At 39.5% G+C, this 108,329-nt stretch overlaps 1 protein-coding gene across 1 annotated transcript; it reads left to right on the top strand.

Moving 5' to 3' along the window:
- Positions 1 to 30,997: 30,997 nt before the first annotated feature.
- LOC144227346 (alpha-2-macroglobulin-like) lies at positions 30,998 to 79,706 on the top strand. The gene is given in 39 exon segments (XM_077758961.1): positions 30,998 to 31,086; positions 34,522 to 34,705; positions 35,783 to 35,942; positions 36,111 to 36,163; positions 39,722 to 39,742; positions 39,989 to 40,157; positions 40,601 to 40,685; positions 42,261 to 42,381; positions 43,148 to 43,262; positions 43,418 to 43,527; positions 45,331 to 45,492; positions 50,005 to 50,232; positions 50,478 to 50,541; positions 51,719 to 51,792; positions 51,794 to 51,862; positions 52,458 to 52,607; positions 56,039 to 56,206; positions 56,840 to 56,948; positions 58,986 to 59,106; positions 59,773 to 59,808; positions 59,810 to 59,984; positions 60,721 to 60,841; positions 61,210 to 61,331; positions 61,681 to 61,732; positions 65,830 to 65,913; positions 66,191 to 66,367; positions 66,882 to 66,969; positions 68,674 to 68,830; positions 69,203 to 69,277; positions 69,914 to 70,094; positions 72,314 to 72,537; positions 73,938 to 74,156; positions 74,323 to 74,450; positions 75,537 to 75,587; positions 75,589 to 75,619; positions 76,931 to 76,999; positions 78,451 to 78,553; positions 79,247 to 79,288; positions 79,626 to 79,706. Coding segments are annotated over 39 exon segments (4,404 nt in total). The 3' UTR covers positions 79,643 to 79,706.
- The last annotated feature ends 28,623 nt before the right edge of the window (positions 79,707 to 108,329 follow it).

A 108,329-nucleotide genomic window follows, 5' to 3' on the forward strand; every position in this document is an offset into this window, starting at 1 on the left:
CATAAATATTTTTTTGAGAGGAAGCAAGAAGTGTTTGTCCTTAAGCTAAGACATCAGAAATGGGCTTCACAAGAGACAAAACTGATTGGAGTGAAAGAATGTGCTGGAGACAGGCAGTCTTGTGCAGTGGTTGAAATCTAGACACTGAGGCCAGACTACCTACAGTCAAATGCTGACCCCATCTCTGCAACACCAGCTGAGTGTTACTTAACTCTCTGCTTCAGATTCCTCACAAAGGAATAAAGGAATGGGAGTAACAGACCCTCCCTCAAAGTATTGTTATGAGGATAAACTATTCCTGTGGAAGAGGGGAAGGAGAAATAGCTGAATCAAGCAATAGCTCTTAAAGCTTGGCTCAGGGACACCTGGGTGACTCAGTTGGTTGGGCGTCGGATACTTTAACTTGGCCTCAGGTCATGATCTCAAGGTTCACAGGTTCGTCCGGAGTCGGCTCTGTGCTGACAGCTCAGAGCCTGGAGCCTGCTTTGGATTCTGTCTCCCTCCCTCTCTGTGCCTCCCCCGCTCATACTCTGTCTCTCTCTGTCTCAAAAGTAAATAAAACATTTAAAAAAAGTTTTGCCTCAAATGTGGTGTATATAACTTTCATTTGCATTCTATTGGCTAAAGTAAGTCACATGACCAAGCCTAACTTTAATGGAGCACTCACTCAGTATGTTCTCACTTTCCTCCGTGGGAAAATTACAGGCCATGGGCATCTCTTCTGCCACCAAACTGTGCCACTTTAGGGGATGGTGATGAAGCCAAAGTAAAAATATTCCTCTTACCTTCTTCAGTGCATCTATTCTCAGATTTTTTTCCCAGCGGTGTGCTAGAACTTCCCCCAATGGACTCCCCAACTCCCACAGGGTTATCTCATCCATAACCGCTAAAATCAACATTCTGTGGAGGGTAATGGTGGAGAACTCTTACCTGATGATATCCCCTTTCATTTTCAGCCCTACTGTGGGTTTCTTCTTGTCTTCAACTTCTTTAAATGGGATTGAGAAAAGAAAAAGATGGAAATGGATGTACATTTGATTCAGAAGCCCAACTGTCTTTCATTTGCTGTCCTCTTGATCAAAGAATTCTCAACGCATAAGAGTTGGAGGAATTTTGTCTATTTACTGTTTATTTTTATCTTATGTGGGTCTTCTCCCCCTTCCTTCTCCTCCTCCCCTTCTTCTCCTCTTCTCCTTTTTCATAAGAAAATTAAATATTGATGTAATTTTATATTGGCATAATATTTTAAACATCTCAGAGACTTTTCTATATTTTCTCATTTTATCTAAACCATTTTGCAACTCATAATGAAATAATGTATCAAAGTCTTAAACACCAACAATTGCTAACATCACAAAGAGAGAAATAATTAGATATTCCGTGCATCCTGATCGATGAATATAACATTTCCTATGAAGTAACATTGCCAAAAAGTTAAATCTAATTCTCTGTTTCTGAGAAAAAGCTAGAAGCAGTGTGAAAAACCATTCTCCTTGGTCTTCTTCAGAATCAAGGCACAGTGTTTCAAAACGGAAAACTTAGGAGAAACCTTTAAAGATGATCCAAAAGATTCAAATGTGAGAATTTTGTAAGAAACAGAGGTTTCTCAATCACAGGGATTAGATGGGAAAACAAGAGCAAGGACAGGAGGGCTGGTCAGCCAGGAGGCTAAGAAACCCTCTCCCTAATCCAGAACACCTTTTGATTTCATCCTAGGTTTCCCAAAGAGAGAAGAATAAGCTGCGTACTAGTCCCTTCCTTCAAATGATGCAGGTAGTGAATTCTGATCCCTTTCTTCTGAGGTCAAGTATTGCTGATCCATTTTTACATAAGGAAACGGAGAAGTAAAAAACAGAGATTAACATATTTTTCCAACATTTCACTGTTCCCAGAAAAAGAGTTAAGTCTCTTAATGCTAGGGCTCTTTATTGAATCCTAGGATTAAAATTCCATATTTCTAGGACCGTATTTTATGCTTGCACAAGCAGGGAGAATATACATGTGGGGCAGTAATGGCATTATCAAATAGGGACCAAAGAAGAAATTGGGAAGATAATAATTTTATCCATGCAAATCATGACATGGGAGCAAAGCGCCAGAACTCTCTGCATGTTTTTATCCAATAATGTGAGGTTATGGAGATGTATATGTAAAATGGAAATTACCAAAATAAAAACTAACCTGTTCTCCCCCTCCTTTATCTTTTCCTTTCTTTTCCCCAAATATATGTGTGTATATATGTATATGTGACATATGATATGTATGATATATTTCCCCCTAAAAAATATATATATATATATACACATACACACACACATACCTGAACTGAAACTATGCATGCTCATTTTTCTTTTCCCAAAGTAAGTGAAATCTTTTGTTTCCCAGCTTCCTTCCCTGAATAACATGGAAGGACAACATTGAAACATGAACTGGTGTTTTGTTTTCACTCCTAAAAAGGATTTGGAAAGAATGTGATCTGTGCTGATTGTGATCCCTTGTTTTCCCCTTCCCTTGTTCAAAAGTGTAGCCAGGCCCTTGTGTTCTTTTGCCTTAAAAGAATTTTCAAGGTCCAAGCAGAGGTTACTTAAAGATAACTTTGTGAAAGCCCTGCCTATCTGAGCAAGCTACTTATTCTAGGTGCTCATGAAGAGGAGAAGAAAGAAGTATTTTAGAGGCAGGGAAGAGTAGGATCCCAGCTGGCAGGGAGAATCCCAAATCAGGAGGTGGGTGGAAGTTTGTGTGACCAGAGAGTGGACATTTGGGGTCCCCTCCCTCATTGCATGCAGGGGAAGACAAGACCTATGAATTAAAGGACTATGTGATGCCGCTCTGAGCCACAGAGCCCTAGTCTCAGCAAATATTATTGGGCCCCAAAACAGCATAGAAACAACCAATAGCAGCCAGACTTCAAAGGGGCTGGAGGGTTGGACAATGACATGGTCGTGTCCGGAGTAATCATTTCAAGCAAACACTAAAGCAATCTTCCCAAACATTTTCCTTTACAAATCCCAGTGTGAGAAAAGCGTTAATAAGAACTGAGATTAATTCTCACCCAGAAATTTGGGAGAATGGAAACAGAATTAGATTTCATTTAAAAAAATGTTATATGTTTTGAATGTCACAGTTTGTGGTTCCTAATTCATATCTGCTACAGCGATAAGTGTTCTTAAAAGTTGTCAAAACCTCTATTTCCTTACCCCTGAAAGCTGAAATTTCTTATTCTTATTTGCCATGATTGTGAAACCACTGTGACTAATTCAAGGCCTAGCAGAGTCAATTTCCTTCTTCCTTCCTTCCTTCCTTCCCTCCTCTATTTCCAAGTAGTTAATTTTCTGGAGTTATGATTGACATACAGAAAAGCCATATATTTTTAATGTATACACCATCACCATATACAATGCTATAAATCTGTTACCAGTTTCTTCCCCCCTTCTTTTTTGATAAGAACATTTAATATAAGATCTTCTCTTTTAAGACATTTTTAAGCATACAATATTGTTAACTATATGCACTATGCTATACAGATTTCTAAACTTATTCATCTTTCATAAGTGAAACTGACTGTCTACCCTTTAACTAACATCTCCCTGATCTTCTTTACCCTCAGCTCTTGGTAACCACCATTCTACCCTCTGCCTCTTGAGTTTCACTGTTTTTGATTTCTGATATAAGTAAGACCATAGAGTTTGTTCTTCTGTGTCTGGTTTATTTCCTTTAGCATGACGTCTTCCAAGCTCATCCACATAGTAGCAAATGGCAGAATTGCTTTCTTTTTAAAAACCTGATATATCCCACTACATGTGTATACCACATTTTCTTTATTCTGTTATCTATAGACAATCAGGTTGTTTCCATGTCTTTGTTATTGTAAATGATGCTGCAATAAACATGGAAATGCAGATAACTCTTTGAGATCCCGATTCCACTTATTTTGGGTATATACCCAGAAGTGGGATTGCTGGATCATGTGGTATTTCTATAAATACCTGTTTTCCATAATGGCTTTACGAATTTACATTTCCACTGACGGTACTCTTCTCCACATCCTTCTAAACACTTATCTTTTGACTTTCTGATAACTGCTATCCTGACAGTTGTGAGGAATTATCTCATTGTGGATTTGACTTGCATTTCCCTGATGATTACTGATGTTGAACATCTTTTCATGTACCCGTAGGCCATTTGTATATCTTCTTTGCAGAAATGGTCTTTTTGCCCATTTTTAATTTTTTTTTTTTTTGGTGATGTTTTCAGGATTTGGGTGGGGGAGGGGTTGGTTTTGGGGGGTGTTGCTCTTGAGTCATGTGAGTTCCTTATATATTTTGGATATTAACCCTTTATCAGATACACAATTTGTGAACTATTTGCTCCCATTCCATAGGCTGCCTTTTCACTTTGCTCATGATCTCCTTTGCTGTGCAGAAGCACTTTTGTTTGATGTAGTCCCATTTGTCTAGTTTTGCTTTTGTCTGTGCTTTTAGTGTCATATCCAAGAAGTCATTGCCAAGACACTTGTTCTCTACGTTTTCTTCTAGGAGTTTGACAGTAGTATGCTTAAGTCTTAATCTATTTTGAATTGATTTTTGTGAATGTGTAAGGTAAGGGCACAATTTCTTTTGTATGTAGATATCCAGTTTTCCCCACAACATTTACTGAAGAGATTTTCCTTGCCCCATGTGATCTTCCTCCCCTTGTCAAAGATTAATTTACTATAAACGTGTGGGTTTATTTCTGCGCTCTCTATTTTGTTCCATTGGCTGATGTGTCTGTTTCTATGCAAGTACCATACTGTTTTGATTTCTGTAGCTCTGTGATATAGTTTGAAATCAGTAAGTATGATGCCTCTCCTTTTGTTCTCCTTGCTCAAGATTGCTTTGGCTATTCAGGATCTCTGATGGCTCCCTATGAATTTTAGGATTATAAGTGACCAATTCTAATATCCTGTGGATCGGCTTTTCATAGAATTCTTATGTTAGAAATGTAGGAAAGATGTTGAGTGAAAAGACTTCTTTTCATTTCCTATATCACATTAGTAGTCTTTGTGTCTATCAGAGAATATAGAATAGTTGTTGAAGCAGAAAAAAATAAAGAAAAGGAAAAAGAATAGATACGTGGGTAGTAAACCCCTATCTTTGGAACTTTCTGTCTATACTCACTCCATGGACATTTCACTTAGAGTTAATGCTTTAAATACCATTACCATCAGTATGCTGATAATCTCTACGTTTTTATTTAGCGCAGGCCACCCTATCTAACTATGGAGTTATAGATACAACTGTCCACTCAACAGGTACATGTGGATGTCTGTTTGACACTATGAACTTAAAATATTCGAAACAGAAATCCTGATCTCTCCCTGAAAAAAATTGAAAACCACTCCTCCCAGAGGCTCTCCAATATCGAAATATGGTAAATTCATGGCAAGATGGCGGAGAAGTAGGGAGCTCCGTACTTGCACTCGCGCCCATGCCTCACACGGGAAAGATCTGAAGCCATACAAAACCCAAGAGCTTGGGAGAAAAAGGATGCAGAATCCACTGAGAAAGCCTTCTAACATGAGTGCGAATTGGGGAAGATAAAATCAGGCCGGGATCGGAGACTCCAGGGACTGGGGCGATCCCCCTCTGCGGGGAGTGAGAGGGGAAAGAGAGAGAGTCCGAAACAGAAAAACCTCCGCTCGGGGGAAAAAACCTCTGCTTGGGGCATAGAAAGACCTTGTGCACAAAATACCTGCGCACCAGGTCCCCATGCTCCAACTCGCTCTGGAGGGGCTGCACTCGCGGACTGCTTCTTTGTGCTGGCTCCTGGCTGGCTGGACTTCTAGAGAAGCTGCGCGCCTGCTGCCATTGCCCTCCCGGCAGGCTTGGACCCCTGGAGGAGATGCGTGCAGGCACCGGGCATCTGCGCTCCTGGCTGGCTGGAACTCTAGAGGGAAGGCAAAGAGCTAAAAACTGGGAGATTTGCCCAAGAGTTCGTGTTTTGGGTGAAGAGACACAGAGGGACCTGGTTTTCCTCACTCCAGTGGGCTCAGCGGGCCCGGCAGACAAGGCCCCCGCCCCGCCAAGGCTCCCCAGCCCAATCCGGAGGAGAAGGGAGCAGTGGCTTCTGGCTCCACCCCCAGAGCTAGGCAGGAGGCTTGGAATTGCCCTGAGGGGCTTGCCTGCGGCAATTTCAGTGGGGCGCTTGGACTGGGATTTGGAGGCTGGGATGGGCCTGGGTTAGAGCGCAACAAACTTTGGCTGCGCCCCTGGCCCTGGGAGTTGACACGCCCAAAAAAGCGAGGTGGAGCGTTTGGTTCAAGAAGGGACTGGAGCGCCGCCACTCTCCTCCCCACAACCTCTAAGGCAGAACTCCCGCCTGACGCATTGGATCACACCATGCCCATCCCTGCTTGAGAGCTGCCCTCCTCCCTTTTTTTTCCCCTCTTTTTTTTCTTTTTTTCCCCAGAACACTGACCTGATTAACTCTGGTCGCTGGCTTGCTTAAACAATCACATTTAGTCCATTCTGTAGATGTAAATTCTACACCTCCCGACCTTTTCATCTCTTTCTCTCAGGGGTAATTAGACTATATAGTTTCTCTGGATAACACCAGCGTCCTTCTCTCACCTCTCCAACCATATTCCAACCTTTAACTCTTTGAAAAAAGCTTCTTATCCCTTCTGCCTGTTCATTCTATTTCCAATTTTGCCTCATCCCCGCCCTGTCTTCTCTCTCTGTCTCTATGCTCTTCAAGCAGCACTGCATACACCCAGCTATTTCATTGTAGCTGGGAAATCCGGTTATATGCTATAAACCGTTCTTGGTCCATTGGTATTCTACTTTTTTCCTTTTCTTTTCTTCCTTTTGACCTTTTTATGTATTTTTTTATTTTCTATTATTTGCCCTCCCTCCGTCTTTTCTCTTAACTTTTTCGCTTTCCCTCTCGGTTTGCATGTTAGTTGAATTTGTCTGTACGTTTGTATGCTCCTGCTCCCTGTGGGTTTGTCAGTCTGTTTTCTTCTCCAGGGCTACCTCAAGAAAGAAGCCAAAGTACNAAAACATGAAAGAAGAGTTCGAGAGCTCAGTGACAAGGCCAAATATAAACAATATCCGTATCATAGGAATCCCAGAAGAGGAGGAGAGGGGGAAAGGTGCTGAAGGAGTCTTGGAAAAAATTATAGCAGAGAACTTCCCCAACCTGGGGAAAGATGTAAACGTTGAAATAAAAGAAGCTCAGAGGACTCCCCTCAGATGTAATTTGAATCGACCTTCTGCAAGGCATATCATAGTAAAAATGGCAAAATATANGTGTTGCAAGGAAGAAAGATACCAGAGACACCACCACAAACATGAGCCCCGCAAAGGACACAAAGACTCTAAACTCACATATTTCAATAATAACACTGAATGTAAATGGGCTGAATGCTCCAATCAAAAGGCATAGGGTAGCAGAATGGATAAAAAACCAAAATCCATCTATATGCTGTCTAAGTGTCCATCAACGGACNAAGGGAGAGAGGCAAACCATGAGAGACTCTTGAATGTTGACAACTGAGGACTGAGGGAGGGGATGATCACGGAGGGGGGCACTTGTGGGGATGAGCACTGTGTGTCATATGGAAACCAACTTGACAATAAACTATTTGTAAAAAAAAAAAAAAGGTAAATTCATTCTTCAAGTAATCAGACGAAATCCCTGGAACTGCTATATTACATCAGCTCTACCTCCAAAACATATCTAGAATCTGGTTACCTCTTATTACTTCCACTGTTACCTCCCTAGCCCACACTGGCATGATCACTTGTATGGGTTATTGCAGTCATTTCCTGACTGGTAGCCTCCGTTTTAGCACCTCTGTCCCCACCATGTATTCTCTAAAGTAACAATTTTTTTTAATGTTTATTTTTGAGAGACAGGGTGTGAGCAGGGGAGGGGCAGAGAGAGAGGGAGACACAGAATCCGCAGCAGGCTCCAGGCTCTGAACAGTCAGCACAGAGCCTGACGGCAGGCTCAAACCCAGTAACCGTGAGATCATGACCTGAGCCAAAGTCGGCTTCACCGACTGAGCCACCCAGGTGTCCCTAAAGTAAGAATCTTTTAAGTAATCCACAAAATACTTAAAATAGCTCACATCTCACTCAGAATAAAAGACACAGCCTTGTAATGGCCTATGGGCCCTTCATGATCTACATCCCATTCTCTACCTACTACCGTCTGACTTATATCCTACTCACCTCCCCTCAATCACCCTGTTCCAACCTTCCCAGCCTCCTTACTCTTCTTCAAACACCCCACCACACACAATTCTGCTTCATGGCCTCTGCATGTTTTACACCTTCACTTCCTTGAGGTCTTTGTTTAAATGTCTCATCATCCAAAACAGAAATCACCAGGCCCAGACAGGTTGACTGGTGAATTCTACCAAACCTTTAAGGAAGGACTTATACCAATTCTCTATAATTTCTTCCAGAAGACGGAAGCAGGGAAAGTATTTCCTAATTTATTTTGTGATCCCAGTATTAATTCGATACCAAAACAAGACAAGCACATTAAAGGAAAACTACAGCATATAGTTTGAACTACAATATGGAGTTTGAACTATGAACAATATATCTCGTAAGCACAGGTGCAAAAATTCTCAACAAAGTATTAGTAAATCAAATCCAACAATGTACACAATGACCAATGACCTGGGATTAATCCCAGGTATACAAGGCCAGTTCAATATTTGAAAATCAATAATCATCACATGAAGAGACTAAGAAAATATGTGTAAAAGACATATCTGATAAAGAACTGTTATCCAAATAGTTTTTAAAACTCTTAAAACTCAATAATAAGAAAACAAACAACTTAATTAAAAAATGGTCAAAAACCTGAATACATATCTCACCAAAGAAGATGTATAGGTAGCAAATAAACATGAAAACATGCCCCACATCATATATCATTAGGAAAGTGAAAACTAAAACAATAAGCTACCACTACATACCTATTAGAATGACAAAATATGGGGCACCTTGTGGGTCGGTCAGTTAAGCATCTGACTTCAGTTCAGGTCATGAACTCGCAGTTTGTGAGTTCAAGCCCCACGTTGGTCTCTGTGCTGGCAGCTCAGAGCCTGGAGACTGCTTCGAATTCTGTGTCTCCCTCTTTCTCTGTTCCTCCCCTCTTTGCACTCTGTCTCTCTCTCTCTTTCAAAAATAAAGAGTAAAAAATGTTAAGTAAACATAAAAATGAAGATTTAAGTAAAAAAATATTAAAACATTAAAAATAAATTTTAACTGAAAAACACCAAATGCTGGTGAGAATGTGTAACAGGAACACAATTGGTGGAATTATCCTTAACCAAGAGGAGGGCACACATCTTCTCTGACTCAGAAAGAATGGAAGGTACAATTTGCATAGGTTCTGATCTGCTTGGGGTGGTAGAAGGGAACGTTCTGGTGTTCTCAGCTGATACACTCAATTTGTATCAACATTATGTGCAGCAACATTCACTGCTGGTGGGCATGCAAAATGATACAGCCACTTTGGAAGACAGAGTGGCAGAATCTTACAAAAGTAAATTTACTCTTGCCATACAAGCCAGCAATTGCAGTCTTTGGCATTTACCCAAACATGTTGTGCTGGAGGCCAGCTCCAGCAGGTCCAGGGGTCCCTGAAGGATGGACGGTGTCGGTGAGAAAGAGTGAGAGAGCCCCGAGATCCTTTCTCATCACCAGGCAGGCATCTCTGTCCTGTCGGTTTTGGTGTCTTTATTTATAGGTCAAATGTTAACATGGCATCGAAAATGGAATTTTTACAATGGATAGTTCTGTGTGATAAGATGTTTTTGGAAAATGTACAGAAACAGGCTTTACAGAAGTCTTCTTGCAGAACTGCCCCAATTACAGTGAGGTTGAGTAACTAAGAAAATAACAGAGTGTTCACATTTTAATAACACGAAGATCAAGTCATAGGTTTGTAGATACTCTTATCCATCCTCATCACAGCTGCCAGGGTAAGGGAAGGGGTTTGTGGAATGTAGGCCTTAGGGAAGGGGCTGCTATACATCACCAGTTAGCAAAAGGTATATGTGGTAACTTATCTTCTGCCCTTATCTGTTCCTTCTTTCTAAGTTAGGCTCTTTGTCTCCGGGCAAGACTTAATTTTCCAGTTATATGCTTTATGGCACCGGAGAGCCAACTGTACCTTTAAAGAGTTTAGCTCATTTCCAATACATAGAATAGCTTCTTCGAATGCATTTACCTTTGTGTCTAGTTTTATGATTTCTTGAATAGCTAGGGCATGAGAGGCATTTTTGGCTAGCTGATTTACATGTTGAGCTGTATGAACATCTTGGACTAACGCAATGGTAGAAACAAGATTGTACATGTAAAGGTCAATCTTTTATGAGTAAGGGTCATTAGCCTGTTCGTAGCTCAAGGGAAAGTATGGAGGAAAACAGGACCTGCTGGAGACATGATGTCTGTTCCCATAATCAAAACAAGAAGTTCCCACAATAAGTTCCTTCACAAGGTGCAATCACCATACCAGGGCCGGAATAAGGGGACAAGTCATTCCAGATATTGATCAACAAGGTACCTTAGGGGTCAGTGCTCAAGCAGAAATAATTGAGTGGGGGTGGATATCAATCGTCATCTGATTGGCAAGAAACTGTGCAAACTTTCTTTAACCTCACCAGGAGTTTTCTCGACTAGTGGGCTCAGAAAGGCTCCCAACAATGTTGGAAAAGTATGTCCACACAAAACGTGCACACAGATGTTACTAGAAGCTGTATTCACGATTGCCGAACTTGGAAGCCTCCAAGATGTCCTTCAGTAGGGGAATAGGTAAATAAACTGTGATACATCCAGATAACAGAATATTATCTGCCACTAAAAAGTAGAGAACTATCAATCATCCATGAAAAGACACGGAGTGAAAGGAACAAATATGAGAAGCTACATCCTGAAGGATTCCAACTATATAACTTTCTAGAAGAGGCAAAGCTATAGAGTAAAAAAGATCAGCGACTGCCAGTGGTTACAGGGGAGGGTTGGATGAGCCCAGCAGAGCACAGAGATTTTTATGGCAGTGAAACTATTCTGTATGATATTGTAATGGTGGATACATGTCTTGATACATGTGTCAAAAAACATAGAATGCACAACCCGAAGAGTGAACCCTTATGTAAACTATGGACTTGGGTGATGATAATGTGATAGTGTCAGTTCATTATTTGCAACAACAGTACCGCTCTGGGGCAGAGTGTTCTTTTTGGGGGAGGCTGAGTGTATGGGGTAGGGGTACAGGAACTTTCTGTGCTTTCCATCTGGCTATGAATCTGAAACTATTCTTAGAAAGTCAATTTTATTTTCTAAAAGAAAAATATATAGCTTTCAACTTCATGTGGATCTTGAAGGCCTCTGGGTCTCTCTCCTTGGACCTCAGCAATTAGTCCAAACTCCCATTCCAATTTTCAAATCCTTTTGGCCACTATTTCTTCCTTACTCTCAGTATATGACCTTGCGTCATATTTTGCTGAAAAACAATTGAGTGTATCAGCTGAGATCACCAGAACGTTCCCTTCTACCATTTCAAGCAGATCGGAACCCACACGAATCGTACCTTCCATTCTTTCTGAGTCAGAGAAGATGTGTGCCCTCCTCTTGCTGGAGGATAATCCCACCAATTGTGTTTGGGACACCAGGCTTTATTTAATTTATTAAATGAATTTATTTAATTTCTCTCTCTCGGATCTTTTACCTCAACTAATAAGTATGTTAAAATTCACCCCCATTTTATGGAAAAAATTAAAAAAAAAACTTTCCTGGGTCTCAATTCACCATACCTACCATCCTGTTTCTCTCTTTTCTTTTGCAACTATTTTTTTCTATTTTAATTAGATACTAATTAAGCGATCCCTGAAGAAATTAACCTGAAGTGCTAGCCCTCACAGAATAAAAAGCAGTTTACCAAGATAATTCTACATATCTATCTAGACCTGTGTCTGTATGGAAGTGTATTTTATTTTGTAAATGGCACATATCTGCCAAAGTAAATTTGAAAAATGCAGTAAGTTACATCGTAGTAGAGAGGGGTGTGGTACAACCCTAACATGGGTGAATATGTTCACCAAGGAGGGTGGCTTGGCTCAAGGTGTCAGAATCAGAATAAGAGGAGAAGGGTATTTTTATGGATGGGGTAGTCTATCTGTGGGATATCAGAAGCCAGTCAGGGTGTGTATGTATGTATGTATGTATGTATGTATGTACATATGTGTATATGTTTAAACATAATACATTCCCTAGCTCTGTTGCTGAGAGAGACTGGAAGTACTAACACCCCTAAAATAATGAGCATACTTACAAACTCAGTTTTTGATGTTTAATATTATCTTCTAAAAACCACCAAAAACCCCATTCCTTCAAGAAATGCTGATTCCAGGTTTGGAGAAAATAAATTATAAGATGAGCCTGAAATATCCTAGACCTGAAAATAAAGAATTGCTCAAAGAATGATGCGGACATGTCAAAAGGACTCAGAAGCCAGCTTAAATAGAGGTTTTCTGGCCAAACGGGGGACAATTTGAGCATCCAAATAATGACAGTAATAATCTATAACCCATTAAATACAATAGGAAACCATGATTCCATATTGGCATCAACAAATAAATGAGTACATTGAAATTTTGATGAGTCTGATAGTACATAAAATATTTATTAATTATAAAGGAAAAAACTGTATAGACCGGAAGTCTGGCACATACCCCCTTAATCAAGTGATTAAATTTAACGTTGCCAAAAAGGGGAGAAATTGAAACATATGCCATGTGATAGGTTACAGTAAGAGCACCGTATCTCTCTTGTATATTCCTTCTAAGGATGAATGTCTTCTAGACATCTCTACTTGGATGTCTTCTAAACACACCAACTCCTGCCCCCTCCTTCCCACTCTTCCTCTCTCCCCTTGGGAACTGTCTTGGTAATGACAGTATGACTTAATGAACCACATCGAGTCTCTCTACCTCCATTCTAGATCCTAACCTGAAGCACTGTTATCTCTCACCTTTCTGATCTCTTCACTTATCTTCTTGCTCTCTTAAATCCATTCGTTCTCTACATAGCAATCATTTTTTTTAATGTCTCTAAGATTATACCACTCTTTTGCTTAAATCTTTTAAATGACTATTCATTACAATTGGAATAACATCCAATGCCCTTGAATGATCCAGACCTTTCTCTTCAAGCTCATGTCACTATCCTCCCTGAACACCAGGCTCCATTCACACTGGCTTTCTTCTATATTCATTTATTTTTAATTTTATTTATTGGGGGTGGGGAGGAGGGATTAGGGCGGAGAGAGAAGGAGAGAGAGAATCCAATCCCTAGCAGACTCCATACTGTCAGTGAAGAGCCCAATGCAGGACTTGATCCCATGAACCATGAGATCATGACCCAAGCAGAAATCGAGAGTCAGACACTTAACTGGCGGAGCCACCCAGGTGCCTCTCTTTCATGTTCTTAAATGCTCCAAGGACCTTTGTCTTTCAGAGGTACTAATCCATCTGCCTGGAAACCTCCTTTTCTCTAATCTTTTCCTGGCTAGTTCTTACTCAGGGATTAGCTCAAATCTCACTTCCTTTTCTGGATACCTGCCAATCTGTCTCCCACATTGCTACCAGAATGTAGCACAAAATTGATCGTGTCACTTCTCCATTTTAGAATCTTTGGGTCTGGAACGCATGGGTGGCTCAGTCGGTTAAGTGTCTGACATCGGCTCAGGTCGTGATCTCATGGTTCGTGGGTTTGAGCCCCGCATCGGGCTCTGTGCTGACAGCTAGCTCAGAGCCTGGAGCCTGCTTCAGATTCTGTGTCTCCCTCTCTCTCTGACCCTCCCCTGTTCACGCTGTCTCTCTCTCTCAGAAATAAATAAAACATTTAAAAAAAATTAGAATCTTTGGGTCTGAAGGCCTCTACCTTAGTGCCAGATCCTTACATTCTGGCTCCCGCCTCTTCGGCTTCCAATTCCTCCTCTGTTGCTCCTCACATGTGGCCTTGACGGTGCACAGGGCATAAGGGAGACCACACCTTTCACATCCCCATGTTGTCTCCTCTTCCCACCCTATCATCTGAGGAACTTCTACTCTTCTCTCTACATTCAGATCCGTGGGTTTCATCCCAGGAGCTTTTTCTCTGTCAGATTTAGATGTCTCCCTACCCCTTCCCCAACTCTCTAGATTTAAGTCCTTCAAGACACTTGCTGCACCGTGGTCTCATCATTTATTTATTCATCCTTCACTCACTAGATTCAGTTCTGTCAGGGCATTTTAGCTTCAGAAATCACAGAGCTCATCATGTAGAGTAAGTATGCAATAAATAATGGCAACATGAGTGACTTTTTACACAAAGTGCCAAGTGAATCTTCACAATTTGCTTTGGTGTTGTTGTGGGTCTATAAACTGCGTAGCTCAAGATATTTCTCAGACAACTGGAATGAAAATGTTCAGGGTTCGACCAAGTTTTCAAAAGTCACAGCTTATTTTCCTTAAAATTTTTTAACTTATGGACTTTTTTTAATGGGTAGCAGTCATGAGGATCCAGTATCGGAACATAAGAAAAGATATATAGTAGAAAGTTGTTTCCTCACCTTTGCTCCCGATTTGCCTACTTCTCATTTATTCACCCCTAGAGGCACCCCCTTTTCTTTGTGTTTTATGTAACTTTCCTAACTGCCAATACCCAAACAAATAGGATTGTTAATTCTTATTTCCATCTTGTTACCATAAAAGGTAACATAAACTCGCTTTCTATGTTCACATAGAATATCTTAAACATGTTTCCAGATCCCTGGAGATTTTTTTTCACAGCCTCACAGCATTACGGTGTATGCATGTTCCATATTTTTATTAACCAACTCCCTTCTGATGTAAACTTGGGATGCTTCCAGTCTTTTACTACTACAAACAATACTGCAATGAATAATCTTGAACATACATCATTTTGCAAGACTACTAGTAAAACAACAGACTGAATTCTTAAAAATATAATTGCTGAGTCAAATGATTTGTGCAATTATAGAGTTTCTGGGATTTCGTTTTGATAGATAGATGTTCTCTATATTGACCGATACTGCTGAATATTAACTTTATGTCCAGATCACCTACTGATTCTCCTATTGTTTAATGTAGTTTCTTAGTCGGTTTTATTCTATTTTCCAGTTATAAATGATCTCATATTCAAATAATCATTTCACCTTTTCCTTTTTTTAAGTTTATTTCTTTATTTTGAGAGACAGAAAGAAGAAGGGAGGGAGAGACAAAGCAAGCAGGGTAGGGGCAGAGAGAGAGAGAATCCAAAGCAAACTCCGCACCGTCAGTGCAGAGCCCGATGCAGGACTCGAACTCACAAACCGTGAGATCATGACCTGAGCCAAAATCAAGTAGGATGTTTAACCGACTGAGCCACCCAAGCTCCCCTCATCTTTTCCTTTAATTCTTAATACTTCTAGTTTACTTTATTTGTATTTGCTGAAATCTGTAGAACAAACTTCGAGTGATAAAGATAGCATTTTTGTCTTCTTTCTGACTTACTGTAACTACTTTAATGTTTTCTTGTTAAACATAGTCCCGACTTTCAGGAAAAGACAATATATGTGTATAATTTTGCAAGTCTAATATTATATAATTATGAAATTAACCATTTATTCCTCTTCCATTGAGCTTTTATAGAGTAGATATTTTTCAAATCCTTTCCTACATCTATGGAAATGAAATCAACTTGATCATGGTGTAAAATCAGTACTTCTTTAATGTGCTGTTGGTTTAAGTTTACTAACTTTTCATTTAAGACATTTTGTCAGTATTTCTGAGTGAGATAAGTCTCTCTGTTCTCTCTGCCAAGTCTGGGTATCAATGTCATACTCAGTTAATTTTTAAAAAGTTTGAATTTCTTGTTTTTATGTACTCAGAAACAATTCAAGAATATTTGAGCATGCTAAGCGACATAATTAAAGTAAGATGCTCTGTGGGGCGCCTGGGTGGCTTAGTTGGTTAAGCAGCCGACTTCAGCTCAGGTCATGATCTCGCAGTTTGTGACTTTGAACCCCGCGTTGGGCTTTGTGGTGACAGCTCAGAGCCTGGAGCCTGCTTCAGATTCGTGTCACTTTCTCTCTCTGCCCCTCCCCTGCTCACGCTCTGTCTCTCTGTCTCTCAAAAATAAATAAACATTAAAAAAATTAAACAAAATAAAAATAAAGTAAGATGCTCTGCACAATGCCTGCACATAACACCTATAAATATCAGCTATGAACCAATTTTCAGTGATTCTAAGTCACACATTTTTTCACATCTCCAAAATCAGGATGTGTTTTAATTTAATTAGATGAGTTTCTTTTCTTTAAATAGCAGCTTAGATAATGGTGTCCTTTATATCAATGATGTCTTACAGGTGATAAAATGCAGTAATATAACTTCTCTCCACTGTGCTCATTGATATTAAATTCATAATTAAGTCATGTTCAGTATACTTCAAATCCATATTCCCACCCCATCCCCCACTCTTCCCACTGTCACAATCTTCCTTTAGGCCCTCATTTTCTCTGACTTGAGCACTGAAATAGCCTCCTGGTTGGTCTCCTCGTCTCCTAAATTGCTCTACTCCAAGGCATGTGCCTGCCTCCTACCAGAGTGATCCTTTTCTTGCCATGGCAAATTTATTGCACTGTCTGCAAAATTGCATATAGAATGAAATCCAAATTCTTTCTTATGGCACAAAAGGTTCTAACTCTCTCTGCATATTACCCAACACCCCCATGTTATTTCAAAACCCATGTTTTTTCATCACACTGACCTATCTACCTAAAAAATATTTCACATCTGTCTCTGTGTCAGCTAGGAATCCCTCTGGCAATAAATAACAGAAAAGCAACTAGTAATCGCTTAAATAAATAGGGAAGAAGTCCATAGGTTGACATTCCAAGGTTGATACAATTGCCCAATAATGCTGGCAGACACCAAGGCCTTTTCTATCTTTTGGACTTGCTTAGCATGCAGACCTCCTCCTCCTCCGATTGCTTCATCATATCAAGATGGTCACCAGATCTTCAAGCATCACATCCATTTTAGGTACAGGAAGGATGAGGAAAGATCTTCACTGTGTGACCACTAAAACTCTCTCGTTTTATTATGAAAGCAGAAGTTTTCCATAAGCTCCCAGCAGCTTTCCACTTATATTTTGTTGGTCAGATTAGATCAAATTAGACCCGCAGCTTGAAGATGGCCAGGGAGAAGAATATTGCATGAGAAGTTAAGGCAATGAGCAGTGTCTGCAATAGTGTGCTTGGCAAATATCTACTCAATTTTTGAGACTGAGCTCAAGAATTATATGTTAAGAATTTAGGATATGTAGAGATAGATATAGATAGATGAACAGATAGATGATATAGGTATAGATAATATAGATAGACAGAGAGAGATTCATCATGAAATGAATATTAAACACCTAGTACATACCAGGTACTGTTCTGTTCTAGGCATTGGGGGGATATAATAATGAACAAAATCCTTCCCCTTGCAAAACTTCTATCTTCACATTACCCTTTGACACAATATGTCTGCTTCTAGTAATTTACATTACAGACTACTCTTCAAAAATAGAGATGCTCAGGGGCGCCTGGGTGGCTTAGTCGGTTAAGCATCCGACATTCGCTTAGGTCATGATCTCGCGGTTTGTGGGTTTGAGCCCCGCGTCGGGCTCTGTGCTGACTGCCAGCTCAGAGCCTGGAGCCTGTTTCAGAGTCTGTGACTCCCTCTCTCTCTGACCCTCCCCTGCTCACGCTGTCTCTCTCTCTCCTAGAAATAAATTTTAAAAAACATTAAAAAATAAAAAAAAATAAAAAACAGATGTTCATTAGTGCTATAACTAGAATAACAAAAAAAAACATTGAATATCTATATGGCATTGATGAATTACAATACATACAAATAAGGCAATTCAAATGAATATATCTCTCAATATAGATATTTATGTTGACATGGTAGTTACCTACAATATATATTTTAATGGAAAAAATTATAGAGCAATATGGATAATATAGTAAGACCACACTTCTGTTTTTCTTTTTTCTTTTTCTTTTCTTTTCTTCTTTTTTACAAATAGTTTATTGTCAAGTTGGTTTCCATATAACACCCAGTGCTCATCCCCACAAATGCCCCCCTCCATGCCCATCTCTCCCCTCCCCCCCACCCATCAGTCCTCAGTTTGNGTCATTTGAAACTATCTTCACTTAACAGATGCACCAAATAATAGGGGATGAATCACTGGAATCTACTCCTGAAATCATTATCACATTATACACTAACTTGGATGTAAATTAAAAAATAAATTAAAAAAAGATTTACCATATAAAATAATATTATCCATTTCAAAATATGAAACCAGTGAAATATTAAATGCTTGTGATTAATAATAACCTTTAATATCTCCACATACTTTTATGCCTAATAGTTGAGTTCTGTGCTTACTCAGAATTGTTGTAGTCATTGCCAAATCTGTAATGCAATTGCATTATTATAATCATAAATTTTAGTAACAGAAAACATGATCTGATAAATATAAATATGAAAAAAGAAAAAAGAACAGTGTTTCCATTTTTATAATAATACCTACATTATAAAAGAAGAATGGTACCAAATAAATAATCTAACTGTACACCTCCAGAAATGAGAAAATGAAGAACAAACTAACCCTAAAATTTGCAGAAGTATGAATATCATAAAGACCAGAGCAGAAATAAATGAAATAGGAAAAAGAAAAGCAGTTTTAAAAATCAAAGAAATTAATAATTTTTAGAAAAGATAAACAAAATGGACACACCCTTAGCTGAACTATTTAAGAAAAAAAAGAAGACCCACATAAATAAAATCAGAAATGAAAGAGAAGGTATTACAACTATTCTCACAGAAAAAAAAATCATAAGAAACTATTATAAACAATTTAAACCAACAAATTGGAAAACAGAGAAAAAAGAAATTCTTAGAAACTTACAACCTATTCAACACCCAAAAAAATGAATAATCCAAATTTAAAAATAGGCAGAAGACATGAATAAACATGTTCCCAAAGAAGACAACCTAAATGTCATCAACAAATGAAATGATAAAGAAATTTGATACACACAATGGATTGTTGAGCTCTAAAAAAGCAAGAAATCCTGCTATTTCTGAGGAGATGGATAAACCTTGAAAGTATTGTGCTAAGTGAAGTGTCAGACAGAGAAAGACAAATACTGTATAATCTCACTTATACGTAAAATCTAAAAACATCCAAACTCCTAGAAACCGAGGCTGGGGGTGGGGGAATTGGGGAAACGCTAGTCAAAGGGTCTGAACCTTCTGTTACAAGATGGACAAGTTGTAGAGATTTAATGTATAGCATGTGGAGATACTTAACAATATTGTACGACCTATTTGAAAATTACCAGGAGAATAAATCTTAAATACTCTCACCACACACACACACACACACACACACACACACACACACACAGGCAATTGTGTGAAATGATGGAGGTGTTAACAACCACTACTGTGCTAATCATTTCACTGTATATATACATATATATATAACACATATGTTTGTTTGATATATATATATATCAAATCATCATATTATATGCCTTAAACTCACACAATGTTATATGTTAACTATATCTTGGTAAAGCTGGGGGGAAAAAAGAAAATTGCAGAATAATTTCCTCAAAATTAAAGTATGTTAGCAGTCTGTACCATACTTTTTAACGATATGGAAAAGTTACATCATGATGTCCAACTGATCAATAGAGTTTTGGGGCTCTTGGTCCCAATTTTAATGGGGGGAGTCCTCACATACAACAAGCAAGTGTCCAGTCACCAGGTGGGTGTCCTACAATTCAACCAGATTCTGCCACAATCTGCCTGGAGATAGCATCCGTTTCCCCAGGTCAAGGGTTTGGTCCTACAAGACTGCTCCCCCCGCTACCTCTCCAGACAACAGCAGCAAGCCAGGCTGTTACCTAGGCTCTGACTACAAATTGGATGTTCCAATGGTCCTGTCAGTGTGTTAGATTAGTTTTGCTAGAGCAGCTTACAAAAGTCAGAGAACCATTTTACTCACTAGAGTACCAGTTTATTATAAAAGGATACAACTCAGGAACAGCTAAATGGAAAAGATGCACAGGGGCAGGGTATGAGGAAAGAGGCATGGAGTTTCCATGCCTTCTCTGTGTGGCACCTCAACATGTTCAGAAGTCCCTAAACTCAATCCTCTTGGGGCTTTATGGAGGCTTCATTACACAGTCGTGATTGATTAAACCATTGGCCATTGGTGACTGATTCAATCTTGAGCCCCTCTTCCCTCTCTATCACATGGGTAGTTCTCCTGGCAACCAGCCCCCCTCTTTAGGGAGGGTGTAATGCTGAGTGGAATAAGTCCGTCAGAGAAGGACAGATACCATACGTTTTCACTCATAAGTGGATCTTGAGAAACTTAACAGAAGTCCATGGGGGAAGTTAAGGGGAAAATAGTTACAAACAGAAAGGGAGGGGGGCAAACCACAAGAGACTCTTAAAATACAGAGAACAAACTGAGGGTGGATGGGAAGGTGAAGGAGAGGGGAAAGTGGGTGATGGGCATTGAGGAGGGCACTTGTTGGGATGAGAACCAGGTGTTGTATGTAAGCCAATTTGACCATAAATTATATTAAAAATAAATAAATAAAAATAAAAGTCATCTCATAAACATAATAAATACCTTTGTTACTCTCAACACTTAGAAAATTCCAAGGGTTTGGAGAGTTGTGAGTCAAGAACCATGGACAAATAACCATTAGAGATGGGAAATATATATTTCATTAAGATATCATTTCATTAGAAAAAATATATATCGCTAAGATGACCAAATATATACTTTTCATATAAATGACAATATTGTAGTTACCAAAAACTGAAAACCACAATTCTATACACACACATTTATTAAAGGAATACCATTTTTTCATACCCTTTGCTTTTCAAAGAGCATGATTTAATTATGCCGAAATATACATTATTTCAAATTAGGTAAAAGGAGACTACATATTTATAACTTGCCATCAAAGTTTGTCATGAATTATAAGAACAATGATGTTGAAAACTTCACAGCTTTTAGTAATATCTTACCAATTATATTACATTATTTATTTCTTACATATTGCTATCGTACTGCTAGAAATTGTGGGTCATTTAAATAACCCACAATTCAACTAATGGCTAAATAATAACCTTCGGGTATGACAAAAATAAATAAATTAGAACAGCTAAAGCTCTCAGAACATTACTTGGCTTAGGTGCCTGGGGGGTTCAGTCAGTTAAGTGTCTGACTCTTTTTTTTTTTAATGTCTTTTTTTTTTTTAATTTATTTCTAGGAGAGAGAGAGAGACAGTGTGAGCAGGAGAGGGTCAGAGAGAGAGGTAGTCACAGACTGAAATAGGCTCCAGGCTCTGAGCTGTCAGCATAGAGCCCGACGCGGGGCTTGAACCCACGAACCACGAGATCATGACCTAAGCAAAAGTCGGACGCTTAACCGACTAAGCCACCCAGGCGCCCCATGTGTCTGACTCTTGATTTTGGCTCAGATTATGATCTCACAACTCACCAATTTGAGCCCCGTATCGGGCTCTGTGCTGACAGTGGGGAGTCTGCTTGGGATTCTCGGTCTCCCTCTGTTTCTCCTCTGCTCACACTTTCTCTGTCTCAAAACTAAATAAATTAACATTTAAAAAAGAACACTAGTATCGTCATTAACATCTAAGTAATTAAATAAACCTTGATAATCAATTTCATGTTTTTCCTTCTCTTAAAATGTGATCCCAATGTTCTCTCCTAGACTAACTATAAGTCTCTAAAATGAAGGTCCTGACACTAAAATGCTCCACCATGAACATGACAGCCATGGCAGACAAAGTGGATTCATATGGCAAAGTGATGAAATAATCCTGTGTGTGTCAGTGCATGCACACATGCACACGCACTCACACACACAGACACACACACACACATTTTTTTCATTCACCAAAGGAAAATTCACCCTGCAACGTATCTCCTACCTTGCTTCGTTATTCAAAAACAAACCACATACAGCTAAAGATCAAAAAAGAAAATACAAAGCCTTAAAGTAGGACAACAATATAGCAGAATACTTTTACAATTTGGGGTACAAAAGGACTTCCTAATTAGAAAATATTACCTCTACGCAAAGTTAATGTACAAGCAACAGTCTTCATACGAGTGACAATGATGTAGTACATCGCTAGTAATCATAGACTTAAAATAATGTACCCCTCCCTATCTGACTGGGAAAATTTGAAAAGATGTGAAAAAGTAGTCTTAGGCATTTTTGGTAGAAGGTAATTGTCAGGGCCATTTTAGAAAGTTGGTGTGACAGTACCCTACATGCTCCTCCCCTGCTTGCTCTCTCTCTCTTTCTCAAAAATAAATAAACATTAAAATTTTTTAAAATAAAAGATAAAACACTAAACTTTCTGATAATTTTGAGAAATGATAGCAAGCATATTGTTTGGGTTTGTTATGCTTTTTATCTTTGTACTTCAAATATTTTTGTCATCAAAAATTAGAAAAGGTTGGGACGCCAGGGTGGCTCAGTTGGCGACTTTGGCTCAGATCATGATCTCACAATCCGTGAGTTCAAGCCCCACTTTGGGCTCTGCACTGACAGCTCAGAGCCTGGAGCCTGCTTCAGATTCTGTTTCCTCTCTCTCTCTCTCTCTCTCTCGCTCTCGCTCTCGCGGTCGCTCTCTGCCTCTCCTCTGTTCATGCTCTGTCTCTCTTTCAAAAATAAAATAAAAACATAAAAAATATTTTTTAAAAAATTAAGAAAGGTTAATGAGCTAGCATAAATGAGAAACACTGATCTTTGAGAATATCTCTGTAGATACATAGTATCATAACTTCAAATTTTCTTCAAGATACTCCTGTAAAGATAAAGCAAATGCACTCTCTGATAGAGTGAATTCAGTATGCCATTAATTAAGTTTTCTGACTTTGAAGGTAGTTAACAGGTAACCAGCAGAAATGTCCTGCATTTTACTGTCAGAAACCACGTGTATCAGAAACCAGAAACCACAAACCACGTTACACTAAATGTTCTCTTAACTTAGGCAAAACAAAAGAAGTGTAACAATTGTTGCCATTGGAGAAGATGCATTCGAGTCCCTGGCAAGCACTATACCAATACAATGGAGACATTTCTTTTCTATTTATTTCTGTTAAGGTCCATATACTGTACCTCCCAATCCTATTTTTTCTCAATTCCCAAGTAATCCTCCCTTGTTCTTTTTTAAAAAATATTTATTTATTTTGAGAGAGAGAGAATGAACAGGGGAGGTGCAGAGAGACAGACAGACAGAAAATCCCAAGGGTGCCTGGGTGGCTCAGTCAGTTGAGCGTCTGACTTCAGCTTAGGTCATGATCTTGTGGTTCATGAGTTTGAGCCCCACCCCACCCCACGTCCCCCGCCCCCGGCCTCAGGCTCTGTGCTGAGAGCTCAAAGCCTAAAGCCTGTTTAGGATTCTTTCTCTCCCTCTCTCTCTGTTCCTCCCCCACTTGCATTCTGTCTGTCTCTCTCTCTCTCTCTCAAAAATAAATAAACAATAAAAAAATTAAAAAAAATTGCAAACCCCAAGCGGGCTCCCCACTGTCAGTACATAGCTTGAAATGGGGCTCAAATTCATGAACCCTGATATCAAGACCTGAGCTGAAATCAAGAGTAGGACACTTAACCACCTGAGGCACCCAAGCACCCCAATCCTCCCTTGTTCTTAATTCAATGAGTTTTCCAGCATTTTGCTCCCTTCCTTTCTTTTCTGTGAACTCCCTTTCTTCTTTCCTTTACTTTCTTTCCTATCTTATCCCTTTACCTCAGCTTTTTAACAGTAAATATTTGCTAAATATTTCAAAAGTGTATAGAACTTGTTCTCTTTTCTGCCAAGGACTGGTTACTGAGGATGCCATTTATTTATTTGGATGCCATTCTATACCAAAGCCCAAAGCCCTTCTTCAGTCGTTAAGATTCAAAAGATTGAACATTCTTTTTCACTGGTTCACTAAGGTTTACAGGTTAAAAAACTCCATTCCACATAGCATCATGTGTAAAACTCCCCCGTAGCTGATAGCACGGATACTACCATCCCCATATTCATTGGTGAGGAAGCTGAGACTTGGGGAGACAACCGAGTTATCCAGGATCGCACAACTGGGTCAGAACTAGGACTCGGTGATCTGACACCAGATCCAGTCACTCTCCCCTCCAGCTCATTCTTCCTTTTCCTAAGAAAAGAAAGCTCCATCTTGGGTGAGGGAGCATTTTAGATAAAACTTGCCTCTTTATCCATGAGTGTAGTAATGTGGCGCCAATTCTCCTGAGGATAATTCCTCCATCTACTCACACCCATCTCATGCATCCTCAGCCCTTTCTCTGGAATTAGCACTTCTCACTACACAATATTCAACGTCTCCCCATTCATTTGACTCTCCCACTCAGCATTTATAGAAGTAATGTTTCATTTAAAGTTTTACAAATCTCTTTGCTCTTAAAGAAACTCCCTCTCACCCAACATGTCTGCCAAGGACTTCCCTCTCGTGCCCTGCCCTTCAGACAAACTCCGTGAAACTGACCCCTTGTTTTCTCTCACCCCGCAAGCTGCCATCAGGCTTTTGACCAACCCAGACTCTGAAACTGTTGGGTCCCGATATTCTTGTCCCTGAGAAAAAATGATCATGTAATCTATTTTTGGATTTCACTGTAGCATTTGACATGAATAGCCAAGGATTTAATAATAATCTTTACAGATCATATTTATAATTTATAAGGCACCAGATCAACATTCTTAATGTTATTGATCCCTCTTGCTTTATGTAATTATCTCACAAGTAAGTGTTTAATAATTTCTAGTTTCTTTTTTTTAAAGTTTATTTATTTTGAGAGAGAGCATAAACAGGTGAAGAACAGAGAGAAGGAGAGAGAGAATCCCAAGCACTGTCAGTACAGAGCCCAATGCGGGCCCAATCTCAAGAATTGTGAGATCATGACCTGAGCCAAAATCAAGAGTAGGACGCTTAACCAATTGAGTCACCCAAGTCTCCCAGTTATTTCTAGTTTCTTAAGAATAACTTAAATTCTGGGATGTCTGGGTGGCTCAGTCAGTTAAGCATCCAACTTTGGCTCAGGTCATGATCTTGTGGTCCATAGGTTCAAGCCCTGCACCAGGCTCTGGGCTGACAGCTCAAAGTCTAGAGCATGCTTTGAATCCTATGTCTCCATCTGGCTCTCTGCCCCTCCCCTGTTCATGTTCTGTCTCTGTCTTTCAAAAATGAATAAATGTAGTGGCACCTGGATGGCATAGTCAGTTCAGCGTCTGGCTTCGGCTCAGGTCATGATCTTGCAGGTTGGCAAGTTCAAGCCCCTTGTCAGGCTCTGTGCTGACAGCTCAGAGCCTGGAGCCTGCTTCAGATTCTGTCACTCTCTCTCTCTCTGACCCTCCCCTGCTCACGCTGTCTCTCTCTCAGAAATAAATAAAAACATTAAAAAAATAAACATTAAAAATTTTTAATGAAAAATTGTTAAAAATTTTTAAATAATAATAACTTTTGTTCTATTTTGAATCAACACATTATAAAGTCATGCAAACTTTTGAAATTATTTTTTTTCTAATTCTGTATGCTATTAACAGATGGCTTGGCATCAAGCCCCAATAACTCTAACTAGTAAAAACCTTCTCTTGGTTATTCTTTTCTTAGAAATGTTCTCAGTGAGATGCCTGGGTGGCTCAGTTGGTTAAGCATCTGACTCTTGGTCTCAGTTCAGGTTGTAACGAGTCCAACGAGTACAATCTTAGGGTTGTAACGAGTCCAAGACCCAAGTTGGGCTCCATGCTGGACGTGAAGCCAACTCGTTAAAATATTGTCCTCAGAGATCCCATACTCTCCTGTGTTTTTCTCTATCTGTCTAGCTCTTCTTGTTCCATTGGGTGTCCCTGCCCATCACCTAGACACTAGTGTCCCATGGGGCTCTGTCTTGGGCTCTTTTCTTCAGCATATCCTACCTGGGTATTATCATCCATTTCCATGGCATCGGCCTGGAAGCAGCAATATGCTGCTAAATCTCTAATCTGTATAAATAGGCCAGATCTCAGTAAACAGGTAGTGTTATGATTAACTTTAGCTTTAATATACAATAACAAATTTTGTACATTTTGCCTGGGCAGTCAGTCCACAATGGAACACTAATCACATTCTCACAATGTATGAGGGCACTCAACAGTTAAGAATAGAGATGACTGATCGAGACAGATATAGTGATTTAAAAAACTGATCTAGTTAGGGTACAACTTGTGCTGCTCTAGCAGAGAGATCTCAAAAAGCAATGACTTAAATAAGAGAAAGTATTCTTCAAGAACATGAAAGTCAAGGCTAGAGTAGCCTTTGAATGATTTAGGAACTCGGACAGTATCTTGCTTCTTGCTCTTTCTTCTTTGACACATGGTTCTCATCTTACAGTTGACAGTAGAAGCTGTGAGCATAGTCATTATGCCCACATTCCAGGAACAAAAGGGGAGGACAGAACCCAACCCTTCCTTTTGAAGTCACAAAAAGCTGCACACACCATGTTCACTAACACTCCAGTCACCAGAGCTTAGTCACATGCCACACTCAGCTTCAAGGGAGAAGGCAAGAAAATGAAAGTTGTTAGCGAGGCAGTTTGTGCTCAGCTAAAACTCATTTCTGTTATTGAAAGTAGAATTGGAGGGGCGCCTGGGTGGCTTAGTCAGTTAAGCATCCAACTTCGGTTCAGGTCATGATCTCACGGTTCGAGGGTTCAAGCCCCGCATTGGGCTCTGTGCTGACAGCTAGCTCAGAGCCTGGAGACTGCCTCAGATTCTGTGTCTCCCTCTCTCTCTGACCCTCCCCTACTCACTCTCTCTTTCTCTCTCTCTCTCAGAAATAAATAAAATATTAAAGAAAGAAGAAAGAAAGAAAGTAGAATTGGAGAAGGGATAATAGAATACACCTAGCAGTTTCTGCTGCATGTAAAACTGATGTTTCTGAAATTAATAGTTTCACTTATTCTTTTCACTACACTCTAGTTCTTATTTTACTATATTCTATTTCACTGCTTTAAAACCTTGGTCATAACTCACTGATCATATTATGACCATTGTAGATGATGACCCATGATTTGAAAAACATTGCTTTAAGCTCCTTTTTGAAAAGCATTGCTCTAAGCCTACCATGTCAGATATGGTAGCCAGTAACCACATGGGCTATTGAGCGCTCAAAGTGTGATTAGTGTAAAGTGATATGTGTGGTAAGTGTAGAATCCCACACCAGATTTCAAAGACATGGTACAAAGAAAGAATGTGAAGCAACTTAGCGATTTTTGTATTGATTAAATGTTGAAATGGTAATATTTTGGATATACGGAGTTAGGTAAAATATGTATTACCAAAATTAATTCAATCTGCTTATTTTTGTATCTTAATGTGGCTACTATAAAATGCAAAATTACATAGGAGGCTCGCAGTATATTTCTATAAAGCCATATTGCTCTAAACTCTAGATGCAAATGTTCAACGCCCTCCAAAAATTAATATTTGAATATTCCACAAGTACTCTTTAAAACTAGACTCTTTCCCTTCCCAGCCCTCAGCCCTCCTGTCTTCCATCTGTTCCCAGTCTGTGCATCCTCAGTTAAAGGCATTCAATCAGTTAAAGGCAACATAACCCACTCAGTGACCAACCAGGAAAACTGAAAGGCACATTCTCCTTTATCCGTCACATTCAGGTATTTAGTGTGTGATAATTTTACCTCCTAAATGTGATATAAATCTGTCTTTTTCTAACCTCATTATGAATGCCCTAGTTCAAAATGCCATCCTTTTTCACCTAGATAATTGTATCAGTTCCCAAATGGCCTCTCTGTCTCCTGGATTGTCTCCTTCCAGTCAATGCTTCAAAGTGACCTTTCTGAGAACCAAATCTGGAGACGTCATTTAAAACCTGATTACTCTCCTAAACAGTGCCAACATGCTTCTTTTTGATTTGAAGCTAGCTTGCTTCCCTTTTCTGAATGTCTGGGCATCTTCTCTATACAAGTGCTTTCTATTTCACTAAATGTGTCATGATTATTCTTAGCCTCCTGAACCTTTGTATATATCATTCCTTATGTGCTTAGAATCCATTTTTCCCTATCTCCTCTTTCCCCCTGGCTAAACACTACTGATACTTCAGAGCTTAATTAAAATTTTGCTTTCTCATAGAATCCCTTTCCAAAGCCCAAGACTGGATTATGTGTCCCTCTTCTGTGCTCCCAGAGCAGCCTGAACTTCAATAAGAATGTTTGGCCACCAGAAGGATGAGATCGTGCCATTTGAAGCAGCATGAATGGACCTTGAGGGTATTGTGCTAAGTGAAATAAGTCAGACTAAGAAAGACAAAAACGCCATATGGCTTCACTCATAAGTAGAATCCTTAAAAAAATGAATAAAAAACAAAAAGAAGAATTAGACCTACAAATACAGAGAATAAATGATATTCCCCCCACTCACCCACTGGTTGGCAAATGGGTGAAGATGAGGAGATACAGGCTTCCGGTTATGGAATGAATACATCACAGGAATAAAAGGCACAACAAGAATAGAGTCAGTCTTCTTGTATAACAATGTATAGGAACAGGTGGTTGCTGCACTTGTGGTGGACAGAAGGCATTGTGTAATGTATACACCTGTCACTGTGTTGTACACCTAAAACAAATGCAACAGTGCGTATCAACTATATTCAAATAGATCTGTAAATAACATTGCATTAAAGCACGTGTACAAAAGATATTTCTAACAGTGCTAGATGCTGGAAAGAATCAGAGGGGTACAGTTTCAGTGGACACATTGCTCACCAGCGTGCGCAGTGTGGTACACACTCCTAAAAGAAACATGCACAAAAATTGTTGGTAACAGTGGTGTGGGAGTGAATTAAGTCAGATCATCGATTTCAGTTAAACATTGTACTTCACACTTTGTGCTGCATGTTATACACTATATATATGAACATGCTCAAAAGGTGATTCTGGCAATGCTGGCTCCATGAATGACTCAGTGTGCTGCTATTTCCAAATAAGAAGACAGAAGACATTTTAAAAAATCACAGTTGAAATGAAATCTGGCCATGTGTAGCAACATGGATGGACCTTGAGGGTGTTATGCTGAGCGAAATAAGTCAGGCAGAGAAGGACAAATATCATATGTTTGCACGTATAGGAGGATTAGGAGGAACTTGACAGAAGAACAAGGGGGAGAAGAAGGGCGGAAATGGTGGGGGAAAGGGAGAGAGGCAAACCATGAGAGACTCTTGAATGCTGACAAAAACTGAGGACTGATGGATGTGGGGGGGAGGGAGGGATGGGCATGGAGGAGGACACTTGTGGGGATGAGCACTGAGTGTTATGTGGAAACTAATTTGACAATAAACTATTTGTAAAAAAAAAATGAGAAAAAAAAAGAAAAGATAATACTGCTTATGTATGAGTATGAGAGAATTACTTTACTTGTCTGTAGTAACACTGATTAAATTGAAATGTCAGAGCTAATGTTACAGTTAATAAATGTTATACATATTCAAAAAAAAATCACAGTTGAAGAAGACAATAACCAATATAAAACTATGCTAGAGGAAGCGAAGAGTAGATTAGGAGATGCAAAAATGAAACAAAATGAACAACAACAACAAAAAAACCCAGCCGTGAACTGGAAGACAGGATAATAGAAAGCACCCAAGCTGAGGAGCAAAAAAGAAAAAGAATTTTTGAAAGGAGGATAAGTAAAGGAATCTTTGGGACAGAATCAGTCAAATAAACATTCATGCTATAGGGGTCCAAAAAAAATAATGTTTGGCTATTGAATTTTATTGCTTGTTTATTTGTCTGCTTTCACACCCACAGAACATTAGGACCTTTTACTGCATACCTGTTTCTACATATTTGACCATTCCATCTCCATAATTTGCATGATACCAAGCCCTACTAGTCTCAACAAGTGCTTCTGAAACAACCAGATAGTTGAATGGATGGATGGATAGTTTGGATAGATGGATAGTTGTATAGATGATGGATGGATGGATGGATGGATGAAATAGTTTATATGATTAAAGATCGTTGAGGAGTAGTATATTTAAAAGGCAGAAACAAAACGTGTTTGTAAAGTAGATGATAAAGACAATGTGATTTTTTTCACTGTAGGTCAAGCCTTTCTTTTTGAGATCCTGCTATTTCTCTTCTCAGCTTTTCACTGTCTTAATACAGGAAAATATTTTCTATTATCACTCCTCCATGATCTGGTTCTTCATTTGCAATCTAGTAATATCCATAAGGTCAAAAACCTATGATTTCAATCCAATATCATTTCCATAGAGAATGACTGAATGCTGAAACTTCTTCAACAGGTGAGCACAGGCATATCTCCTGGAGGACTTGCAGGCTGACTGACCTGAAGTGAAATAGCTATTTTGAGCCTGTCCAGTGTTGCTGAAATTGTAGCTTCCCTTGCCAACTATTCAGGCAAGAGATGTGAGGAAAGCCACAAAAGGAGCTGTGGGGAAGTGGAACGAGGAAGTAAGAGAGAGAAGGGGTTAAAAAGCCTATTAGCTACTTTATAGTAAAACCCAGAAAAAGTGAGCACTAAGGGGAATGTGGATTTTATCCCTCCAGGAATTCTATTTAGACCACAGGGAATTAACCTTGACTGTAATTAGGCCCCTGAGAGCAATGGCCCTTTCACAGAACATTCAGAGACCTCTACTTTGTTTAGACACCACGTGTGGATGGAACTTCCTGTTTGCACAGAGAGCAGCATAAAGCCTAGTTGCTCTGAGGAATGTCTGGGACCAGACCAGTTGCAGGGGAGCAGGGTACAATACAGTCAGGTCTCCTCGGGGCCCTTTCCCTGCAACATGGGGAAGAACAAACCCCTTCATCCAAATCTTATTCTTCTCCTCCTTCTGATCTTCCTGCTTGCAGATGCCTCCATCTCTGGAAAACCGTGAGTTTCACACAGAACATAAAGAATCCTTTCCTTAAAAGAGAATCCTCTCTGATTCTCCTTTATATGATTCATTGTCTTTCCCACGAAACTGTGACCTTCTTATCTCTAAAGTCTCGTCCAAAGATGCGATTTCATAAATCTGGTTTATTCACTCTTTACTTACTCTGAACTAATCTTCAACTCTCCATATCTCTGAATTTCTAAATTTTCTAGGCATAGATATACAAAGACTTTCTAAGGGGCTTTGGGAATTGATACTTTCAAAGGAATCAATTTCCAGATCCTCGCATTCAGACTGATTTGCTTGGGACCACGCTATTTATCCTTCATTGCTTCCCCTTTCTTAATTGTCCATCTTCCACTTTATAAAAGGAAGACAAAAAAAGAAGAAACAGAAGAAAAAAAGGCAAACCTCTCCTTCAATTATATGTTACCTTGGAGCACTGTCCTGGGGTAAAATAATCTGCAGGGTGCCAAGTAAAAGAATGATTTGAAATATTGATGTTGATGTTGTGAAAGCAAAGGATTCTAATGATGAAGGAGAAAATTCCTTTGCAGATTATGTGATGATGAATTCTTTGTTTCGACAAAGTTGAGGTAGATCCAAAGAAAATACCAGCTGATCGGTGATTGGAAGCAATTCTTGAGAATAGGTACTGGGTGAATTTTGGCATGTGGTGCAGAAGGAGATGCAAGAACTGGTAACAACGATATAATTGTTTTATCTGTACTTTATTTACTTTTATGTAAACAATGTTTCATGGCACTCACAGTTACACAAATGAAAAATAGCAACACAATTAATGTTAAGCCTTTTTCAGTTCTTGCTATTAAGGAATAGCCATCTGTGGATACACAGAAATGGCTCATTGTTCTTATCAAATATGTGTTTTAAAAATATTTTGATTTGATATCTAATATGTGTGAGTTACAATTCGTAATACATTCATATTCTTTTGATCGGTTGTATCCTAGTAAGACTTTTAAAAATAATTCAGTCCAGAAGAAAATGGTTAACATTTACAATTTTTTGGTCACATAAAGAGTTAAAGTTAAATTAAGCACACTTATACAGTATTATATATATACATACTAGCATATGTGTATCTATCTATCATCTATCTATCTATCTATCTATCTATCTATCTATCTATCTATCTATCCATACATATATAGTTAATAAAGAAGCAAGAATTATCCATGCACATAGTTTGAAGCATAAAAATCTTAGGATAAACTTCTATGTAGTCAGTGGCCTTGGTAATTCAAGTTTAAGGAGGAAAACAGAAAGACGTTAAATGTCTGATCATTACAGAAAAGACATTGTGACATATTTTTTAAATAGGTCATATTGGGTATCTTGTCTCTGATATTTAAGAACCCACCAAAAACTTATAGGAGACTAATATAAGCTTTAACTTTAAAAATGTCATCGAAAATAGTATCTTTTGCTATTATTTAAACTTATGATAAAGATATAGATGTTTACTTGAAAATATATAAGGAATGTGTAGTGTCTAAAACTTGTTTTAGGAATCCTGTGAGCAAAAATGTTTGAAAACTACATAGCCAATTAAACTATATTTGAGGGTGTTAGCAAAGTCTCCTTTCTGCTCATGAGTTATCTTGACCCAAAATTCAATCACTAGATAGCCATTTGTGGGTGGAACCATTCATTGTATAGCCAAGAATTGAAAGGCAAATATTTAAAATGCAAATAGCCAGAGCTAGGTAACAGGAAGATAATGTTAGTTGCTGAGCCTTTAACTTTAGATAATGTTAGAGCTGAGCCTTTAAACTAATGACTCTCTTTCTTTGAGCCTCAGATTCCATATCTATAAAGTGGAAGCAAGTATTTTCCACCCTATTTTCACAGGGTTGTTGAATATATACATCCAGTGAAAGTACTGCTGACTGATTGGTCCTTGTAATATCTCCCTGAGACTTTGCTTGCTTTTTACAACAATCCTAGTGCAAAACAGATTCACAACAAGATAAGTATAAACAGCATATTTTTTCTTTGAATTCAGATGCATGCATACTGTGTTCCTGAGAGTGAGGCATCCCAGCAAATTTTAGACTATTTAAGGCTCACACAAGTAAAATGTTCCCTGCAATGGCATTGATGATGGAAGGGGGAATAATTCTCACACACGCCATTCAACAGCAGAAATCAATTTCATGTTCATCAATCTGTCGTCTCATGGTATAGAACTAATGATAGTAACAATAATTGTGATGGAAAATAATGCTGGTAATAACAGTGCCTCCCCTCCTACACTNCCATACATATATAGTTAATAAAGAAGCAAGAATTATCCATGCACATAGTTTGAAGCATAAAAATCTTAGGATAAACTTCTATGTAGTCAGTGGCCTTGGTAATTCAAGTTTAAGGAGGAAAACAGAAAGACGTTAAATGTCTGATCATTACAGAAAAGACATTGTGACATATTTTTTAAATAGGTCATATTGGGTATCTTGTCTCTGATATTTAAGAACCCACCAAAAACTTATAGGAGACTAATATAAGCTTTAACTTTAAAAATGTCATCGAAAATAGTATCTTTTGCTATTATTTAAACTTATGATAAAGATATAGATGTTTACTTGAAAATATATAAGGAATGTGTAGTGTCTAAAACTTGTTTTAGGAATCCTGTGAGCAAAAATGTTTGAAAACTACATAGCCAATTAAACTATATTTGAGGGTGTTAGCAAAGTCTCCTTTCTGCTCATGAGTTATCTTGACCCAAAATTCAATCACTAGATAGCCATTTGTGGGTGGAACCATTCATTGTATAGCCAAGAATTGAAAGGCAAATATTTAAAATGCAAATAGCCAGAGCTAGGTAACAGGAAGATAATGTTAGTTGCTGAGCCTTTAACTTTAGATAATGTTAGAGCTGAGCCTTTAAACTAATGACTCTCTTTCTTTGAGCCTCAGATTCCATATCTATAAAGTGGAAGCAAGTATTTTCCACCCTATTTTCACAGGGTTGTTGAATATATACATCCAGTGAAAGTACTGCTGACTGATTGGTCCTTGTAATATCTCCCTGAGACTTTGCTTGCTTTTTACAACAATCCTAGTGCAAAACAGATTCACAACAAGATAAGTATAAACAGCATATTTTTTCTTTGAATTCAGATGCATGCATACTGTGTTCCTGAGAGTGAGGCATCCCAGCAAATTTTAGACTATTTAAGGCTCACACAAGTAAAATGTTCCCTGCAATGGCATTGATGATGGAAGGGGGAATAATTCTCACACACGCCATTCAACAGCAGAAATCAATTTCATGTTCATCAATCTGTCGTCTCATGGTATAGAACTAATGATAGTAACAATAATTGTGATGGAAAATAATGCTGGTAATAACAGTGCCTCCCCTCCTACACTCTCCTCTAACTGGACTCCCCCATTCCCAGGCAGTACCTGGCACTGGTCCCCTCCCTGCTCCACACGGAGACCCCCAAGAAGGGCTGCTTCCTTCTGAGCTACCTCAATGAGACCGTGACTGTAAGTGCTTCCTTGCAGTCCCTTAGGGAATTCCAGTGGCTCTTCCCTGACCTCGTGGTGGAGAAGGACTTATTCCACTGCGTCTCCTTCACTGTGAGTATGCCTATTTGACTTACTATACTTGATTCTACTGGTTAGGGTCATAGGCATCTAGAATTCAGTCAAGATAAAGCTTTGAGAGCCTGGAAAAGACTTCAGAAAGAAATCTAAATGTAGCAACTATGCACAGGAATTAAGAAACAATTTGTAGGGGCTCCTGGGTAGCTCAGTCAGTTAAGCAACCTGAGCCGACTTCAGCTCAGGTCATATCTCACAGTTTGTGAGTTTGAACTATGCGTTGGGCTCTGCACTGACAGCTCAGAGCCTGGAGCCTGCTTATGATTCTGTGTCTCCCTCTCTCTCTGCCTCTCCCCTGCTCATGCTCTGTCTCTCTGTCTCTCAAAAATAAATAAATGTTAAAAATTTTTTTTAAAAAAGAAGCAAAATGTGAATTTCCAACCATGGGAGTCAAATACTTATAAGCCTATTAAAAATCAACTTAATGATCCAAAAAAATTTCTATTAGCCAGGAGAGGGAAAAAACAATATGCACTAGACAAAGGTAAATTATGACTTCTTCTTAAAATTAAAATGGAAAAAATATTACAAAGGCAAACTAGACAAATGGAGGATGTAAGCCTCCAAGTGGTGGTCTGTCAGGAACATATCACCCCTTATTAAAGAATGAAAATTCTAGAAATTACTATAACCAAATATCCAATTTCTTCAGAGTTGCCCATATGTGAAATGCTTATAGCCTATGGCCAATAAAATATGGTAGTTTTCTTTCCCATAGCCTTAAATATACTTCTACCACGCCCTTCTAGTACATAACATCAACTTGGTAAAGTTCAGTATACAATTGAATCAGGACTATATTGGCTTGTCTATAAGGAGGTGTGAGTCTCACTTAGGACCTCTTTTACTAATATATTTTCCTCCATCTTCTGTTCTGTCTCTGCATTTATAAAAATGACAGAAGTAATTCCTGTCCATGGCAACTTCCTCTGATGACAATCAGGGGGGCACAGTGAATCTAAGGGGCCAGATCTCCAGGGAGAAGAGGAACAGGTGGTGGAGGAGGAAACATGGGAGACTGAATGGAGTCTTAGGGTCTGTCTTATATTTCAGGTCCCAAGATCTCCATCCAATGAGGAGGTCATGCTCCTCAATGTCCACGTGAAAGAACCAACCCAAGAATTCAAGAGGCAGACCACAGTGGTGGTTAAAAACAAAGAGAGTGTGGTCTTCATCCAGACAGACAAACCCATCTACAAACCAGGGCAGACAGGTATGAAGAGGCCCTACAGTTAGAACAACTCCAAAAAGAAAAAATCTTCTTCCCTTGCATATTCCCCAGTCAAAAGCCCTGTAATTCTGGTTCTTTAATAGTTTGTCTTACTGGCCCAAAAGCCTGATTTCAGGTTTCTGGGACTCATGGAAAATATTTCTGTTTCAGTGAAATTTCGTGTTGTCTCATTGGATGAAAATTTTCACCCCCTGAATGAGTTGGTGAGTCTCCAAATATCTATATAAAATCATTGTTATCTGTATAAACAATCTGGAAGTCTGGTTTTGGTGTTAGAGGAGGACCAGGGAGAGGAAGAATCTGGTATCACTAGTAATGATTTTTGGCATTACGATAGTGAGAGATCCTCATTTAAACCAAAACCCCAGGTCAAAAGAGTAGCTAATTCTTTCCATCTTGATACTGGTACTTAATCAGATGTCATACAATTAAACTTATTCTTTATAAAGTTCTCGGGCAAATTAGAGAGAGATGTTAAATAATAGACCCACCTACACCATCAAATAACTTAAATTCAAATACCTTCTCAAAGAATTAGAATTTTTCTGAACATACCTACTAAAACCTCCTTATAAAGGTAGAGTGGAATCAGTCTTTGTTCCTTGAAACTAACATTCGATATTTATAAGAAACAACTCTTTCAGGTTTCATGCAGATATCAAACAAAAGAGTCTTAGCTTTTCTCTCCCAAACTCACCACTCCACCACATCTTCTTGTCTCAGAGGTGATTCCTTTCTTCTAATCCCTTGCACAAAAGATTCTCACACAATCCTTGCTTCCTTTCCTGGACACTCACATCCACTACATCAGAAAATCATGTTAGCTTGAAATATATCCAGACTATTTCTATTTCTTACCACTTGGATTGCCACAATCTCATCCTGGCCAATATCACTTCTTTTTTAAAAAATTTAATTTATTTTGAGAGAGAGAGAATGAGCAGGGGAGAGGCAGAGAGTAGAAGGGACAGGGGATCCAAAGCAGGCTCTGTACTGACAGCAGAGAGCCCAATGCAGGGCTCAAACTCATGAACCATGAGGTCATGACCTGAGCCAAAGTTGGAAGCTCAACCAACTGAGCCACCCAGGTGCCCCATGCCCAATATCACTTTTAAAAAAGACTATCTCAGTAACCTTGAAGCTGGTCTAGTTTCTACTCTCACAACTCCACCTAAAACAAATACCTCGTCTATCACCGTAACAGCCTTACTCTGCTTCATTTTTTCTTCTTGGTATTTCACTACCTGATATATAAATCAGGTGTGTGAATGTGTGTGTGTATATATATGCTTATCATATATATTCTTTATATTTCAGATACATGATTGATATATCATTGATATATATCTTAAATACATAAGTATTAAATATCAAACCAGTATCAATATAAAAATATAAATATATAAATATTAAGTGTATATATATATAATATGTATCTTGGGGCACCTGGGTGGCTCAGTTGGTTAAGTGTCCGACTCAATTTCAGCTCATGTTATGATCTCACAAATTCGTGAGATTAAGCTGCATGTCGGGCTCTGCACTGACAGCATGGAACCTGCTTGGAATTCTCCTCTCCCTCTCTCTCTCTCTGTCCCTCCCCTGATTAGGATTTTCTCTCTCTCTCTCAATAAATTAATTGATTGATTGATTGATTAAATAAAGCTGTTAATCAGAAGATAAATAGATTATACTGAATAACCCAGGTGAACCCAACATAATCACAAGTGTTCTTTAAACATGTAAGATAGAGGCAAATGGAAGAATGTGGTCAGAAGGAAATGTGCAGTGATGTCATGTAAAGGCTCAACCTGGCATTCCTAGCTTACAAGGTAAAAGAGACCCCAGGCCAGGAGCCCCTAGAAACTAGGAAAGGTTAAGAAAAGGGATTATTTCCTAGAGTTTCAAATTAGGAACAGCTCTGCTGACAGCTTGATTCTTTCCCGTGAAATTTGTTTTATGCTTCTGATCTTTAGAATCTTAAATTTGTGTTCAAGCTACCAAATTAGTGGTATTTCTTGAGCAGCAATAGGAAACAAATACAGCGTATAAGTATTACATCTTATAATTTAAAATTTAACAATAAAGAAAATGACTAAAAGAGACTTATGTAATATTCCAAAGTCATACTGTACATTTTAGAGTGAGATTATAAACCCTGATTGTCTAAATTCCAAACTATCCTGTTCCTGTAACTACTGTGCTAAAATTTTTATGCTTGTTACACTATAAGAAAATTCAAGACAAAACACAGTTCAACTTTTCCTGCAGTTTTTAAAATCATTCATTATAGTGAAATAATCCATTCATATATCAAATAAACAGTTTTAATTCCAAGAAATCAAAAATAATTGCTAATTAAATTCTGAATTCTAACTTGTAGGTCCATTTCTGGCAAATGAAATTAATGATAAAATAGATCAAAGATCATAGCATGTTTATGGATATGTTATTGTATTAGATATACTTATTATACTTCAGCACAAATAAGAATTTTTACATTTTAATTCCTGACATAACTTACAAACCATAATATTCATATACAAGTTCAATAACTTTAGAGTTGAGCTGATTATATTTAAAGTGTCATATATTAGACATACTTATATAAATACAAATATAAACAGATTTTTAAATTTCTAGTATAACAGAGNATCAATATAAAAATATAAATATATAAATATTAAGTGTATATATATATAATATGTATCTTGGGGCACCTGGGTGGCTCAGTTGGTTAAGTGTCCGACTTTGGCTTAGGTCATGATCTCACAGTTAGTGGGTTGGAGCCCTGTTCTGTGTTGACAGCTCAGAGCCTGGAGCCTGCTTTGGATTCTGTGTCTCCTTCTCTCTCTGCCCCTCCCCTGCTCCTGCTCTCTCTGTCTCTCAAAAGTAAATAAACTTAAAAAAAAAAGTTTTTAAAATAGCATCTCTCCAGTGTGTGTGTGTGTGTGTGTGTGTGTGTGTGTGTTTCATGCATATGTATCCATCCCTATTAGAATGCAAACTCCCTGAGAGTAGATATATTGTTCTTTTGTGCATTGCTCTACTCCCAGCCCCTAGAATGATGCACAGTAAGCACATGGTAAGCACTTAATAAATATTGTTTTTTAATGATTAAATATTGGGACACCTGAAAGGCTCAGTCAGTTGAGCACTTGACTTCAGATCAGGTCATGAGGCTCAGGTTATGATCTCCCAGTTAGTGAGTTCAAGCCCTGCATCAGGCTGACTGCTGTCAGTGCACGGCCTGCTTTGGATCCTCTGTCCCTCTTTCTCTGTCTCACTCAGCTTGCACTCTCTCAAAAATAAACATAAAAAAACCCCAAATGACTAAATATTGATAGTGGAGGGGCTATTCCTCTTCTTTATTCTTAGAACTAAGAAATCTTTGACCATCTCAATATTTGGATCTGAGTACAGTTACTTATAATTTTGTTAGCATTTATTTCTTAATCTGTCAAATTTCATAACAAAGGAGTATTCCTCACTGGATGCTGTAAGCATTTAAGTAACGTCAGTAAATCCTATTCTAATGAACGGCTGTGCACGTATTTATGTTTTGCTGATAGCTTGATAAGTTCTCAAGATTATTTATTAATTGCTTAAAATAGATTAATTAAGAGTTTTATAAAACTTACCCTGGAATTTTTCTGCTTTACCATAGATAGAGTTATTCTGCATAAAAATGTCTTGCTTATAAATCAGAATCAAGAATATTTGAAAATAATTCTACATTCCTTTATTTCTCTTTTGTCTTTCAGATTCTGCTAATATTCATTCAGGTAAGCAACAGGAAACATTCCATAATTGGAATTAAATGTTCATATTTAAGAGGCTCTTATAATATACCACAAACTTGTCGTTAAGGGATAAGCCTCTGAGTTCACATAGCACCAGATGATTCTAACTCATCTTCCCTCCCCTCCCTTCACCACCACCCCATTGGTTGTCTTTGTGGATAACAGGATTTCTTTTATTGTCTCTAATGTTCTAGGCTCGTTTGTAAATTACAATTGCTGTATCCTTAGGACCCGAAAGGAAATCGCATCATGCAATGGCAGAAAGTCCAGTTAGAGAATGGTCTAAAGCAATTGGCCTTTCCCCTCTCATCTGAGCCCATTCAGGGCTCCTACAAGGTGGTAGTACAGAAGGAATCCGGTGGAAAAATAGATCACTCCTTCACCGTGGAGGAATTTGGTATGCATAATGGAAAGTCACGGCGCATTTTCTTCATATTGAAAGTTCTAGAGCCTGGAGTTTGAGCTTCTTTAGCGGCCTTTCATCTCCTCTATGTGAGGTTAGGTTTTGAGTAGAATTAGTTATATCTAACCCCAATGAGACTATTGATGATCTGTGAATAGGACTTTGTATGGCTTGGTTATTTTTTGTAATAATTTCTAATCTCAAAAAATGTAAAGTCTGTTTAGGAGAAGTCTTCCATAATTCATTAAGGTTGCAGTGATCTGTCACACTCCTCCAATCAGAATATCCATTGGATAGTAAGGTGGTTGTATTGAAGAGGATTGCTAACTTTTGAGAACCCTAAATACTGTTAGGGAATTGTTACAGAGAAACTGAAAAATACTAATTCCCCCGAAGCTGAGAAACAATCACCGACTTCCTTTATTTCCAATGAACAGTGCTTCCCAAGTTTGAAGTACAAGTAACAATGCCAAACATAATCACTATCTTGGAAGAAGAGGTGAATGTGTCTGTATGCGGCCTGTGAGTTTATTTATTTATTTTTTGAGAGAATTATTTAAAGGAGACTCACCATGGGGCACCTGGGTGGTTCAGTCAGTTAAGAATCTGACTCTTGATTTCAACTCAGGGCATGATCTTGCAGTTCCTGAGTTAGACCCCCATGTCCAGGTCCGTGCTGACAGCAGGGAGGATTCTCTCTCTGCCTCTCTCTTCTGCCCCTCCCTCACTCATGTGTTCTCGCTCTCTCTCTCTCTCTCTTTCTCTCTCTCTCTCTCTCAAATAAACTTAAGGAAAAAAGACTCACCATTTGGGATATTTTGAATCATTTCTGTAGGAGCAGTGGGAACACAAATACTTTAAGCACATAGAATCATCCCATCTCTAGAACCTTCCTTTCCTGTTGCTTCTCTATCTTTCCTTCTTATCTTCTTTCAGGTCCTTACCAGCATTATCATAACTATCACGGGGCAAGCAACTGTTCCTAGAGAACCTATCTATTAGGACTGATTCTGAAACTGACAAAGCTACGCACACACACACACGCCCGCAAATGGGGTAGTGTTGAAGGGTAGTAACTTTCCCTTTCCCAGGTTGTAGAGGAAATTCTCTCATCAACAGATCATTTACCTGACCTTGCATACATAGTGGAAAGAAAAGCTTTGATTCAGAATTTGTAGAGATAGGCGTATTCCCAAGACCGCAGCTGAGTCTCCGGCCTACCCAAGGCACGTCGCAGTTCCCCTCAGCACCGCCATTTTTACTTATGGGACTGGACACGATATCTCAGTTTGGTCCTTTCTAACCTTGAAAATTCATGTTTCTAAAATCTTGCGCCCCATTCTCAGTCGTCCATCGGTAGCACTAGCAGAAGGAGCACAGAGGGTAAGGAAACAAGCCCTGGCTAAAGGCCACACACGTAACACACCCACAATTCAGCAGGGTCCCCGCCCCAGCACTGTCTCAGAGTAATCGCCACCAAGTTCCTGATCCCGTATAACTGGTGAGCCAACACTCTTGCAAGTACAGAATCGGAGGACATTTTAGATACGGAAGGAAACGAATGACCTTGGAAACACATCAACCATCAGTGACATACCTATATGGCACAACCTTATTTTTGTAAAAAGGAAACAAGTGAAGCTCTGTGTAAATAGAGACGGTGACACATCAGAAGAGGATGATAGAAGGATACCCAGTTTGTATTCCTAGGTAGAATTGAGGGTATTTTCTCTCTTTTTTGTTTTGTTGGTATTGTCTCTCTCTCTCTCTCTTCCTCTCTCTCTCTCTCTTTCTCCTTCTCTCTCTCTGCCCCAAGAACAGCTGTAGCTTTGGTAATAGGAAATGCATCTTTTTAAAAACGAAAGTAAAAATTAAGGGGAAAAGAGACACGATCAAAGAAGACTGTCGTAAATTTCAGCATGTCGCACTAGAGATTTTTTTAAAAGGAAGGGTCATTACTTAACGTGCTTGCTCTCGACATTGTGAAGGGGGAAGTACAGAGAGTAAGTACACCATAGCTAAAGGGGGATATAAATAGGTAGAAAATGGAGATGTTCAATGTCTGCTTTGATTCATTTGGCTCTGTGCCTATGACAGATATACATATGGGAAGCCTGTCCAAGGACACATGACTATGAGCATGTGCAGAAAATACAGTAACCCTTCTAACTGCTACAGCGGAGAGTCACAGGCCGTCTGCGAGAAATTCAGTCAACAGGTAGGTGGAAAACTCTTCCTTCTAAGGAACTAACAATAGAGACATTGTTGATAAACAGTGAGTTACAACATGGTGCTAACCCTGGAAGAGAGCAATCTATAAGAGAATTCAATGTTAGCCACAGTAATTTGCACATTGTTGATCTAGCACAATAAGAATGATTTCTTTCTTATAATTGGCCACTGTGGGTGTTCTTGGTTCCCTAAGCACCCAGAATAATGGAAGTTGAGAACAATCTCCAAACCTGGCATCCAAAGCTGCCTTGGGCATCTACTTTGATGAAGCCAGAAGGAAAAACATTATACCTGTTAATCATTTTGGCTGGAAAGGGTATAATAGGTTTTGCCTTCTTTCTATGATCAAGAATTTGTCATGTGGCCCCATCGATGTGCCAGGGAGGTAGGAAACACAGTCTTCACATGGGCAGCCACTTCCCAGCAACAGTTGTGTCCTATGGAAGGGGAGCCCAACTCTGGTGAAAAGCTAGGTCCCTGTACAGTTAAGATGAGCCACAAATTTTTAAGGCATGCCTATCTCACTAACTTTAGGGAATATCAGATACTAAGAAATATATGTCTCTTATCAACCAGATGCTAATGTGAAATGTAATCATAATTGATCCCTAAAGAATGTTTATTGTGTTCTTATCATGAGAAAATTCCTAGGTTATATGGTCCTCCCCCCCCAAAAAAAAAATCACACCCAATCAACTGACCACTGACCCATCCAGTATTATGTTTTTATATTTTGCTTTATCCCCTCCTAGCTAAACAGTCAAGGCTGCTTTTCTCAGCTGGTAAAAACCAAGGTCTTTCAGATGAAGAGACAAGGGTATGAAATGAGACTTCAAGTGGAGGCCAAGATCCAAGAAGAAGGAACAGGTCTGAGTATCATGTGGGTATAGGAGAAAAAGCAATGAACACTGATTTATTTCCTTTGCCAAATTATGAATTGAAAGGGAAGTAGTAACATAGGAAGTTCAGGGGGACCATCCTTCCAGAAAGGAATTTATTTTCTTTCTCTTTTTTTCCTCCAGGGGTTGAATTAACTGGAAAAGGATCCAGTGAAATAACAAGAACCATAACCAAACTCTCATTTGTGCAAGTGGACCCATACTTTAGACAAGGGATCCCCTACTTTGGGCAGGTGGAGTATTTTCTAATTCACAAATCAAATTATGTACTATCATTTAAACATAACGGAGTCTGCTAAACCAGACCTGCTTAATACTGTCTATTGATTAATATAACCAAAGGCATAAAACCACATAAAGAATCAATCTTTCCCTCTATAAATTTGTATATTAAATCTATAAAATCATTCTAATGCACCATCAAAATTAGAAGGTTTATTTTCCCACTTTTTGAACAGCATTGTGTGATGTCACTCAATCTTTTCATGGTTTACAGGTAGTGTCATATTTTTATATTTTCTCACAAGAATCTCAGAATTCCTGGTGGTCACTTACATTATCCTTCTAACACTAACTTTATATGGTATTGAGTGGGTAGGTGGCTTTAATCTTTATTTTGAAGTATAAAAGATTCTATTGTACCTAGTGTTTCTTTCATGGGTATTGTAGTTATGTTACTTTCTCTATACTAGCAAGAATTTATTAAAAACCAGTACACATAAGGGTCAAATACTGCTATTTAAGATTTCCAGATTCTAAAAAATATAAATTTTCTTATGTATCTATGAAAAATCTTGTATTGTTACTTTTCTATTATAAGCAGATATATGCAAATAGATCTTTCTGACTCCAGAAGTCTGAGATGGCAGTTGTATATAGGCAACAATGTGTAATTACTGTATATCATGTTCTTAATGGCAATGTTATAAAGTTTCAGGTGTGGAGACTGTAAAAGACAGAGGACTAGACCCCATTAAGAAGTGGTGGAGTATGTTTTAGGATGTTTTGATTATGTTATGACAGCAAACAATTTAAGAAACTTTAGTCACTTCCTAAAATGAATAGTCTACTTATTTTTAATTTCTCAGAGGTATACTGTACTTTTTTTTTTTGGATTTCATTCTTACTAAATAACTACCCCATTAGTCATATGACTCTCTGATCAAGAGAATCAGAATTTTGTACCTACCCTTGACTTTGTACACATGGCCAACATTTCATCGGCAAACTCAGATCTTAGTTGCATACACTGACCCAAGTCTTTGAACTGCGCACTTCAACCAAAAGTAGCTTCTACTGAAAAAGAACCATCCTCTTTGCAATCTTAACAGGACTACTCATCAGCTGAGTTAAATATTAGCAGTAATTTGTCTTTAGGCCCTTTTTTAATAATACGATTCTCCTCAATTTTGCATTTTTCCCATAGGATGTGCCTCATACTATCTGCCTACCTTCCAAAGGTTTGACAATCTAGACTGAGAAGCAGATATATAAAAACCAACTAGAAAAGTACATGGGATAATGTATTGGCAGTTGCTAACCTGTGCACTTATACTTCAGAACACCAATCCATAAAAACTTAACAGTCACAAAGTACGTGTTTGGGGTTCAATTAAATTTGGCTAAAAGTTTACAAATTTTCATTACGATCTGACTCTTGTGTTCCGTGACTCCCCAAGGGTTCTAAATAATACACAGCCTTTCTAAAATATCCAGAGAATACATTTTGTAGGTCATCCCTATCTTCATCTCCACGATTCTCTATCCCTTTATGCTGCTTTATCGTTTGTCTTAGGACTGATCACTACTAAGAATGTATATATCAGTTATGCACTTATTTAACATCTGTCTCTTTTACTAGACGGTAAGCTCTATCTATGATGGCAGGAACTTTGTTTTGGTCACTGCAATAGCTTTAATGCCTGGAACCATGTCCAACATATAGGACGTACTCAGTAAATATTTGTGATAAAATGAGTGTTTGGCGACTACTGGGGAGTTAACCGTATAACTGATCCACAGATTTTAATCTTCAGGTGCAACTAGTGGATGGGAAAGGTGTCCCCATGCCAAACGAACTCATCTTCATCACAGCAGATGAAGCTAACTATAACTCCAATGCTATCACTGATGAGCATGGACTGGTACAGTTTTCAATTGATCCCACCGGTGTGACGGGCACCTCACTCACTGTCAGGGTAAGTTGGAAGAGAAGTCACCAGCGGCATTAAAGAGCCTTGGAAATAAGGTTGCAGTCTAGAAGGGATAAAACTTCTGAGTAGTGTTTAGTCCTATGGAAATGAAATACCAAAAAAAAAAAAAAAAGAAATTACAAGTCAATTTTTAAGGTCAACTTTGAAAACAGTTATTTAAAAGGAGGCAGTATCGTGTTGTGGTTAAAAGCATAGGTTCTGTTTGTGCACTGTTGCTAATGTAAAATGGTGTGGCCACTACAGAAAACAGCATGACATTTCCTCCAAAAATTAAAACTAGAACCACCGTAGGATCCAGTAATCTCATTCTGGGTGTATTTTCAAAAGAACTGAAAGCGGAGTCTCAAGAGATATTTGCACACACATGCTTATAACAGCACTACTCACATTGGCCAAGAAGGGAAAGCAACTTAAATATCCACCAACAGGTGAACGGATAAACAAAAGGTGGTATATACATACAGTGGAACAGCATCAGCTTTAAAAAGAAAGGAAATCTGTCACATGCTACAATGAGCCCTGATGACATTATGCTAAGTGAAATGGCCCATTACCAAAAACAACAATGACATGCACACACAAACTGTACAATTCCATTCACATGAGGTACCTGAAATAGTCAAGTCATAGGAACAGAAAGTACACTGGTGGAAGGTACACTGCAGAGGAGAAATGAGGAATTGTTGTTTATTGGCTTCAGTTTTACAAGATGAAAATGTTGTGGAGATCTGCTGCACACTGCTTACCTCCAGCAATCTATTCACTTAAAAATAACTACGATGCTAATTTTTGGTACGTGTCTTTTCCCCAATTAAAAAGAAAATGTCTAAAGGAAAGAAAAGAAAAAAGAAGATAAGAAAAGTGTAAATTCCAGAATCAGATCAATTATATTAAAATCCTGGCTTAACTCTCTATTAAGAGAAAATAACTAAAAATGTCTATATTTTATTTCCTTATCTGTAAAGTGGGTACAATATTAGTACCTCTTCCTGGGGTTGTTGTGAGAATTAAATAAGATGATATATTTTTAAAAATTTATTTTCTTTTCAACTTTTTATTTAAATTCTAGTTAGCTCACATACAGTGCAGTATTGGTTTCAGGAATAGAATTCAGTGATTCATCACTTCCGTAAATACCCTGTGCTCCCCACAACTAGTGCCCCTCTTTATGCCATCACCCATCTAGTCCATCCCCCATTCACCTCTCTCCCTCAATCCCCAGTTTGTTCTCTATCAATAAGAATCTGTTATGGTTTCTTTCCCTCTCTCTCTATTTTTTTTCCTTCCCATATACTTAATCTGTTTTATTTCCTAAATTCCACATATGAGCGAAATCATATGGTATTTGTCTTTCTCTGTCTGATTTATTTCACTTAGCATAAGCACATCTTCTTTATCCATTCATCAGTGGATGGACATTTGGGCTCTTTCCATAATTTGGCAAATGTTGATAGTGTTGCTATAAACATTGGGGTGCATGTGCCCCTTCGAATGAGATAATACATTTTGAAGCTAACAAGAATTTAAATAAAAACTTGAAACACACAAAAAAAGATGTGTGTGGAGAGAAACAAGAGGAAAAACCTAGTAACCTAAATTGAGTCATCCTGAAATAAAGACGGGGACTGCCAAAAAAATGAGAGTTGATAGTATGAGACTGAGGGCTTTGAGAAAATGCTTGTTATATATAAATTACAGAAACAGAAAACACTGTGTTAAGTCAAAGTCTCTAGAAGAAGAAATAGTGAAACTACCATAAAATGCCATTGCACAGATTATGATTTACTTCTATTCACAAGGAACCCAAAGCCCAGTAGTATAGAGAAATAGGAGGTAATGAAAACACTATTGTAACTTTTAATGGAAAGCAGGTTGGGGTACACTTAGCACATGGGAACTTTGTAGAATTCACAGGATGACATGACTGTTCTCAGGCGTAAAGAAGTGGGTTTTTGCCTTAATACGTTAAAGAAAATGAGGTAGGTCTAGAGGTCAGAATCAAAAGGTGATTTGCATTCAAGGAAGAATGTAGATCTTGTTTCATCGAGCAATAAAATTAATGAAACAAGTATGAAATTTAAAAAGTAAGCTTAGAGACTTTAAGAAAAAAAAACAGGAGAAACAAAATTTGATAAAGTTTTTTTTCTTTTACAAAAGAAAATGCAATCAACCCAAATTGCTTTTCAAATACTAGGTCCCTAGATAAGCAAAGGAAGACATTATTATGTATGTAATATATTCATTTTTATAGTAAGAATAGAATCCTTAACCTATTTTTAGGGATCTGTCATTTTAAAAGTAATGTCCTTCTGGGGGCACCTGGGTGGTTCAGTTGGTTAAACACCTGACTTTGGCTCAGGTCATGATCTCACCATTTTTTAGTTCAAGCCCCGCATCGGGCTTTTGCTGACAGTGAGCCTGGAGCCTGCTTCTGATTCTGTGTCTCCCTCTCTCTCTGCCCCTCCCCCACTCATGCTCTGTCTCTCTCACTCTCAAAAATTAATAAACATTAAAAAAAATTTTAAATAATATCCTTTAGTTATCAGGGTGTTGGGACTAAATGTGATACTTAATTTCTTTTTTTTTTTTTAACAGTTAATGTGTTATTTTGAAATAAAAATAGAAAAAATATACCTAGGAGCGCCTGGGTGGCTAAGTCCATTAGGCGTCTGACTTTGGCTCAGGTCATGATCTCACGGTTTGTGGGTTTGAGCCCCGCATCAGGTTCTGTGCTGACAGCTAGCTCAGAGCCCAGATCCTGTTTCAGATTCTGTGTCTCCCTCTCTCTCTCTAACCCTCCCCTGCTCTCTCTCTCTCAGAAATAAATAAAAAATAATTAAAAATTTAAAAAATTAAAAAAAGAAAAATATACTTATAAAAAAGGTAATATACATTAAGGCACTTAGTAAGCCCCCTTTAACTTGAATATAATTATTATTACTGTAAAAGCCCATCTTAACATCACTAGCATTAAGGGTTTTGGGGTGGTTTTATTTTTAGAGGAAGAGAGAGACAGAGACAGAGCAAGGAGGGCAGAGGCAGAGAGAGAGAGAGAGAGAATCCCAAGCAGTTCTCCCCCATGAGTGCAGAGCCCAATGCAGGGCTCAAACACACAAACCCTAAGATTGTGACCTGAGCAGAAACCAAGAGCCCGTCGCTTAACCGACTGAGCCCACCACCCATTAACATGACTAGTAGCATTTAGTTTCAAGTGTATACACTCTATAAATTATTGTTCTTGCTTTATTTTTCTCCAGATTTTTGTTACACCCATATAATTTGCTTTGTATAGCATAGAGCTCTCTATTCATCAACGGACATGTAAATATATAATTAGAGATGTGTGGATACTCAAATAGTTATTACATAATAATGACAAATAAATGGGATAAATATTTTATTGATTCCACTTCAAATGGATGGCATAAAAGCCCATGTTTCCCAATTAACTAAAAATTGAGCATTCACTCACTTATTTGATTGAAAGTTTTCCATGTGCTAGGCAATGTTCTCATCCTGAAAATAAAAATATTATTTTTAAATACCCCTCTTTGTGATAATTATTTATGCATTAGCACCAAAGCATATATTAAAATATAAAGTGTTTTGCAGACACAAGGATTCATTCGTGCCACTTGGGAGATGAAGATGAGGGTAGAAGAAGCCTGAAAAGAATAAGGAAAGTCTTCTACATGGAGAAAAGTTAAACAACAACCCAAAAGAGACCTATAAACCTTGAGAATCCAGAGCCACAAAAAGCATTTAAAAAAATCAGGCTGTGTGGTTCTGTTGGTTAAGCATCTGACTCTTGATTTTGGCTCAAGTCATGATCTGAAGGGTTGGTGGGTTGGGGCACCACTTCAGGCTCTGTATTAGCAGCTCAGAGCCTGTTTGGGATTCTCTCTCTCTCCCCTGCTCTTGCCCACACGAGCTCTCTCTCACTCACTCTCCAAATAAATAAACATTTAAAAGGGAAAAGAAAATAATCAGCCACAGACAGCCCAGGAGTGATAGACTTCAGCTAAGTCACCAACTCAACTCTTGAACCCAAAGCTATTGACAGAAAGTGTTCTCAGACCCTTAAGGCTGAAATATGACATGGTCATAATACCTAGTTGAAATCCTTCACAAATAAGTCTCTGAAATGCAGTTCTTCAGCTTCTGGAGATTATTTAGTCTCCTCAATGAGGTTTTAGAATTCTAGTGTCTCTGTCTGCATAGGTAAAATGGCCCCCAAAAAGTGTCCAGCAAACTAAACAAAGAAAAAGACGCCTGGATGTAGGCCCTACAGAAATGTAAATACCAACCCAAGGAGTCTCTACACTGTAAAGGCCTCCAACAGAGATAAACACTCTCTCGATTTTTACTGTTGAGTAAATGATTCCTAGGCATGTGTTAAAGTAGGACGATGAACTAAAGCAGTTTTGTGAGAACACTGATTCTCTCTGACATACAATCTATAAAATTAATAATATTGGGGTTTTTTTCATTCATTAGGTCAAATACAAGGATCACAGTCCCTGTTATGGCTACCAATGGCTGTTGGCAGAAAACAAAGAAGCTTATCACACTGCTAACCTTGTATTCTCCCTAAGCAAGAGTTTTGTCTACCTAGAGCCCATGCCTCAGGAACTGCCCTGCAGCCAAACTCAGACAATCCAAGCACATTACATTCTGAACAGACATGCCCTGCAGAATCTGAAGGAGCTCGTGTTCTATTATCTGGTGAGAAGGAAGGCCACTTCGTTGACCCCTCATAGACAAGAGCCCTTTGTGGGGCAAGGAACCAAGAAGCTCTTTAGATGTCACTACTTTAACTTATTATCCATATTCTTTTTGAAAGTTCGGCTTCTTTTAGGGCTAATTATTGCCAGCTGGGGCTCAATAATGCAAGAATGACATGGGGCAAGACATGGGGTATAAGATTTCTGTCAGGCAAACCAAGTTCCTTTTCATTGCCTTTTTTGCAGATAATGGCAAAGGGAAGCATTGTCCGAAGTGGGACCCACGTGCTGCCTGTGAAGCAGGGAGAGAGTGAGTATTCTGACAATTCCACATTTCCACCCCACTCTGGCGTAGTCAGCCTTACACTGCAGAAATACCAGACAGAGTTTCAAAAAAGAGAGATCATTTCCATCTAACTCCAATAAATGAGAAGTTGAGAGGGGAAAGAAATAATGAGGTGCTGTATTTTGGCCCTTCACCAAGTATTTCTCTTCTTTTCCTTCAGCACTGTGTTCTATCCAGATTACTTAAAGTGTTCATGTTGTCATTTTATAATCTATGCATATTCCAAGGTTTCAGACCATAGACATTGATGCAGCTCCTTCTCAAATGGCATTTTAAAATTGTTTTAGGAAATGGAGAGAAGGTAAAATTTTGGAATGTTTTATATATACTCAGTCTTTTGCTGAGTCACTTATGTCTTTATATCATATTTCCCTCTGGAAGATAGTTCTGATTTACGAAAGGTTAAATTGAGTACTTCTGTCATTGAATGGGACTCTCACCATGAACAAATATGGACCAATATAAACCTCTGAAGTTTTCAGCTCTTCTGAGGAAGTCTAAAAGACCACTTATGACAAAACTTATCAATGACTATCTTTTGATGCTTGTTCATAGCAACACAAAAGCACCATTGTAGACTTACTTATAGAAGCTTACCGCAACATCTAAAAAATCTATATAGGTATCAAAAATAGCTTTCAAAGGAGCACAGTACTCCTCTTAAGAAAAGAAAGAGAATATTTGGTTCATATAGAAAGTTAAAGAAGATTTAAGGATAAACACCATGTGTTAAACTCTCAACTATCGTATCACCGAACTTCTGGTTCTATCTCCCTTCTCTAAAATAAAGTCTAGAGCAAATAGTAGCCATGTGGATATCTCTATACCCTCAGATAGCATCAGAACTTTGTGTAGATTAGCTAAAGCTGAAAATTAGTGTGGAATCATCGTATGATAAGAAAAGAGAGCACTTTGATAAGGTTTGTCCTCAAGCTAGAGTTCTCAGAAGTATAGAATTCTTATAGGTAAACTTTCATCTATTACATCTACTATTTTTTGTACCTATTATATCAACTAATAGAAACTGTCATTAACCAGACCAGACTCCTAAAAATGGCTTTAGGCAACAGAAAGCTTCCATTTCAGCCATGGGGAGATATCTAACCCATACTCACAATTCCTCATTCTCTCCATGCTCCAGTGAAAGGTCACTTTTCCGTGTCAGTCCCTGTGGAGGCAGACATCACTCCTATTGCTCGATTCCTCATCTACACACATTTTACCCAATGGGGAAGTGGTTGCAGATTCTGCAAAATATAAGATTGAAAACTGTCTGTCCAACAAGGTGGGGTTTTGTTATAAAATTTCAACATTTAAAACTAAAATTTGCTATTATCATCTACTTTTTTCTGCATGTGAACATTGGGGCTAAAGGGGTTAAAATGAATTCTCCAGAGATTTTCAGCAAGGTAATGGCAGAGACACACGAGGGAGCCATGTCACTTAACTCCTAGTTTAAAATTCTCCTGCACTGTCTCTTACTATCTGATTCAGTTCAGAGTACTTTGCTCCCTTCTATGATGACATGTTGGAAAATATAAGTTCTTAAGAATACTAAGGAGCCAAAACAAAAACATAAAAGCATCTAGAACCATTTGCACTCCACCTTCACTTAATAAACACCTTACATATATCAAAGGTAAAAAATGGAATCTCAAATTTACTAATTTATAAGAATTAGATATCATTATAATGGTTCAACTGATTGAAGCAGAGTGATGCGTAAGGGACAGAAAGTCTCAAGACTCACAACGTGCCATCCACCACCAAGTCAAAGAAAGTGAGTGTGCATTCACTGTGTGGAACACTCAGGAAATGCTTGTGAATGAACAAATAAGTCAGGACATTTGTTTTTCTGACCATTCTCGCCAATTTCATAGGTGAACTTGAGCTTCCGTCCAGCACAAAGTCTCCCGGCCTCACACGCCTGCCTGCGAGTCTCAGCTTCTCCTCAGTCCCTCTGCGCCCTCCGTGCTGTGGACCAAAGTGTGCTACTCATGAGGCCCAAGGCTGAGCTGTCCGCGGCTTCGGTGAGTTCCGGCAACCCTGGGGGTCAGGAAGGGCCATGCAAGGGTCTCAGAGCAAGGAGAAATGGCTATCTGAGTAAGATAGAATCTATCAAAATTCCATTTACCTGGAGTTGCTAGTTTTGATCTCTTTCGCGGGCACTTTTTCTGGTGAGAAATATATTACATTTCAATACAGAGATATGTATTTCCTTACATAGGTTTACATACATATACAAACATAAACATGCATATGTGTAGGTATGTTTGTTCATATATATGTACATCAATAAAATCATGCATCTTTCAAAGTCCATGAAATCCTAGAGCTCTCTGAAACCAGTAATAGGTATTTTCAAATGAGTTGTAATGTTTGTAAAAGCTCAACAAAAGTAGTACATTTAGTTGCACTAAAACTGATATGAAATAACAAATTTCTGTTTTTATAAGAATTATATCAAACACCGTATGTCCTAAGATGAACTTAATTTCTGAAGGAAGATATACATTGTCTCTGATGAATAAAAATTGGGAAAATGTGGGCACTTGGATGGCTCAGTTGGTTAAGCATCACTTAAGCATGACTTCAGCTTAAGTGTGGGGGAGTTGGAGCCCCACAACACCAAGTTCAAGCAGGGTGGAGCCCGCTTGGTATTCTCTCTTTCTCCTCTCTCTCCTTTTGTGCTTTCTCTCTCTCAAAATAAATAAACTTAGGGACGCCTGGGTGGCTTAATTGGTTAAGCGTCCGACTTTGGCTCAGGTCATGGTCTCACAGTTTGTGGGTTCAAGCCCCATGTCGGGCTCTGTGCTGACAACTTGGAGCCTGGAGGCTGCTCTGGGTTTTGTGTGTGTCTCTCTCTACATCCCTCCTCATCCTCTCTGTCTCTCAAAAATAAATAAACATTAAAAATAAATAAATAAGTAAAGAAACAAAAGATTTTTTTGGAAAAATGAGTGCTCGCTTCGGCAGCACATATACTAAAATTGGAAAAATGAATTATTATATGATAAATGACATTAAATTAAATCCTTTAAAATGTTGGGTTAATAGAAGAAACAGCACAAGTGTACACTGGAGTGGAACAATGAGAAACAAATTAACATTTGCTAATAGTCATTTGCTTGTATCTTCAAATTTGCAATATGAGGCCAATTGAAATAACCTCTTACTGAGGTTTCTTTCTTACTATCAAAACTTTACAATGAGAAATTTATATTTTACTCCCTGAAAAAAAGTTACAAGAAAAGATTTTTAGTCCTTCCAAATGGAATTTAATTGAAAATATTAGAATTCTTCTAAAGAAAGTATTAAATACATTTCAGTATACTGAATACAACACAGTTTTAAGTACATTCAGTATATTTTTCCACATAGGAAAAATAACAATGTCTTATGTTTATAGAAGAATTCCATCCTTCTTGGGGTCTTTTGATTTATTTATTTTTAATTTATTTTAAGGAGAGATGGGGCAGAGAAAGAGGGAGAGAGAATCCCAAGTAGTTTCCATGCTGTTGGCATGGAGCCAGATGTGGGACTGAATCCCCACAAACCATGAGATCATGACCTGAGCCAAAATCAACAGTCAGTCGCTTGACCGACTGAGCCACCTGGGCACCCATCTCAGGATCTCTTTACATTATAACAACACTGGTGGATAGAGAAGGCAGACGTCTTATTATGTTTTAATACAAAAATAGAAGCTTTCCAGTGTTTCGTAGTAGACCCGGGTTCGAACACTAGCCCTGGCCTCTCAAGCCTTGATAGCACTTTACTAATGAATCACTTTGATCCCAGTAACATAAGCCATTCATTCCACAGGTATTTATTTAGTGCCTGCTGTATGCTAGGCATACATACTGTTTGTAGGAGTGCTGGGGATATATTAGTGAGCTTGAATAACAAAAGCCATGCTCTCATGGGACTTCTGCTTCCATAGATGAGACACAAGAAAAGAAAAAGCAGAGGGATGCCTGGATGGCTCAGTTCGTGGAGCGTTTGACTTCGGCTCAGGTCATGGTCTCACAGTCTGTGAGTTTGAGCCCCATGTCAGGGTCTGTGTTGACAGCTCAGAGCCTGGAGCATGATTCAGATTCTGTGTCTCCTTCTCTCTCTGCCCCTCCCCTGCTCATGCTGTCTCTCTCTGTCTCTCAAAAATAAATAAACATTAAAAAAATTTTAAAGAGAAAAGAAAAAGCAAAGAGGAGACATGGAGGAGAGGAAGAGGGAGCTACCTTTGAGAAAGTATTTAATTTCATGACACTACTCACTTGGCCAATGTATTGCCAAGTAGTTTTAAGCCCCTATTAACATAATGCAGTGTACTAACAACATTTTTACATCTTACTCTTCCCCTTCAAATGAATTTGAAAGCATCATTTCCAGTATTTTATGTACTGTGTGAAGATCTGGAGCATTGCATTCTGTGAATAATGCTTAAGAAAATACTATCCTTGGGGTGCCTGGGTGGCTCAGTCGGTTAAGTGTCCGACTTCGACTCAGGTCATGATCTCGTGGTCCGTGGGTTAGAGCCCTGTGTCGGGCTCCATGCTGACAGCTTAGAGCCTGGAGCCTGTTTCAGATTCTGTGTCTCCCTCTCTCTCTGACCCTCCCCTGCTCACACTGTCTGTCTGTCTGTCTGTCTGTCTTTCTCACACACAAATAAATAAAACATAAAAAAGAAAATACTATCCTGGCCTATATGGAGGATATCTACTTGTTCATGTGCCCATTCACACGTGTTCATTAACTTTGTTGTACAGTGAGTCAGTTGCTAGCCACAAGGAAAGACAGAACCATCATTTCATTCTATCATCCTGAAGTTTTTTACTATGTCCCAAATATAGCAGACATAGTTTTATCTCAATAAAATTTTATTCCATCCTAGTATGGAGTCTAGTGTTTGCCTCTGAACTATGCAACGAATTGTCCTGATCCTTGAGTACTTAGATGGGAATGTTTTGGGATATTTTCCCTTAAAATTCTTGAAAACAGCTTCATCTCTATAAACTATTTCAGCAACAGTGCACTGAAACGAAGACTGACGGTAACTACTCTTTTTTTTATCAATGTTAAAATTTCTGTTTAATTACAGTCCAAATTCAAATGTTTCTAAATGCCTTAAAAATGTCCTTTAAAGTTACTGATTTTCCCAATCCAGAATCCAATTCAGGATCTTGCACTGCATTTTATGGTAATGTCTCTATAGAAATTTACCGTCTGGAACAGTTCCTTAGTCTATGTCTTTTTTTTTTTTTTTAATAGTTTATTGTCAAATTAGTTTCCACATAACACTCAGTGCTCATCCCCACAAGTGTCCTCCTCCATGCCCATCCTCCCTCCCCCCACATCCATCAGTCCTCAGTTTTTGACGGTAACTACTCTTTTCTTCTCTCTTTGCACTTCAGAAGAATAAGCCACAAATAAGCTTGTCCTTTTGTCCTTTGCATTTATACAGGTTTATGATCTGCTGCCAGTGAAGGACCTCACTGGTTTCCCTGGGAGTTTGAATCAACATGAGGAAGATGATGGAGACTGTATCAAAAGCCATAATGTCTTCATCAATGGAATCATGTATTCCCCTGTACCAAATACAAGTGAAAAAGATATATATAGCTTCCTATGGGTAAATTTGTATTTTTACAAATTTTGTAAAATACAAGTAAAGAAACTTGTATTTTACATTCTAAAGATTTTTTGAAGATTTTGAATTCTAAAGAATAATGGGATATTATATGTGAAAAAATATTTGTTTTAATACCTTCATATCACAGTTGAGGGTTATGGGACACAGAGTGGTCAAGTGACTTCTCCAAGGTCATGAATACTAGGCAGATCTGTTAATAGCAACAGAGCCAGGGCTAGAACATTTTGGACTATTAGTCAAGTTTTTTTAATAATTTTTCCTGAAATTCGTTGCCTTGCATTATTTCTAATTGTCACATATATAAAATATTACTCTTAAAAGAGTTTAAACAACAGAATAAAATTACTTCCATGAGTATACCAATATCTTTTCTACAGATGTGAGCATTGAAAGTTCAGGATTGGGGCATCTGGGTGGCTTAGTCAGTTAAGCATCCGACTCTGATCTCGGCTCAGGTCTTGATCTAAGAGTCATGAGTTCAGGCCCTGCATTGGGCTCCACTTAAAAAAAAAGTTTGGTATTAAGCTAATTGGAATGTTTGTGAAACTCAATGAAATATGTGCCTATATATTATATATTTATGTACTAATTAGGTGATAATTTCCTTCATAGGGTATGGGCTTAAAGGCATTCACAAACACAAAGATTCATAAACCCAAAGTATGTTCACCGCCTGAACCCTATGCAATGCAGTCATCTCGAAGGCCATTTGCTTTTCCAGGTAAAAAAAAAAAAAATTAAAAGTTAATATATTGAGTCAAATAAAAGATTTTTTAAAAAGGTAAAATGTGATAAAATTAACAAGTAAGAACTTATGATTCAGATATACTAAGGTTCTTGCTCAAGAGCACATAGGAATACAAACCCAAAAATTCTAGGGGCGCCTGGGTGGCTCAATGAATTGAACATCTCACCCAATTTTGGCTCAGGTCATGATCTCACAGTTTGTGGGATCAAGCCCTACATCGGGGTCTGCACTAACAGCATGGAGCCTACTTGGGATTCTCTCTCCTCTTCTTTCTCTGCCCCTCCCCTACTCGCTCTCTCTCTGTCAAAATAAATAAGATAAACTTTTAAAAAAAGAATCTGCCTCTAGTAAATGGAGATGTGTGAGGCTGAAAAGGAAAGATATAATTTCTAGTCACAGGATCAGCGTAAATAGAAACAGAATGTTCACAAATTGGGATTATATTCTCACCAGTTAGGTAAGGAAGCTCTAACTTCCCTAATATATCAGTCAATATTCATATTGAAATCACATTTATTTCTCAGTGATATGGGCTCCTTTACTGGTGAATCAGATAGTAAGTAAGCATTTATTTATAGTCTGATATTGTCAAATCATGGTGGAATATAAGTTGAATACAAACTAAAGAGTTTGTCAAAAATCAAGGAAAATAGTCAATGAAAGTAAATTGGTTATATAGAATTTAAATAATCCTTTAAAGTAGAATTCATAGTAGGGGCACCTGGGTGGCTCAGTCAGTTAAGCATCCTACTCTGGCTCAGGTTATGATCTCATGGTTTGTGGGTTCGAGCCCCGTGTCTGTGCTGTGCTGACAGCTCAGACTGGAGTCTACTTCAGATTCTGTCTGCCTCTCTCTCTACTCCTCGCCCACTCATACTCTGTCCCTCTCCCTGAAACATAAATAAACATTTAAAAAACAAGAAAACAGGGGCACCTGGGTGGCTTAGTCGGTTAAGCGTCCGACTTTTGCTNCAAGAAAACAAATTTTAAAAACTAAATTAGAATTTTTAGTGAACTTATGTATAGGAACAAATTTTTTTTCAGAGAGCTGATTGTTAAATATTTACCAGCACACCATTAACAGAAAGTAAATAGGCAAGAGAACCCACCTGACCTTCTGAGACATGTGGAAATAAAGAACTTCTTTGATGTTTATTTTTAAAAAAATTTTTCATGTTTTTATTTATTTCTGAGAGAGAGAGACAGCATGAGCAAGGAAGGGTCAGAGAGAGAGGGAGACACAGAATCTGAAACAGGTGCCAAGCTCTGGGCTGGCTGTTAGCACAAAGCCCAACACGGGTCTTGAACCCACAAACCGTGAGATCATGACCTGAGCCGAAGCCGGATGCTTAACTGACTGAGCCACCCAGGCACCCCTGCTTATTTTTATTCTTGAGAGAGACACAGACCGTGAGCAGGGGAGGGGCAGAGAGAGAGGGAGACACAGAATCCAAAGCAGGCTCCAGGCTCTGAGCTGTCAGCACAGAGCATGACATGTGGCTCGAACCCACAGGCTGCAAGATCATGCCCAGATCCGAAGTCGGTTGCTAAACAGACTGAGCCACCCACCCTCCCCAAGAACTTTTTTATCCTCGATCCTTCACTCCTATACACTTTCTCAGAACCACTGTCATAATGTTTGGAGACAATGGTTCTTTGACCCCACAGAGGAACACGCCAAATGGAAATTGACAGTTGCCCTTCTCCCAACCCAGGGAGGCTCTTTCTCCGAGGCTCTTTCTGCCTTTCTGCCTCTAGGTCTCCATGTCCTCTATTTGTGATTCTCTTTCCCCTCCCCTGCTCCCCTCTCACTTTGAACTTACTCTAATACTCTAGAATCCAGCTTAACTATCACTTCCTCAAAGAAGTGTTCCCTTAACACCAAAGCACCCTCTCCTGGTTCCTGTCCATTCCATCAGCCTGTTTATTTCTTTTGTAACATGTATTACAGTCTCTGATAAGCTTAATCTTTATATTTAGCATTTCGGTCTCCTCTCTCACCCACGATAGTCATATCTGAATTGCAAAGAGGCCGTGAACTTACAGAGATGGCACATGTCTCAGAGGCTTTCACCGGGACTGTGAGAAAGTACTTCCCTGAGACGTGGATCTGGGACTTGGTGGTGGTAAAGTAAGTAACTCTCTTTATATATAAAAGGCAACAATATAGACTCCTCACAATTGTCTGGTTTTAGGTAATTTTTGAATATCCAAGTATTTCTCTTACACACATTGCTGTTTTCAGGAGAGGTCTAACATAAATACTTCCGTGAAGTCTCATTATTCTATCAGAGTGGAGAAATTTTGTACACAATTAATTCTAAGACTTCCAGAAAATGGGAATAAGGACCAGGCACTGCATAGACTAACACCTGTAAGAGATGCTTCATTGGCCAACAATCTTGGGCTAAGCACAGAATCAGTCAGGCCAACTAGACACATTAGTAGTAGAATTAAAAATTGTAAGCCTGCCTTCACTGGATCAGTATTTTAAAGAGTAAAATTTAAGATCAATCTCAAAGTACATATTCAATTTATAATGCTATTGTCTATAATAGATAATGCTACAATTACATGTCAATAGAAGATTCTAATATAGACTGGAATTGGAAACAGAATTGGAAGAAAAGGACTTCTTACATTTTCCCATTTCAAGCCTTGATTATTCTCTCCTTTATTTATATTTCTACTGAGTGCCTTCAGGTCATGACAATAGAATTATTTACAGGAGTTCTCTTCCTAGAAAGAATTTATGTCACTGCTTACTTTCTGTTCTTCACATTTCTATCCTCCTCAGCTCATCAGGTGTGGCTGAAGTGGGTGTGACAGTCCCTGAAGGCAGGCACCCTCTGTCTTTCCAATGACACTGGACTTGGTCTCTCTCTTCCCACCTCCCTCCGCGCCTTCCAGCCCTTCTTTGTGGAGGTCACCATGCCCTACTCGGTGATCTGCGGAGAGGCCTTCACACTCAAGGCCACTGTCCTAAACTACCTTCCCAAGTGCATCTGGGTAAGGACCTCTCTTTCCTCAATTGAACACAACAGTCCAGTAAATTAAAACCTGCATCCTTTTTAATACTGACAAACTTCCATGTGTAAAATGAGCTCACCAGGGGAGGAATACTCTCAGAGATATTCATATGTTACAGAGGCTATGGGTGCTGGTATTTTCAAATACATGCAACTTAAAACAAGCTTCTGACCCTTACCAGAACCCTACAGGTTTAGGAAGCTTGTGAAGTATGAAGCTTTCTGAGAAGGTGAACAAAAATCAGTACACTTCATTCTCGTGTCTTAGATCCCTCAAGGTTTCGACTTCTACCTTCCATTTATTTCACTTTCATACAACATCACATACCATTAAACACATTAAACCTTACTTTAAAAGTTATTGGTGAGCATCTGACCTCCCCTGAAACCACAACCACTTATCAATTGCGTATACTGTGCTGGAAGAGCTGAGGGAATGGTCAAGATCCCAGGCCAAAGATGTAGAGTTTCCACAGGCAACGGGCCATCATGACTTTTGCTCACCTCTTGTCCCACCCCATGAATGAGCAGATTCTCGAAAAATACTAAGATTTCCATGTCAGCTCCACTGTAAGGTCGTTGGCTTGCATTTGGGTCATCTTCAGTATCAGGCAACCTAAAATCTAACCAATCCCCAGCATGCTTTATCTCAAACCATTATGCTTTTGGTCCCCTTCTCCTTCTGATCTGTCTCTTGGTTTCACGTGTGGTTTCAGGTGAGTGTGCAGCTAGACCTGTCTCCTGCATTCCTAGTCCAGGAGAAGAAACAAGAGTCTCACTGCGTCTGTGAGAATGGCCGGCAGACTGTGTCCTGGGCAGTGACGCCAAAGGCATTAGGTGAGGGACAATCTCCTAGAGACAATTTCTACTCAAGGACTGTGTGTATCAGTAGGAACCTTATATCTAATGCCACTTCCCTCAAGCAAAAACACCCCTCCGCCAACAGTAGGATTTTTTTTCCTTTGTCTTTTGTTCTAGGATGTCTAGGAAGTGCTATCCCCACTTCCCTTACCCCCATCTCCACCTTGGATTCTCAGTGGCATTCGGCTCTCTGCTTCCATCCTTGCTCCTGTGTTTTCATAAAACCAAACCTGTGTTTTCATAAAACCAAAAGTGGTTACAAAGCCCTGAACACTTATGAAACTTGAGGTTGGAGGCAAGGAGAAGGAAAGCGATGGCGCTTATCTGTATGGCCCCTTTTTTAGGAAATGTGAACTTCACCGTGAGCGCAGAGGCACTGGAGTCTCAAGAGCCATGTGGGACTGAGGTGGCTGTGGTCCCTGAATATGGAAAGAAAGACACAATCATTAAGTCTCTGCGGGTTGAAGTAAGTAAGACAACACATTTGATAGGTCACAATGAGTCAATAAAAACAATGGTGAATCCAGTTGAGATTTCAAGGGCTAAATAATACATAATCACAAACAGTTCACAATATTCTCTTCTTTCTCCATCTCTCTCTATCTGTATCTCTCTCTCTCTCTCTCTCTCTCGATATTTATATAATTTTCCCTCATTTCCTCATCTATCAACCTGCTTCCTTCATACTGCTTATACTTACAGAATTTGTGTATGTAATACATTTGGAAGTCAGCCCCACTATCAAGAAATGGGTGGTTCCCCTCTCAATATCCATGTCCATTCTCACCTCTACCTTTTCTTTCCTTCACCTAAAGCCTGGAGGACTAGAAAAGGAAGCAACATTCAACTCCCTGCTCTGTCCATCGGGTAAGAGTCACTCATCATAATTAAAATAGCATTGACCAAAGCTTGTGTAACATTTCAAGTTCAAAGAATTTTATATGTTATTATATTATTATTATTATATATATAACATTATATATTATTCCTACACTTCCCTATGAGGTAAGTAAGACCCAGAGAACCATCATCCCATTTGAGAAGACACTAAAGCAACTCACAATAGAAGATATAACTTTATCTTGGTGGAGAGTTTTCTAGTCTAAACAAAAACACAGAAATTTAGTACACTAAGAAAATTATCAACACAATGTGTTCTCACCTCAAACAATGTGGAATCAATATCATACATGTGTTTCTTGACTTTCTCTGTCTACCTATTAATTTCTGTTTACTGTGTTTATTATACTGTCAAGACTTCAAATATATAAAATATGTTCTATTTTAGCCTTACTTCTACATCTCAGTGAATTTACCACCAAATCCTTTTATCATGGCTTGCCCTCTATTCCTGAGTTCTTTGTTTTCATTTATTTCTTATGTGTCTAGGGCTAATCATCAAGCGGTTTTATTAAAATTATTTTTTATTGGGGGGGGCCTGGGTGGCATTGTCAATTAAGCATCTGACTTTGGCTCAGGTCATGATCTCACGGTTCATGGATTCAAGCCCCATGTCGGGCTCTGTGCTGACAGCTCGGAGCCTGGATGGAGCCTGCTTCAGATTCTGTGTCTCCCTCTTCTCTCTGCCCCTCCCCCAGTCACACTCTGTCTCTCTCTCTCTCCCAAAAATAAACAGTAAAATTTTTTTAAATTAATTTGTATTGTCCATGTAATACAAAAATACCTTCTCCTTTCCAAGGCACAACTTCATATTAAAGGCAATATTTTATAACACTTTAATTATCATCCATTTATGTTTAGAAATAACATGCATAGGGGCGCCTGGGTGGCTCAGTCGGTTAAGCGTCCGATTTTGGCTCAGGTCATGATCTCACGGTTCGTGGGTTCGAGCCCCATGTCGGGCTCTGTGTTGACAGCTAGCTCAAAGCCTAGAGCCTGTTTCAGATTATGTATCTCCCTCTTTCTCCCTGCTCACGTTATCTCTCTCTCTCTCAGGAATAAATAAAACATTAAAAAAATTTTTTTTAAAAAGAAATAACATGCATAAGTGAATTTGTTTTATATGTGATTCATGTAAATGGCATAAGTTTCATTCTATAACTTCTATAAGTAACATTTCACGACTTTTTACTCAGCAATCTAGCTTAAAGATCTAACCATGTTACATTATAGAACTAGGTAATCCCTTTTAGTCCCATTCCTGAAAGGTAATTTCCTTTTAGGGAATTTAGTAAAATTCCATACTATCGATATATCACAGTTCTAATTGGTATTTTTAGCTATTCCTCATTTTCTTAACTATTTGCCAGGATGAATAAGTGTAAATAATAAATACCTCCTTATGTACAGATGCAAGGTTTTTTAAAATATTTTTTAATGTTTATTTATTTTTGAGAAAGAGAGAGAGAGAGAGCATGAGCAGGGGAAGGGCAGGGAGAGAGGGAGACACAGAATCTGAAGCAGGCTCCAGGCTCTGAGCTGCCAGCACATAGTCTGACACAGGGCTTGAACTTATGAACAGGGAGGTCATGATATAAGCCGAAGTCCTATGTCCAACTGACTGAACCACCCAGACACCCCGCAAGTATTTTTTTAAAGTGTTTATTTATTTTGAGAGAGAGAAAGAGAGAGAGTGAGCAGGTGAGGGGCAGAGAGAGAAAAGGAGACAGAGAATCCCAAGCAGGATCTGAACTGTTGGCACAGAGCCTGATTTGGGGCTTGATCCCACAAGCCACGAGATCATGACTTGAGCCAAAACCAAGAGTCAGACACTTAACGGACTGAGCCACCCAGGCGCCCCCAGATGCAAGTATATTTACGGTACATACCAAAATGTGAAATTCCTAATTAAGGCAATATGTATATTATTCAGCTATAATAGAATGTTAAAAACCCTTTCTTTATTTCCTAAATATGTTAAATATTCCCACCGGTTTATATTTCCCTCCATTTTCACCATCATATTTTACCATGAAAGTTTTAAATTTTGGTAAAAAATTTGGATGAAAAAATATAATGTTTTAATCTGAATCTCTATAATCACAAGTGAGGATGAGCTAATTTTTACATATTTATGAATGTCTTCACATCCTGTGACCTCTCAGGTCGTAGTTGTTTGGGTTTTTTTTCTGATCCATCTGTATTGCACTCAATAGATTCTTTTTTTTTTTGTAATAGTTTATTGTCAAGTTGGTTTCCATATAACACCCAGTGTTCATCCCCACAAGTGCCCTCCTCCATGCCCATCACCCCCTTCCCCTCCCCCCCACCCCCATCAGTCCTCAGTTTGTTCTCGGCATTCAAGAGTCTCTCATGGTTTGCCTCTCTCCCTCTCTCCCACTATTTTTCCCCCCTTCTTCTCCCCCATTGTCCTCCGTTAATTAGATTCTTTATCTATTGAATAAGTTGCATTTTTCTTGGTTAATAATTTGTTTTTTACCTTTTTTATGGCATCTGGGTTTTTAAAAATGTTTATTTATTTTGAGACAGGAGGGAAGGGACAGAAAGAGAGAGAGAGGATCCACTCAGATTGTTTTCTTACAAAAATTTCTTGGGGGAAGTTAATAGAGGTTTTTTAATATGCAAATAATACAGGGCCCCTGGGTGGCTCAGTTGGTTAAGCACCCAACTCTTAATATCGGCTCAGGTCATGATCAGCTTCATAAGTTCAATCCCCATGTCACCTGCTTGGGATTCTCTCTCTCCCTCTCTCTCTGCCCCTCCATATTTGTGTGCAAGTGTGCACATGCTCTTTCTCTCTCTCTGTATCAAAAAAATAAATTAAATTAAAAAAAATTTTAACATACAAATAATACATATATAATATAATGTATATATGTATATACAATGTATGTATACATTATTATCTATTTTATATGTAATATAAATATATTTATATAATATATATTTTAATATACAATTACTTTATATAATATATACACATATAATATACATACATAATACATATACATATATATTACATATACATATATGTAGTACATATATAATACATATATAATATTATATAATTATATAATATATATACAGTTGCATATCTAAATTTTAATTTAGAATTTGGAAATAAGTGTACACCTGTAAGATTGTCACCACAACTTCCACCATAAACCTATCCGTCACTTCCAGAAGTTTCCTTCCACTCTTAGTATCATATTTTCTGTGTGATAGGATCACTTAGTATGAAATCTATCCTATTAGCAAATGGACATTTAAGTGTTCAGTATGGTATTGTTAATAGCAGGCATTGTTCTACGCAAGAGATCTCTACAGCGTAACCTTCCTGCATGACTGAAATTTTGTACCCTCTGACTAAAGTTTCAATATTAATTTCATGAGGAAGGGGATGCAGCATGAAGGTAAATGCTACATTTCTCTTTCATCGTCATGCAATTCACCAATCCGGAAATGGCAGTACATGTATGCCTATCAACAGCAATTATTTTATGTTCAGTGAGTCAGACACTGTTCACCTTCACCCCCAGGCTCAATGTCTCGGGCTCCCCTAAGAGTACTGTCTTCATAGCTGTGACATTTGAGGGCAGTAAAGACAGCATTATTGCAAGAATTTGGAAATTTCAGAGATTTCTCCTTTGCTTATATATATTAGGGTTTTTTTTTCAAACAACTGTCGAGTAAGGCGGTTATGGATAGATCCTAAACGAATCATCTTGTGATAACCATCTCATGCTAGCCACAGAACGGTCACAACAGAGTCACAACGTTAGGGGACTTGTGAATTTGTAGCCTTTGGAATGCACTCTACATACAGGGAGGAAAGAGGAATGGGAAAAGAGAATTTCTGGAAATCTCAGAATCCCGTTCATACACATTTAAGATATTTTTTTAAAAAAAGGGACATATTGAAAGAGGGACGACTTTTCAGAAGTTTAAGGAAGGCACAGTTGTGGCTTCTGTGTTTTGGAGCTCTTCAGGAAGACATATAGCAGAGACAAGTTTCATTACGGCTTATTTGTCTGTTTCTCTAGGTTCTGGAGCGTCCGAACAACTATCTCTGAAGCTGCCACTGAATGTGGTAGAAGAATCTGCCCGAGCCTCCGTCTCAGTATTGGGTGAGCTCCAGCCCTGGGACTTGTTCTGCTATATGGGCAGTTTTTACTGTATTTCTTTCCCATAAATACTCAAAATAACAGCTATAATTTTAACTTCATTCTTACTCCCTTCTTCAGGCTTGTTCATTGCTCTCAATCATACTTCCGTCCCTGGACAACTCACCCTTGCTAAGAATCTTCATTTTCCAGCATTCCTAAAGTTATTCATTTCTTCCTAAGGACTCGGATTGATTATAATCCATAAGCTTTATGACATCTCATCTCTCCCATTCTCTAGGAGATATCTTGGGCTCTGCCATGCAAAATATACAAAATCTCCTCCAAATGCCCTACGGCTGTGGTGAACAGAATATGGTCCTCTTTGCTCCTAACATCTACATTCTGAATTATCTAAATAATACACAACAGTTGACTCCAGAGGTCAAGTCCAAGGCCATTGGCTACCTCAATAATGGTGAGCGATCAAGCGAGTGAGTGAAACCTTTGCAGTGTCATTTTAACAATTGACTGGATTTCCCAATAGCCTTGACTTACTTATCAATTCTATAACGTGTTGGCTTATCATAGTATCATAGTTACTTTGATACAAACGCTGTGACTGCTAATTTTATGGTAACTATGCAGGGTCCATCCCCCCATAAATGTTTAGGACTCAGACCCTTCTAATATATGACAGCAGAATTTAAGAAATGTCACCAAAGGGATGCCTGGATGGTCTGAATCTCGCAGTTTGTGGGTTCGAGCCCCACATCAGGCTCTCAGCTGTCAGTACGGAGCCTGCTTGGGAGCCTCTGCCCTCTCTCTCTCTATGCCCCTCTCCCACTTGTGTGCTCTCTCTATCAAAATAAATGTTTTTTTTTTTTAATTTAAAAAGAAAGAAATACCACCAGAGACTGAGGGATTTTGGTAATTTTTCTGGCCACAACACATACTGTCTGTCATACTGTTTCATTAACCTTCTTTTCCAGGTTACCAGAGACAGCTGAACTATAAGCACTATGATGGCTCCTATAGCACCTTTGGGGAACAACATGGCAGGGGTGAGGGCAATACCTGGTAAGGGATAGACAGCTTTTTGAGCTCCTGTTTCTGTACCAGCTCTTGTACATATATTATCACAAGTATATTCACAGTAACCTTATCAGATATGTATTATTAAATGTATAGTTGGTTACACTTGACACCTATATCAAGACTAGCGAGATAACCAGCAGAAAGGCTGACACTCAAATACATGTATGTTAGATCTGTCCCAAAATTCATCCTGTTAATAGTAACAAGGGTATTCTTTCTAAAACAGCTATTTTTGGGAAGGCTCTTGGGTGGCTCAGTCAGTTAAGCACCTGATTCTTGATTTCGGCTAAGGTCATGATCTCATGGTTTGTGAGTTCGAGCCCTGAATCAGGCTCTGTGCTGACAGCTCAGAGCCAGCTTGGGATTTTCTCTCCCTCTCTCTGACCCTCCCCCACTTGTGCTCTCTCTCTCTCTTTCTCTCTCTCTCAAAATAAATAAACTTCTAAAAAATAGAGTAACATTTAAAAAGAATAATAGTAAAATAAAATAACTATTTTGGGTGGGGGGGGCACCTGGCTTGCTTAATCAATAGAGCATGTGATATTTGACCTCGAGTTGAAAGTTTGAGCTCCATGTTGGGTGTAGAGATTACTTAAAATCTTTTTGACAATAATAATAAAATTGGGGTGCCTGGGTGGCTCAGTCAGTTAAGCGTCCAACTTCAGCTCAGGTCATGATCTCACAGTGTGTGAGTTCAAGGCCTGTGTCAGGTTCTATGCTTACAGCTCAGAGCCTGAAGCCTGCTTCAGATTCTTTTGTCTCCCTCTCTCTCTCTGCCCCTCCCCCACTCATGCTCTGTCTCTCTGTCTCTCTCTCCATCAAAAATTAAATAAACATTTATAAAATTTTTTAAATGATAAAATAAAATAGTTATTTTTAAGTGGCTATTTTTTTCTAAAATAGCTCCCATAACCATGAGTTTGTAAATAATATGGCCAGAAGCCCCTGGGTGGCTCAGTCAGTTAAGCGTCCAACTCCGGCTCAGGTCATGATCTCACAGTTCATGGGTTCTAGCCCTGCATCAGGCTCTGTGCTGACAGCTAGCTCAGAGCCTGGAGCCTGCTTCAGATTCTTTGTCTCCCTCTCTCTCTGACCCTCCCCTGCTCACACTGCCTCTCTCTCTCTCTCTCTCTCTCAGAAATAAATAAAACATTTAAAAAAATTTTTAAATAAATAATATGGCCAGTGAACATGTCATATGACTTTTAGATAAATCATATTAACTTCAATTTATGGTATTTTTTAGATCATACTCATCTTGACTGAGAACAAATTCACTCATAGGAAGAAAAAAATGAGGAGGACCCAGTGACATGAAACGCTTTAAAATCCCCAAGGCAAAGCAAAGCAGTTAGAAGTTACTACAGTCTTCTGTAGAAGATTCTGCCATGTACTCTTTAAAGAGAAGAAAGATGGAAAGCCTTACTCAAATAAGTAAAAATAAGTAACCCTAGAAGAACATTAGAACATGACTCACTGTAGCAAAGAGTAAATGAATCAACAAGGAAATACTAGATCTAGCAGATTAATCAAGCAGTCTAAAGGAGGCGGGAGTTCTAAATATCCATGCATACCTGTCAAGTGACTAACCTCAATGCAAATGCTGTCATGTGAAGCATGTTACTGTGACACAGTTATAAAACTATTGTAACGACATGATATCATTATTGCCTCCCTCCTGCTCAGGCTCACCGCCTTTGTACTGAAGACTTTTGCCCAGGCTCGAGCCTACATCTTCATCGATGAGGCACACATCCACCAAGCCCTCATGTGGCTCTCTCAAAAGCAGAAGGACAATGGCTGTTTCAGGAGCTCTGGATCTCTGCTTAACAATGCCATTAAGGTGAGGTGCTCATGGAATTACCTTTGATCTGTCCATCCTGATGTCTACAAGGAGATGAGGAGAGGAAGTAATAATATAGGAATCCCTTAAGAAAGAGAAAGAAAGAAAGAGAGAGAGAGAGGGAGAGAGAGAGAGGGAGGGAGGGAGGAAGAAAGAAAGGAAGGAAGGAAGAAAGAAAGGAAGAGAGAGAAAGAAATTCTGGATAGTACCAAGAAGGAGGGGATGGAACGTAGGTTGATTGTGCTCATTTGCCCCCAAGGGGATGCATATGAGTAAGGATACATTCCATGACACACAAGGAACTGATTAAGAGCATTCTCAGAAGTTAAAGTAATCAAATCTCTCTCTCTCTTGACCCCCCCATACTTACAGGGTGGAGTGGACGACGAAGTGACCCTCTCTGCCTATATCACCATCGCCTTTCTAGAGATTCATCTCCCCGCCACTGTAGGTACCACCTCATTCCCCTGCTGGGGTGTAGTTCTGGACGCAATGAAACCGCTGCCCTGCTGTCAGAGATATCACCTTACTACATGCCAAGGATCAGCTTTCCTTCTAGGCCAGGCCAGTGCTTCTCAGATCAATAGAAAATGTGGTCAATCCATTAAGAAAGATACACACTATCCCAGTGATGCCCCTAAGCTATTTCTCCCCTGAGATCTCCCACTACTGCCATATACACCCAAAATGAGTTCTAAAAATATGGCCTGTGTTCCTGCCTTATGAATGTGATAATAACATAAAAAATGACAATAGATGGGGGCACCTGGGTGGCTCAGTTGGTTAAGCGTCTCTCACTCTTGATTTTTAGCTCAGGTCATGAGCTCGCGGTTCATGGAATCGAGCCCCACATCAGGCTCTGCACTGACAGCATGGAGCCTGCTTGGGATTCTCTGTTTCTCCCTCTCTCTCTGCCCATCTCTCCCCCTCCTGAGAGGCTCTCAAAATAAATAAATGAACATTAAAAAAAAAAAAGCATGAGAATAGATGGACACATGCATTTGACAAATTATGCATGTTTATCTGAGAAAGCCAGTGTCCCTGTTCACATAGCTTGGTTCCCTCCTTGTTTTCCCTCCTCAGCACCCTGTTGTCCGCAACGCCCTGTTCTGCTTGGAGTCAGCCTGGAATTCAGCCAAGGAAGGACGCTATGAACAGCACATCTACACCACGGCACTGTTGGCCTATGCTTTTGCCCTGGTAGGTAACCAGGACCGGAGCAAGGAGATACTCCACTTACTTAATGAGGAAGCCGTGAAGGAAGGTGAGCAAACATCCCACACTCTCTACCTCCTGTGATAGCGTTCCCCTCTCTTCTTTTGTCTACATCATCACAAAATCTGGAATTTCTTAAGCAAGTCACACATCAGAAGCTAAGAGGCAGTGTACCATAGTAGTGAGAAGATCAGCCTCTGCAGACTAGCTCCAAAATGTTTTGACCTGTGTGACCTTGGGCAGGTCGCTTCACTTGTCTGTGTTTCCTTACTGATGATTATCCTTCTTCAGTAAGATGGGGATAATAATAGTGTTCACCAGGGCTCCTGGACGTCTCAGTCAGGTGAACATCCGACTTCAGCTCAGGTCATGATCTCACGGTTCGTGAGTTCAAGCCCCACATCAGGCTTGCTACTGTCAGTGCAGAGCCTGCTTCAGATCTTCTGACCCCTTCTTTATCTGCCCCTCGATCTGTCTTTCTCAAAAATAAATAAAACATTTTTTAATTAAAAAATATGTAGTATTTACCTCATAGGGGGTGTGTCAATATTAAACTAAATAATATATGAAAAGCATTTAGTAGACTATATTGGTACATAGTAAGTGCTGTAAAGTATTAGCTATTATAATTACAATGTACATTCTTAATATATACCTAATCCTCACCTGGTGTATCCTATCATCTTAAACATAAGAAAGGACTGAAGGAGGGGTGCCTGGGTGGCTTAGTTGGTTAAGCGTCTGACTTTGCCTCAGGTCATGATCTCATGGTTTGTGGATTCGAACCCCACATCGGCTCTGTGCTGACAGCTAGCTCACAGCCTGGAGCCTGTTTCAGATTCTATGTCGCCCTCTCTCTCTCTGCCCCTCCTCTGCTCACGCTGTCTCTCTCTCTCTCTCTCTCTCAGAAATAAAGAAAACATTTAAAAAATTTTTTTAAACAAAGGACTGAAGGAAAGTAACCCCATGAATAAATTCTGGTATTTTATGCTCATATCACAAGTCTGATCATGTTGACAAATCTATTCATATTCATATAGTACTTCTAGGTATACAATAGTCTATAGGAGGGGCCAAAAAAATAGAAAATGCAAATGATAATATTTTATACAATAAAATATATTCTACCTTTCCCCCTTAACACCTCCATTAATTGTTTCTGCTTGTACTGGGAATGTTTCAGATATACAAAAAGGCGTAAACCACTTTACACATCCCTCCCAGCTTAAGAAATACAAAATTACTAATGCAGGAAAAATTCTGTGTACCCCTCCCACCCCCTGAAGGTAACCATTACCCTGAATTGGTCATTACCATTTCTAGGGACTTCTTTATTTTTACTATATATATATATATTCCTAAACAATATTCAAAATTTTTATGTGTCCTTCATCTTTAAATAAACTATCACACTTTTGAGTATTTCTGCATCTCGTTTTCTTGTCTATTTGTCTGCCTTCTGTTTCTTAAGTTCAACATTGTGCTAATAGAAGTCCCCTACTGAGCGCCTGTAGCTCTAGTTCATGGTTTTCACTGCCGCATAATATATTGTAATATATAGATAAACCATGACTTATATTAAAGAGTCTCTCCTCATATGTTTTGCTTCCTAACTGTTGCTATTGCAAACCATGCCGCGGTGAACACTCACATATATGTCTCCTTGTGCGAGTGTGTGAGCTCCCATTAGTTCTACTGTGCGAAGTGAATTGTGGATCAGTAGGCCAAGCACAGCTTCCCCTATGCTGGATATTCCCACATTGTTCTCCGAAGAGTAATTTACTTCCCACAGCACTGTAAATCCATGCCCAATATTTCACACCCTTGACGGCCTTTGGCATTTTAAGGATTGCTGTATTTTTTTGTCCCTAATGACTGTTAACTCCATTATCTCATATCACCTGCTATCCTCACAAGAACTCTCAAGAGGAAAACTTGTAGAAAATTTAACAATCCCCGGATAAGGTCTGGATAACATCAGAAACAAGACATCACCACAGTCAGTGAACTAACTCCCACACTATTTCTCCCCAACAACCCGGTCGATCATAGCAATGATTTGACAACTGAGGTGGCTGTGGGCTTATGACTTAGCAACATTTTCTGCCTTAGGCTGACTGAAACAAACCACGTTCAGATTCATACAGAAGGAAACGCATCTAGATAAGGTATAAGGGAATATAATTGGAATGTACCCCTCACTTAAGCTCTGGCTTAAATTAAATATGAGTATGGAGTCACTCACAAGTCTCTTTTTCTCATCTCCAGTTGATTCCATCCACTGGGAGCGACCTCAGAAACCCAGGGCACTGGTGGAGCATTTTTATCAACCCCAGGCTCCCTCAGCTGAGGTGGAGATGACGTCCTATGTGCTCCTTGCTCACCTCATAGCTCACGGTGCCCCGACCTCCGAACAGCTGACTTCCGCCGCGGGCATCGTGAGGTGGATCCTAAAGCAACAGAATGCCCACGGGGGCTTCTCCTCCACCCAGGTCTGTGTTTGCCAGAAACTTTTACTTCACCTTCGGGGAACAAAAGTTCTGAACAAGATAGAAAGACATGCAGGAAGAAAAACTGAAGATGAGAATAACTTGAGGAAAATATTATTGGTATTCAGGGAGAGTGAGAAATGAATAAAAATGAAAGTCAAAGAGGGCAAAAAGAAAATTCCTGCAGTTCTGGCACCCCGTCCCTGTTATCATCGCAGTCCCCTCTTCCCAATAAAAAAAAAACTCTACCTCTCTAAAGAAATGAGACCCTATATGCAATGGCCACAGCAGAATGACTTTTAAACATCTATCTTCTGGAATCTTCTGGAAGTTCTAAGAATTCCTTTCATAATGTTCTCAGGAGCGCTACTCACTATTCACTATTCACCTCTTACTATACAAATATTTGTTCACGAGCAGCACAAAGAACTTACTTTATTATGCCAACATCCTAAGCCTATCTTTAAATAAATCCATCGATATGTACACAGCAGGAAGTTTTATCTTCAGACAATTTAGGCTTATTTTTCCATACGAATGGAAAAAAATGGAATACTTTTATTACAACAGTTATTTTTTTTTAACTCTATTATTTAAAGAATGTCATTCAGGTTCAATGCTGATGAGCACTGAGAATATGATATGCAAGGGTGAGAAGAATCCAGACTTCTGGTAATAAAGGGAGAGCTAAAAAATGCCAATAAATCAAGAAGGTAATTATGGCTGCAAAGGTCCTTGGGTTTTCTCAGGGCACTGAACTCAGCAGCAGAGCAGAGTTAAATTTGGGGTGAGAGGCAGACTGATCTTTGGTTGAGTGGTGGCAGTCACGACCACAGTTATCAAGTAAGTATCTTAGACAAATAGCTAAGGCCAATTAATGAGTCCCATTCACATATATTTTCCACATCCCATATGCCACAAATATTTATAGATAGGAAACAATCGATTTTCTGAGAAATAAAATAAGCTTCTGAAGCATACAATCTGGGGCGCTGGGTGGCTCAGTTGGTTAAGCGTCTGACTTTGACTCAGGTCATGATCTCATGGTTCGTGGGTTCGAGCCCCACATCGGGCTTAGTGCTGACAGCTCAGAGCCTGGAGCCTGTTTCAGATTCTGTGTCTCCCTCTCTCTCTGCCCCTCCCCTGCCCAAGTTTATCTATGTCTCTCAAAAAAATGAATTTAAAAAAAACAAACATTTTGAAAAAAAAGCATACAGTCCAAGGTAGATATGTGAATGTTACAGCTCTATCTGTGGTATCTATCTAAGGATTCTAATCAATCTTGGAATTAGAACTCCAATATTTAAGTAGCAAGGGATGCGGGAAAGAGGACATCAAAGCCCCTCTTGGGGCCCTCAAAAGGTTACTGAACCTATACAGGTTCTCTCACTCGCCTCTTCCAGGACACAGTGGTGGCTCTCCATGCCTTGTCCAAGTATGGGGAAGCCACATTCACCAGGAGCGAGGAGCCTGCACAGGTGACCATCCAATACTCAGGGACGGTTCTCAAAAAATTCCAAGTGGACAGCAACAACCGTCTGTTACTACAGCCGACTTCATTGCCAAAGGTGCCTGAAGAGTACACCGTGACAGTGACTGGAGAAGGATGTGTCTACCTCCAGGTAAGACTCTCGGGGCCCAAGGGGACAGAGGGCCACCCAGGAACCGTTCGCACTGAAAATTCCTATCTCAGCCAATGACAGGGCAACACAGAGAAAAAGAGGAAGAAGTTTGGAGAAGTTCTGTCACCAAAGGAACACAGATTTTTTTGTCTTTGATGTCCCACAGACATCCTTGAAATACAACATTCTGCCAGGAAAGGAAGAATCCCCAATTGCTTTGGACGTGCAGACTCTGCCCCAAATTTGCGAGGGACCCAAAGCCCACATCAGCTTCCAGATCTCGCTGAATGTCAGGTGAGACCTCTGACAGGATCATCTACTTCTGGGCATAACAACCTGTCTTCGTACTGGAGCTCCTCCGTAAGCTGGGTGCTGAGGCAATAAATGTTCGCGCTACACTTATTGTAAAAGCAATGTGTCTTCCTGTCAATACAGAATTTCTTCATGATGGGATATACGTTGTGCCTCCCTCACCTCCAGGATCGATGATTGGGAAGCCTCCTTATCAAAAAGTTAATTCCCCTCAGTAATAACTAAGAAAAGAACATTAACCTTGGCCTCTGACCTGAATTCCTGGTTAATTCTAAACGTAATGGAATTCATCCTGTCGTAATGAGACGCTATATTATTCTTGCTCGCTCCAGGGCAGAGATGGAGAACTCCCCAAATATCTGAATAGGACGATGTAGTGACTCTCTGGTTAGAATTCCTACTGGCAATAAATAAATCTCAGATGAGACACGAAATAATCGATAGGCATATACACACGGCAACATTCAAGTAGCTCCAGGGCTTACAAAAAACTGTATCTGTCCACAAGAATATTCCTGTGGGTATTCTATTTAGGTCAAAAGTTAATAGTATAAGTAACAAATAACGGGCAGAGATTAGAGGTCTCAGGCCCAGCTATGCATCACTCACAGAGCTCCCTTGAATTCCGGAGTCTTTTTTTTTAATGTATTATTTATTTCTGAGAGAAAGAAGAGAGAGAGTCAGCGTGAGCAGGGGAGGATCAGAGAGAGAAGGGGACACAGAATCTGAAGCAGGCTCCAGGCTCTGAGCTGTCAGCACAGAGCCCAAGGCAGGGCTCAAACCCACAAAGCGTGGAATCATGACCTGAGCCAAAGTCGGATGTTTAACTGACTGAGCCACCGAGGCGCCCCATAAATTCCAGAGTCTTGAGTCCACACACATGAAATACTGATTCATCAGGTCCATGGTAAAGCTTGGTCACTGTGGCTTTAACAAGCTCCCTGGATATTCCAGTGCACAACCGTCTTCCACTTGGGGTGGGTATTTAGGAAGGCTTCCATGTACTTTTGAGGGCTGGGAGGGCTTACTGTGGACAGCCCTAATTTCCTTTCTCCCCCAAATCTTCAGTTGCACTGGGAGCCGCCCCACCTCCAACATGGTGATTGCTGATGTGAAGATGGTTCATTCCCCTGAAACCAGCAGTGAAAATGGTAGGTCTATTCTCAGTCCGGAAGACTCTGTTTTATTTAATGTTTTGTGTATCTCCAGACTAAGAAAAAATTAAAATATTTTAAATCAACTTCTCCTAAAGACTAATACTTTCTTCAAATCAGAAATATAATTTAGGGTGTTTGTATGCAGGTTTTTTGATGTGTGTTTTTTTCCTCATTGAACTTTGCTTTCATGGGTTTCAAAATTCTGTGAATAGGTTTTTGGTCAAGTTGTACCTATTAAAAGGTACTTATTTTAGGGGCGCCTGGGTGGCTCAGTTGGTGAGGTGTCCAACTTTGGGTCAGGTCATGATCTCAGTTTGTGGGTTCGAGCCCCGCATCGGGCTCTGTGCTGACAGCTCAGAGCCTGCAGCCTGCTTTGGATTCTATGTCTCCCTCTTTCTCTGCACTCTCCCCCCAGCTCTCACTCTGCCTGTCTCTCTCTCAAAAATAAACATTAAAAATTTTTTTAAAAAGTGCTTATTTTAAAAAGCTAATAAAACATACACACTCACAAATGACTGGTGCATAAAATATTCTGCCTTCCTTCTGAAGGTTTTATGAGGCATTATTATCATTAACTGGTCTTTTAAACTCAAATGGCCAATGGAGACAAACGGTTCTGAGATCATCCTTCCACCACTGATTAAGGCCAGTGTGGCAGGTATTAGGGATAATATTCATGTAGCCTCCTCAGCCTTCCCGGCAGACATGGTGACCTTCCCAGATGCAGTGGACTTTTCATCCACTGCTTCGTTGATACCCACAGGGACTGTCTGTCTCATTGCACAAACAGCTCTCTTCAAGGAGTCACAACTACCAGAAGAAGGATATCAGCACATTCCTGGAGCTTAGACTCTTAAGATAAAGCTTTGGGACCAGTGGAAAAAATATATGAAAATAACCGATGGACATAAACTAGGAGTATTATGAAAGTTCAGAGGAAAACGAGATTGCTATAAATTAGAGCAAGCAAAAAAAAAAAAAAAGTTAAAAAAAAACCCCTCTTTCATGAAGGAATAGAATGTAAACTGAACATTCAAATATGGAAAATTCCCAAGTTTAGGATGTTTATTTCATGTTTCTGCAGATATATCAACTTTACACCTAGGTCATGTGCCATGCTAACATTAAATGCTGTACCTCAAGTATCTTTCATTTTTAATTTAAAAACATTATCATTTTTACTTAGAAAAATAATTTGAAGACACTACCCTTGGGCTTAATTTGGTAATCAAAATTTTCTTTTCTCTGGTGTCCCCAAAGGCTTCATCTGTTTATTAACATTTGTGATGTGTTAATTTTCTCCAGCTTGAAAAATCTAACCACGTGAGTCGAACAGAAGTTAGCAACAACCATGTTTTGATTTATCTGGATAAGGTGAGAGCTCTGCCATTCTATTGTAAAAAAAATATATATAGATAATACTCCTTCTAAGGGAGTTATAATAATCCTATCCTAAGGGAAGTGAATGAAGACATTTTGGAGATATCACCTGATGGCAAAAATTTGAGCATTCTAGGGGTCCCTGGCTGGCTTAGTTAAGTGTCCAGCTCTTGATTTTGACTCAGGTCATGATCTCACAGTTCATGAGATCAAGCCCCATGTCAGGTTCTGCACTGGCAGAGGGATTCTCTCTCTCTTTCTCTCTTTCTGCCTCTCCCCTGATTGTGCTGCCTCTCTCAAAATAAATAAATCAACATTTAAAAAAGTGAGTGTTCTAATATTAATTCCAGTAAATATTCTCCTCTCCTTTATTCACATTTCATGTGAGACAATGGGAAGAAATGGCTTATTATAATATTGGGATATGAATATTTCTAGGGCCTCATAAACAAGAAATTCTCTATACAATGTGTTTATTATGTCAATAACCTATTTGGAAAATATTGAGTAATGTAAGGAAGAAACACAACGGTAAACCCAATAGTTTCTTCCTTATGTTATTACGCCAACATCAATTCCTATATTGATGTTGATACATCAATTATATATTATATCTCAAATATATCAACTATACAATTGACACCTCAATTATTATATCAACACCACATCAGCAATTAAAAAGGGGAAAATACTGTCTACCTCAGCAAGGATGTACCAAAAAATGATAAAATCAGTCCACCCATAAACCAATCTCATTTTATAGTTGTATAATCTAACATAATTTGTTCATTCATATATTAATGGATGATATTGTTTACAAACTTTATGAAATTTTAGTAAGGCTGTAATGATCAACCTTTCTATATTCCTCTTCGAGTTGACACAGTATTTCTATGAGATAAAGAAGTAAAACTATCCCAAATCTCTTGATATGTGAAAATGGACATTGCCATTCAATCAATAAAATCATATATCATTCACCCCCTGTAAAAAGAGCCCATGTACTAGCATTTATAGGAATATATGAATTGATTGGATTATTTAAGAAAAATTTTGGGGGCGCCTGGGTGGCTTAGTCGGTTAAGCGTCCAACTTTCGCTTAGGTCATGATCTCGCGGTTCGTGGGTTCGAGCCCCGCGTCCGGCTCTGTGCTGACTGCCAGCTCAGAGCCTGGAGCCTATTTCAGTCTGTGACTCCCTCTCTCTCTGACCCTCCCCTGCTCACGCTGTCTCTCTCTCTCTCTCTCTCCTAGAAATAAAACATAAAGAAAAAAATTAAAAAAAAAAGAAAAATTTTAGAATTTTTCATTTATTCTGGGAACATTCTACTACTTGAGGAAGCTGTCAGTTGATCAAAAGGGTTATTTTCCCCCAAGAAAGTAGATGATTATTTAAACTCATTCGAAGAAGAGAGAAGAAAACTTTTAATTCCCTTTTGCTTTCTAGGTGACAAATCAGATACTGAGCTTGACCTTCAGTGTTCTGCAAGACATCCCAGTAAGAGACCTGAAGCCAGCCATAGTGAAGGTCTACGATTACTATGAGACAGGTAAGTGTGAACAACTTCCACATAGAAATTAAATTTCTTTTTTTTTTTTTAATTTCTAGAGAGAGAGAGAGTGCAAACTTGGGAGCAGAGCAGAGAGAGAGAGGGAATCCCAAGCGGGTTTCACGCTCAGTGCAGAGCCCAAGGCAGAGCTCGATCCCACTACCATGAGATCATGACTTGAGCCGATATCAAGGGTTGGTCAATGAACTGACTGAGCCACCCATGCACCCCTAGAAATTAAACTTTTGATCACAGATATTTAGATTTGAGAAGTGTGTTGGGGCTCATTATGCTAACTGTTCTTATTACTTCATTTTGTCCCCAAGAAGTCTGATTCTTCTCTGTCTTCTATACATATATTGTAGAAACTATCGATTGTCTAAATATGTCAATTACTAAGACAAACCACCTGTAGGATATTTAGCTCCCTTTTCTTCAGATAACTCAATTATAAGACAACATGAGATTTAAATACAGATAACATTTGAACTGTCCTTCAGAAGTGTAGGGCAAAGAGAAATACAGCACAGTGTATTTGAAGAGTTAGCAACCTAAGACCATAAACAATGCATCAAATGGATGATACTGAAGTTTCTGATCCAAGTATTCCCATAAGGATTTTTTAATGGACCTGTCTCCCACTGATGTTTGCTTTCCGTCTCACTTCACCTAATGGCTTCTGTTTTTATTCAGATGAGTTTGCAGTTGCGGAGTACAGTGCCCCTTGCAGCAAAGGTAAGCAATGCACACGCTTTCCAAAGGCAGTCAGACCCCCTTTGGTTTGTCTCTCACATAACATAAAATTCTGGCTAAATATTTTTCATAGATATCGTCTTGCTCACAGTGCAACTTATTACTGAAAATTGCATTTCTTGGGAAAAGGCCACTGATGGTCAAGCTTTGGAGAGTTCATAGGATTACTTTTTGAATAATTCTAAGTAATAAATCTCACTTCCCACTATATTAATCAGGTTTCCTTGGGCACCTTGCTGCCCAGGTCTAAAGGACAGAATATTCATTGCTCAGGAAACCCACATCCCTCTTGATTTTTCTCTTCTTTCCACTATCACAGATCATGGAATTGCTTGAAGATCACGTCAATGAAAACTGCTTTGCTGGGATATCTGTCCCACAGACTCAGTTCTCTGTGGAAGAGAGGTTTTTTGGTATGTCTGAAGATGTGAGGAATAAACCTTTTTTTCTGGTCAGTCTTTATCACTGTTTCCTCATTCGTTCAATAAACATTATAACACTGCCATATAATTCCCAATAGAATCTTAAGATTAAAAATTCATAGCAATCAAGGGTTGAAGGACTTCAGAACATTAAGACTGTTACAGGGATGTTGGTCTGAGTAGGTTTCATTTGGGGCTTCAGGGGACGTATTGGATTATGTACTAGGATATGGTTACAGGAATACCCTAAGAAAAAGCTGGAGTGTGTTTTAGGAGAAAATATGACTGTCTTGGCTAGAAAAGACTTCCCTCATTAAAGGGAAATAATGAAATATGATGTTGGATAAGTTACATTGGGAGGCAGCATAACTAGTTAGAACTTCACCTGAACTAGGGTTACATGTCCTCAGTTAGAACCAGAACTGCCATTGATTGAGTGATCAATTTCAATAAAGGATGTCAGACTGAAAATGTTGAAGGGGTGATACATCAGAAACAATTTCTCTTAGAATAAAAAGTTGACAGAAACTAGCAGCCCAAATGAGGCTGTTATATTGGAGCATTTTCCCCCAGAACTTTAAGCCAGGTTCAAAGGATAGGTGTAAATTCAAGAAGCAATGCAGAGGCAGAAATCAGCATCCCCACAATGTCCAGTCTCTACATTTTCTTTGTAATAAGTATTGACATCATTTATTGTGTGGATACAGGAGCAGAAACTTCAAGAGTTTGTAGAGATGTCTGGAATAATTCTAGGAGTCCTGGTCTTCATTTGGGTTGGTTTGACAGAACTTGGGTGGTATCGGCTCAGAACTCTAAAGGACTTTGAAGTTCACGCATTCTTAGCTCTATCTCCAGATTGGGCAAAAGTAAAAGATAAAAGTTGTCACTGAACTCCATGCATTCAAGCCTCCCTTCTCTCAGCCCTACATGAATTCCAAACCACTTGCAAAGCTTCGATATCACTGTAGAGGCCCCACACAGAAGAGCTCACAGGACTGATGGAGCACAAGATTTATCCAGCACAAATTTGATAACCAGGACCAAGCTAAAGTCCTTCCAAAAAACAGGGAAGAAATGATTCTCCTAATGGTGAAGTGGTCAGGGACAGGGTTTCCCTCTTTGGAGAATCATCTCCCTTCCATATTTTATATAATTTTCAGTGTGATGTGGTGGAAAAAGCACATGTTTCCAAAGATGTGGAAAATGGAATTGTCTCAAAATTCAACTCTGCTATTTAGCACTTTACACAGTAATCTTACCCAGCACTTAACTCTTCTCACAACTCAGTTTTCTGATCTGTCTAAAAGGAGAATAATATCAACCTCCACTAGTGTGTATGAGGATGAAAAGACAAAGGTCCTCCACATAGTGGACCTCACTGGACACAGCGGGGCTGACTGGAGACAGCGGCCACTCCAGTTTCATCTGCAAAACGGGACTAGAAACAGCAACTACCTCAGGAGATAGGTGTGAGGAGTGCGCTTAGTCTCATTCTTGACACACAGGAACACTCAAAAACTGAATGGTAGCTATGTATTAAACAATCTTTTTATTTTATTTTTTAAAATTTATTTCTGAGAGAGAGAGAGAGAGAGAGAGACAGTGTGAGCAGGGGAGGGTCAGAGAGAGAGGGAGACACAGAATCTGAAACAGGCTCCAGGCTCTGAGCTGTCAGCACAGAACCGTATGCGGGGCTCAAACCCACGAACCATGAGATCATGACCTGAGCTGAAGTCGGACGCTTAACCGACTGAGCCACCCAGGCGCCCCTAAACGATCTTTTAAAGCCTGCCAGTAATAACATGATTTCTTCAAGGGAAATCTGTTCAGAAATGGAAAGGCTCAAGGCTGTTTTTGAGTAATGATAACAATGCACTTGGAGAGCAATTATCCACAAAAAAAGCAAACCTGAGGGGCACTTGGATGGCTCAGTTAGGTAGACGACCAACTCTTGATTTCCAATCAGATCATGATCTCATGGTCGTGAGATGGAGCCCCGTGTTAAGCTCCGCACTGACCGTGGAACTTGCTTAAGATTCTCTCTCTTCTTCGCCCTCTGCCCTGCCCCTTCTCTACTCACACCTCTCTCTCAAAAAACCATTCTCTGCCAGCAGGGCAGGGGAGGAGGGAAACAGGACTGAGGCTAGGGGGTTCTGGTTCCAGGACCCGCTAGACCTCGCATGTAAGACTCTGATGCCCAGCCAGCGCGGAGCCGCTAATGGTTCAAGATCCAACGTCAGGTCTCTATGTTCCCGCTCCAAACTCTAATTGTGCAGGTTCCCTCCTGTAAAACGTCCGCAGCCTCCCTCCCACCCTCATTGCCTTCCCCCTCAGCCATGTTGCCTCCGCCGCCCACCTGAAGGGCGGCTGTGTGCTCCGGAGCATTCTTGTCTCCAAACCAGTCACCAAATTGCAGCCAAAGTGTTCTTTGCAAAACTCACATTTTTTAAAGTTTATTTATTTATTTTGAGAGAGCACAAGCAGGGGAGGGGCAGAGAGAGGAAGAGAGAGAAAGAATCCCAAACAGGCTCTCCACTGTCAGCACAGGGCTCGATGTGGGGCTCGAATTCACAAACGGTGAAATCATGACCTGAGCTAAAACCTAGAGTCAGACACTCAACCCGCTGAGCCACTCAGGGGCTCAGAAAATTCACATTTTGTTGTAATCCTTCTTTGTTGAATGGCAATTGGTGGCTTCCCATTACGTTAGTCCACTGGTTCTTTCTAGCCTGTCAGGTCCCGCGTACTCCCCCTACCTTTTCAGGTCCCTCCGTCTTATCAGCTCCTGAGATGTACAAGACATTGCAGTAGGCCCTCAGCACGCACAAGTGAAGAGATCAGAGGAAGTCCTGCTACAGCCCAACAGGAGAGACCAGTGTCTAACTGGTGAAGTAATTACCTAATTAAAATGTAACGGGAGACCCCTGGGTGGCTCAGTCGGTTGAGCATCTGACTTCAGCTCAGGTCATGATCTCACAGTTCATGAGTTGGAGCCACACATTAGGCTCTGTGCTGACAGTGCTCTCATGCACTCTCTCTCAAAAGTAAATAAGCATTAAAATAAATAAATAATAAGCAAAATGGTAATGAATGACACCTAAGGAAGCAAGGGTGCTTGAGACCTCCTGGTGAAGGATGGGCCAGGTGGCTCACAGAGACTTTAACTCTCCACTCCTTCCCCAAATATTTCAGCATTGAGTAGGATATGCACACACATACATGCAATGGCAAGGAATGGGATGCTGTTTCTTTAAGAAATAAAAATATGATTAAAATGAAAACATACTTTTTAAATGACAAAGCAATTTATAAGCAGATTGATTGAAACCCCTATTGAAGCTTCAGTAGTGTTTTGTGCAAAAATGGAAAAACTCATCCTAAAATTCATATGGAATTTCAAGGGACCCTAAAGCCAAAACAATCTTTAAAACTAACATTTTAGGGGCACCTTGGTGACTCAGTTGGTTAAGCATCTGACTTCTGCTCAGGTCATATCTCAGTTTGTGGGTTCAAGCCCCACATCAGGCTCTGGGCTGACAGCTCAGAGCCTGGAGCCTGCTTCAGATGCTGTGTCTCCCTCTCTCTCAGCCTCTCCCCCACTCACACTCTGTCTCTGTCTCTCAAAAATGAATAAACATTAAAAAAAAAACTTTAAAAAGAAGAACATACTTAGAAGACTCACACATCCTGATTTCAAAACTTAAATACAAAGCTATAGCAACCAAAACAGTGTGGTCTGGCCACACTGTATCAGATGTATCAGTGAGATACAAATGAAAGCACAGAAATAAACCCTCATATTTACAGTCAATTGATTGTTTAACATTTTATTTCAAAGAGAGAGAGAGTGCAAATAGGGAAGAAGGGCAGAGGGAGAAAGAGAGAATGAGACAGGGCTCAATCTGAGGATTCTGGGATCATGACCTGAGCTGATATCAACCGAAGCTCTGAGTCACACCAGCGCCTCTATGGTCAATTGACTTTTTTTTTTGACAAGGATGCCAACACCATTCAATGTAAAAAGAAAAATCTCTTTAATAAATGGCATTGGAAAAACTGGATACCCAAATGCAAAAGAATGAAGACAGGCCCTGGTCTTCTATCATATACAAAAACTAACTCAAAATGCATCACAGACCTCCAATCCCTATCAAAATAACACCAGCATTCTTCACAGAGCTAGAACAAACAATCCTAAAATTTGTATGGAACCAGCAAAGACCCTGAATAGCCAAAGCAATCTTGAAAAGGAAAACCAAAGCTGGAAGCATCACAATCCTGGACTTCAAGCTGTATTACAAAGCTGTAGTCATCAAGACAGTATGGTACTGGCACAAAACAGGCACTCAGATCAATGGAACAGAATAGAAAACTGAGAAATAGATCCACAAACATATGGCCAACTAATCTTTGAAAAACAGGAAAGAATATACAGTGGAATAAAGACAGTCTCTTTAGCAAACGGTGCTAGGAAAACTGGACAGCAACATGCAGAAAAATGAACCTGGACCATTTTCTTACACCATACACAAAAATAAAGTCAAAATGGGTGAAAAACCTAAATGTAAGACAGGAAGCCATCAAAATCCTAGAGGAGAAAGCAGGCAAAAACCTCTCGGCCACAGCAACTTCTTACTCAACACGTCTCCAGAGGCAAGGGAAACCAAAGCAAAAATGAACTATTGGGACCTCATCAAAATAAAAAGCTTCTGCACAGTGAAGGAAACAATGAGCAAAACTAAAAGGCAACTGACAGAATGGGAGATGATATTTGCAAATGATGTATCAGATGAAGGGTTTAGTATCCAAAATCTATAAAGAACTTATCAAACTCAACACCCAAAAAACAAATAATCCAACGAAGAAATGGGCAAAACACATGAATAGACACTTCTCCAAAGAAGACAGCCAGATGGCTAACAGACACATGAAAAAATGCTCAACATCACTCATCATCAGGGGAATACAAATCAAAACCACAATGAGATACCACCTCACACTTGTCGGAATGTCTAACATTAACAACTCAAGCAACAACAGATGGTGGTGAGGTTGCGGAGAAAGAAGATCTCTTGGGGCGCCTGGGTGGCTTAGTCGGTTAAGCGTCCGACTTTCGCTTAGGTCATGATCTCGCGGTTCGTGGGTTCGGGCCCCGCGTTGGGCTCTGTGCTGACTGCCAGCTCAGAGCCTGGAGCCTGTTTCAGTCTGTGACTCCCTCTCTCTCTGACACTCCCCTGCTCACGCTGTCTCTCTCTCTCCTAGAAATAAATAAAACATTAAAAAAAAAAGATCTCTTTTGCTGGTGGAAATGCAAATGATGCAGCCACTCTGGAAAACAGTATGGAGGTTCCTCAAAAAATTAAAAATAGAACTATCCTATGACCCAGCAATTGCACTACTAGGTATCTATCCAAGGGATACAGGTGTGCTGTTTTGAAGGCGTACATGCACCCCAATGTTGATAGCAGTGCTATCGACAATAGAATAAAGTACCTAGGAATAAATTTAACCAAGAAAGAACAGCACACTGAAAACTGTAAGACATCAGTGAAAGACACTGAAGACAACACAAATAAATGGAAAGGTATATTGTGCTTACGGATTGGAAAAATTAATGTTGTTAAAATATCTATACTACCTGAAGCAATCTACAGATTCAGTGCAATCCCCATCAAAATACTAATGGCATTTTTCAGACCAATACAAAGAATCCTCAAATTTGTATTGAACACTTAATGACCCTGAGTAGCCAAGACAATCTTGAGAAAGAAGAACAAAGCTGGAAATATCATTCTATCTGATTTAAACTATACTACAAGGTAGAGTAATCAAAACAGTGTGGTACTGGCATCAAACCAGATACACTGATGAATGGAATGGAAGAGACAGCCCAGATAAAAACCCATGCATAACTGCATGTCAATTAATCTATGACAAAGGAGGCAAGAATATACAATGAGGAAAAGATAGTGTCTTCAATAACCAGGTAGCTACATGCAAAAGAAGGAAATTGGACAACTATCTTACATCATACACAAAAATAAATTGAAATGGATTAAAGACTTGAATGTAATACATGAAACCATACAACTCCTGGAAGAAAATATAGGCAGTAAGCTCTTTGACATCAGTCTTACTAAAATATTTTTGGACAAGTCTCCTCAGGCCAGGGCAACAAAAGCTAAAATAAACATCAAACTAAAAAGCTTTTGCACAGTGAAGGAAACCATTAACAAAATGAAAACATGACCTCCCGAATAGGAAAAGATATTTGCAAATCATCCATCTGATAATGGGTTAATATCCAAAATATATTTTAAAACACACACAACTTAGTATCAAAAAACAAAACAAAACAAACTAATTAAAAAATGCGCAGAGAATTTGAAAAGATATTTCTCCAAAGAAGACATCCAGATGGCCAACAGACACATGTAAAGATGCTCAATATCACTAATCATCAGGGAAATACAAATGGAAACCACCATGAGATATCACCTCACACATGTCAGATTGGCTAATAACAAAAAATAAAATAAAATAACAAGGGTTGATAAAGAAATAGATGATTGATAGATAGATACATAGATAGATACATAGATAGATATAAGACAGAGATATATGTAGAGATAGAGATGATAGAGATAGAGACAGAGATAGAGATAGATGATATAGATATAGATATATTTCCAACATGGATAGACCTAAAGGGCATTATACTAAGTAAATAAATCAGCCAGAGAAAGACAAATACTGTATGACTTCCCTTACATATGGAATCTCAAAAAATAAAACAAATGAATAATCAAAACAAACAAAAACAGACTCAGATACATACAGGAAACAAACTGTTCGTTACCAGAGTGAAGGGGTGTTAGGGGGTGTTGGGGCAGGTGAAAGAGATGAAGGGGATTAAGAGGTATAAGCTTACAGATACAAAATAAATGTCATGAGAATATAATGTATAGCATAGGGAATATAATCAATAATATCATAACAACTTTGTGTGGTGAGAAATTATCATGGAAATAATTTCATAACATATAAAAATATCAAGTCCCTATGATGTACACCTCAAACTAATAGTATATTATAGGGCTCCTTGGTGGCTTAGTCGGTTAAGCGTCCGACTTTCGCTTAGGTCATGATCTCGCGGTTTGTGGGTTCGAGCCCCGCGTCGGGCTCTGTGCTGACTGCCAGCTCAGAGCCTGGAGCCTATTTCAGAGTCTCTGTCTCCCTCTCTCTCTGACCCTCCCCTGCTCACGCTGTCTCTCTCTCTCTCCTAGAAATAAAATTTAAAAATATATTTAAAAAAAAAAACTAATAGCATATTAGATGTCGATTATACTTCAATTTAAAAAAAGAATTATATGCACTCCTTGGCAGGGACTAAATCATCCTATTTTCTTTCCTCCTCTCTTCAAAGACACAGAGAAAGGAAATGCTTCAGACCCATGCCAATAAACAGGGCTTTGTTAGAGTTTCCAGAACCAAGACTCTAAGAATTGTTTTGTCTTCGAGGTATACAGCTATACAGGCTTGAATATCTATCATTGATTCCTTCTTCATTCCATGCAAATTTACTAAAAGATCACTTACTGCCTTGCATTGCATCCTATAGTTGCAATGAACAAATAATGACATCCTAGTTGAAGTAATAACATATAGTATAAAAGTGGGTACATTTCAAAACAGCCTTATACTGCAGAATCTCAGAACATTCAAAATAACCTGATGGCAATCTGAAAAACTTTATCTCTAAAAAAATTTTTTTGATGGGTAGATTAGGCACCAAAAAATATAAAGTATATCTGCGTGGAAGCATTTTTTTTTTTTTTTTAACAAAGACAGAGGGTACTTCATGACAGGAGCTTTACTGACCTGAGTAGACAGACAGGAAGTATTATGGCAATTTCGCTGAATTAGAAATTAGTTGACTTCTAGTTTTTAAAATCTGCCAATAACCATCTTTAGGACTTTGGGTAAACCAATCTCTGAATATCAATTGCATGTTTAAGAGAAAATCTGATGTTACTGAAGAGGTAACAAGTATGGTAGCCAGGTTCTAATGAGGTAAGAAAGTGTACAAGCATAAAGATAGATATAGGGTTAACTTAATTTTTTAAAAAGCCAGTATTGAGTGTCTACTATCTTCTGGGCACTGTTCTAAGCATGTTGTTTGTTATGTAATTCCATCCCTCACAACCATTCTATGATGTACATAGTATGATTAATACCATTATTTTAATGTTTATTTATTTTTGAGAGAGGGAGACAGAGCGCGAGCAGGGAAGGGGCAGAGAGAGAGAGAGGGAGACACAGATCTGAAGCAGGCTCTAGGTTCTGAACTGTCAGCACAGAGCCCGACATAGGGCTGGAACCCACAGACTATGAGATCATGACCTGAGCTGAAGTCGGATGCTCAACCGACTGAGCCACCCAGGCATCCCAATACCATTTTTTAAATGAGGAAACAGATTTAGAGAAGCTGAGAAGCTTCCCAAGGTCCAAGGGATGAAAGAGACAAAATCTGAACCCAGGCCTTCTAGCATCAGAGTCCATACCTTAACCACTTCCCTCTATAACTTAGCTTTGGGAAAGAAAGGTTGTTTCTTCTTTTGAGATTTTAGATGATGGTGAGAGGCTGGATGCAGACAGAGAGACATGTTTCCAGGAAGAAATACATGTGAGAGCACAGAACAGGTGATAAAAATGGAGCAAAGAAGTTAGGGTCTCCAGGGAGACCATCAGGCGAGTTCACCTCTGAGACCTGTTGGCATTCCCCAGGTAGATATTGCCGCTTTCTTGCATGAGGCATGTGGGATTGACAGACACTGGCCAGTGCTACCAAGACTTGAAAAGGCCTTTCGCAGAAGTCGGACTACAGTGAGGAAGGAGAAAAGGTACCATCTACAAAATCTCTTGCTTAAAGCATCTTTATGTGAAGATTATGCAGGCTTATTTTCTTTCTCTCTAGAGTACAGGAAGAAAAGAGCCCTTTAGTATTCCAGAAGAGCTAACAGACTTATGTTTGGATAATGTCATGGGATCCATGATTCCTTCTCTAAAGGATCACAAGAAAAGGGGCAGAGAACCTCTACACTCTGACTGGTTCTGGCCATGCCAAAAGGCACTCTTAAGCAAGGTGCGTGCTATCCCTCTGTTATATGCCCCAATCACAAAAGAGCTACATAAGTTTAGAGCCCAAATTTGTGGAGCTCCTCCCAGAAATGGTCACATGGCGAATCCCAACTCCATGCAATGAGTTAGAAGCATTGCAAGTACATAACCAAATACTCTGAGCATTGTCCTCAGCGAGAAAGAAACAAGGGAATCGTGTTGACTAGCTTCTGACCCTTGATGCTCTGATATTTTTGTCTAATTTCAATGAAAAATATAAGTAAGACTTGGGACAGAAAATGGAAGCCTCTTTCAGTGTTAGTCTGTGTTAAAAGAATCAGTCTAGGCTAAACGTGGAAAAGGTGTAATAGTGTTCATGGGAATGATAAAAAAACTGAAGCGACAGAGGACTTAGAAGACTGACTTATCAACTATCTTCAAGGAGTCGTGTTTTATCCTACAATAAGAAGCCGATGGAATCTTTTAAAAAAAACAAGGTGGTGGCATGATCGGCTTTTGTGTAGGATGGTAACAGTGACAGAAAGGGCTAAAGCAATATAGACAGGTGGCAAGGAGATTACTACAGCATTACTTACTGTACTCATGAAAAATGTGCTGTGAGTATAGAGTCCTTCTTAAAACAGTATTCTTTAATTTCTACAATTTAGGGAAAGCCAGAATTCTTTGCACCAAATATGACAAGTTCTAGACCAAAACAAAAGTCTTAACAAAATCCTTTTAAGTAAGACGTGGGCCTCCTTTGGATAGGTTCAGCTATCTCTACAATTTTTTTCGGGACTCACTAAAAGCCATAACTGATATTAAGTGGCAAGTCAAGATCAATGATTCATGGACTCCCACAGTAAGGATGCATCTTGGTTGGGAATAGGGTGAGGAGAGCGGGACCACAAAAATAAGGTTAGACTCTGACTAAGAAGATTTTAAAGGACAAACACTGGGGGTGCCTGTGTGGCTCAGTCGGTTAAGTGTCCAATTTCAGCTCAGGTCATAATCCCACGGTTCATGGGTTCGAGCCCCGCGTCGGGCTCTGTACTGATGGCTCAGAGCCTGGAGCCTGCTTCAGATTCTCCCTCTCTCTCTGACCCTCCCCTGCTCACGCTATCTCTCAAAAATAAAACATTAAAAAAGATTAAAAAAAAATAAAGGACAAACACTGATCCATAAGAGACACAGATAGCATATACTAGATTCATGCCTGAGATCCTGAATATTATGGTGAAAGTCCATTTTGGATGTTCTGCAATTTTTTGTTTTAAATGTGCTTCCTTTAATGAAGTGTGGTGACGAACTCTCCTCATGTACAGTAATGCAAATTAGCCACAAGGTGGCAGCAAAATGTACAAAGTGAGCACTGCTTCTTTCTTAGTTATAAACAGTAACAAAGTAGTCAGGCAAGGGAAGAGAAAAAAAGAATAAAATAATTCTAGGAACTTAAAATAAAAAGATAACAAAATATCATACCTAGAACAAATTGTCCTTATCTGTGGGCAGAATGACAGTCACAATGCTGGAAATGGCTGCTTAGGGACCAGGACAGTGGGACAGGGGAGTGGGTGTTTCTTAGAATCGGTGTGTTCTATGAACAATATCACATTTCTTTGTTTTCTATAAATGAAGTGTGACTTTCAGCCTCAGCCCCGTTGGACTACTAGAAATTCATCTCAGATCTCGTGGGGGAACTAATGCAGACTAATCTGTCTGTAGTCCACATGGCTGTTTGAGATCTACCACTCTGTGGCCTCCCTGTCATTCATAGGGGTAGGAACATCTGATGTTCCATGGAGTCCTTCCCTCTAAAACCTCCAAGAAATCCACTGACCTCTTTCTGCCCAGCCTGGAGGAATTGGTTTAGTCTGGGATATGTTTTAACTGTTAACACGTTTAGTCATTTCAGTCATAAACTTTGGTCTCTTAATTGGTTTTCTTCCTTCTCAAATTGTATTTGCCTGTTTATTATTATTATTTTTAATCAAAACCCAGAAAACCCTGACCAAACTTCCCTTAACGTTCTATTCTTCCAGATTTTCTATGTAGACAATCATGTAATCTGTGAACAAAGAGAGTCTTATTTCTTCCTTACCAATCTGTATGCCTTTATTTCCTTTTCTCACATTAACATTATTGCAGTAGCTGGGATCAGCACAATGTTGAATAGGAACATTTAGAGGGGACCTCTTCGTCTCATTCTGAATTTTAGGGGAAAGCATCTAGTCTGTCATCATTAGTATAATGACAGCTTGTAGGCTTGTAGGGTTTTTTTTTATAGATATTCTTTATCAAATTAAAGAAGTTTGCCTGTATTTCTAGTCTGATGAGAGCTTCTATCATGAATGGGTGTTGGACTTTGTCAAATGCCTTTTCTGCATGTATTGTTATGATCATACAATTTTTCTTCTTTAGCCTATTAATAGGAAGGATTACACTGATTTTTGAGTGTTGGACTAGATTCACATATCTGGAACAAATCCCGCTTTTCATGGCATAGAATTATTTTTACACATTGTTGGATTTGATTTGCCAATATTTTGCATTTTTTGTTCATGACAGAGTATTTAGTTTTCCTTTCCTGTAATGTCTTTCTCTGGTTTTGGTATTAGGGTAATGCTGGCCTCATAGAATGGGTTAGAAAGGGTTCCCTCTACTTTCTGGAAGAGAGTACAGACAATTTATATCATTTCTTCTTTAGATGTTTGGTAGAATTCACCAGGGAAATCATTTGATCCTGGTGATTTCTGTTTTGGAAGGCTATTCACTTCTGATTCAAATTCTTCAATGGATATAGTCCTAGTCAGATTATTGACTTCTTCATATGAGAGTTTTGGTAGATTGTATCCATCAAAGAATTGGTCCATTTCATATAAATTATTGAATTTATGGGCATGAAGTTATTCATAATACTCCTTGATTATCCTTTTAGTTCCCATAGATTCTGTTATGATGTTGTCTCTTTCATTTCTGATAGGAATTTGTATCTACATTTTTCTCTTGATTAGCCTGATTAGAAATTTATCAATTTTATTGATCTTTTGATTTTTTTCTATTGTCTTCTTGTTTTTCATTTCAGTTACTTCTGCTCGAATTTTTATTATTTCTTTTCTTCTACTGACTTTGGAGTTAATTTACTTTTCTTTCACAAGTTTCCTATGGTAGAAGCATACATTATTGATTTTAGAGGTTTCTTTTTTTTTAATGTTTTTTTTATTTCTAGGAGAGAGAGAGAGACAGCGTGAGCAGGGGAGGGACAGAGAGAGGGGGAGAAACAGACTCTGAAATAGGCTCCAGGCTCTGAGCTGGCAGTCAGCACAGAGCCCGACGCGGGGCTCGAACCCACGAACCGCGAGATCATGACCTAAGCGAAAGTCGGACGCTTAACCGACGAAGCCACCCAGGCGCCCCGAGGTTTCTTTTTTTCTAACGCACCCATTCAATGCTATAAAGTTCCCTCTAAGCACTGCAAGTACTTAAGGTCTGGAGACTTAGCATTGTGTCTGTGACTCCATGATGATCTTTGGGCCATATATGGAAATTACGCATATGGGATTATGAACCATTCTAAATGATAAAAAGATTTAGCACTTTATTCTACCCCACCTTCTTCTTTTTCTCCTGCTTTACCTAAAATTTAATTTCCTGTAATCAGGGGCACCTGGATGATCAGTCGGTTAAGTGTCCAACATCAGCTGAGGTCATGATCTCGCAGCTCATGGGTTCCAGTCCCACATCGGGATCTGTGCTGACAGCTCAGAGCCTGGAGCCTGCTTCCGATTCTGTGTCTCTCCCTCTCTCTCTCTGCCCCTCCCCTGCTCATGCTCTGTCTCTTTCCCTCTCTCTCTTTCAAAAATAAATAAACATTGAAAAACAATAATAATAAAATAAAGTTTAATTTCCTATAATTAAATGTCATCTTTTATCCAGAATACGATGTGTTTGTTTTATCCTATTTTGTTCTTTATTATTATTATTATTAAGTAATGAACCTCCTACTACTGACATTTCCAGTTTCCTTTCTACCGAACGTCATCATTCTTTTCTTTCTTACTCACAATCCTTTTAAAGCTAGTTTTCATAACTGGCTGTCACCTGAATACAGCGCACAGGCAACTGGCTAATCAAATGATCCTATCTTGAAAATGTGCAGTGATAAAGGGAATGACTGACCACAAATAAACTATTTGTATCAGAGTCAGGTAAAAATAATGCATGAATATTTCTAGAAGCGAGGTAATAAAATATTCTTTCCATTAGTGATTGAAAATAGTCTACCCTTGATTGGCCACTCAAAACAAACAAACCCTGAAGAGGTAGCTTTAAGTCAGCATCCTCTTAAATGGCCTTGGGCTGAATCCTTTAGCAACTGTCACTATCACTACCATCATTGGCTTTGGCCACAAGAGTGCAATTCATCTCAGTAATGAGACTATTACACATCAGTTTTCAAACTGAAGAAATGGCGGGAAAGGTAATGGGATTAGGAAAAACTTGTTTTAATGTTTAAAAACAAAAACGTAATGTTATACCATGTGCAGGGACTGAAAAAAGGTCGCTTTGCCTGCCCTCTACCTCTGTGTACACACAGTGATACCTGAAAATGTTAGTCCAGTCTAAGCCAAAATGTCAATCTTATAACCGACTCAAAAATTTCACCTACATTTCTCTCAGTCCTCATCATGTTTCCACAGACCATCAGTGTGGACATGGGGACTGTCCTGGTCGCTGGTACTGATGTGGTCTGGCCATCGCTCTATGTCAAAGATACCTGGGATGCTTGTTGGACATGTCAGCTCGCCTAGGCACAGGCCTCAGTTAGTCCATCAAAACCCTAGTCTAGATGTTGCTATGAGGGTATTTTAGAGACGTAATGAATGTCTATAACCAGGTGCTCCTGTGTAGCTCAGTTGGTTGAGCGTCCGACTCTTGATTTCGGCTCAGGTCACGATTTCACAGTTGGTGAGTTTCAGCCCTGCATCGAGCTCCATGCTGGCAGCGAGGAGCCTGCTTGACATACTTTCTCCTTCTCTCTGTCTCTCCCTTGCTTGTGCTCTCTCTCTCTCAAAATAAATAAATAAACATTAAAAAATTATAAAGTCTATAACCAGTTGACTTTAAGTAAGAGTGATTATCATAGATAATGTGAGTGGGCTTGATTCAATCCGTTGAAAGGCGTTAAGAGAAGAGGTGAAGCTTCCCTGATGAAGGAATAGGACCTGAGGATGCAGCCTCAGCCCTGCTGGGGTGTTCTAGCCTCCCCCTCCTGACAGGCTGCCCTGTGGATTTTGGACTTGCCAAGTTAGCTCCACAATTGGGTAAACCAATTCCTTGTAATAAATCTCTTGATGTATATCTCCTGCCAGCTCTGCTTCTTTTGTTGAACCCTGACACAGTACCCAAGGACTAGTTCTTTCTCACGGGACACTTCCATGGGTTTTAGCAGATCCTGTGCACAGATACGCCCTTGAGGAATTTCTGTGCTGCATTGTTCCCTGATCCAGGTGTTATGCTCTCTGGAAGGCCTCCTATGTCTTTACCTTAACTCTCAAGTTATGATGAACCATTCTACAGGACTTCTTTCTCCTGGGGTCCGCGCCTGGCAGGAAGTCCTCTCGGCCAAAGCCCTTTGTAGGTAACTCAGATCCCATGACCTTCTGCTTCCTCTGGGCTCAAGGGAGCTCATATGCCAACTTAACAAATGGTGACGTTGCAGCTTGTACCCAATACAGCTACACCTCCTCACCCCGCCTTTCAGGGCAATTTCTACCAGCTTCCTACCATCAGACCTCTCTAAGCAACGTTCAGATAAAAAATGCCTACACCTTCCACAATAGGGAACTTGGGTCAAGTTCTTCAAGCACTCTCCTGTTCCCCAGGCAGCCAAAACTTTACATGTTTCCACTGGTGAGCAGCACAGCACCCAGGGTAAGAGTCTGCTCCCACCTCCAACAAGCAGCACCCACTCTCTCCCAGGCACTTCTGGTTTCCCCTCTCACTTGGCTTGGGGGTGGGAGGCGAAATACCCCAGCAATTTCCTCATCTACATATTCCCTCAAAGAACTTGCCTGTAATCAGTCTTTAATTTTCCCTAATGAGCTGTTGGTAATGGTCCTGAAACCAGTTTGGAAAGCCCTATGGGGTGTGTCTAAGGACTCCCTTTCCAATACAGGACTTCTCATCAGCCACCATTCTCAGCTTTAGCTTTCAGCCCAAATTTCAAGACCATAGAAAGAAGTCTTTCTCTAAGAGTCTACTACTCTTACTACTGAATAATTGTTTGTACTCACAAAAATCAACTATTCAAAAAAAAATCAATTATTTGTAGGTAAGCTTTTAAAAAAATTTTTTTATGTTTTTTAAAAATTTATTTCAGAGAGAGAGAGAGAGAGGGGGAGACAGCATGAACAGGGGAGGGTCAGAGAGAGAGGGAGACACAGAATCTGAAACAGGCTCCAGGCTCTGAGCTAGCTGTCAGCACAGAGCCAGATGTGGGGCTCGAATCCATGAACCGTGAGATCATGACCTGAGCCAAAGTCCGACACTTAACCGACTGAGCCACCCAGGTGCCCCTCGTAGGTGAACTTCTACCCAGAACTTTGTATCTTTAAAGGGTAGCCCCAAGGGCACCTGGGTGACTCAGTCAGCTGAGCATCCAGCTTGGGCTCAGGTCATGATCTTATGGTTTGAGAGTTCGAGCCCCGCGTCAGGCTCACTGCTGTCAGCACAGAGCCTGCTTCAGATCCTCTGTCTCCCTCCCTCTCCACCCCTCTGCCACTTATGCTCTCTATCAAAAAAATAAACATTATTAAAATATTTATTTATTCATTTATTTAAAGGGCATCTCCAGGCTGTTCTAGTCTCCAATGTTTTCCACTCATGGGTCTGTTTCTGAGTCTAATTTGATGAGTTCATGAGACAGTGAATATCTTTCCCACTGGACGGTGGTACTTAAGCCTCCTGGGGGAGCCTCCAAACACGTAATCATTGCACTCCCCCACCCCATGTTTCACTGGCAAATGCACCAACTTTTCCACTCTTCTTGCCACAACAATGCCGATTCCGGTTAGTTCCTGATGCTTCCATAATTATACCTTTCACTAGATGTCAATTGTCTTGTACTCCTCTTTACCTAATTTAATCTTAGAAAGGAGAATGAAAGATTTCAAATGATATAAAACTAGAATTCATAAAGAAAAAATGAGAAATTTGATACATAAAATCCCAAATTTCGGGGCAACTCGGTGGCTCAGTGGGTTAATGTCTGACTCTTGATTTCCGTTCAGGTCATGATCTCACGGTCTGCGAGTTCAAGCCCTGCATCAGGTGCCATGCTGACAGCGTGGAGCCTGCTTGGGCTCCTCTCTCTGTATACCTCCTCCACTCATACTCACTCTCTCTCTCTCTCCCCCTCAAAATAAAAAAAGAAATAAAAAATCCCAAATTTCTAACTAGGGAAAAAAATCCCATCACACACAAGAGAAAAATGATGAACTAAGACAAAACATTTTTAGCTTGTATCACGCTTAAGTAGCTAATTATTTTAGTATGTAAAGAACTTTTTTCTTACAATTATTGAGGAAAAGATCAAACCTCCACATCTTTTTCCAAGGGCAAAAGGTATGAACTGTCTGATCACAGAAAAGAAAATGCAAATGCAGCTTAAGCACCTGCAACGAAGCTATCATTGTTCTTAATAAGAAATACACAAATTAAAACCACAATGGGAAACTATTTTTCACCTAATTAGCAAAGATCAAAATATTTGATTAAAAAAAAAACTCTGTTGGTGAAGATGTAGAGAAAATGAAACTACCATATATTGCTAGTGGGAATCCTACCCTGCAGATTTACATACAGCTACATGGCATAGCTACAAACACTCAAAAACACAAAACTACGCCTGTGGACGCCCGGTTCACTTATTTTTTTAGAGAGAGCAATCACAAGCAGGGGTGATGGGCTGAGGGAGAGAGAGATTGAATCTTAAGCAAGCTTCATGCTCAGCGCAGAGTCCAACGTAGGGTTTGATCCCACAACCCTGGGATCATGACCTGAGCCAAAATCCAAAGAGCTAGGCACTCAGCCCAACTGAGTCACCCAGGTACCCTGAGGCCTGTAGAAATAGTCATGGCAGCTTTGTTCACAAAGGCGAAAAAGAGGAAATGATCTACACTTCCATTAAGAGAAGACTGGCTAAATTGTTATATCCGTAAAACAGAATTCTATCCAACCATTTAAAAGGAGGCGGTTCTTATGAGTATGACCATAAAAAGAGTCAAGATACATTGTCAATTGGGGGCAGGGTAAAGTTCAGAACAGCGTGTATACCACTCTGTAGCTGGAGGGGCGTGTGTGCACGCACACTCACGTGATCGTGTGTGGAAGGGTTATATCTGGAAAGGAACACAAAAAGGAATGGAACTGAGTGGCAATCGGAGGTGGGACCAGACTTGTTCTCACAGATACGGTCCCTTAGTAACTTTGGCACTTTAGTCTGTGAGCATGCACAACTTTGAAACTTAGTAAATAATTTCAAAGAAGGAACACGTCAAAAGAATCGCAGGCTGTGCCCAGAGTTTGGAAGGAACTTAACAAGCAGATGTCACAGAGAGCAAGGAGACTGGCTATGTTCGATGGAATGATCGTATGGGATGGGTAAACCTCTGCTCAGAGAGGTTGAGCACATTGCCTAAAGTCACACAGCAATTCTTAGAAAAAGCGTTTGAATACAGATCTGTCTTACTAACTCCAGCACTGGTGTTCTTCCCAGTATGTTCCCACAGTTCTCAAGTGGACCCAAGGCACTGTCTAAAAATATATGTAACCTATGGCCATACTAAGAACCAGCATAACTGACAGGTTTCAGGAAAGTATTTGAGCCTTGTATACCCATCACAGTAAGCCGCGGTTAGACGTTACACGTCACGCAGGGGAAAATTATCTAAGCCACAAACCAGAAAGAACTAAGGAGGGGAAATTAAAAAAATAAAAATAAAAACGAACAAACCAAAAAAACCCTTCTCTTCGTTCCTCTCAGGGACTCCAGAGCAGAGTGCAGCCAGTGTGTGGAGAGGTATCACGTATATACCAGCTGGTTTGGAGGTCAAAGCGGCAAGGGCAGCCCAGGCCACAACGGCTGTTTTAGCCGAGATAGGCCAACAGCTTAGTGTCGGCATTGTTACAAAATTTGGAGCGTGTGCAGTAAGGTTGACTAACTCTATAGCCATGTCACCAAAGATGTAGCCTTTCTGAAGACAGAAAGAACCTGGTTCTTAGGGGCAAGAGAAGCAAGTGCCACTTTTTTTTTTTTTTTGATGTTTATTTTTGAGAGACAGGGAAACGGGGCATGAGCAGGGGAGGGTCAGAGAGAGAGGGAGACATAATCCAAAGCAGCTCCAAGCTCTGAGCTGTCAGCAAGGGCCCAACGTGGGGCTCAAACCCACAGACTTGGGGATCAAGACCTGAGCTGAAGTCGGAGGCTGACCTGAGCCCCCCAGGCACCGCGAGAATAGATTTTTAAAGGGAGGGAAAAAGGAGAAGGGACATTAAGCAACCCGAAGCACAAAGAAGCAGTCTGATCGTGGTCTAAACTTGCATTCCCCCGGGAGCCCAGCCGAACTAAGCCTCCAGCGGCATGAGCTCTATAGAAGCCCCAAGTCCGAGGGCGCAGCAGCTCTGTCGGGCCTGAAAAATCTCTCCCTGATGTTCTAACTTGACAATCTTGTTGGAGGGTAATGACTGGTTTCTTCCGGTCTATTATTATTGTTGTTCTCCAGTGATCCAGGCAAAAGATAAAACATTCTCATTTTAAAAGATCTGTTCTACAGAAAGGATGCAAAAGGGAACATGATTTATTGAGTCACCTTCATACTGATGGACATTTGAATCCTCTCTAACTCTTCCTATTGCAGAAGGGTAAGAAGTTCTTTGCACGTAAATCTTCTCGTGGTTGTGCAAACATTTCTTTAGAATCTCATTGCTGGCAGTAACAGCAGACTGAGGAAGAGTGATCTGGTGTGAGACGCCCTCGGTGTCCGGTGTGACCCCGGGTCTTGCCCCAGGACCCATCTAGGCCACACCCGACCGCCCTCCCGCTGCCCCCGCCAGGAAGTCCTGTCCCTTTCGCCTGCCGAAATCAACAGCTCATCTCGTCTTCCATTATTCACCCGTAGGCACCATGGTCCCACACTTCTTTGTCTTAACTGCCCTACAACTATTTTTAGAAAACGACGTCCTTGCAAAATGCGGCTGCTCAGTGTCCCGCAGAGCTGGGGGAGGGAGGGAGCGGCGAGGAAAGGAAAGCCTGCGTTGTCGCCGCTGAACTGTTGTTGCGGTTCCCTTTGCTGGTTCCAGACCACTGTCTCCTCATCCGACAAAAACGGATCCTTGAATAGACCACAGCCTTGCTCATGCAATTAATGCTACCGAACTGTACACCTGAAAATAGTTAAAATTTTACGTTAAGGTATAGTTTACAAGAATAAAAAGCAACGGGGGCGCCTGGGTGGCTTCGTCGGTTAAGCGTCCGACTTTCGCTTGGGTCATGATCTCGCGGTTCGTGGGTTCGAGCCCCGCATCGGGCTCTGTGCTGACTGCCAGCTCAGAGCCTGGAGCCTATTTCAGAGTCTGTTTCTCCCTCTCTCTCTGACCCTCCCCTGCTCACGCTGTCTCTCTCTCTCCTAGAAATAAAAATAAATAAATAAATAAATAAATAAATAAATAAATAAATAAATAAATAAAAGAATAAAAAGCAACGGCTCCTTCAAGGCGCATGCCTGCTGTCCACCCCATAGTCTGTTCCTTCTTGTCACTGTCATCCTCGGACCTGTTTCCTCCTCCCAATGATCTAGAATTTGGGCCCAGAAGTCAGTCACCTCTAAGTTAGACCCAAAACAGCAAAAATGAATTAATTATTAAAATGTAGGGGCGCCTGGGTGGCTCAGTTGTGTAAGTGTCTGACTCCGGACATCGGCTCAGGTCATGATCTCAAGGTTGGTGGGTTCCAGGTTCAGCCCCAACAGTGTGGAGCCTGCTTGGGATTCCTCTCTCTCACTCTCTCTCTCTGCCCCCTCCCCACTCGCAGTCTGTCTGTTTCTCTGCCTCTGTCTCTCTCTCTCTCCCTCCCTCTCTCTCACTAAAATAAACTTAAAAATAAAATAAAATAAAATAAAATAAAATAAAATGTCAAACCAGGAGTGCCTGGCTGCATCAGGCAGAAGAGCTGCAACTCTTGATCTCAGGGTTGTGGGTTTGAGCCCCACAGTGGGTGTAGAGATTACTTAAATGAATAAATACTTAAATAAAAACTTAAAAATAAAATGTAAATCAAAATAACAATCATAATATAAATCTATTGGGCCAAAAACATATGCATAAACCCACGTAAGAGATTCTAAGTAGAAAACCAGAATCCACAACTGGAGGGGAAAAAAATGAAGATTTGACTTTACTAAAACTTAAAATGCATGAACAGGAAAAAAAAAATCTCCATGACATAAAAAAAAAAAAAAAACAAATAAANGAATAAACAGCCAAGGGATATGAACTGGTAACTAAAAGGAAATACAAATTATAAATTAACTTGAGAAGATACTCAAAGACACTAGTCGTTAGGAAAACACAAACTATAACTGGGATGTATCATTCCTCCTCCCCCCGACACACACAAGAATATGAATAATAATAGTAATCATAATAATGACAGTCAAAATTACAAACTTTGAGAACATGTGGAGCTGAGGAGAAGGGAGGACCACTATTCTCATCCATTACTAGCGGAGTAAAACTGTTTCAGTCTTATAAACTAATCTGGTAGCATCTATTAAAATTTTTAATCTGGTGTACATTTTGGCCCATGATTTTCACTTTTAGGAATCTATTCTAGGGAAATAGGAGACCTGTACAACAAAGTTCACCGTGGTCTTTATCTCATCTCCTGTGCATTACTCCCAAATTTTTTCCAATCCAGCATGTCCCTCACTTCGGGGTTTCCTATGTAGTTCTGGCTGCTTCTGAAGAGCCAAAAATTAAGTCCTCCATTAAGAGAAACCTCGGGCTGCACGTAGCCCCAGTCCCAGTCCCAGGAAAAGCCTCAGACTGTTCAAGGCTAAAGCCATCCTCGGACCTCCTTCAGTTCAGCTAATCAAAAAACATTCCAATGGTCTGAGTCAAGGCTGGGAACTGCAGATACAAACTAGCCAATTTCTCACTGCTTGTCTGAACCCCACGTGGGCCTTTTGAACTCACTTCACAATTGGTCATTTTCAAAGGATTCTCAAAAGTCATGATTGGGTCCCACCAAAAGGAATGAACACCTCACAGACACTGAATGGTCAAAGCTGTAATTGTAATTGGTGCTTATGTGATGATGCTACATGTACTGTAACACCCCCAACCCTTACTCCTTAAAAACCCTGTTCGCTATTGTTCTTGGCTTCACCTTGCTGCCAGGACACCGGCAGGCTGGTGAGCCCCTGCTCGAGCTTGTAACAAAGACCCTTTTGTACTTGCATCGGTGCCGGCTCCTTGGAGGTCTCTGGGACTCATGATTCAGGCACAACACTTCTATTTCCTAACATCATTTTTCTCCCCTGAAACCACCCCAGGAAATTGCCACCCTTCATCATTCCTACCATTGGTCTTCTCTGTTATTACAACTAGTCTGACATGGGCTGCTCCCAATAATCAGGCAACAGTGCAGGCTGAAATCACTAAAAATGTACGGCTTCCTGCTTCCCTCAGTGCTGACCAGCAATGTTGCGTCTGTAGGCAGATGTCTCTTTTCCCTGTGCAGAAATTCTAAAATTCTTCCTTCCATAGATCCCAAACCTATCATTTCTCCTTCACACTTAGCATACAACCTTGTCCTTTATTTCACTGAGAAAATGGAGTTCACCAGACAGGAACAGTATACATTTTCTTTCCCGTCACTTACACAGACATATCAGAATCTTCCCCCATCGTTCCACCTTACATGGGAAAGAGGATACTCTTTCCACCCAAAATTATTTCTTCCATTTGTGCCTTGGGTCACATAGTCATCCGCTGCCTCAAGGATCCTGCTCTTGCATGGGTTTTTCATCTCTCATTTGTCTTTCAACTAAGTTGAAAGTTATAAACATGAGTTACTCTTTCTTATCTATACGTAAAATATCGGCACCACCTACAGGCCTTTATTTAGATATTATCTTTTTCCTTCCTGCTGTAACAAAGCTTCTTAAAATAAGTATCTAAACTCACTGTTTCCACTTCCTTAACTCCTGTCTGTCAGCTCACTGCGATTTCATATTTTTCACCACCACATTAATAAACAATGATGGACAGTAACCTCCACAGTGTCCATTTCACTGACTGCTCTTCTGTCATTGTATTGCTCATTCTGATTGGTTGCTCATTCTGTCTACTTTGCATCTCTTTAGCATAAAATGCTAAACAAACCATTGATGAATGCTCCCGCCAACCTTGAAAATCACTCCTTCTTTAGGGTTGATTACATTCCTTTCACACTTTGTCCTGTGTGCCAAAAGTGTTCTCCCCTCACCTTTATTTCCTTCCCCATCTCATTACCAATATGGAAACAGAGACTTTACGATCATCAAGGTTTTGTTATTGGAGATCATTACTATCAAAGATCATTCCTAGCTTTGTCTTATAGATGTTCCAATGTGAAGAGCCTGGAAGATCTTCTCCTGAGTAAAAACTCATAGGACGATAGAGTCAGGAGTGAAAAGTCATGATCATAAGGAGCCTATGATCGCTTTACCCTTGCCTGATGATGATATAGTGAAATAGTCACTTTACCTCATACACTGTGTGAGAGTTGAAATGAGCAGGCCCACGTGAACAAGGTACCCACTGAACCAGCTGATATACTCAAATGTGTACAAAATAACATGGGAATACAATATTTATCTAAGATCTACAAGAAAAAAAATCATAGGGCCTGGAACAACTAGAACAATCGTGACGAAGAAAAAAAAGTTGGAGGTTTACACCACTTGATTTCAAGACTTACTATAAAATTACAGTGAGGTAGAAATGAAAGGATAAGGATATAAATAAATGGCACAAAAAACAAAAGACTAATAGGATCATTGCACTGATTTTCAACAAAGGTATCAAAGGAACTTAATGACAAAAAGGTAGTTAATTCAATAAATGGTGCTGGAACAAGTAGGCTTCTATAACAAGAAAAAAAAAGACCTCAACCTCAACCTCAACCCCCACCTCATACCATCTATAAAAGTTGGGTCAAAATTGTTTACAGATCTAAATGCAAAAGCTAAAACTATACAATTTCTGGAAGGAAATGTAAGGCAATCTTTGTGAACTTAGACAAGGCAAAGTTTTCTTAAATAACATACAAATAATACAAACTATAATTCAAAGATTGATAAAATAGACTTCATAAGAATTAAAAACTTCTGTTCTTTGAAACACATCGTTAAGAGAATGGAAAGACAACCACAGACTGGGAGAAAATATTTGCAAAGTTTTTATCTGGTAAGAACTTGGATCCAGAACTCTGAAAACTCAACAGCAAGAACACAAACAAACAGGCAAAATATATGAACACATACTTCACTAAAGAAAGATATATGGATGGCAAATAAACACAGGAAAAGATGTTCAACACCACTGACCTTTAAGGAAATGGTAATTAAAACCACAAGATACCACTGAGCACCTACTAGAAAGGCCAAAATTAAAAGCACTTGACTATACCAAATATCACCAAGGATATGAAGAAAACAGAACTCTCATACACTGCTGACTGGAAAACAAAATGGTACAAACTCTTTGGAAAAGAGGTTGGCAGTTAGCTAAAAAGTTAAGCATATACCTACCATCTGCTCTAACCATTCTACCTCCTAAGTATTTACTCAAGAGAAAAGAAAGCCTCTCGCCATACTAAGATTTGTACCCAAATCTTCATAACAATTTTATTTTTATTTTTTTAAGTTTATGTATTTATTTATTTATTTATTTAGAGAGAGAGTGTGTGTGTGTGCATGAACAGGGGAGCAACAGAGAGAGAGGGAGAGAGAGAATCCCAAGCAGGTTCCTCACTGTCGGCGCAGAGCCCGCAGCAGGGCTCAATCCCATGAACCATGAGATCACAACCTGAACAGAAACCAAGAGTCAGTCACTTAACCAGTTGTGCCCCCCAGGCACCCCATAACAGCTTTTTATAATAGCCCAAAACTGAAATAACCAAAATTTCAATCAGTGAGTGAATAAATAAATTATGACACATCCATATAGTGGGATATTAGCAATAAAAAAGGGTAAATCATTGATACACACAACACCATGAATGAATCTCAAAATAATTATTCTGAGTGAAAAAAGAAAAAAAAAGAGCACATACTAAATGACTCTGTAAAACTTTATGTCTGTAAATTTTTTTTTTTTAATTTCTGAGAGAGAGAGAGAGCGTGAGCAGAGGAGAGCCAGAGAGAGGGAGACACAGAATCGGAAGCAGACTCCAGGCTCTGAGCTGTCAGCACAGAGCCCGACGTGGGGCTCAAACTCACAAATCGTGAGATCATGCCCTGAGCTGAAGTCAGACGTTTAACCGGCTGGGCCACCCAGGTGCCCCCAAAACACTATGTACTGTAAAACTCTAGAAGATGAAATCTCATCTATAGTGACATAATGTATGCCAGAGTTTCCTGAAGATGGGAGGAGTCCTGGGTGACAGGCAGGAGAGAAATAGAGGAATTACAAAAAGGCCTGAGGAACCTTTTCAGCATAATTGCTATTTCACTATCTTGATTATGGAGACATTATTTTCATGGGCATATACATATGTCAAAAGTTATATGCTTAGCGAAATAAGTCAGGCAGAGAAGGACAAATATCATGTTTGCACGNGTTCCTTACTTCCAAAAAAAATAAAATAAAGGGGAGTAGTAACAAAAGAAGCTGTCACAGTAGTCTAGGTGAACGGTATCAGAGGCTTGGACTGGAGTTCAAAGTGGAGATGGAAAGAAGAGATTAGATTTAGCATAGACATTGCTAGTGGAGAAAATAGAATTGCTGATGTCGAAAAAAAGAAATCAGAAAGCTCTTCAGTTTGAGAAAGAGGGAGAGAGAGAGAGAGAGAGCGAGAGAAAGGAAGGAAGGAAGGAAGGAAGGAAGGAAGGAAGGAAGGAAGGAAGAAAGAAAGAAAGAAAGAAAGAAAGAAAGAAAGAAAGAAAGGAAGGAAGGAAGGAAGGAAGGAAGGAAGGAAGGAAGGAAGAAAGAAATAGGGGCACCTGGGTGGCTTAGTCGGTTAAGTATCCGACTTCAGCTCAGGTCACGATCTTGCAATTCACGGGTTTGGGTCCCACATCCGGCTCTGTGCTGACAGCTCAGAGCCTGGAGCCTGCTTCAGATTCTGTGTCTCCCTCTCTCTCTGCCCCTCCCCTGCTCATGCTCACGCTCTCGCGCTCTCTCTCGCTCTCTCAAAAATAAATAAACACTAAAAAAAAATTGAAAAAATAATGCTCATGGAAAAAAGCAAAACAATGAAATATATAAAAATAATTAAAAATGGGGCGCCTGGGTGGCTCAATTGGTTGAGCCTCCGACTTCGGCTTGGGTCATGATCTCATGGTTCGTGGGTTCGGGCCCCGAGTCAGGCTCTGTGCTGACAGCCAGCTCAGAGCCTGGAGCCTGTTTCGGATTCTGTGTCTCCCTCTCTTTCTGACCCTCTCTTACGCTGCCTCTCTCTCTCTCTCTCAGAAATAAATAAAACATTAAAAATTTTTTTAAAATATTAAATATGAAAAAAGAATGCTACATATTTTATACGGACACAAACAAGCTCAAGGAATATATCAAACATCAAAGTATGTTCCTGTGAAAAAGATAAATGAAAGTGGGGGTGCAAGACTAACGGGAAATGTAAACGGACTGAGAGAGAGGCAAACATGGACTGATGAAGATGATGACCTTTGAACTGAGGAGTTTGATGGACTCTAGTCATTGTACTCTCAACTATAAAACACTGAGGAGACAAATTGAAGATGACACAAACAACTGGAAAGATATTCCACGCTCATGAATTGGAAGAATAAATATTGAGAGCACCTGGTGGCTCAATCGGTAGAGCATGTGACTCTTGATCTCAGGGTTGTAAGTTCAAGCCCCACATTGGGTATAGAGATTACTTAAAAATAATAAAAAATCTTAAAAAAAAGAACAAATATTGTTAAAAATATCCATACTACCCAAAGCAATCTACAAATTTAGTACAATCCCTATCGGAATACCAACAGTATTTTCAAAGAACTAGAACAATCCAAAAATCTGTATAGAACCACAAAAGACCCCAGGTGGCCAAAGCAATCTGGAAAAACAAAAACAAAACTGGAGGTATCAGAACCTAGATTTCAAGATACACTACAAAGCCGCAGTAATCCAACAGTGTGGTACTGGCATAAAAACAGACACATAGATCAATGAAACAGAAGAGAAACTCCAGAAATAAACCCACAATTGTTTTGTCAATTAATGTTCAACAAAGGAAGCAAGAATATTCAACGAGAAAAAATATCTTCAATAAATGGTGTTGGAGCTAGGGCCAAGCGGTTATTTCTTTCGAGTATGTTTTTAGTTCTTAAATTTTATGCTTGTATTTGATTCTAGATATTAGTGACATTTCATAGATTCAAAAGTGCTTACGTCTCTGAAAAGTGTAGATTCTAGTGAAAATTACAGCCATAAGAGAAATGTTTTGTTTTTGTTTTCCTTTTCTATTTTCTTAATCTTTTTAAAGTTTATTTATTTATTCATTTTGAGAGGGAGGGAGGGAGGGAGACAGGGACAGAGAGAGAATCCCAACAGGCTCCACACTGTCAGCACAGAGCCAGACACAGGGCTTGTACTCACAGAACTGTGAAATCATGACCTGAGCCTAAACCAGGAATCAGACGTTTACGAGACTGAGCCACCCAGGTGCCCCTTGTTTCCTTTTATTAATTTTTTTAAATGTTTATTTATTTTTGAGAGTGAGCACAAGCAGGGAAGGGGCAGAGAGAGAGGGAGACACAGAATCTGAAACAGGCTCCAGGCTCTGAGCTGTCAGCACAGAGCCCGATGTAGGGCTCGAACACATCAACCTGTGAGATCATGTCCTGAGCCAAAGTCAGACACTTTGGCTTAACCGACTGAGCCACCTAGGCACCTCCTACCTTGCTTTCTTTTTTAAAGTTGTGTTATTACTGGTGGGTTGTTTTTGTTTTTGTTTGTTTTTTTTGGAGGGGTAAGGAGGTTTTTTTCCACATTTTTATTTAAATTCTAGTTAGTTAACATAGAGCGTAAGATTGGTTTCAAAAGTAGACTTTTAGTGATTTATCATTACAACACCTAGTGCCCTCCTTAAAGCCCATCACTCATCTAGCCCATTCTCCACCCACCTCCCTCCATCAACCCTCAGTTTGTTCTCTATCATGAAGAGTCTCTCAGGGTGCCTGGGTGGCTCAGTCGGTTAAGCATCCAACTTTCGGCTCAGGTCATAATCTCACGGTTCGTGTGTGCTGACAGCTCAGAGCCTGGAGCCTGCTTCCAATTCTGTGTCTCCCTCTCTCACTGACTCTTCCCTGCTCACGCTGCCTCTCTCTCTCTCTCTGTCAGAAATAAATAAAACATTAAAAAATTTTTTTCTAAAGAGTCTCATGGTTTGCTTCTCTTTCTCTTTCTTTTTTTTTTTTTTTTTGGTTCCCCTTCCCATATGTTCACCTATTTTGTTTCCTAAAGTCCACATAGGAGCGAAAATCTTTCTTTCTCTGCCTGACTTAATTGCTAGCATAATACATTCTAGCTCCATCTGCGTCATTGCAAATGGCAAGATTTCATTCTCTTTGGCTATTATTTGTTCTATGTTCCCTGGAATATTACTGCTTTGTGAAAGCCCAGACTGAACACAGTGCCCTCCCTGTACCTTGTACGTTTATAAACCTGGATCTCTCGCTACTTGATATTTTGAACTAGTTAAGACAGAAATTTGATAATTCAGTTAAAGGGGAGGAGAAATCTGCTGCTTCATATGTCTGAACTAAGTGCCATACCCATCTGGGTAAGATCTGGGAAACCTGGGGTGCTTGGGTGGCTCAGTCAGTGGGCTCAGGTCACAATCTCATGGTTTCTCAGTTCGAGCCCTGCGTCATAAAAAAAAAGTTTTTTTATGTTTATTTTTTACTTCTAAATTTATTTTAATTTTTTAAATTTGTTTATTTGTTTTGAGAGAGACAAAGACAACACAAGTTGGGGAAGGGCAGAGAGAGATGGGGATAGAGAATCCCCAGGAGGATCTGCACTGTCATCATGGAGCCCCACATGGGGCTTGAACCCACGAAACCTGTGAGATCATGACCTGAGCCGAAATGGAGAGTTGAATATTTAATGGACTGAGCCACTCAGGCACCCCCATTTTTTTTTGAGAAGGAGAGAGAGAGAGAGAGAGAGAGAGAGAGAGAGAGAGAGAA

Source organism: Crocuta crocuta, unplaced genomic scaffold, assembly GCF_008692635.1.
Source record: "Crocuta crocuta isolate KB4526 unplaced genomic scaffold, BGI_CrCroc_1.0 scaffold72, whole genome shotgun sequence".
Lineage (NCBI taxonomy): Eukaryota > Metazoa > Chordata > Mammalia > Carnivora > Hyaenidae > Crocuta > Crocuta crocuta.